The sequence below is a fragment of the Vanacampus margaritifer genome, chromosome 7, assembly GCF_051991255.1.
Source record: "Vanacampus margaritifer isolate UIUO_Vmar chromosome 7, RoL_Vmar_1.0, whole genome shotgun sequence".
Classification (NCBI taxonomy): Eukaryota; Metazoa; Chordata; class Actinopteri; order Syngnathiformes; family Syngnathidae; genus Vanacampus; species Vanacampus margaritifer.
The window spans coordinates 16798684-16939585 of record NC_135438.1 but is presented as its reverse complement, the minus strand read 5'-3'; the positions used below and the strand labels follow the sequence as shown (position 1 = coordinate 16939585).

Genomic DNA, 140902 nt, shown 5'->3' with positions numbered 1-140902 from the left:
ACATGGATCTTTTTCCTCAGTTCCACAACCTACAGGAGTTGAGGCACAGTGCATCCCTGGCCAACAAAGTCTTCATCCAGAGAGACTACAGTGAGGGAACCACCTGCAAGTTCCAGACAAAATTCCCCTCTGAGCTGGAGAGCCGGGTGAGAGCGTGCGATGTCTTTGTGCGCACATTAGATGTTATGTCGTCCATTTGCTTTTGCGTTGGACGATATTTTGTGTTTAGCCAGCCCTGCAGTTTATCGATCCATTCGTGCGTACAGATTGAGCGGACTCTATTTGAGGACACTGTGAAGACCCTCAATAACTACTACGCAGAAGCAGAAAAGATCGGAGGCCAGTCTTACCTGGAAGGATGTCTGGCTTGTGCCACAGCATATCTTATCTTCCTCTGCATGGAGACACGCTATGAGAAGGTGAAGGTTGGAAATGTAGCTCACTCAGCTTGTGGAATATGAGTTATGAAGCAAAATTTCTGCCGTTTTTATCAATCTCAGGGGGCGGCCATTTTGCCACTTGCTGTCGACTGAAGATGACATCAATGTTGCTCAGGCAACGGCCAATCACCTGTTTACTGAAGCTGAAAAATGGCTGAATTTTGCTGCTTAACTCATATTCCAGTAACGCAATATTAACCAGATACCATATTTAAACTAGTGGGGCTGCATATAATTTTGTTGTTGTTGTTGTTGGTAGAGTTCCCCTTTAATGCATTTTAAAGCATGCGCACTACGGTGCCTCAGAGAACACACTTTGCAAGCCTTTAGCAACGATTCCATAAAAAAAAATTGGTTTATGTGATAGAATACATTTTTGCATATTTTTGAAATTACTAGTGTTTTTTTTTTTTTTTTAAATGAAGCTACGTTCAATAATTTCTACACACCGTCCCTTTAATATTAAAGCAAATTAATTCCGGCAGTAATTTAAGTAGTGTCATCATCATTTGATTGAATATTTCCTTGGCAGAGGTCTTTACTTGCAGATTGCTCATCTTTTTGTAGTTTGTCAACGAAAATCTATGTACAGTACGAAAGCGTGGAACTTCCTATGGAGTAAACATTCTTTGACCGGCGCGTAGATTTGAAAGTAGTCGCAAGTACTATCAAACATACTCGCACATATGTTCAAATGTACTTGTAGGCTAAAAAAGAGCTTCTTTTTTTTAAGCAGCAAGTCAACCCCCCCCCCCCCCCATTTTTTTTGTCAATAATATGTTCTATGCAGTCTAAATATGGTATTCTGGTTATTATTGTGATAGTGTAATATGAGTTAAGCAGCAAAATCCAGCCGTTTTTTATCCATCTCAGGGGGCGGCCATTTTGCCTGTTGCTGTCGAGTGAAGATGACATCAATGTTGATCAGGCCTCAGGTAACAACCAATCACAGCGCAGAGGTGAGCTCTCATTGGTTGTTGCCTGAGCCCTGAGCAACTGTGATGTCCTCTTCAGTCGACAGCAAGTGGCAAAATGGCCGCCCACTGAAATGGATAAAAACAGATGTATTTTGCTTCATAACTCATATTCCACAAATGTAATATTTTATAAGTTTCAAAATGGCAGAGAGCGCAGAAGGAAATATGAACACTTATAAAGGGCGTTATCGTCTGCCAGCAGGTTGTTTTAGAATCTACACAATTACGTAGCGTAACGTACAATTCAATGTCCTATGTGTATTTTTTTTTGTGCTACAAAAGCACACGAGCAGAACTCAGTCATAATTAGGAGTTCCCAAGTGGTAAGGTCCATCTTTTCCATAGCACGTGAAGGCAGGGTGATGCTGCATTCGAGGATGGTCGGAAGTCTGACTTTTCCAACTTCAAACCAGGAAGTGTCTACGGGAACGCCCTCTTGAACTCGGAAATCCCACTTGCAAAGTCGGGGGGAAAAAGTACCCCAACTTCACAGACCGACTTCAATGTGACATCACTCTTAAATGGCGACCCCTTTGGAAACACAGACCGTGAATGGTGAAACACAATTTACCCGTGTTCATAAATATTCGACATAACTCCTCGTAAGACAACGTACTGTACATGACAGCATGCCGCTATCTCCCTGGATGAAATTATACGGCGAACTACTGAACTGTATGTAATGCCTATGAAATAAGATAAAAACAATAAATGAAGCAAAATTGCGAGAAGGCAAGTTTGCTGGGGGCCAAAATCAGTTTCAGGACCAAATAAAAACAATTTATCACTATCCATCATTTTGGTTGCTTACTTACGCCTCGAACACTTTCAGGTCGGAACTGGGAAAAAACAACTCTGATAATTCCGACCATCCTTGAATGCAGCATTAATACACCAACACTAACTGACACGACGAGACACAAGTGGCTGAGGGCAGATGACACAGACAAAGCACACAAACACCCAAAACTAAACAAAAACCCAACCCCACAGAACCGAAACATGACACCTCTAACAACATTTTGATCGTCATTTTAGTGTATTAATTCATGTTCTGCTTGTGTGTCAGGTGTTGAAGAAGATTGCCAAGTACATCCAGGAGCAGAATGAAAAGATCTATGCTCCCAGGGGGTTGCTCATTACTGACCCCCTAGAGAGAGGAATGCGAGTTGTATCCTCACTCAATTCCAATGTCCATGAATACAAAAACGGAAACGATTGCTAGTTAATTTAAGCGTACCCTCGTGACACCCTCTCAGTCCTTAATAGCTTTTCCCAGATCGAGATTTCCATCTATGAAGACAGGGGCTCCAGCGGCTGCAGCTCTGGGAGCAGCTCTGTGTCCAGCAGCACAGCTCGATGACCGGGTACTTCTGGCATAACAACGCCCGGCTGATCACTCATCACTCTAGAGAACAAATTTGGACATTTGAACCTTTACTACCCTGTCTCCATCGCTTCACTTGGTCACATAAAGGATCCACATGATGTTACCTAAGAAATACAGGCTTCTCCTCAACAGCATTACTTTAGCTTATAAGGCATTGCAAACATGCTAAATACGCACTTTATTAATTTGTTGCAATGTACCTGACGAACAAAAACATGTTGCTGGTTATTTTTGGTGTGATTGGACTATTTGTTTCCTTCCTGTAAGTGATGTCCAATCCTAGTACAAAATTGAACCAACCAGGAAGTAAAGTAGACCAACACTCATTGTAACCAGGCACACTAACACTTGCTTTTAATTATTTTACCTGTAGCTTTGACATTGTCAAATAATGTAAGTGTGAACATATCACAGAAGGGCGTGAGTCACCTAATCTTGCCCAGATCTCGGCACTATAGATCAAAACCAGATCAAGACACTATCACGTTGTCTCGTAGCAGATGAACATCATCATCATGTATGTCATGTAGCAAGTCTTCCATTTTCCACACACAAAGCCTATATTTTACTAAATCCACAGATGTTTAAAGTAAAACCTCCGTTTCTGATTTAGATCAACTCTTCCAAAATTGTATTTATGCAAGGACGTAGCAAAGATGAGCAACGTACTAGTCAAATAGTCTTCCTGAATCTTCTCTGTCATGTGTTGAATTACACATACAGTATGCAGAATAGTTATCTGACCAAACCTCCAAAGAGAAACATTTGCCAAAAAGAGGCTCATTCATGTGAATGTCTCAATGATGTCGGTGACATTTTGTGCGGACTCAAACTTTGGTGCAGCTTAATTGTTTGATACACATGGCAATGAAATGTTATTACTGTTGTCAAATAAATACAATTTAATTGCAAATGCATTTAACTGTTTTTATTGTTATTCTGTCCCACACAATTTTATTTTTATTTTTATTAATAGCAAGGAAAAATGAACATAAATATTTGTTCTATCGTCATTTATCATATGATAAGCTATCACAGTGGTGATAGGAGATGGACTGTTGTGACTATTTTTTGGGGTGGGTCATGGTGTTGTTATGGTCCTGTATTTGTTTCTTGTGGTGATTATGTTGTCAGTTGCTATGCAGGTGCTAATATCCTGTATTTAGGTTTTTGAGTTGTCACTCTTATTTTGTCATATAGGCCTTTATTCTGTCATATATAATTAAGCATGTCACCTGACGTGACATGAAGCATATAACTAACAGGTGAGTAAACATGGAACAAACTGTACATGACCTTTGCGGAACATGAGCGTTCCCTTCATGTAACTTGTTCATGATGGTAGAAACAACTAAGATGGAGGAGGAAAAATATCAGGTAAGGCTGACACAAGTTGCCTAATTATAATGAGCGTTCAATCATGAAATGACAATCACCCAACATTTTTATTTTAGGGGTTTGTAATGCACAAAGGAAGTAAGATATTAATAATCATGTTTATTGAACTATGAAAGTTTTTAGTACAATAGTATTAAAAAAACAAAAACAAACGATTGCTCGTCATAATCAGAGTAAAAAAAGAAGAAGAAAAAAGCATGGCTTGGCAACGCAAAGTTTGAAGAATGTTTGCTTTTTTTTCAATGTTGGGGTTAGATGAAAATATCCTCAGATACCTGTAGAAACATGAAAATGTACTCATTCACTGCCATTGACGGCTATAGACGTCAAAAATTCATTTGAACTATTGATATTAGTTTAAAATGTTTTCCACTTTTGTTAACAAGAGTATGAAAACCTAGAAAAAAATTATTGTACATTTACAACAGAAATAAAATGTGTGATTCATCGTGAGTTAACTATTGAAGTCATGCGATTAATTACAATTAAAAATTTGAATCGCTTGACACGACTTAAAGATAACTAAAAATTCAGGGCGTCAGGCGATTAAAAATTGTCATCGTAATTAATCGCATGACTTCACTAGTTAACTCACAATTAATCAAAAAATGTATATCTGTTCTAAATGTACAATAAAAAAATACTCTTGTTAACAAAAGTAGATTTTTTTTAAACTAATAGAAATAGTAAAATTATTTTTTGACGTCTATAACCGTCATTGGCAGTGAATGACTTAAACAAAAACTTAGTTTAAAACTTCATTTAACTTTGAAACGAAGGCTTACCTTTACAGCGGCCGCTCTTCACAATAAAGCCTTCACCACACTGAAAAACAAAACAAATCAATTAACATTTTAAAGAAAGACACAATGAATGGAAAAATATAATCCATACCTCCGTGTCACTGTCAAGTGTGAACATTTCTCTGTCCCTAGGGTACGCTACTTGCACCACTGATTTCATTTCGCCAGGCTGAAGGACGCGCGTGATGAAGCTACCATCAGGCCAAGAGACCTCCAGCACAGACGCATCATCGTTTCCTAAAAAACATCACCACAATATTAACCAATCACTGAAGAATCCATGTCATAATTTAGCACTCAATGGTAACTTGTTCGTTTGTGTGCACTATTGTAAAGGGGCTGATAACACAAGCATCAAGACCTATTTTTATTTATTTATTTATAATTCTACAGCGTGTTTAGCTTTTGTTTGGTAAATAATAAGAGACATTTGGGTGTATTTTTACACAGTTAAGTATGAGCACACAAACTTGAAGTGACCTTAAAAATGTTTCAGCTTTGGCCAACCTAAAAAATGTCTTCACAATATGTTGTGTGTGCTCCCACAAGTCTAAACACGGCATTCTGATTAATACTGCGTTTGTGGAATATGAGTTATGCAGCAGAGTCCACCCGTTTTTAACCTGCTCAGAAGTCGGCCATTTTGCCACTTGCTGTCGACATCACAGTTGCTCCGACAACCAATCACAGCTCAGCTTCAGAAAACAGGTGACCCCGGTCGTTACCTGAACCTTTCTGGGATGTCTGTGATGTCATTTTCATTCAACAGCAAGGGGCAAAATGGCCGCCCCATGAGATGGATAAAAAAAATAAACGGCTGGATTTTACTGCATAATTCATATTCTACACAGTAATATTAATTGTTTAGTCTAGTGGAGGTTGTTAAATCTTCTTCTCCTGTCCAGTGACCTCTTAACTGTGGTACAGAGACTGAACAGACATGCTCTCTTTTCGTTGCTTTCGCACTAACTTCATTTTAGCTTTCCCACCAATTTACAGTGCGCTGAGAGCAAGCTCTATTGCTCCCACTCACTCCCTGGACCGACACTGCCCCCCCTGTGCCAAAGTGCGGAACTGCAACACTCTATCCCCCACCATAGTACTCTTTTGAAGGGCCAGGCTTGTGATAGAACATACAGTATAATTGTAAATAAATAAATAAATCACATTTAAATAAAGGTCTGATCATACAGTAAAAAAAACAAATTAAAATGGCCCATGTTGAAGGTAAATGTTACAGTATAGTTACCTAAACCAAAATGAGCAACGGGTTCCATCTCACACAGGTACCCGGATCCTCCATCAATGATGTGCATGTGAGCTCCACTCTTCTTGGTGAATACCGTCACCTTAGCACCTCGCGCATACGAGCCGAACTGGGTGCGAGGGATGACTCGAAGCCATTTATTTGTTGAGCCCTGACAACCGTGGACAGGTTAGCATAATAACACACCGAATAATTTGGTCATCAGCAAAAAAACTTGCAGACCTGCGTGACTTTGAAGACAGAGATTGGTTGCGCTGCACTCTCTCCGTGCGCCAGCAGAAGATCCAACTGCCCGTCTCCATCCACATCAGTCACAGTGCCGCCTGTTGAAAAAAGGGGAAGAGATTTATTTCACTGCAGTGCTGATCTAGAAAAAAAAACTCACTGTGTTTGTGGGAAACTCATCTCATTAGACAGGAAGCTATTAGCAACAAGGGGAAAATTTGTGGCCTTGTAATGTCTTGTTCTGACCTGTTCCTCTGCCTTGAGGCTCTGCAGCATCTCCCACATGAAGCTCTTGGATTAAAGGGTCAGCATTAGCTCTTCTGGATACCCTGCAAACACACACACAGTCTACTACTGTATATAGTAAATTACATTTTAACCCTGGAGAACCCAAGAACCCTTTTCTTCTTTGGAAAATTATGAATTATACATTAAATGACTGCTATAAATTCACTGAACACCAAAATATGTTTTTTCAATGTTTTTTTCAATTTATTCCCTAATTTAGGATTAGGGCGAAATTTGACCCTTTGGGATTTAGGGGTATCATTTCGAAAAATCAGAATAACAAAAACTGTCAGTAAACTATTTAGAATTTAAGAAAATAATCAATCAAATACACAGCTACATTGAACAATGTATTTTTTTTGTTTTATTTGTTGCATTTTAGCCATCTTGTCACCACCACTCTGGCTCATGTAAGTGCAATATTCATCCACTAGATGGCCCCATGCAGGGGTCAGAAGAGGCACTCTGGACTTTTGAAGTTAAATTTGTAAAAAAAGAAAAAGAAAAAGAAAAAGGTCTTTGTTATTTGAGTAGCAGAATTTATAGGGGCCAAATTTGACCCCGTGAGAACCCACGGGGTCAAATTTGGCCAATTAGGCCAGCACAGCAGTGCCATCTTCAAATATCTACTTACTGCATGTATGAAATTGTTACCCTTTTTTTAAAACTGAATATGCAGACTCACCTGAAGAGCCTGTTGGGGGCATTTCCTCTGTAGGCAATATTGTTGAAAAACACTTCAAGCTTCCTGTCATTGTCAAAGTCAGCTGCTATAACCGTGCGAATCGGAGAGGGGGATGCAAATCCTGCAGTCGCGATATTCTGCAAGGAGGATATTTGCCAGGCTCAGCACTTTTTAGACTTCATTCACCAAAATGTGCTACGCTCCTTGCATACCCTAAAATTAGAGTTGCTGCCCTGCAGGTACAGCCTGTGGGGGCCATTCCAGTTGCCGTAGACAATGTCTGTCTTTCCATCGCCATTGAAATCAGCCAGTGCTACTCCTCTACCATGTTGGTTTCGGTCCTCCACACCTTTTTGGGTAAACATGGTTAAGATATAATTTATTCATCAAATTATTTGCAAAGGGAACATTGGGCTTAAACCTTGGAGGGGTTGTCATCCATCCATCCAATTTAACTAACATGCATGTTTTTGGAATATGGAAGGATGATGGACTATCTGGAGAAAAGCCAAGCAAGCATAGGAGAACATGCTAACTCACCTCATGTTAACCGTACTAAAGAAAATGAAATTAAGTTGCACTCAAAGGCAACCTTGTCCTTATCACCTGCTTGCCTGGCGACATCAACAAAAGTCCCATCTCCGTTGTTCTTGAACAGGAAGTTGGCTCCTCCTTCATTGTCACAGAAAACATCAGACTTTGTATCACTGAGGATGGGTCCAACTACAACACCGCGTCCACCTGTATCAAAATGCAACTGTGAGTAAAAATTCCCTCACATCTGCCAAGTTCCAAACATCACAAATTCATTTTCAGACCTGTGAGCTTGTTGACTCCGGCTGTGGCAGCGACATCAGACAAGGCGACAACGCCATTCGCCACATCACTGGCAGCCGCGTCCATCTCTAAGAGAGCGTGCGGTCCAACGTTGCCGCTGGCGTAGTTTGCCACGTAGACTGAGTAACGGCCTGTTCCCTAAAGGAACACATGTGGGAGCCTTCAGGGATTTTAAAAGAAGATCAGGAGGAAAGGTGTAATGCGGAGGGTCACTAACCTTTCTGTCAATGCATGCCACAGAACGTCCTGCCATGCGGTTAGCAACACCACGGCGCACATTGAGCTCATCGCTGAGGAGATCCTCAAAGCGACCATTACGAAACTTGAAAAGCTTGTCAAAGTAAGTGGCTCGTCCTGGAATAATAGTCAATGGTCATTTAATATAAATACATAATATTTATATTCTTCTAATAAATAAAAATGGTTAATAATTTTGGGGAAGTAGTGAAATCGTGGGTGGATCTTAATGAGGATAAGCACTATAGAAAATGGATGGATGCGTGATTATTAACTTATTCACTGCCATTGACGGCTTTAGATGTCAAAAATTCATTTGAACTATTGCTATTAGTTGAACATTTTTTTCCACTTTTGTTAACAAGAGTATGAAAACCTTTTTTTTTTTATTGTACATTTAGAAAATGTGTAAAGAATATGTGTATAATGTGTATAAAGAAATGTGTAATTAATCGTGAGTTAACTATTGAAGTCATGCGATTAATTACAATAAAAAATTTGAATCGCCTGACGCGACTTAAAGATCATTTAAAATTCGGGGCGTCAGACGATTCAAATTTTTCATCGTAATTAATTGTATGACTTCACTAGTAAACTCACAATTAAGCACAAATTTTATATATGTTCTAATTGTACAATAAAAAAATACTCTTGTTAACAAAAGTAGAAAAAAAATGTTAAACTAATAGAAATAGTTCAAATGAATTTTTGACGTCTATGGCCGTCAATGGCAGTGAATGAGTTAATTACCAGAGTAGGCATTATTTGTGTTGAGGAAGTAGATTTCCTCCCGTCCATCTCCATCCACATCGCAGGCTGTGACCCCAATGGCGTTCCCAGCTACATCCCTCAGAGCGTAGTAAGGCGAAGTAGTGTCATCCACTGCAATGTTTACCATCTTATTCTGAGCACGGTCATATTTCAACACCAGGTTAGGCCCGTTGTATCTGAAGGTAGAATGGGAAAAGTGAACAATCCAGACACAGACACATCAGCCTTTCAGCCTCAAGGCCCTTTCACTCACCCGGCCACCACTACTTCGAGATCGCCGTCACCATCCACGTCTGTTACTGCCATTCCATAATTGAGCTGTGTTGGATTGTGCAGCCTGTCAGGAGGAAGGATGGTCTGTGTAACGTCCTGGAACATTGGGTCACTATTCTGAGAGTGGGATTGCTCCCAGAAGCCGAACAGCAGGACCAACCACCCTATAGCTCGCATTTCTGAATTCTGTTGACACAAGGAGAAAATGTGGATTATTCATTTTTATACAAGATATATTGTACTTGATCAGATTACATATGGGGGAAGAGAATTAAAACTGCACTGCATGGTCACTTAGGCCATAGTAGTGGATTAGGCCCACTTTCCACATACACTACTGCTTTATTGTTTTGCACAGCCCACCAAGCATCCATCTGTCATTTAAAGTGATTTTAAGAGGACATTATTAAATGTTTTGGTGCACATTTCTTAAATTGCGCATTTATATATATATACATATATATATATATATATACATATATATATATATATATATATATATATATATATATATATGACACCTGTTATTCCTTGAGTTTTTTTCCCTCCCACGAAGAAATTATTTACTGTTACTCATGTTAATTTTTATGACTTTATTTTATAACAACAACAACAAAAATAATAATTACTACTACATTTTTATTAGATTTTTTTAATTTTATTTTTTACTTTTACTCGAGTCATACATTTCTAAAGCAGCAGTACTCTTACTTAGGGACATTTCTGGGCTACTCTATCCATCGCTGCTGTAGTGAAATCAAGATGCGCGTACCCTTTGGCAAAGGGAGCCTCATGCATTTAATAAAATAAAAACAAAAAACACATATAGTTATACTGTCTTACCTCACAGTTCTATCCGTGAGTGGAAATGAAACAGAGAATGGTGAGATTTTGCAGCAGCGACTATGCTTGGAGCTGCACACGGCTATGTTGCACAAGCTTTACGAAACAGCATAACGTTTGGAACGCGTTAGCCAATCAAATTTTAGGGTATATTGTCCAATGGCTGACGAGTGTAAGTCAGACACATAATAAACAATTCTCATGAAAGAATGGCTTATTATGAAATATCACGTCAAAGAATTACAGTAAAAAACAAGTAAAAAATAAATAAAAAAATTTACAAGCAAACATAGATTTGAAACAACATCGTCTCCCGAACAACGGGTTGCGGAAGCTCGACTTCCCACAATTCTTTGCGCTCGGAAAACTACCTGCGTCAGTCTTGCGACAAAATTCAACGCTGATCAAAACACGGGTAGGTTGAAAGTGATACCTTTTATCTTTGAATGAAATGTGAAGAATATTCACGTGGTGAAATCTCACTCGTTTCCTTTTGATTGCAACCTCGATGAATTAAAGAATAGCTTGCTAGCTTTAGCTAGTTGTACCTTAGCACACAGTGCTTATGGTAGCCATGGTCAGCTTTTTTACTAGACAAATTAATCAGTATTGTATATTAATTATGGTACTGCTAGCCCCTCCAACCCGTGTTGTTTCGTTCTAGATACAAAACTACAATGGAAACGGAACAACCAAAGAACGACAGTGCTTCAAACACACCTACTACATCTCAGCCCAAGAAACCAAGCCAGGGTCTTTACGTACCAAAGAAACGACTCAACGCATCGAAAGACAAAACTCACGTTGAGGGAGAGGTCAAACCAAAACCCAGGCCACGCTACACGGACAAAGCTCGAAAGAACGCCAAGAACAAGAAAGACAAGGCAGTAGCAGCAGGAGAAGATGAGCACGCAGCTGTAGGGATGGATGGAGCTGATGGTCACACAAATTCTGCTTTCGAGGGTGAGTGGCTACAAGGACCAGAGGTGAAGACCAATGGACAGCTCGACTCAGCTGATGTTACCGATGCATCCTGTCTTGAGGAAAAAGCACAAGAGGACAGTTGGGACACCTTATTTAACGATGATGGAGATTGTCTCAATCAGCGGCTGCTTGAAGAGGTTGGTAAGCCTTTAACTAAAATGAAGGAAATCAAAACAAATTGGGGTCAAATTCTTATAAAATGTGGCTTTGGTGGTGCCGTTGAATTATTTTACAATGAACATAAAAAATTGGTCAATGCGCATAGGAAACTGGTAGGGTTCAGTACCTCCAACAAGGTTAAGAAAAAAAAATATTATTTGACACTTTTCACCAACCTTTTGAAAACAAAGAGTACTTCATGGTTACTAATTAAAGTGAGGGCTTACGGTAAACAAAAAAATACATGGAAAGAAGACCTTGAAAAAAAATGCATATTAACTCATTCACTGCCATTGACGGCTATATACGTCAAAAATTCATTTTAACTATTACTATTAGTTTAACTTTTTTTTCCACTTTTGTTAACAAGAGTATGAAAACCTATATATTTTTATTGTACATTTAGAACAGATACCATTTATTTTTATTTTTAAATACAATAATCATTCACTGCCATTGATGGCTATAAACGTCAAAAATTCATTTAAACTATTTCTATTAGTTTAACATTTTTTTTCGACTTTTGTTAACAAGAATATGAAAACCTATAATTGTACATTTAAAACGGATATAAAATGTGTGATTAATTGTGAGTTAACCAGTGAAGTCATGAGATTAATTACAATTAAAAATGTTAATCGCCTGTCGCCCCTAATTTTTTACTAATCTTTTTTTTTTTTTAATGAATTTATGGCAGTGAATGAGTTAATATGTGGAATATGAAACATTTTAATTTCCATCCCTTTATTTAAAAACAGGGCTTTTTTTCAAACTGACAGTATAGGAAATACACTTCATTATTATTATTTATGCTTCCGTTACTTGTATTTATTCATTTAATTATTTATTTATTTTAATCACCAGCAGTTAGTATTATTATTAGGGATGGTTGATGCCACTTTTTTTTTTCCAGACCGATAGCAGTACTAGTATTTTTATCGTAATTAATCACATGACTTCAATAGTTAACTCACGATTAACCAAAATTTTTCATATCTGTTCTAAATGTGCAATAAAAAAAATATTCTAGGTTTTCATACTCTTGTTTTTTTTTTTTTTTTCTTCCAGGAAAGCTCAGTATTGTTCATTCGATTTGACATCATCATTGCTCTCCTTTTTTATTTTATTATAAAAAAAAAAAAATAATAATAAATAAAAAAAGTTTTTTTTACGTTTATAACCGTCAATGGCAGTGAATGAGTTAAATTGCAATATTGAGAGGATAAAAAACAATTAGGTTATTTTTCAAAATTGTTCCCTTCTTCGCGTGATCAACTTTTGATTCCTCTCTCCAACTGTTGTCATTTCCTTTTCCTCTTTACTCCAGCTCTCTTTGAGTGAAGGTCGAGAGACGAAGTCAATCCAGGAGGCCAGATTTGATTATTACAACATGCACCGGTTTGATGACGACGCCACGGACCAGAGTGAGGAAGACCTTTCTCACGTCATTGAGATCTACGACATTCCCCCTGACTTTAAAACAGAAGATCTTTTCAAGTTATTTCAAGGATATCAGTATGTCAATTTCACATCATTTCTACTCTCTGTCCTCACAATGTTAGGTACACTCGCATGATGTAATCCAGTACAAGTCTTGGAACAAAAATTCTTCCTTTTTTTTTTGTTTGTTTTTTTAAAGTCAGACAAAAAATAATTTAATTGAAACACTTCTCACTGCTGCAACATTAACTCGGAGCATTATTTTCGTCATCAGTGTCCAGTTAAGCTCAACTTCAAGTTAATAGAACATAGACTTTTTTTTTCCTTCACCCACTTTTCTTCAATGCCTTTCCAGACAGAGAGGTTTCGATATCAAGTGGATTGATGACACATCCGCGCTTGGTCTCTTTTCAAGCCCAAATGCAGGTAAGTAAAGCGCTAGTGTGGTTCATGGCAAATAGAGGATCTAAAAATTCTACACACTCTTTTAAAAATGTCAGGTTCTTGTGATTAAAAATAAGACCTCGATAAATAATTTCATTTTTTTTTCCACCATTAATGTGACCTATGACCTGGACAACTCAATTGAAAAGTAAAACAGTTTATTTTTTTGACATTGTAAGTAAAAATAGCTTAGATCATGTGGTTGCACAAGTGTGCACACCCTCTTATAAGTGAGGATGTGGCTGTATTCTGAATTGAACAACCATATCCAAACTCATGTTAAATAGTAATCAGCACACACCTTCTTCCATTTAAAGTGCCTCTGACTAACCTCAATCTTCAGATGTTCCAGTAGGCTTTTCACAACTTTTACTATTTTTTTTGTACCTTACTATGAGAACCTTTGCCGGTTTTATGTTAACGCTGACTGGTATTTGAAACTTTTAACGCTAACTTCGACTTTAATTAAGTCCCCAGTTCCAGCTGAAGATAAACAGCATATCGTGTTAACCTATTTATTTTTAGCCCGCGAGGCATTAAGATCCAAACATCCACTGATGAAGGTGCGGCCACTCTCCAAATCCACTTCTCAGACGAAGGCCGCAGCTCGTAGCTTCTCTGGTAAGATTTACAACAGTGGTTCCTACAAGTCCTCAACGTCCGCGGACCGGCAACCCAGTTGGGGGGGGTGCTAGGCGGTTCGGTGGCTGATTAATAAAAGGCTACAGTAACAAACGCTTATCCACTATGTATTGTTATGTACCTGTACTAGCAGCACAAACTCCATAACAAGGGTAACAACAATGCTTTAATATGGTGAGGTCACTATGGTAATGTTTGTTATGAATGATACGAGCAACACAAAAATTGGGGTATTTTCTAGCTATAACAATAAATGCACTGCAAAAAGGACTGTAGAAATTTTAAGAAAAAAATGTAGTAAAATAAGAAAATCATTAGTTTAAATAAGCAAAATTATTTGTCAACAGAACAAGAAAATTTTGTAAGATTTTTTTGTAAGATTTTGAAAAATAAGAAAATAATACTAGGCCCATATCAACCACTGCGGTCTTGAAAATAGTATTTTCAGACTAAAAACAAGTAATGTCGATTTTTTTCAAGCTGCAACAAATATAACTATTTTCTTAAAATACATGAGTATTTTATTTATTTATTTTTACGCGTGGATAACTTAGCCTGAGTGTCAAGCAGGGAGGTAACAGGTCCCATTTTCTTTATCATGACCTAGCTGGTACTGAAAGAAGGAAAAATGAGCTTAGTAAATATAACGAAATGAACCATATTGCACTCGTTTGTTTTCATACTTGTATTTTTTTCCCATTTATCTCATTACTAGATTATGCAAAATCTTAAAATAAGAAAACTTATAAAACCCCAGTTCAGGGCCTTTGATGTTGTTTTGTTGTCATCTTAAAATGTGGGAAATTTAATCCTCACTGTACTTAAAACTGTCTGTTAACACTCAATGCCAAGACTGTTTGATCAAATAAGATAATGAAGTAATAAGTATCTTAAAATAAGCACAATGATTTTGTCTGACAATTTCATTTTAAGTAAAAATAACTTGTCAAATCAAAACAAGCAAATTTAGGTAAAATTTAAGAAATTATATCTTACTTAAGATTTTAGTTTTTGTAGTGTGAAGCCAAATTTTTATGTAACTATATTAGCAGTGCCCTCCTTAAATGCACCAAGTTGGCGCAATTAAGAGATTGATAGATTTAAAGAGGGCATGATATGTTGGCGCCGCCAGAACAAATCTAAAGTCCATGAGTAACCCACTCACCATAACGCTAAATTAAGAGCTGCAGAGCGGGCCATCATGCGTGGGAATCACCTGTAGCTATAAGTCCGTGCACCTTTCTTTTTCTTCTTGGTTACTCTTGTGTTGTCTCATCACTGAGCCTTTTCTCCGTTGCAAAGAAACTTTCCAAATATGTCTGTTTTTTTTTTACTCATTTTGCAAACTTGTCGATTAGCATCAGCGCTACGCGACTGAGATAATTAGCATCTTGACATGCGTCAAGATTCCGTCTTAAACACAAAGAATCCGCTCACTTTTCAAAATAAAATATTTTTAAGCCTCGGCTAATCAATTAACTGGAAGTATAGTAAGTTTTTTTTTAATTCTTTCAACTGTGCGGGCCGGTCCGCGGCCCTGGGTTTGGGGACCACTGATTCACACTACTCGATGAATGATTTGTGTCAATTTTCTAATGTCGCGCAAGTCACATTTATTCCTCCCATCGTCAGAGTCCCCCTCGCCTGCTCAGGAGAGACCACAGACCAGCGCAGCCCTGGCTCGCAGGCTTGTGATCGGCGCCCTCGGCGTGAAAAACACTGTAACGAAGGAGCAGCGGGAGGCAGAGAAGAGGAAGCTCCAAGAGGCCAGAGGTAGATTAAAAACAGAGTGCAGTGGACTGCGGTTGTCACCATCTAAAATGTTTAGAATCGATTATTCAATGGATTATCAAGATAATTGACTCACTGAGCCATTTTCAGCAGTAGAGTTAATATTTTGTCCAGAATTCATGTGATAATGTCATTATTTTTCATGTAAAATTAATACTTTTAAAAACAAACTTGCTGTTGATCGAAGATGACATCACCTGTGCTGAGGAAATAAGTCAAGACCAATCACGGCTCACCTGTTTTATGGGTTTGGTCAGCAAACTTAGCCACGATTGGTCGTCACCAGTTTCCTGAGCACAGGTGATGTCATCTTCAGTCGACAGCAAGTGGGCATTAAAGTGTATTACAATTTTTTCCCCTCAATTACTTTTCCCCCCAGTTATTTATTGTTGGTTATTGAGTATTGTTTAGTGGCCAAAAACAACTTACCAATAATTAAGCAATATCACATGAGATGGATTGATGTTATACTAACCAATCTTTATGAAACTGATTCAGTCACTAGTTTGGTCATCGTTTTCCAAAGTAAAAGTATTTATTAACAAATGTCTTATTTTTATTAAACATGAAAAATGATCAAGGACTATAGAAATCAGAATAAATGCTGTTGAGATGCTGAAATTTGCAAATTTATGTTAAACAGTTGTTCTAAATGATCACTCGATTATTAAAATAGTTGTTGATTAATTTGATAATCGATTAATTATAACAGCTCTACAATAGACCCACGCATATTTGCAGTTTGGCATTACCTATTGGCTGAGAAGTCATCAGGGAACTTCTGGAGTCACTTGGCCGCACTGAGAGAAAAGGGGGTGAATAATTTCACCCCCCCCCCCCCCTACTTTTCAGTTTTTTGTTTGTAAAAGAAAGAAATCCATGATTTATCAGGGAGACTGCCCACCACAGGGTGACAAATTTCCCAACTTCCGTCAAAACCCCCCCAAAAAATCCTTGCTGCACCAGCACACTTTTACCACAAGTGGGAGCTCTTCTCCCACTTAGCAAATCAAGTGCAAAGTTGCGTTGGACAAAATGAAGTTGCTCTCTGTCCACTGCTGTGTGGCTCAAAGCAAGTCTATAATCAGCGCAGCAGCCTTTCCCTTCACAGAAGGAACATAAGTATATAGGGACAATAAACCACAAGTGGCTGTCCACTGAACTGCCGTCCAGGAAGGCAAAAAAAAGCTCCCTTTGTCCTTAGTATGGATGTCCTACTGTGCTCTTTAGGAGCCAGTGCAGAAGTGCATCAAGTCCTGAACATTTTGTCCCCAGCCTTGCTGCCACGTGTCATTGTGTCCACACTCATACAGTATTTACGCACTTGCTCGAATGTCTTATTGCGTCTGTGATTTCTCCTCCAGAACAAAAGCGTCTGGCAGCCAAACAGAGGGAAGATGCTTGGGAGGGAAAGTGATTGGAGCGAAAACTTCTCCGCTTTGATTCGCTTGGCTCCTTTCAGGCCACGCCTGGAGACACCAAGTCCCACCATCATCCAAGTGTGCAGTGTTACGTCACTCAAGTTTGTAGACTCATCATGTTTTGTTTTTATTTTACAGGGGTGGATACTCCCCTGAGGTTACCTTACCTCAACATTCGCCTCCACTCAACTCTTTGGGTTTTTTGAAAACTCATTAATTCACTGAAAACTATAAGCAACCATGTGTCTCTCTTCTCAAGTTTTTCTGCACTTGCAATTTAGATAATGCACACAGAGACATAACTTTGTAATTCTCTATTACCAGGCCATTTTAAAATAAATGATTACATTTTGAAATTGTTTTTAAAAGGTAAATTGTAGTAAATGTATTACTTTTCAAGATGTCAGATTTCTTGTGTGCATACAAATAGTCTTCATTAAATTTGTATGGCTGCCATTGTCCAGTAATGTAAATACTGTACTATATTTTTCTCTAGGCTTGTGTGCCATGTGGTTTAAATGCTATTTAGCTTATTTTTAGTTTTAAATGAGGGTGCAATGGTAGTCATGTCATGTACATAATTTCTTGTACGAGGAACCTCCCATTGACTGCTTGGGAGTCATTTGAGGTGAACGTTTTCTGCAACTTGATTATATTATGAACTGAGGACAAATGAATTGAAGGGAATAATAAAAAAACAAAATCATGACCTGTGTTTATTTCATGAAATGTGAACTATTGAGTTATTTGAGTCTGGGGTGGTGTTTGTTTATGAAAAGTAAAGAATACCGGTAACACACTTCTTCTATATACCACATTGCTCATTCTAACTCTTGCACATTCACTTTTTGTCTTCTCAGCACTCTGTTGTTCCCAAAGTGAAGGAGAAAAACATTTTATGTAAGCTAAGTACAGTCTGCTGGATGAGACGGCACAATAGCTAAATATAAGACTGAACACATGGAACGCTGCCATTTATTTCATCTGATACATCTCTTTTGAAAGTTAAAGCCAGTCTGAAAGGGGGAGGAAAAAAAAGTTTTGACAATACTTTTGAAATGAAAAGCATTACCTTTTGCATGATCAGTTCTTCCTCAAACTTCAAAATGAACACGTTCTTGTTTCAGAAGCTTCATTCTATTTTTAAAGATCTTTGTGAACATTTGCTCTGTGGAATTAAAGCAAATATAGATCCACCCATCCCATCATTTTCTTTAACCGCTTATTCCTCACAAGGGTCGCACGGGTGCTGGAGCCTATCCCAGCTGCCTTCGGGCAGCAGGTGGGGCACACCCTGAACTGGTTGTCAGCCAATCAAATATAGATCAAATTTCCTAAATGTGACCCCCCCACCCAAAAAAAAGAGGTGCATATCCCTGTATACTTGGCTCACCCCAGCAGCTGAATCATCACCGTGTGCGACCCAAAATCGGAGTCAAAAGCTGCTTCTTTGCAGTGCCAGCTGGATGCTTCCCACGTAGTCATCAAAAGGAAATGATGGATGGTTCCTGAGGACCAGTTTGTCCTTCAGTGTGTTGTACACTGACTTGGGTATTATGGAGCAAATAAAACATTAGACACCATCCAAAGGGAAAAAAAAGCTTCCTTTGGTTAAAAATGTGCTAGCAAAGAGTAGTGCTAGCTATTTTAGTGACCTTTGGCTAATTAAAACCTTTGAGGAAGTCAACCCAATATTTTTATTTACAACAATATGTTCCATGCCGAGCCACTTATCTAAACATGTTATTCAAATTAATATGTTGTGTTTGTGGAATATGATTTACTGGCAAGCAGAAAATTCCACCCAACTCAGAGGGTGGCCATTTTGCCACTTGCTGTCGACTGAAAATGACATCACAGTTGCTCAGGTAGTGACCAATCACGTCTCACCTGTTTTCCGAAGCTGGGCCGTGATTGGTTGCCTCTCTGTTTTTGTAGCTGAGCTGTGATTGGTTGGTTGTTGGCTGCCCCTTGAGATGGAATTAAACTGGGTCATTTTGCATGATCGTTGTCATTTCACTGAAAATGACCCATGTGTCTAAAAGTCACAGTTGTGAGATTAGACATTGCCTGTGTCCAAATTCACAAGGCTGGGTCCTCCAAAGGCAGAATTTGTTGGCTGCATGACGTCACTCCCGGCGCGACTCGACAGCACGCACGGATTTATGACTGATTTACACGTGAATGAATTGACGGTCAATGTGCTACCTACAAGCAGTAATGACAATCCATTTATATGTAAGTCCGTGCGTGCTGTCGCGCCGCGCCATGAGTGACGTCATGCAGCCGACAAATTCGCCCTTCGGAGGACCCACCCTTGTGAATTTGGACACAAGCAGAGTGTGACGCATGCGTGTCAGTGGAGGTGGTTGGAAAGAGCCCTGAGAGGGGGTAGCAATGGCAGTTGCAAACCTTTACAATGTCTTTTTAACTGTCAAAGTCTGAGCACTGTGACAATCTGATTGCACAATGCGTTGTAAACAAACACACTTTAAACGTCCATTTTAAAGGTAATATTTGCCTGAGCAGATTCAGCTAAATCCTAACATTAATCTTTATCTTTATTGTGGAAAATCGTTTATTGGGAAAAATAACCATTCCTTAAATAAGCATTTTTGTCATTCTGATGTTTATTCTTGCTCTACCATTTAAGTAATGTTTAAGGTGCACTACTGTGGTGCCTCCAGGTCTCATTTGATGTTACCACTGTTGAACAGGTGAAGAACAAACAAGTAAATGATCTCTCAGATAAAATTAACAATACAAAACACAGCCACACACGGACAATGCCAACTCAAAAGTACAATAAAATCTGCATAAATTAGAGACCTAACATTGTTTCCAGAGAGGTAATATAAAACTGTACATGACAATACATGTGCAATACATTACAATATTTATTCAAATTAGGCAAAATAGCACCATGGAGTAAAAAAAAAAAAAAAAAGTTGATTTTCATTCAAAACCAAAAAGCACACAGGTGTATTAGGAAAAAAAAAACATTTGCAATTGGAAAGTGAATGCAAGCAGACAGATGTTACCTGTGTCTTTGTGGTGCCTTCATGTCTTTACGTTCTGTTGTCATGATTTAGTTTTGGAATCATATATATTGAAAAAAAAAACAAATCGGAATCATTTCAAATGGTCAGAAAATGTAATTTAGTCGACATTTTGTATGATGTGTGCTTTCATTTTTTAACTTCTCAACATTTCTCCTTTATTCATCTCGACTTAAACTGTCTCTAAATAGACAGTTGCCAGGTACCCAAATTCATCCTTTCCCTTCAAAATCCCCCTTCGCCCTCTCATTTATTCTTGTCTCTCAACCTCTTTGTCTTGTTGTGTTGAGCTGTACTGAGGAGTTGAATGGTTCTTCTGCCCCTACATCGTTGTAATCATCCATTCACAGGAAGTTGTTGCTGATCTGGCGCTGGTGGTCGAACAAGTCCTCGGTATCAGCGCTGTAAGCATCCCCTGATGGAACACATCAAGCGGCAGTACATGGAGAGAAAATTACATTATGGGATGGCGTCTCATCTCATTCCCTCACCCCCCAACCCCCACCCACCCACCACACCATCTAATCCCATCCGGTTTCAGTGTCCCCTCCTGTCACACAAGACTCAAGAGAGTCTGGATAATCTAATTTTATATCATGGTCATCACTATTTCATCCCGTCACCTCATCTCCATCCGATCTGAGTTTATCCAATCCCTTTTTGTTACCCTTACTAAAATCTGAAAAAACATCTTAATCTCACATGCTCTCTCATTTCATTTGAGCTCATCTCATCCCACTTTAGTCCTGCTCATCCTGCCTCATCCCATATGTTTCATATCATCATACCCTCCAATATCATCATCTCATTCCCACTCTCATCCAATCCTCAATTTTATATCATCCTCATTGCCATTGCATTTCATCCTCAATATAATCTCATCCTTAATCTAATTTCATCTTCATTTTCAAATCATTTCATCCTCAATCTATCTCATGTTATCGTCAATTTTAGTTGATCCTCAATCTAATCTCATCCTTAACCTCATGTCATCCTCAATCTCATTTGATCTTTAATCTCATTTGATCCTCAAACTCATCTCATTTGATCCTCAATTTCATCTCATCCTTAATCTCATCTCACGCTGAATCTCCTTTTATCCACAATTCCAGTTTATCTCATCCTTAATCTCATTTGATCTGATCCTCAATTATATCTCATCGTTCATCTCTTCTCATCCCCAATCTCATTTGATCCTCAATTTAATCTCATCTGAGTTTGAAGATCACCTCTATTTTATTTGATCCTCAATCTCTTCTCATCCATGAGCTGTCATGATCAATCTAATTTTATCCTCAATCTCAGTTCATCTCATCCTAAATATCATTTTATCTGATCCTCAATCGCATCTCATACCAAATATCATATCACCCTCAACCTTATCATCCTTAATCTCATTTTATCCTCAATCTCAGATAAACGGATCCCTAATATCTTTTCATCCCAATCTCATTCAGTCCTCAATCTCAGTTTGTCCAGCATCATAAAATCTCTTCGCATCAAAAATTCTCATCTCTTTTCATCTGACTGGGTACACCCATCTCATCCTTCCCCTCCCATCCAATCACATCTCATTCCACCTCATCCTTTCTTTTTCAACTTTACCTGCATGGCATCCGAACATGTACACGCGCGCTCCGTCATATTTACACCGACAGCGGATCACATTGTTCTTGAAATCAGATTCGGCCATATCCAAAGATGGGTTGACCTCCACCTGTAAAAGGAGGGACACATTTGATCACATGTAAGTCATTTATATACAAAACATTTGTACTAGCATAAAACCCGAATGAAGCCTCTGGTGAGTGTATTGCTTATTTTTCAAAGAACTACAGCTGAATTCCCATGAGAATCTGTCCAAGAATATTTGTAGACATACAGTGGGTGTGTCTTTTAATCTCAACCTTTGGCAATGGGGTTGATTCCACTTTATTTACGATAATTATATTGCGAGTCCAGCTGTATAAAGCTGACGCAGATTTTTTTTTCCCGCCCCCCTGCAGCACTGGAGCCCTAAAGTGCCTTTCTATTTAGACGAAGCCCAAAGATCTTTTTAATAATGCAAGAGAAGAAACAAGAACTTTTGACAGTTAGGGAGCAGGCAGCCTTCCATTGGATGGATTATTGTTCTCTCTTTTTCTAAATTGCTCAAATTGGGGGTTAAAGAGATGAATGACATCACTTTCCACTGTTATCTCGGTGCAGGATAGAAAAAGAGCCAAGGGATGCAGATGACAGTTTTGGTTTAGATTCAAATTGCAGCCTGTCATTAGACTGTAGCCGTGCTTGGTTGCCACGACTTGATGTTTTCCGCCCCGTCTGTGCTGCCTGCTGCTATATGACTAAAGCGCTTACTGTAAATTTATGTTCCCCATGCACACATCAAACAGATAATGTGACCACACACTGTCATAATATAAAAAACGACTTTTAATGTTGTGAAGTTGATGGATATATAACCTACATACATCACCTCCTTAAACTATTCATAAGTATTAGTCTTTTAATTTAGTTTACAGACAAAATTAGTCATCCAAGGCTTGTAGAACACTTTTTTTTAATATACTGTACTTCTTTAAAGTTTTTTTTTAATGTGAATGTAAAAATAGCCTATGTCACTCCGCCTATAGACTGCATAGATTAAACGTTAATTGCAGTAAGGGGCCCTCAAGTTGGGGTCGACGTGACTCATCGTTTTAAACAAATGGTCCTAAAAACGGCTGTGATTTTTTGGTAAAGGCCACACCCAGCTACTTGAAGAAACCAAAGCAAGCATCTGCAATCTCCCTCCCTCCCTCCAGCTCTCTCTCGTTATGAAATTTATGCACAGCTGCCGGGTCACGTCGTCACAAATCTCTCCCTTTGACGTCCGGCCGTGTGCCATGCAGCAGCACGCATGCACGTCTGATGAAAGCATCTCTGATAATGCAAACGCTTAGAAACAAATTAGAAAGCGTAAGCATCATGTATGTGGTGCCACTTAGTTTGCAGTCAAAAATAGAACAAATGACAGAGCGGGAGAACAGATGAGTGAGTAGTCAGCACAGTAGATTGGACGTTTAGGAACAGACAAGACCAACTGAGTTCAACATGAAAAAAAATCATGTGAAGTGCTGGGAGTTTGTCCGCTGGCCAAGAAGCTCCACTCTCTCACTAATAGCAGGTCTACTTTCTATATAAAGCCACATTAAATGTACTTGCCTTAAATACACACACACACACACACCCTGCAACAACATGCATATGGCGTACCTGAATGGCTGAATGCTTAGCCAAGAGCCACTTTGCTACAATTATAGTTGGTTATCGCTTTTATCCCACATGCGCTTGCAGATTTTAAACTGTGTTTTCCCCTTTTCAACACACTCGCATGCAACTTGGCATTCGTTTTGGGCGTATATGCCAGGTGACTAAATGTTCACCCGTTCATACCGTTTATACTGTTCAATTTCCTGAAAGCTGGAGTCTTCAGTTAACCTAAGACAGTGAACCCCCATTTATTGCGGGTTACACGTTCCAGATCCGCCCTCATTAGGTGATATCGAGAGACCATATCAATTTATTTATTTTTTATTTATTTAATTATTTAATAATTTTTAAATAATTATTGGCACCAGGCTTATAATAGTTATACATTTTTCGCAATATATATATATATATATATATATATATATATATATATATATATATATATATATATATATAATTGTGATTTCAGTTAATTTGAATTACTTTTTAAAGTGGGTTATTTATTTATTACTTTTTTTTTAAATTTTTATTATTATTTTTATTTAAAGAAGCTTTGTTTTAGTTTAGTTTTATTATTATTATCTTTAATTTTATTTATATATGTGTATATATGTATAGTGCATGATTTAAAAAAAAGGGTCACAACAAAGTACTACATTTCCAAACAACTGTTTAACCTTTCTTTTAACACCAATATAAATAAATTTAAAATAAATAAACCCTGAAAGCTCATGTATGAAATTAACTCACAAAGATGAAAACAAAGGACATTTTCATGATAATTACAGTTACTTTTAGTTAGTTTTATTAATGTAAAATTTAGTTTCAGTTAGTTAGCGACTTTTTTTTTTTTTAAAAGCACTCCATTTTATTTTGTTCACTTAAATTTTTTTTAATTTTATTTTAGTTTTTATTTTGTTAGTTTTGCACACACAGCTCATTTTTTATTTAAGACACGCTGTAAATGTTGGCCATTTTAAACTTAATGGAAGAAAAAAAGAAAAAAATGCAATTATAAAATAGAAAAAAAACTGCATTGTTGTGTCTGCATACATGCCTGTGTCTTTAAGAGTCAGTTTGCATGTGACATTGGTGAGTGTGAGTGTTTCGTCGTGAGCTGTGGTCAACAGTAGTTCCTCCGTGAGTGTGCTCATTTGTTTGGGTTTAACTATTATTATGGCGTTCAATAAATGTCTGAAAATCGGCAATGGTGGCTCTCCTTTCCCACAAGTGAGGGCATTATAGAAGGTGGGAAAAATCTCTTAAAAAACTGTGAAGGATGAATTGCAATTTTGTGATTTCACACAGAAGACCAAACTAAATGTGCTGCTTACATGGAAACTTGCAAAACAAAGTGACGTCTTCCTGGCAAGTATTTTTCTTGAAAAAAAAAGTTGTCCTCACCTGGAAGACGTATTCACCAGGTCGCACGTCCGTGATGTCAATCCACTGGCAGTCAATGTCATGGCGGTACGTATCCCAGCAGCCAATCGAGATGCCTTGCTGACCCATGTTGTAGCAGGAATAGCGCTTATGGAGACCTGAGAGTCAAAAGGGTTAGATAGTTTTAATGTGATGCTTCTTGTGATCATTGGCAAAATGGATTTTTCTTTGAAATTGTCTTACCTTCGGGGCAGTAGGTGTCCTCCAGACAGAAGCTGGCTTTGTGACCCTCAGCCACCCGGGTTCCATTGAGGGTCAGCAGATCGTAGTGGGTGAACACCTCAATGCTGTGGTAGTGCCTAAGAAATAGGAAAGGGCGACATTTTAACACAATTCTGTAATTCACTTGAACTTTATTTGATGATCTAAGTCAAATAATTTACTGCAGATTTTCTTGGTATCTGACAAATTTCGATTGTGTACTTTTATAATAGCTTTGTTTTGCTTTGTTGTGCTTTTCTTTTGTCTGGAGCAACACACACTTTCTCAACATTTCATTTGGGCATTCCCGTCATATCATATTTCAAAAACTCGAGATCTTCCCCCCAGTTGTTGTCACAGGTCTTGAGATGATTCATGAAGAAGACAATCGGATGAAAACTGTTGGCAAAGGGGTAAAAATTATGACCACTGGGAATATGCAAAAATGAGCCAAAATTGGACATTTACAAATTTATAGCTCACTTCCTGTACATTTTAGAACATGGCTTCTTCTGACTTTTTTGTGCATCTCGGGGTGCTACACGTGCCCGCCAATTTTCGTAACCCTAGGTCAAATGTGTCGGGATTGTTTTTTATTTTTCCATTCTAGGGGCGCTATAGAACCATGACAACTACATAATCTAAATTTTTTTCGCTGGTCGAGTGTGCAAAGTTTGGCGAATTTTCGTAAATATTTAGGTCCCCAAAAATGTGATTGTTTTTCAGAGAAGCAGAAGAAGAAGAAGAAGATGAAGAAGAAGAAGAAGAAGAATTTCTACAGATACTAAATATAGTAAAGATAAATCTTGTTGTGCAGTTACAAAGGCGTCGCACAGTGGGTTGTTTATCTGTGTGCTGTCGCTCGGTCTCTCGTTATAGAAGCATTCCCGCAAGCGGCACAAGCAAAAGTGGGAAACCAAACCAATGTGCTGGCTGCTTGGGGAGGTAGTGATTGAGGCTGGAAGAAACTCGGAGCTCTGCCTCTTTTGTTTTAGGACATGAAACCTCAGCAGCTGAGTAAAGAAGTCAAGCTGCTCTGAGGTCAGCCTTGATATAAACAATCAGGTAATCAATAAAGAGGATCCTCAAAAGTTCTTAGCTTGAGGGACTGCAATTGACTCTTGTGAGCCCTATCGTACCTGTGACACTGATGCCAAATCCAGTTCTCCCTGGAGGCCCGAGGTTGGAAATCGGCACGGCCATTGTTCATGATACGGGAGGAAAACCTCAGCAGTCGGCGGTGTCCGTAAGGCCAGTTCATCCTGGCAGCAGAAGAGGAGAGGCAGTTCTCCTCGTTGGCACAGCTGAGCAGGTGAAGAGGCCTGTCCTCCAGGTAAGATGACTCCTGCAGCAGCTGGGCATCCACGACCAGGTCAGGAGCGCCTGGCAGGGGACACGAGGGGGAGTTCCAAGTCATTGCACAACAAATATTTGTTTAGAAGTGTTTGCTTTTGGCTCACTCTCCACGCAGGTGACCCCAGCGGCTCTGCCGTCGCCACCTCTGGGACAGTAGACGTGTGTGTTTTTGCGACACTGCTGGATGGACATCTCGGAGCCCGTACAATGACTTCCACTCAGAAGCACATCACGGGCGTCACTGGAGCTCGTCCAGTACCAAGTTTCCTGGACACACATGAGAGGGGAACGTTTTTACACAGTTGAAAGGTGCCTTTAAGACTTCAAGCCTGTTTTTTTTGTTTTTTTATAGAATCTATCAGTACGTATTATCACATTTTACACTCTTTTCCCCAGTTTCAATGCGCCTTTTAAATGCCCAACTCTGCCCTTTCCATGCACGGCCCTATTTTCAGCTTGTTTTCCCTGAGAATTTCTGCCGATTTCTTTGCCTTACTTTCCTTCTTTTATTTTCAGAGTGCCTGAAGTGGACCTTCGGGAAGCCTATAATTACCTCAGGCCTCGGTAATAACACAGCGCAGACACACAAACAGCAGCCCAGAGGAAAGGGAAACGTGGGAGTACAAAGGATAAGCGCCAAAAAAGGGAGTGACATAAAGTGTGATATTATGCATATTATCGATAGTGCTGATTACCTGGTGAGCTCTGGAGGCGAAACCCAAGCCAAGCTGCCGGCACACCACCATGGCCTCGTTGATACCCCAGTTCTCGCTGCAGACCGAACCCCAGCGCTTCACTCCGCCCACCTCGATCAACACCTCCACGCGACCCTCGGCTTTGTCTCTGCCTCCAGCAAGTCTCACCTGAAAGCAAAGAGTTTGTTTTGTATGGTCGGACGCTGCCATAGGGTGGCGTGTGGAACCTGTGGACGGTGTGCGCCTCACTGTGGTCTGAGTGCCGGTGTTGGGGACATTGCAGCGGACCGACGCATCCTGGTTGTGCTTGATGGTGTACAGGGGAACCCCTTTGGATGGACATTCCGTTAGGGAGCGCTCCCTGCCTGTGCATTGGACGCTGTTCATGTGGATGGGACCGGAACCTAGGATGGCAACATTCAGGCAAATATCAGTGTTGGAACTTTTTCATGGGGAAAAAAAACTATAATTATGGAAATTGCAGCTGGAAATGTGCTGTAGTCTCCTCATTAGAAACCCATTTAGAGTTTATAACTGTGTATTAGGGTCACCTAGCAAGAAAAGAAACATACAAGATTTAAAGTCATCATGAAGACATTTGAAGAAGTCATAACGAGATTTAGTCATCATAATGACAGTTGACGAGAGAATCCTGAAGTAGGATGTCCGTGACGGCATTAAAGTTAACATACTGAAACAAGTGTGACTTAATGTGTATATGTTTGTATGTTACCTCAGGATTTTCTCATCAACTGACATTATGATGACAACGTTGAATCTAGTCATGATGACTTTAAATCATAGACTTATAAGTGTACGCTTAAAATCGCGTCATGATGGCTTTAAATCTTGTCACGGTGGCTTTAAATCTCATCATTGCGATTTTAAATCTCATCATTGCGATTTCAAATCTCATTACGATGGCTTCAAACCTTATCATGGTGACTTTACATCACGTCAGGACGATTTTAAATCTAATCATGGTGACTTCAAATCTCGTTACGATGGCTTTAAATCTTGCCGTGGCGATGTAAAATATTAATGACTATTTTAAATCTTGCCATGGTGACCTCAAATCTCGTCATGGTGGCTTTAAATGACGTCATGAGGATTTTAAATCTCGCCATGATGAGCTCAAATCTCATCGTGATGGTTTTAAATCTCATCATGGCGATTTCAAATCTATTCATGATGACTTTAAATCACATCAAATCTTGTCACGGTGACTTCAAATCTCATCAGGATGACTTTAAATGTTATTACGATGGCTTTAAATCTCCTCACAGTGGCTTTAAATCTTATCATGACAACTTTCAATCTCTTTTTGTCTTTTTTTTTCTCATGCTAGGTAACCCTATACACGTCACACGATTTACCCAGACCTGCAAATAGTTTTACCAATATTCATTATATTATGCATCATAACATAATTATGTTGCTGTCATCATTATCATTGTGACATTGACAGCCATCCACAGCAGAATAAAGTTAAAAACATCCTCTCTGTACTGATTTGTGTTGTGATTAATGCTCAGGCCTCTTGATGTGGCTCATGCCTGGGAGAGAGAAAGAGCGCCTTTTGTCTGAATCACTGCACAGTGCACACTCCATCTAGCTCACCACAGCCAAAAATCTTTGAACTTGCTGAAGCGAAGGTGTGTGAGTCCAAAGTTTTATTAAGCCCTATATTTTTTTCTTTCACTCAAATAGCCACTGATGTCACCAAGCCTTGAGTCAGGTCACTCTTCTCAAACTGCACCACCCACGAGCCCTCCCAGAACTCCAGCAGGGCCCAGACCACTCTGCTGTGTTTGTGCAACATGGCAAAAAATTGGCCTGAACTTTGTCTAGAAACATTTCAACCCGCAACGCTTCACTGTGACATTCACCATGGTCATTATTTAGACATAACGCGAGCGCAGCACCTACTTTAAGAACCCTAAAAGGTTTCCATGAATTACTTCATTAAGGAAAGTGGAGAGAAGGAAATGCAGCCACCCTTGTGGGTCATGCTGCTGTATTTGGGCCGAAAGATAATAGCAGGAAATTAACTTCATTACAGCAAAAGTGCAGCACAGCGAGAAAAATTGATATGAACTCAGTATTTGTTTGGAAAACATTTTAAATTATTTTTGTAAGACGATTGCATGGCAGCCTTTCCAGAACCAAGATAATGTGTGTACACTACACGCCATTGGGAGCGCCAGTTGTTCTACTGGTCAAACAACTGGCCATGGGTAGATGCAGTCAACCATCAGCTTCTTAGTTAAGCAGCAGTCCAGCTCTAAACATTTTTGTCAGAGTTTATTTCTCTGCTTGGTCGTTGCTGTTTAGTCTGACCCCGTTCTCGTGGGAATTTAGTCAGATGTCATCCAAAAAGTAATGAACTGTAATTAGTAGAAAAACAACATATTTTGGGATTGCTTAAATCTTCCTCTTCAAATTAATGAATGAAAATAATATGCCCTAAGCCTAACGCCCAAACCATAACCGCTTTAAAATTATGAGCAAATAAAGTGTCAACAACACAGCATGTGTGCCATGCAGACATGGTGACGTTCACAATGCTATAATAGTCGGTATTAATATAGCGATTGTTTTTATAAACTGCACATTTCTTGTCAAAAGGATCACTAAGTCCACTTAAGCAACCTTGTGTCTAGTTTTATAGTTCAGAAATAAAGTCACACAGCACCAATGATTAGCACCGTGGCATCAAAGGACGAATATTCTTGTATCTTGGCTTTGCTCAGTTCTTTCTGCCCAAAGTCCAAAAACAAGCTGGCTGGTTTTATGTAAGCCTCTAATTTGCCCTTATAGGTGTGAACGCGAGTGAGGACGCTAGTCACAATCAGTGATAATAAACTCCAGCTTCCCGGAGTATAGAAAATCCAACGTCGAAAGCAGAAGACTGAGTGGTACAACATTTTGCAATCAGGTGCTTCGTCTCTGCACGTGTGTGTCGTCTCACCCTCTCCCAGCTGAGCCCTGGTCAGGGCCTCCTTGGCCGTTCCGAAGCCCAACTCTCTGCAGACAACGCTGGCGTCGGTGATGTCCCACAGGTGGTCCGCCACTGAGCCCCACTTGCCTTCTTTCAGAACCTCCACGCGACCCTCCCCAAGGCGGGGCCCCGCCTTCAGACGCACGTCGCTCTGGTTGGAAAAAGCAGAACGAGTCAACATTTGCTTTTGTAAAGCGTGTTGAGATGCTTTTTATTTTAGAATGTGGAGTTTTCCGTTTCCATCTTCATTCTTCAGCTCACTTGTTTTTTTTTTCATGTTTGTTTGCATGTTCTCCCTAAAACCTCTTTGTGGTTTTAACCAAAGCTAAACTGAAGACAAAAAAATATTTCTACTTAATAGAGGATCCCTTCAGCTAGGACAGAGGTGTCCAAACTTTTTTATTTAAGGGCCACATACAGAAAAATATAAGGATGCAAGGGTCACTTTAAAAATTCTTTGACTTATAATTTAATAAACATGCTCAAATCAACCAAGCAAGCAATTATATATTGTTTGTATTTTCTAGATAATTTGATTATCTTTCTATTAAATCTATTTGAATCAATATCAGAAGGCAACCATTTTGCCACTTGCCGTCGAGTTGAAATGACATCACAGCTGCTCAGGTCTCAGGTAACAACCAATCACAGCTCAGCTTCAGAAAACAAGTGAGCTGTGATTGGTCGTTGCCTGAGCCTTGATCAACTGTGATGTCATCTTCAGTCGACAGCAAGTGGCAAAATGGCCACCCCCTGAATTGGATAAAAACAGCTGGATTTTGCTGCATAAGTAATATTCCACAAATGTAATATTAATCAGAATGTCATGTTTAGACTAGTGAGGTCACATATATTATTGTCAAGAATTGTTTAGGGTTGATTTCCCCTTTGAGGATCATTAATGTGATATTTTCATAAATCAGAAACAGAGCAGAATATCTTGGAATATCTTGATTCACTAGTGTTTTGGAAATAAATTGCATTATTTTAGTCATACATAGTTTATTTGGATCTTTACACGTTTAGAAAAACTTGACAGTATCTAAAACAACTTATTAGTAGTGGCATCTATTTTTTAAAACCCTCCTTTCTCATTCAGCCCACCTCCACATTTGTTTTTTCTTTAAAAATTGCAGACCATGTCAAATGTATTGTTCAGCAATTATTATTATTTTGTTAAGGGCCACTGAAAAATGGATGGTGGACCACAAATGGCCCCCAGGCTGTAGTTTGGACACCACTAAGCTTTTAAGGCAAGCTTCAAAAAACTAACTTTACAGGCATTATAGGCAGTGGTATAAGGAACTGCACTGCAACACAAGGAGATGTTTAATACTTTGACATTCTGCCATTTTATAAATAAATACAAATATTATTCATATTTTTGTATGATGCTATAAATAAACTAAAATCACAATGATAAGCATTGTTAAGTGTGATCTCTCTGACAGTGTCAATCCATCAATTCCAACCATTTCACTCCTTCGAATGATGATATTAGGAGCCCCCCGAACTGACCGACACAGAATGTGATGAATGTCTTCGTCCGTTGCGCGCAAACTGTGGCCCAGGGACGCAGCGGACAACAGCGTGCATGCCTCCCGCGCATGGACCATCTCTCCTGCGGAGGGCCAGCTGAGCCTGGCACTGGGACAAGGAGACCTCCACGCCCTGACACTGCACCTTCTCCACCCAGTAGGCCTTCTTGGTGATCTGCGTCCTCAGTCTGAACAGGAATGTTGGATGTAAAGTGCAGGCAGGTGTGAATGCTGTGCTTTTTTAAACTCATTCACTGCCATTGACGGCTATAAACGTCAAAAATGAATTTGAAGTATTTCTATTAGTTTAGCTTCCCCTCCACTTTTGTTAACAAGAGTATGAAAACCTAGATTTTTTTTTATTGTATATTTAGAACAGATATAAAATTTGTGATTAATCGTGAGTTAACTAGTGAAGTCATGCGGTTAATTACGATTAAAAATTTTAATCATCTGACGCCCCGAATTTTTAATAATCTTTTTTTTTTTATTCACTGCCATTGACGGCTATAAACGTCAAAAATTTATTTGAACTTTTTCTATTAGTTCAGCATTGTTTTCCACTTTTGTTAAAAAGAGTATGAAACCCTAGAATTTTTTATTGTACATTTAGAACAGACATAAAATTTGTGATTAATCGTGAGTTAACTAGTGAAGTTATGCCATTAATTACGATAAAAAAAATTTAATCGCCTGTCACCCCTAATTTTTAATAATCTTTTTTTTTAAATGAATTTATGGCAGTGAATGAGTTCAAAGAAGGGAGCTTACCTGGATGATGGATCCGCTAGTTTGGAGTCCCATAGTTTCCTGAAAGACAACAGCAGCGAATAAATGTAATGGGATGAGACTTTAGAATCGTACCATGAAGAAGTGACATCTAGTAGACAGAACAGAACAGAACACACACACAGTCTGAGCTACTCCTTGCAGACCACACTGTCACTCTCAATCATCCTTGTTTCATCCTTACAATACAAACACACTTTTGGAGTCATCTGGATGAACTAAAATATTTCTTGTCTAAATGTTTCCTGTTGTGCATTTTTGGTTTAGTGATACATGGTATTTATGTCTATAGAGGGATCTCTGGGACATCTGTGTGGGATTTAAAAATGTGCAAATATGAATAGAGTACATCAATCTCAAAGTCCAATTATACTGTTGAGGAAAAAAGTGTGAGCATACACTAACTAATACATCTTCTACAAATCTATTTTAAAGCATATTTTGGAAAATTTGCTCCAAAGTGTCTGAGCTAAAACTGTCAGATGTTGAAAAAAGGGAACACAGGAGATATATAAAGTTTCCCAAGCCAGAGCAGGCCTGGAAGGTGTCATTTTGTCACGCACACTCACACCAAAGCCGACCGCTTGCATCCACCAGTGCGACCGCAAGCAGGTGCAGCTTCACGAGCACCCTCTGTGAATTCAGTGAGTCAGAACAGCCAGGACAGATACAAGTGTAGACTTCAGAGGGGGAGTTGGTTCCCTGCGCCACCAGACCAGTGATGCAAATGTAAATATTGGGCAAACTAAAGTGGGAAATGGATCGGGACGGTTACTAAATCAGGAAGTCCGATGCAGACAAACTCTTTTGATGCTATGATGGCCCTGACACCTTATAAGACCTGCGCTGTAAAGTTGCTCCTGTGCAGAAGATTTGTTGTTTTAGCAAAGTTATAATGAGCATATGTAACTACTAGGCTGTCACAGCAAAAATAGAAAAAAATAATTGCAGAGCATCGTATTTGCTTGTTTGTGTATTGGCACAGGTTTGAATCTTCGTGTGGTGATTCTCCCCGTGCTTGTATGGATTCGTCCCCCGTTACAAAAACAAGCATGATAGTTATTTTAAGAGTCGGCATTGGCTGTGGTTTTGAAAAGTAAAGGTTTTAATAATAATGGCTGTTACTGTCTGTCACCGGTAATGAGCCCTTCTCTTTTTTTGAGGGGTGGTCAAAGCAAGGCACAATAGGAGGTTGCTGGCAGAGTTGAGTAAATGGTCCACCTCTTTTGAAGTTAATTGCTTCCAATTACCCCCCCCCCCCCCTCCTTCTGAGCTAGCAAACAGATGGCAGTTAACACAAGGAGGAGGAGACCAAAACAGATACTGCAAACACGGATTTGTTTTGTTTGGATTCATTTTCTAAATGTTCTAAAAAATAGCTCACCAGTGATGAACTTAACATGGTAAACATTTTTTCGGTACCAACTATTCAATATTTAGTTTAAAAATAAAATATATTGTGTTCAATAGGACACAAATGTTTTTTATTCACCCAAATATTTAAAAAAAAAGGTCATTTTACAGCTGTAATTTTGACACAATATTTTGGCTCACGGTTACCATGCTGTCAGAATCTAATATCAGCACGTGCCTAGTGTGAATGTTGTTTATAGAGTGCCCTGTAATTGGCTGGCAACCATTCAGCTTGTACTGCGTCTCGCTAAGGTCGGCTAAGATAGGCTCAAGGTGTCATGACCTGTGTTTTTGTTGATGTGAATTTGATTTGATTGGATTTGGTTTTGTTATGTTTTCCCCGTGTCCCTTTTCATGTCCTGTCTGTCTCGTTAGGTTTATGATTGGATTTTTGTTAGGTTAGTCCACTTGTTCTCATCTTGTGTCTACCAATCAAATCACACGTCAGTTTGTTTGTGTACAGTGTAGTTGCCTGCTTGCTTTGTCAGATCATTGCTTCTGTTGGTGTTCCTGCCATGTTCCCGTCCATCTGTGAGTCTATTGCCAGTTTTGGTTTACTACTTTGTTTTTGTGACTTTGTTGATTTAGTATTTTTGTATTCCATGTTTCTTGTTTGCTTGCCTTTTTTGTTATTTTGAGATTACTTGTTTTTAACTAAAACCCTGCCTTGCCTACCCGCTTCCTTGACCAGCTCAATGGCCCAGTGGACTAGTGGTAGAGTGTCTGCTCTGAGATTGCGAGGTTGAGGGTTCAATCCCTGGCCAAGTCATGCCAAAGACTACAAAAATGGGACCCATTTACCTCCTTGCTTGACACTCAGCATTGGGGGGGATAGATCACCTAATGATCCCCGTGTGTACTTGGGTCGATTTGATCCAACTTTGAGTCAAGAAACAGGTCTTTTAGCATAAAACATTTTGGATAAAAAAAATTGGGTCGTTTTGTATAAAACAACACAGAAAGTTGCGTCAAATTGACCCATAAAGTGGATCGATCTGTAATTGGGTTACTTTTGACCCAACTGTCACCACGCACATCCTTGACACCAGGTCACCTTAACCTTAATAAGGAAGAGTAATGAGGAAGAGTGGTATCATAAATGGATTGGTGTACCTTTGTGGATACTGATTGGAGGAGCATGAACAGGTATTGTATTGTCATTATGTTTCTGTGGGGCGGAGCGGGTTCCAATTATACCATTATGACTCAAAAAGTGCTAATACACTCCTGAATCAAGACCCATGTACCGCACCTCTACAAATTCTCCTGGAACTTACTTTTGTATTTTTGGTGCTAACTGTATCTAAATTTATCATGACACAATGACTCCTTAGAAAAGTTCATTAAATCAACTCAAGACTTTTACACAGTTATGACTTATAAAGACGACTTTATCTGTGCTGTTATGGATGTTTCGTAACCTGGCAGTTAAGCAACAATCGAGACCGTAAGGGGGTGTTAGTTCACGGGGTTCTGAAGGGTGAGGTTAGTGGGGAGGAGGAGGTGAGAGTCACCCGTATAATTGCCTGCTGTGCTTGGCAGTGTCTGCTGTGCGGTCGACTCGAGCAGTAGCATGTTGGTTCACACACGCCAGACGTGGAAATATGCACGTACATATCAACTTTCCCTCTGTCGCCGCCTCTTTAAAAGGCCTTTAAAGCTCAAAACGACATGGTTACCCAGCGTCATGACTGCGTGCCTGGAAACAAGAGGCTGGTGATGTAAGACTCTCTCTGAACTTTTTAATAGGATTTGCCCAACCTCAGAAAAATCACGCTATTTTGGGTTTGAGTCTTGATATATTCCGTGTGGCCCCTTTGTCAGGTAGAAAGTGAACAACAACATCAGCAGTAAAGTGTTCCTGAGTTTTTAACTTGAAAGAGGTTGACTGCAGTATTTCTTTATGCAACCCTGACCACACAATTCCAAAAGCAAGATTGGAAGGAGCAGCTCAGTGTCAAAGGGAAGAACTAACCTGTTATTATGTTGCGCTAGCATGAAGCTGCCTGAAAGGAACAATTGGCTGTGTCAAGTGGTGGCAGGTCTGACTGACTCCATGCAGCGGAGACAGAGCAAACTCACAAAGGTCTTCTTAATCAGGCTCTTTTTTTTTTTTTACAGAAAGATAAACTTCAAGATGAGAGAGGACTCACAAAGATTATGGATGTGATGAAAGAAAGTGGGCAATTGTCTGGCATCCCTTTTTTGGGGGGGGTAAGATTGTGGGTTTAGCAAATTAAGACCAGATCTACCACAAAAAAGACAAACAACAACCACCTAACTCAGAGGTGTGCAACCTGCGGCTCTGGAACCACATGTGGCTCTTTAGTCCCTCTTCTACGGCTCCCTGTGGAACTATAAAAAAAAGGGGAAAAAAGTAATTTTTTAAAACATTATTTACGTTTAGATTAAATATGCTTTAAATTCCTTTATTTAGATGGGAAAAAATGAATAATTAAATATTACAAAAATGTCAGAGTCCAAATTTTTAAGTTGTCAGAGAAAGAAAGATGAAAGGTAGATTAAAAAAAGTTTTTAAAATTACCTAAAAATTACCATAAAATTCCCATGACATTGCCGAAAATGTCAGACAATTCAATAAAAAGCCAGAAAAGTAACCATATTCGAAATGTAACCATAAAATGTCCTAAAACAAAATAAATCAACCAAAATTGCCATAAAATGTCTTTAGAATTGCCAAAAGTCAGAATACTTATTTTTTTAAAAGGCAGATTTTTATTTTTATTTTTTAAATAAGTAGCTATGGGGTATATGCTAGGGCCTACGCTGTTTCTGGTTACCGTTTGTGACATATAGGCCGCGTTCCAATACTTTCACTTGCACCCTTGTGCCCCTCAATTGCACGTTCCCGATGATGCGAAGAGGAAGCGGAAGAGGAAGTAGTGATGCCCAATGACACACTCTGTTTGAAAGTAGCATTTAAAGTGATATTCATAAATCAACTCTGGATCTCTATAATTTATGGCATGCGATACTCAAAATGTAAATGTAACTCCATACAAAAGGTAACTTCCAAGTGTCCACAGTCACATACAGCACGTGTGTTATTCAGTGAGTCACAAGCCCTCAAACTTCGGAGCGTCAGAGGGATCGTTGTCACTGTGTCGGTCAAACACATCAAAGTTTGAAGCCTCAAACAAATATTGATCTCAAATAACCTAACCGACTTGACCAGAAGCCATCACAAGACTCATTTGTGTTATTTGGTCTAAAACAAAGTCAGCTTTACAAGAAATGAGTCTTACTTTAGCCGTTTCCTGACAGCTTGCCAGCGACGTACATTTTGGTGAAGGTCACATTTTCCTGGAAAAGTGCCTCAAGGGCAGTGGTTCTTAACCTGGGTTTGAACGAACAGCAGGGGGTCGGTGGAGGTCAAGACACACACCCTAGTTAAATGTTTCGTGATGATGCTCCTATGATTGGCTGCAGGTGATCACGCTACATTGCTGCAGGGAATTTGATGGGCTCAGAAGTTGACTTGTGGCTGTTGTGATGGTACGTTGTGTCATTTTCTCATTATTTAATCCCTTGGTGGTGTTCCACAGGGTTTAATTCTGGGGCCTCTGCTGTTTTCATTGTATCTGCTCACCCTTGGCTTCCACCTTTAGAGAAAACAGCGGCGGTCGTTTTAAAGCGCTCTATAAATATAGAGTTGAGTCGAGTAATCGGAGTAAACGTCCGAGTTGAGTAATTCTAGTCCAGCACAACTAGCTATTTAGCAAAACTCAAGGAACACTTCCTGAAGATGCATGGAGAGAACACTTTCTGAATTCAATTTAAAGAGTGAGATGCTCATTGGTATTTTCTGCTAGACAGGCTCCAGCGTGTGTCCTGTTGGCGAGCAGCTGAGCAGGACAAGGACAAGGGGTAATTATTGGCGACAGATGGCACAGTGCAGACCAGCGGTCAGTCTAGTTGTGCTGCTATCCAGGCTCGAAAAAGATTTCTGTGGGCAGCCGCACAGAGGACTGTTTGCATGCGCACGTTGGCGCGTGTAGTTGTGTGCATACATGGATTTGGTTTATGTTAAGTCTTGTAAGATGCTTTTCTATGGAGCGGGGAGAAAAGTTGCTTTTATGGGGACCAAATGCACATATAGACCAGACAGTGTTTGCAAATAAGAGCCTTTTGTTTCCTTTCTGTGAATAAATAACGCTACTGCAAACAACAAATCAAATGGTTCCAACAAAGGTTATTTTAGTTATTGAAAACTAATGAAAAAATTCAAACTAAAATTAAAAGAAAAATCAAATAAAAACGAAAATGCTTTTTAAAAAAACGAAAACTAAATAAAACTACATTTTATGTTTACAAAACTAACTAAAACCTCCTCCGTCCTTCCCGTTAATAATTTAATACATGAGCCTTTGGGGATGATTTTAAATGTGATTTTGAGTATATTTATTTTGATATTAACTGGAATAAGGACGTTTGAAAGTGTGTCACACATAAGTGACGCCATCTTGCAGCAGCCAATCGAAAAGCACTTTCATATGACGTCACTCCTAGGCGACAATTTTGCGTGCTTGACTTTTGCCTCCAATGGCTCGGCTCGCCTGCTTTTTCAACCGAAATGCAACACTAGGTAAGAAATGTGTTACTTTTTTCATTTTACCATGATGTTTATTAAATATTGCACACAAGTAATAAACTTTTTATTTTATTAATTTTTTTACGAAAACTAATACTGAAACTAACTAAAACTAAACTAAAACATAACTAAAATTAATAAAAACTAACAGAACCAACCGGAAAAGTTATTAAAACTAACTAAATTTAAAAAACAAAACTCAAAATTAAATAAAAACTAACTAAAATGAAAATTCCCCAAAATAACCCTGTTTCCAACTCATCTTTTTTTTTTTTCTGGGTCAGGCATTAATAACACACTCCTTGGATTCTTATCAAGGCCTGCTTTGAGGCCCAGTCAGCCAATGGGCCAGACAGTTCTGGTGGACAGTTGGCTTTAGCTAATGCCGCAGTGGACGAGTCATGCCAAGTGTGGTCGTACTAACGGTAGCAGTTGTGGTTACCATCCCGGAGAAGGATGGAACAGCCATGGAAGCAACTAGTCCGCAAAAGGAAGTGTCTACGACCACACTTTTCCATCCCTTTCATAGCCTGTGTCCGTGTGTGTCTTTGCACATACACTTACACACACACTGACTCACTCACCTGTAGGCGTTTTGATCAAACGCTTCGGCAGAAGGGAATCCCAACATGCCGCAGACGACGCGGCTGCTGCTGAGGTCCCAGCCGTGACTACACACATGACGCCATTTCCCAGCGTGCTTCACTTCCAGCACTCCCTCCGTCACCAGACCGCCGCGGCTGCCGGATAGCACGGCCCGGAGACGGGCTTCGGCCAGCTGAACACTGTCAGCGCTCTGGAAACGTGAAAAGTTTGAGTTACGCTTCCATGTTTTTTTCATCCTCAACAAAGGTTTTTAATTAGACAGTTTTTTTTTGTCTTGGAGAACTAAAACACTGAACACAATTTCTCTCAAGTCATGATTTGGCACTTGTCTGTAATTATAGAGGCTAATTGGCAACCGTTGCATGCGAGTATCAGAACAATAACCAGAATACTATATTTACTAGTGGGGCTGCATCGAACATATTATTGTCAATAATTTTTTAGGGGGTTTACTTTGCCTTTAATTCATATTCCACAAACACAATATTAATTATGGGTTGCATACAATCTACTGTTTGCATATTTTACCTGGATGTACTGGGTATCCGACTCCAGTCCCATATCTGGATTAACAGGGTCTGGTTCGATATGGTTCCCACTATATTGTTGTTGCCTGTCAGGCTGGGGCGGGGAATATGTCTGCCTATTGGACTGTCTCTCGGACTGGCGCCTCGACGCAGGTGGTCCTCTTCTTGACGTCTCCTCCTCCTGCCTTTGGGTGGTGCTGGCTGCCGGCTGTGATGTGACCTGTGTTGGCCCTCTATACCTTCGTGGGATCTGAATCTCGTGGCCGTTCTCCTGCGGTGAGATCCTGTTGCGGCGTGAAGATGGCGGGTTGCGGTGCAGGGCGATCTCGTGGCCTCGGCCCTGAGATGAGACTGGCGGAGGGGCCGGCTGCTGCTGCGGGGTTCTCTGTCTCGGTTGTCGCTGCTCATTTCTGGAGGAGGAAGAGGTCTCCCCTCCTGAGGCACCGGGACTTCTTTCTGGGCTGCAAATGATCCCCAGGTCCTCAGCGTGGGTGCAGTCGTGGACTCCCCAACCATTGGAGCCGCATTCCGCAATGGAGCGCTCATGGCCTCTGCAGTTCACATTGTCCAACCAGATCTGACCTGGATGACAGAGTGAGGAGAAACTTACACACGAGCTGTAATTGAAAAATGTCTCAACAGGAGGCGGGACATACCTTGCCCCTGACCAAATTTGCTACTGTGCGCCCAGGTGAAACTGCTTTGAAATCCCAACTGTCTGCACGCCACATTGGCCAGGTTCATATCCACCTGGTCGTCACACACCGTGCCCCATACGCCATTGTAGAAGACCTCCAGACGACCTTCGTTGGTATCGCGGCGGCCTGCGCCTGCAAGCCGCACCCTGGCCTCTTGTGCAGGCAGCTCAGAGGGGTAGAGAAGAAGCAGCAGGAAGACGGTGGATAGGGAGCTGAGGAACAGCATCCTAAAGGAGGCAGTGATGCTTATGAAAGACTAGCAGAGTCACATTAGGTGAAGACTTGGGGAATGTGAAGGCGCCGCTTCAGAATAGACACCACAAAATTCCTTGAAATCATGCAAAGCCCTATTGACATTCCTTCCTTTGACAGAGCATATAATTAGAAATTACTCCTCTTTCTCTAATGTGGCATTCGAGTTTATAGGTGGTTTTATTTTTAAGGTTTATTGATACTCAAAGTAATCTGAGTGAGACGGTTGAGAAATGATTCAAAAACAGTCTTAACCAATCGGGGGTATGAGGGCTATGAGAGCTAAAAGTAGTGCCGCGGTCCTGCCAAAGAAAATGTTGGCTTTCCACAAACCCTCCAGTTCGGTTGCACGCATTCCGCCAGCAGACACAAAAGCAAACAAACAACATCGTGAAAATGTTGTCAACAACAGGTATGTATCTTTAGGAGACATTTGCTTTAGAAGGCAATTATGAATCATCCTGAAAGCTTTTTCATCTCACAAACAGGAAGAGGGATACTCAGAAAAATTCAGTTTCTAAGATCCTTCTACAACACTCATCTTCATTAATACGTGCACCATCAATAATGATGTAGGAAAAATATGATTCAATAAAATTTTATCTCTAGGTTGCCAAGAGCTTTAATAAGAAGTATAATTCCCTTGCTACTGAAAAGTGAAAAATTAACCATAAGTGGCGGGAAAAATCTATTAAAAAGCAGAGTAGCGAAAGAGGAACTCAACTGGGGGGGGGGGGGGGGAAATATTCAAGAAGAGAGACTGATGGAGAGGAACTCACCTATCTGTTGTTCTCAGTCACTGGGAGGAAAGGAGTGAGGAAGCAGTGGAAGAAAAAAGCAACGACTTTTGCTCCTTCTGTCTCTCTATTCTCCAAATTTCCCTCCCTCTTTTACTTTTTTGTCACTCCCTCAGATGGATTATTTTATCCCTCCCCTCATTACACTTATTCTCATGTATTGAACTTTTTAGAATTGTAAAATGTCTGACACAGATAAAACATTAAAATATGCTATATATATATATATTTTTTTTTTTCTAGTTATATGCATCTTAAAGTTTATTATATATGTGCATATTCATGTATTTGACCACAGGAAGTATAAAGTCCCTCCCATCCTTTCAGAAGGGTCACATGGTCTGAGTACACGTGAGTGTGTTAACTTATACAAGGGCATGTTTTTGAACGTCCCATATGCACTTCTATATGTGCTGCTTTCAAGTCCTCAATCATACAAAATCACTCAGGTGAAAATGTAAATGCTACTGTACTTCCAGGGTATGTGTTTATGCCACACAATGATAGAAAAACAAACAAGGCACACCCCAAGACACAATATGTAAACAGAGACATGATCACAGCAGGGGTCTTGAGACAGACTTACAATGATGACATAAGTGGTGGATGGAGTTGTTGTCATCACAAGCTGTGTGATCTGATTTTTTTCCCCATCTCACTGCATGAAGTTTCATAAGTTCCTTAGTCGTGGCACCGCCTCAATTGATGTAAACCCTCGAAACACAGTGGACGGTCTTGTATTGATCTCTGAGGGAACAACTTCGCCAAACTTGGTGTAAAATAGGGATTTTTCAAGTCACACATTAGACTTGTTAATGTTTCCAATATTTCTATGCAGGCCTAAATTAGAAACATATTGTAATACAATTAGTTGATCACCACCGCAGCAAACATTTGTGACATAACAGAGTGAATTGAATCTCTGTCAGTGTTAACTAAATTAGTATTATCTTTGTAACGGCAGAAAATGTTAAACTCTCTTGTGTTGGATCTTGGAAGTATCCAATAAATGTTGTGGGGGGGTTTGTCTTAAATTTCAACGGCAATTTGATTGATTGCATCTTTTGGCACTTGCCATACTTGCCTGCTCTGTTCAAATAACCTCTAAATAGGATGACTCGGGAAGTGAAACTCACGTGCTCCCTCTAGTGTAAAAAAAATAATTCGAGTTGCTGTTTATGGCAAACAAGCTCCATTTAACCAACAAGAACCAATCAGCCAGATAAAATCCTGAAGACGAGACCAGAGTTTCACATGTGGTTGCAGCACTTCATAACAAAATCAACCAGAAAACAAAATGGCTATCGGTAAAAAAATTATATACTGTTGTGTAGGCTATTGTTTGCAAGGAGCCACTTGAGAAACAAGTAATCGTTTGTTGTAGATGACTAACAATGCAGATAACAGAAACGGATGCAACTGCATTCAAGCTTCTCCTTTAAGAGACATTTCATTATTTTTGGGCACAATTAACAGTCAGCTACCAATAATGCTGTCACAGTATCTCACAAAAATGAGTGTAATTTGTAACTATTTTTAATGACATATTTTTATTGGACAACACTGAAGAAATGACTCTTTGATACAATGAAGTCAGTGTACACCTTGTATAACACTGAAAATCTACTTAACGCAACACAGCCATAATGGCATAATTGGTGGTGTTGGTGGTGGGGATGGGGATGTGTGTGTGTGTGTGTGTGTGTGTGGGCGGGGGGTTTTGGCTCCATCAAATTAGTCTATGGCTGTTGTCCTAGAAGCCTCATCTAAAATGACGCACAAGAAAGCCCACAATTAGCTGAAGACAAGCAGACCATGGATTACTGGAACCACTGTGTGGTCTGATGAGACCGAGATGAACAAATTTCATTCAGATGGTGTCAAGTATGTGTGGCAACAATTAGTGAAGAGTGTATGACATGCTAATGATCCCAAACCTCTGCCTTGCCAAAGAAGCAGAGGGTCAAGGTGATGTATGTCGACAAACCTAGAGCTTACTGAGCATCTGTGTGGGACAAATAGAAGGTGGAGGAGCAGCTACTAGTTCTGTGATATCATAGAAGTGTAGTGAGAGAAGAAACGGTTGAACTCCATATCCAAGAAGGTTCAGGCTATGCTGTAGAATTAGGATGGGCCCAAAAAGTATCGACACCATTTTATGCATAAATTATAGTTTCATTCAGGGGTGTACTCACTTTTGTTGTCAGTATTTTAGATATTAATGGCTGTTATTTTGAAAGCAAAACAAATTACCACTCTCATAAAAGCTGTATACATTCTAATACAGTCCATCTAAGCAAAAGTGTCATTTCTCTTGTGTTGTCACATGATTTTTTTTTTTTATGCAACGGGATGTATTCAGATATTAGACTGGTATGACTGTGGTGAACCATCATCATTCCAGGGAGAAATGGGGTTGGAAAAAAAACGCTATGCGACAACATCATTAAAAACAGTGCAACTGTTCTGTTTAATTGTAGACGAGTATTTCCATGATTTGTCCCAAACAGTATTGGGAGTTGAAAGCAGCAGGAAAAGTTTGTGATGAGTTCAGATTTTACACAGTTCCAGTGTGATGTGTACACATGCAAAGATAAGAAGGGCAAACACATTATCAGTTAGGATCGGGGCTTGCCATATTTGGGCAAGTCAAGAGTTTAACAATATTAAAAACTGAGGTCAGCTTACATGATCATGAGGCCCAACAAAATGTGAGTGACTTTTTATTAACAGTGTATATCTGCCCGTCTCCAGCATTGAGTACAGTACGTGGTTAGTGTTGCTAACACTGCAAATGGAAAGTAAAACCACTACATAAGATCCTCTATCCTCTAAAAGAGCCAAATCAAAGCAAACATGTTATGTCCAGTACCCAGAGAGGGTGGAGATTGTCGGATACAATTTGCGTTGCGTCATGCATTTCTCTCTTTCGATGAACAGCGAGTTGGTTTTACACATAATGTCCTTCTCGAGTGACATGCGGGTGCCCTCCAGGTGGGCCAGTGAGCTGCGGGAATCGCTCAGCTGCTGTTTCAGAGATGTCAGGGTGGCGTCAATCTCCCGCACCTCTCCTTCTAAGCTGCACTCGGGCAGGAAACCGGAAATGTGAGACAGCAGACACAAGTTGTGTGTGTGAGTGTGCGTCTGTGTGTGTACCTGATTTGTGGTTCATCCCTGCAGAGCTCCATGTTGGGTCTGTGATAGCGGCGGTACAGCCGAGACTCAGCCGCTCTCTGTGGGGCATCCTTGTCATCGATGGCTTTCTGAAGGGCCACTATATTCCTCTCCTGAGCTCCAATTTGCTCCAGGGTCTGCACATGCAGGCGACACACATGATCCAAAATGCAGTTTGGTAGCAAAAGGGCTTAGTCTTAATCCGCGCCTTAATATCACCACATCATGTCACAATTTTATTAAATGTATTAGATCTCATCATGATGATTTAAATCTTGTCACGATGGCTTTAACCCTTTGCAGTGGACATAACATATTTGCGTGTCTAAACCAATAAAAACACATATTTTGGATGATTTCAACACTTCTGGTTCATGATTGGATCAAAACTAACCAATCACAACCACAAGTTGATTTGCATGATGTTTGTGTTAAAAATGTTACATATAAGCTTGGTAAGTTTACAAGTTACAGCCATACTATCCTGGCGTCCACTATAATATATAAAAACATGAGATAATCCCATTTTCCCCCCATGTTGTTCTTATGTGGGAGAAGAGTAAAAATCAGTTAAAAAAATTCCCAGCAGAAAAAAATGCAGGTTTGAAGGAGTTAAATCTAGTATGATGGCTTTAAATCTTGTCACGATTGCTTCAAATCTCGTCACAGTGGCTTTAAATCTAGTCATGATGGCTTTAAATCTTGTCACAATGACTTTAAATCCAATCATGATTTTAAATCTCACATGATGGCTTTAAAACTTGGCCTGAAGTCTTTAAATCTTGCCTTATTCTTATTTTACTTCTTGTTAAAGTGTCCAGATAGTTAAACACGTTTTGCTAGTTGACGTTGGCTATAAGTTTTGCTCTGACCAAGAAGAGGGCAAATGCTGACGTCATGCAGCCAATGAGCTGGCTCCTCTTGAGTCGAAATGTGATTGATTAAGGAAACAGATTCCCAATTGAGTTGAAATCGTATCAAGCAGCAGTATTGATTTTGAAGGCCCTGGATGGATTAGATTGCAAATTACTAATTTCATTTGAGGAGCAACTTTCTAATTTTGTGGAGCTTTTTTTTTTTTTTGCAGGTTAATTCATACTATATTAATATACATAACATTATAGGTCAGTTCTCCTGGCTGACATACAGCATAACAGAGGCTACTTTATTTTCGGTTCTGGTTCAGTTTAGTGTATATGATTTTCTCTCCAGAAAAGAGACACTTATTAATTTGCCTACTATTTTGCTGTTCAAAGTTGGATGTTCTCCGCTTTAACAGGGTTAAAATGTCTGTGAAAAGTGTAATTGATCACCCAAGCACTTCACTGTGGTGTTAAATGCGCTAGTCAATCGTAGGCTAGCTTAGCATTTAGCATCTCCATCTTTTTTCATCATCTCTTCATGAGTATGACACTTGTCAAAAATGTAGTATTCGCCTCCACACAGATGATGAATGCTGACTTGGGCGCAACTCCATAATATTTTTAGGTACACTAATAGCCAGCCATATAGCGATTAGCTAGCTGTTTCTGCTTAAGTAGCACAGAACTTCCCTTTGTCCAGATCGTCCCCGTGGTCCTTTTTCGACTACTTTCTTTTGCCGGTTGTCTGTGTTTGAGTCAGTGTTGCTTTTCAATGCGAATTAATGAGGCGCAAAATAACAATTTTGACTCGTAAACAGATTCGAAACCATTTATTTTAAGCCTTAACATACTGGAAACAGCTTTCTTTACGGCTAGCTTCTATTGCCAAAAGGATTCAGTGTGTTCTTGTCTTTCAGTGTGTGTGTGCTGACCTGCTTGAACTGCCGCTCTAGCTGGATCTTGGCATCCATCTGTTCAGCACAGCGCTGGAGGAAGGCTTGGTCCACATTGGAGCATTGGATTCTCAGGTCCTTAGTGGTATCAAGTAGCACCTGCTGCACGAGCTCACTGAAACACAACATTTAGACACAACAGTTAGTACCCCGGTGATACTATTTGTGGTGGTCCAAACAAGTCTGATTCAAATAATGCTCCAGCCTGAGTTCCTTAGAGGCCTGTTCCTCCCGGAAGGCCCTGTAGAGGTTTTCTTGTGTGAATTTAATCCATGAAGAGACGTCAGACATCCTGTAAAACAAAAGGAACATCATGAATGGCTATGGTCACTTCTGGTTAATGCTTAATTCTACGGACTGTATTACTCACTGCTGCTGCATAGCAGTTGAAATGGTGTAGTGCTGCGTATCTGTACTTTTGTCGTTGAATCTTCCACATTGGAGGTCCAAGGCGTAGGCCTCATACTTATCTGACCAGTCAAACTCCAACGTCTTCTTGGTATCTCTGTTCAACCTGATACACAATCATTTCCATTCAATGGGAACCATCAAATGAGCCTTGTTATTTTGTCTTAATACAGAGGTAACAATTCCAGCCAATATTTTTGGCAAGAGGTGGGGAACAACCCTGGACTGGTCAGCACTAGCTAGTTCCACGGTACATAAAAATAATCATTTCACACTCGGACTCACATCTGTTGTTGATGTTTTTTTGTTTTGTTTTTTACAAATACAACACCAAGAAATGCCGCGCTCTATCTTACAGGAGCCTTTGGGAGCATGCTAGCTTACAAGCTAACTAGGCAGCTAGCACCTCTGGTAGTGGGGCTTCCCATGTCGACCCTTTGGGATAAATTCCAGACCGGAGGCTTTACAAGGGTATAATTTCACAGTCCACAACAACGCCCACAGCATTTTAAAGCACAGAACAGAATATTGATTTTTCATTTGGAAGCCTCATTTTACGTAATTAGTTATCTTTTTACTATTCAAACTTGTCAGGGTTAACAACACTCTTGTCTGAGGTGTGCCAAATTTTATTCTGCCTTGGGATTGCAAAGAAAACATCAGAATGTATAAAATGTTTGCAGACTGTGAGGACTAGATAGGTAGCACAAATTTGATAAGGTATGGCCATTGGAATTGATGAGGTATACACATCCCTGCACCCTCCTTTGCCACCATTGTATCCAGGTGTATGTGTCCTACTGTAGCTAGCTAGGACTAGCTACTCAACTCTCTAGTGGGAATGGTGGTCAATGGTTTGATCCCATGGCTGGTCCTAGCGTTATTTATTTATTTATTCATTCATTATTTTCGGGGGTCTTAGGCCCAGAGTACTGAATCATTAGCAAAATTGTTATGTTAAAAAATAAAACTAAACTTACAAATAAAAATAAAGTTGTCTGATCATTTTTATAGTATAGTATGAAACTATGCAGAGTTCAGGCGATTTCCTTATGGTGTGTCTGTTTGACAATGGTCATTTCAATAATCTCTGGGGCAAGTTCAAATATCACCCTTGAAGGACAAAAATAGCACCTCCAATAGTTAGAGAACAGAATCTATGCCCAGTATGAAGCCTTTATCAAAGTGGGTGGTGCCAAACCATTTTGCCTACTACTGTATGGTAACAATGAAGAGAAATGTGATACTTACTTGATCTGAGTAGCAACCTGCTCTATGGTTCGCTTCAGAAGAGCCTGGACATTCCTGATCAACTCCACTTCCTATTTGAACACACAAACGTGACACATAAACCATTTGTGCAGTCATGTCAACTTAATTCTGCCCAGGGCCTTTACAATCAGTAGTGCTGATTGATGTTAATTAAACTATATTAGCAATAGGACTGTTTCTTTAACCAATCAGATTTCAAATTTGCCACTGAGTGTCAGCTAGCTGGTCCGCAAAAACGTCAGCATTTTTCCATCCTCTGATTGGTAGACCAGAGCAAACCAAGGTTCAGTAGGAAAATACATCTGTAGTGAGCTGCACACATTTTTTTCTACTTTTGTTAACATAGTATGAAAACCTAGATTTGTTTATTGTACATTTAGAACAGATATACAATTTGTGATTAATTGTGAGTTAACTAGTGAAGTCATGTGATTAATTACAATGAAAAATTTTAATCGCCTGACGCCCAAATTTTTAATTATTTAAGTCACGTCAGGCAATTAATTTTTTTTATTGTAATTAATCGCGGCGGCACGGTGGCTGACTGGTTAGCACGTCCGCCTCCCAGTGCTGAGGACGTGAGATCGAGTCCGGGCTTTGGCCTTCCTGGGTGGAGTTTGCATGTTCTCCCCGTGCTTGCGTGGGCTTTCACCGGGTACTCCGGTTTCCTCCCACATTCCAAAGACATGCATGGCAGGTTAATTGAACACGCCAAATTGTCCATAGGTGTGATTGTGAGTATGATTGTTTGTCTCTGTGTGCCCTGCAATTGACTGGCAACCAGTTCAGGGTGTACCCCGCCTACTGCCCGAAGCCAGCTGGGATAGGCTCCAGCAACCCCCGCGACCCTTGTGAGGACAAGCGGTAAAGAAAATGGATGGATGGATGGATGGGTAATTAATCGCATGACTTTAATAGTTAACTCACGATTAATCACATATTTTATATCTGTTCTAAATGTACAATATTTTTTTTCTCTAGGTTTTCACTCTTGTTAACAAAAGTGGAAAAAAATGTTAAACTAATAGAAATAGTTCAAATGAATTTTTGACGTCTATAGCCGTCAATGGCAGTGAATGAATATGGTGAGTATGATGTGTCATATTTGAATGTTTTATTTATTTTTTGTCATTGGTTAAATATTGATTCTGAACTGCTCCAGATAATGTGCGTGACACAATTATGAGCTTTTTAAATTTTTTATTTTTGTATAGTATTGATTTCTATCATTACGACGTGACAGTGAGGTGGTTTAAGAGGAGGATTAAAGGTGCAGTCTGCAATGTTCAAGATGCTAGCAAGATTTGAATGTAGCTTCACTTTACTTCGCCTCAATAAAAAATATCAAAGCAGTAATCAACTTACCTGATGTCCCGGTGAGAACGACGACTTTGGCAGTGGTTTTCTAGGCCCAGCAATGCAACCATCCGCAATCGAAATCTCCATTACAAATAATTACACTTTATTTGTCCCAAAGGCTAAACTATAAGCACGGCAGGCCCATGGGCTATAGCCAGGAGCGGCCCACTGATTGGTCCATGTTCGTGGCATTCACAGTAAAATGATTGACACGTTAGTCAGTCACGTCTTTTGTCTCTACAGTGACAAGTTTAGTTATAATTAAACAATTAAATTAGATACATAAGAAAGGGCCAGAGAGGGATTATTTTAAGAGAATTTTAAAAATATTCGACACTGTGCTTCAAATTATTATGCAAAAAAATTATTTTCTCAGATTTTTATATTGTATGCAAATGACTCTCAACATAAATTTTAAGTCATCAACTGTTTGAGAATAATTTGACTGTTTTTTAAACAAATCTCCCAATAACAGATAACAATGACAGATTTTTTTCAAATATAAAAACGTACTTTTAGGTAAAATGCATTGTTCCAAATTATTCTGCACAGCAATGTTTGAAGTCATTTTGTAGAATGTAAAGAACTGAAAATAGTCATTTTTTGAATTTGCAGCAATAGGAGGTTGCTAAAATCAAAAGCTACTATACTTTTTAGAGGAAACTCATTGTAAACTTATTTGAGCACACCCCTAAAATAATATCAGCATAAAACATAAAATGTATGAAAGACGCAGTACGTATTGTTTTTTTTTTTTTGGGGGGGGGGGGGTACTAAAATAACGTGTAATTGCACATCCACTACTGTAAGTGGCGGTGGCGTTCTCATTATAAGAGACTGCACAAGCAGTATGAGCTCTTTAAATAATTTTATAGATAAATAATACTATTGATAGTCGTGGTGGAGAGTTTTCTTCTTCCTAGTGGAGGTGCAACAAAAATGAATTTATCGAGCATACCTTGTACAGCTCCTCCTCCACACAGTCCCGGACCAAGTCTGGTCCCAACCGCCGGCTCCTGCATGTCAAGTTATCGACGGCGATGGCGTAAGGAGTCTCGGTGGCGTCCAGCGCCTTCTCCAGCCTCACCTTGAGCCCCTGCAGAGCCGTCGTGTCGGACAGCAGCCGGCTGATGTGCTCCTGCAGCTCCGACTTCCACAGGTGGATGTCCTGCAGCCTCTCTCCCAGCAGGCGGGTCCCGTCCGTCTGGGTCTGCACAGTAGTGGCCTCGGTGTCCTTGCGCATGACCCTGGACTCCTCCTGGATGGTATGGGCCGTGAGCTGGTCGGAGGCGGCCTGCTGGAGGAGGCTGCGGTAGCCGGAGAACCACTCGGCCGGGGTGTATTTAGCGGAGCGGAAGCCCGCGGTAGCTAAGCCCGTGGAAGCTAAGCCCGGGGGCGGCTCGAAAGGGGCCCCTTGCTCCTGCAGGAGCCCCTGAGCCACCGCTCCGCCTTCATAGTGTGGCTTTGACACTAACACCTCCGCGCTCATTTTCTTACAACGGCTAAAACGATCCAAATAGAATAAAAGCAGCAGTGAGCATAAGTCACACAAGGAAGTGTTAGCATATGGTGTGTTTGTTTACAGTTGCTTGGATACAAGTAACTTGATGTGAGTGCAACCAATTAACAAAATGCACTTAGCATTCTAAATTATTCAAATGTATAGTAAGATGTCCTTAAATCCCAAACATATGCAATTTTTCCTGACCTGCACATTATTTGCGTTGTTGTGGAAGAAGCCATAACTACTGATTCACCCATGATGTCGGCTCAGGTGCAAATGACAAAATGTTTAAATAAACAACAACCAAAAAATGTGTGCTGAAAAAAGACGGAACTTCTCTTATTGGTAAAACTATCCGACTGGCTTTTCTCCCTTTTCGTACGACCCCGTGTAACAGAGCCTTTTTGGAAATTTCGTTCTTCTGATTTCATCCTGTTATCCAAATAGAAGCCTTTGAAGCACGTCGGGCCACGATTTGGAATCGTCATGTATGCAATGTGAGCCGTTGAACGTGTAGCGTACACATTTTAGAGCTTGTCCAAAACATTTCGAGCGTGGTCAGTGATAGTAATTTGCCGCTAGAGGACGCGCTTGAGCTACAAACATAGGACTGGACATACAGTAGTTGCATAGGAGTCTCATCCTTTGTTTTGTGGATGCGGAATCCAGGACGCCGTTATGGAACCCTTTATGTAAAACTAGTGGGGCACTCTTTATTTGCTAATATGATGATTATCGGGCCAACTTATTGTAGCACTGTTACACAACAGGACAGGACTGAGATTAATGTACTTATTGAATCTAAAAGTAACAAAAACAAACAAGTATCAATGCATTTACTGTAAGGGCGGCATCTGGTTTATTATTTTTTTTGTTTCAAAAACAGTGACAGTGATGCACAAAAATAAATTGTCAATTGTCAACTCAAAATGAATAAAACAACTAAATTGAATAGATATATCTGGGGGGGGAATGACAACAATGATAAAAAAAAAAGTTAAATAATTAGGCCTTAAAACTTGTATACAAATGTGCAAAAGCTTTGGTAAAAAGAAAATTAAAAACGTTTTTTTCCCCCTCAACTACTGTTACCATTACAAAAACAAACCTCAAAAGAATCCAGGCTGATTTGCTGGCTGTTTGATTGCTCTTGGGATCCCCCTCTGGGTGTGTGGCCTTGAGCAGTTGCTTAGTTGGCGTACGCCTCGGACTGGCTCTTACCGCGATATATAATACAGTACAGGGGTCTTGTGGTTTACAACAAGTGCCATTAATTTGAACAATAAACAAATGTGTACAGTACGGAAGTCGGAAGGTGCCGTAGTCTATCACTAACCTTGTAGGAAAATCATAATTAATGTAAACATTTTATGAAAAAAAACTTTTAGGCCATGAATATAAACAAATCAAATAAATAAACAGTGTGGTAACTAAGCGTACCTTCTTGTTTTGACTACCCTGTAACACTGTTACGATGTGCTATTTTGTTCACAAGGGTGTCTAGACTTTTTTTTTTAATCCACTTTATTTAGTCTTTTACAGTGAGTTATCTGGCCCCCAGCAAACATGTTTATACTGGCCCGTCTCAACTTCTACTCACTTGTATGGGCTGTCTACATTAACAGCAATAAATCATCCTGTGCAAGTTGACATCAGGTTAATTGTGTGCATCTGTCATCCTGTGCTTCTCGGGCACCATAAAAAGCCTAAAAATATTTTTGCCACCTTTTAAAACTGCTGACCCCGCCATACCCTGGCCGATGCGTCGTGAACTAGCATGGCCGCTAGGAGCATGCACTGTGATTTTCCCCTGAGCTCAGCCATTCCCTGGACTCCGGCTGACCACACAGCTGTGCCTGTTTCCATACCTCACACAACCCAAAGGTTAGCAGTAGGAACCCCGAGCAGAGGCGTAAGTGTGTCCTGAATTAGTGAGGATGCCAAGGGGAGCTGGGCCTGTTGCCAAGGGAAATTGCCTTTGGTGGGCGCAGGCCAGCTGGTGCTCAGCTTTCTGCTGCTGACATGTAAGGAACACGCAAGACACGTGTGCCCCAATGTCTTCTTAAACGACAAGCCAAGACTAACATCCACCCACGGCCAAGAATGAAGCCGAGTTGTGTGTGCAAGGAGGACTGATATTTATAGATAATCCTGTCAAGTCTTCAGGGCCTTCCTGCAACCTTCAAACTATTCTTGGTGGCTTCCTTTCACTTGTCTCCACACCTCGTTCGTCACATTTACTTGATGACTGGAAAACTATACAACCTTAGACTGTTTACCAACCCTCTAAGAAGTATTGGTAATTGTAATAATTTTAATTTTTTTATACTGTTGATCATGTTCAGTATCACAACTTCCTGGACACTCCTGAGTTACACAATTCATTCATCATGGCATGAATAATCCCACAGCTCAGGTGTTATGTAAATAAAACTGTATGTTTGTTGAATGTTTAACGACAAGACCCACCACTGCCTTCAGGATTTGACATTGTCGGATAACCAAATGCCTTATTAATAGAGTTTTCATTCAGATTCAGACATAAAAGGCCTGTCATGGCTCCCGCTGCTTGTCTCCCTCCGCTTTGCTCTACTGTAGCTAGCATTTCCTGCTTGTCGCCAATGTTAGCCGCTTCAGCTAGTTCTTGCTAGCCACTCACTCCAATTAATAATTGGTAGTAATTGGTGGTAGGGTTGGGAAGTTTGGTCTGTCTGAGAAACCATAGTGAATGAGCTTCATAATCGTTCCATTCTATTAGCTCACCACTAGATGGCACTAAATAATACACAGTCGCTTTACGGCTTACCTAACATTTACAAGTTGAGCCATGATTGGTTGTTACCTTAGCCTTCAACATGTGATGCCATTTTTAGCCGACATCAAGTGGCAAGATGTGTTTTTTAAAGTGCTAATTGTACATGAAGTACAATCACTTGAAGTAAGAAGGAAACAATGAAGATGCCAAACTTGTTTTATTGCCCCAAAGTTAATACACAATGCATTTATTTTTGCATATTTTGTAGTTTCTCGATTGGTGACAGTTTGCAAAGATCACATTCATCAAATGACTAAAATCAGTTAAGTACACTTGTTTGCAAAAAAAAGAAGGTCCAAAAACAGATCAATTAACAAATGTCATTTAGACACTTTGCAAAACAAGCAAATTAGCAAAACACATCTGCTATATAAAGACTCACAGAGCTGCATATTGTACACTTCTGAAAGAAGATACCCGGCAAGCTTTTTACAAAGCAATCTCTCATTTCAAGAATGATCAAAATATTACCATGAGGCAAATAATGTCACACTGATAATATAAGGGCCTAAAACATATTTGACAAAAAGTATATGCAGTAGTTTTTTTTTGCCCTTAAACAGAATGCTGGCCATCTCTGCTAAAATTAGCTACATCCTTAATTAAACAGATCATTCAATTCCACCCCTGCAATGATATGGATAATAAATATATATTCAGTTCAGTTTTTTTTAATATTTTTTCGAAAAATGACTTGCGCCGTTAAATTATTATTTTTTTTTTAGTAGGGTGACTCATGACAATATATAAAACCTTTCTAAGTACTCCAAACACATTAGTGCTTCTTTCGCACATTTCAATGATTTACAAACACTCATCTCGATACAACCACTGGGTGACAGCATTCCAGTATATTCAATTACAAATTATGTAATTAGATTGGTAGCTAGCATGATAACACAGATTAGTTAACTACCACATCTGCGTTACCAGTTACCTCCACCAAGGATTTACTTCAGCATAACCCATGTGTTGTTTGATAAAGGATAAAGCAAACTGGATTATTCCACACAAGTCCTAAAAACTCATGAACAAATGCCTATTTATAACACCAACAAAATTCAATAGCAAAAAAACAAAACACTTAACACTCCATGTAAAATATTTCAACCTTGTCTGTCCAATCTCCTCAGATAATGTAGCAATATTCTGAGTTTATCTTCTAGGATATCACATTTGGATTCCCTTGGAACCAGATTGCGAAAGCCCACTTTTGCCATCAAGAAGTCCGATTTGGCAGGTGACAAAACCTTGGCAGATGTCCACTGTTTACACTTTTGCTGCACAGCAACAATACAAGGTTGTATATTCCGCACAGGTGGTGTTTGGCTCATCTCCGTGACGGACTGAAGACGACCTCCATTTTCAAGCTTTCAGCGCTTCACAATCCTTCAGTCGGTGTTAATGTGACAAGGGTTGCTTCCTGCCATCCGCGCTCTGCCATAAAGCCTCAAGAAGTCCTTGTAACGAGGCGCGCAACCAAGCCACGCTTCGCCAAAATGGACTGAGCCGGTCAGAAGGTACTCATGTCCTCCGAGGGGAACGCCACACTTTGCCGGAATGTTGACACGTTCCGTCCAACGCCGCGATCTGGCCCTGCCACCGGCAAACATGCTGTCCTTTTGGTGGAAGAGCCGACTCAGAGTCAGCTCGACCAGGGTGTGTTCTTCGGTGAGCAGCAGCGCACCTTCAAAGACGCCGATGCCCGCTGCAGAGACAACAAGGACATTTGATTTATTTACACTGCATTCATGTTGGCTGCTGCAAGCTAGGGCTAAACAGTTATTTTTATGAAATTCAAATCAACATTGAAATGAAGTGTGCAATTTTGAAGGCTGGAAAAAAAATGGTTTATTTAGGCAATTACTTTTGTTTAATTGGAATTAATTGCATGACTTCAATAGTTAACTCAAGATTAATCGCAAATTCTGTTCTTTTTTTCCTAAGTTTTCATAATCTTTTTAACATAACAGTGAAAAAAATGTTAAACTAATAGGAATATGCTATGGCTGCATTTTTTTAGTCATTGATATAGTAATTTCTAAATAATTCATACAATTGAGTTAAAATTTAAAATATGTCCTGTACTGTAAAAAAAATAATGTGATATTGCTTTGTGTTGAGGTCATTTTCTGCCACTAGATGGCATAATTACATTTGTAAGACCTTGGTGACAGCTCAGTGAATTTTTGTTTTCATATTAAGAGCTATCTAATCTTTAACATGAAGTAACATGCAATTCTGCACATTTTTAAAATGGTAAAATACAACCTGCATTATTATTAAATTTATTGCTGCTAAATTTTGACATGGACGTGTCTGTTGCGTTGCGACTGGAATTCTCCCAGTACAGACTTTCCAAGTAAGGGGCGGTCATTAATCACGCGTTAAAAAAAAATAGTGGCGATAAAGGAACTTTAAATTAACTCGAAATTAACGCACTCATTTTGACACCCCTAGTTTATCCATAATAAATCAGATATTGTTTATTGTTATAAACATATTGTTTGTTTTAGCCTAGCTTCATATCCAACTACTCTTTCATTTTTTTGAACTTTGCAGAAGTCTGGATGCATCATGTTGGCACCATGCTGCCCCTCACAGGTCAGTTTTGGTACAACAAGGACAATTTTTTTTCTCTCTCATAACTCCAGCCCCAATAAAGGCTTCCCAAGACTATGTTTTCAGTGTCTTTCCTTGTATAATTTCAGAAAATAAAAACAATATACATTTAAAAAACATCCTTGGACATAGTTTGTGGTCATTTACCAAAGTCACTGGTGCAGACAGCCAAGAGGACTTCTTCATCCGAACAAGGTTCACATGTGACTACAGTAGAAAAAGGAAAATGACATTAGCATTAGCCTCACATTGTTCCCAACTCCAACATAAGACACCTCAGAGTGTGGCTGTGGTTCTTTGAACTGGCACTTAATGGACGCACATATGGTAGACCCACACCACACACTTCCTCTCTTGCTGCTTCACTTAGCATGGGTGGCCTACTCATAATGTCTTGATCTGAGGGGCATCTGCTCTTGATTGACAGCCGAGGGACGACTGTCGGACTTTTGTGCTTGACCCCGACATGACCTTTTGATTGGCCTGTTTGTTTTCACAAGTCTGGTTGAGACAAGACGGTGGGAGTTGGGTGGGGGTGTGGGGCAAGGTGGGGTGATATGGCTGAAACGGGCAATTTCGCACACAAAACCACCCAATTAGGTCCCGTCACCTTCATTCACATCACTGAATAGACAGAAGATTAGCATCACATTAGAGATGATCATCTACAAATTGAGGACAACTACATAATAATGACTAACACCATCTGATTTGTTACAGCTGTTTTTGTGATGGTGGATTTTTAAGTGTTCAGAATGAATTTCAGTATTATTATTAATATATATTTTTTTACAACAGTGCATTTTGAAATCATGCTCAAAAATAATATCATAACCCAACAGATCCAACCTCAATGAACCCACTGAATTTTACTCATGTACTGGTTTTGAAATTCAGTGCAACCTCCAACATCAACCACAATTTTCTGCTAAATACTTTTGTGATTGTTTTGTGGTGCTAGCACAAATGGGTGCAAGGAGGAGAAGTGAAGCTCACACATAACCCAAATGAGGACCAAAAATTACAGTCAAGCCCCACTATTTGTGGGGGACAGAGACTAGGCCAGCCTGAAAATAGAGAAAATCGGTGCATAACTGACAGCAATCAAAACACGTGCGAGTTAAAAAACTGTGAAAAATATTTCCACACACAAAATAAAACTACAGAGGAGAAAATAGGGGGGAAAACAACCACCCCCGCAAAAAAAAAAAAAAACCACACAAACTTTTTTTGTTTGTTTGTTTGTTTTTTCCCGTGAAGGGAATAGACTGTATTGATTTTGGGGGCTTGTGTGCCTTAAAAGAAAATGTCATCACTATTTTCAGCATTATAATTAATTTGATAACTTCATTACTTCTCATACAGCATTAATACATTTTAAAGCACATTTTGCCACTTGTTGTTGACTGAAAATGGAATCACAGGTGCTCAGGGCTCAGGTAACGACCAATCATGGCTGAGTTTGCTAAACCCAGAAAACAGGTGAGCCATGATTGGTCGTTACCTGAGCCCTGAGTACACGTGATGTCATTTTCAGCCGACAGCAAGCGACAAAATGTGTTTTTAAAGGGACACTTGGATCATTAAGTCATTTTCAGCAGTAAAAAGTTCATATTTTGTCCCGAATAATTTGTCATGTATAATTAATACCTTTAAAAACACATTTTTCCACTGTCAACTAGAGAATGACATCACCTATGCTGCTACTTTAAAGGGGAAGTCAAGTCAAAAACGTTCTTTACTTCCCCTTTAAGAACTGTGTTTTAACAAGTGTGCTTGTATGAGTTAAAATATTTTTAAAGTGTGGAGGCAGGGTAAAACAATCATGGTCTCGCTATTGCAAATTTCCACTGATTGGCTATGGGTCCAGAATGCATCCTGTGTATTAAACTGCTTCTCTTACCAAAATCAGGGCGAAGGTGCGGGTACAAGTGCACTCCGGGAGCTTGGCTGGACACCAGCTCATACTGGAAAGCGGTTATCCTCCGACTGATGTCCGCCTGGTGGACGGCCTCCACAAACAGAGCTCCGTCGTTGAGGCTGAAGCAACGTATTTTTCCCTGCGCCTGCTCGCTCTCGGCCATCAGCAGTTTCAGATCACCAGCTTGTTCCAGATACAAGTGAGAACCCTTTGTGACGATAAACATGAATAATTTAAAGCACATGCTTTGTACAGCTAACACATTAAATAAAAATATTTTTGGGGTGGCTGGAACAGATTAATAGCATTTCTATTCATTTCAATGGGGAGAGTTGATTTGCAAGCATAGCCACTAGCCAGGGAACAAATTCAACTTATAAGTCAAGACACCACCGTATACCTGTGAGTGCGGCTGGGGTTTGACACACACATGGACACCCGCCATGTTTGCCGATGACGGTTCTGTGTTTGGACGCAGGTTAACGATGATGGCGCCGGTCGGGTAGAGCCACTCCAGCGAGCCCTGGGAGCAGCGCAAGTAGACCTGCTCCACATCTCTGCGATGCGACTCGTGGCTCAGACCGCTAAGAAAAGAAGGGGGGGGGGGGGAAGGATTCAGTTCATAAAGATAATTAAGACCAAATTTCTCTCTTTTAACTGATGTGGTCAGCGTGCACGAGCAACCTCAACGCCCAAATGACAGGGGGTTATTAAGTTGTTAGGAGTCAGATAAAGTTTACAGCGCCACATGTGAAGTCCTGCCGCTCGTTCTTTACAACTTTAGAAGGGGGACAAGTGATCAAAGGCGCCATATGGTTTTATTTACTTAAGATTGGAACTGGAGATGAGACATTCCTGTGCTTGGATTAAATTTCAACATTTTAGATTGTCAAGGGAAAAAACAACAACAGTTAGGGGCAGATGTGAAAAGACTTAAAAGCAGATCCTGAAAAAGTATATTTTTGTTTAGGTTAGGCTGATTTAAACAAGCATGCAACGACATACCTGAGGTCTACAATATTTAAACAAAGTGGAAGAAGAAAACTGTGCGGCTCAATAAAAAGCTTCGAAACACTGCCAGCTAAAATCCACTTTAAAGAACAAAGAATGAAAGCAAAAATTCCTTTCAAGAGCCTCGAATCTCTCCTTGACGGAACATTCAAAATAGCAGCTTGCTTGTTTCATTTAAAAGCCTAGCGAGACGCAACCGTGCGATACCTGCCTTGAAAAAGACTAAATAAGAAGAATGGCGTGAGAAGCCAAAAGTCCCAGTTTGTGCTTCAGCCTTACCTTCCTCGCCAGCTACACTGGTCGCTGGAGTACTGAGCCACGGCCCGGTACACCAGCGCCATCGTGACCCAGTGCAGTACAGCCCACGGTCGGATCATGCTGGCCTCTCTGCCGAACTGCAAGAACCGGTATCCACGTCGTACGATAACCCGCGTCACGTCAGCTACATGGCGGGTTGTGGATTCGAAATGTAAGTTTGATGGTGGAGCAGAAACGTGCGCACAACTTCTATCTACTGTTTGGTCTGCGCGCGCCACCCGTCTGTTTAAATAAGTTCCTGCACGTGCACGGTGGGCGCGTGCCAGAAGCTGACTGGACACGCGAGTGCTCGCTCCAATCCACGCCCACACAACCGTATGAGGAGTTTGAAAGTGAGCAAAGTGAAAACGTCTCAGCAGAAGCTTCTGTTGACCAAAATACTTGACGAAATTTAGATTTAACATAAATGAATCATACTAGAACAGTGTTACTTTCAACCAGTGATGGGAAATAATAAAGTACAAAAAACTAATCTAATCTGAATTAAAAAAAGTTTTACATTATCAGCAGCCTTTTTTTTTTTTTTTTTAAGTTCACAACGATTTCAAAGCTAATAGAAGTTGTTAGCATAAAAGCCTGAGCCAATGCTAGCTAGCGATGTTTCCTCAAAAGAATACTATGAATGTTAAAGGGAAGAGAACCCCCCAAAATTCTTAGCAATAATATCATAGCCTACAAGAAATAATAATAATAATAATAATAATAATAATAAAAACTCTTTGAATAACAATTCAGAATGGTATACTGTCGGCCGTAACCTTGCCAAGACAACAACGCGCTATTGTAGCTTACAGAAAAGTGTCATGGTGCCGTCACTGACCCTCCAGAGTCCGGACTATCAGAAGGCTCAACATATTGTAAAAAAAAAAATGTTTGGGTTGACTTCCCCTCAATAGAAGGGGGAAAATATTTTGTGTGGAGTGAAGTTTTTTGCTTCTTTTTTCTTATTGCGCCACATTATCAAAGTGGGTATTGTACAGTATACGGAAAGCTATAATTGGCAGAAAATATCTCATCAGCACGATGAGTGTGGGGGAAAAAAGACACAGGGAAAAGTCACACGTGTGCGCTAAACGCCTCTTCGGTTTTCCCGTGAGAAAACAGTCGGATCGGCAAGCATGTTGCCCCCTTGTCACATTCCCACTGAGTGCCGCAGCAACGAAGCGTATTTCGAGAAATACCTAAAGGCCGCTTCACTCCACTACCACTGACCCGAACCAACCAGGAGTGTGGTAGCAAGGCACAATGCCAACTAGTTAGACAGATGATAGTCTGGCTCTTTGTGTGGCATTTAACACAAAATATACAGCAGAGTGAGTGACTGAATTTGTCCTTAAGGGGTTAGAATTAAGTAGAATAAAGGGGGGGATCCTAAAAATGATACTGCTGACAGACTTTGATGACCAATGCAGAGATGGAGGCGCCAGAGGGAGTGTCATCCTGCCACCACAGCAGAGGAAGCCACTGATGTGTGCATTGACCTCATTTGCTCCTTCACTGTAGTATCGCAAGTATTCGATTCACTTCCATCTTCCACCTGGCCCCTCTCAAGAAGTCCCATGAGGGGGAAACGCTTCGTCTATCCACGCACTGCTTCCTGATGGTGACACACAAACACACACGCACACACATTCCTCAGTCTCTGATTTCAACCTTCATGGCTCTAACTTCCTCCATGCTTACACACGGCACACTCCCCTTATAAAAAAATAAAAAAAATAATCCCCTGAGGGGGCATCTGAGCTGGAGTGTTCCACATGCATGTTGAGTACCCAGCTCAAGGGCACCTTGATTGTAATTGGAGATTATTATTTTTTTGTATGACTAGCGATAGCACTGCTAACCCAGCTAAGCACAAGACTTTGTTTAGTCCAAATAGGGAGATTCAGTGCGTACTTTGTCAAGAGATATATTTGCCTCATAATATCAGTCCATGCTATAAAAGAGCAAAACCATTTCCAAGTTGCATTTATTATTATTAAGTAGCAAAATGCACCTGTTTTTATCCATCTCAGGGGGCAGCCATTTTGCCATATCGAGTGAAAATGACATCACAGTTAGGGGAGACCGGGGCTAGTTGTATCACTTTTTATACTGTTATATATTTCTTGGAATCAATATATCATATATAAACAAAATGTATACCAGATGAAAGAACAAAGTCTTAGGTATATTTTTTATATTCATGTAATTTTCATACCTTATAAACCATCAAATAGAGGGAGTGAACATGTGACATGTTGCCCCACCAATGGGTAAGTTGTCACACTATATGGGGTAAGATGTCACGCTGCATTTTGTAACTAATAAAACAAGGACCAAGTTGTCCTTATTTTCCTGATTTTTTGTTTTTACAGCCAGAGAATCGTTTATCATTTGATCTTGAAAATTGACCATAGTACTTGAGCAAACATTAGCATAAAATTATTATGAAAGAAATTAAAGTCCTGAAGAACTGCTGGCATGTATGTCATAGCTTTCAGCCTCAAATCCCTGTTTAGCTTCTCTTAAACTGGAAATTTGAGGGTAAAATGAATTAAAAATAAATAAATAATAGGTTTTAGGTGAAGAAAAAGAAAGAGAAAGAGAAAAAATTAATAAATAAAATAAATAAAGCATTTTGGTTAATGGATGGATGGTTCATCATGAAACTTAAACCAGTTCTGTAATGTGAGCATCTGTAGTTCCAACAACTAGAAGATAAATTTTTAAACAATGAAACAAAACCTGGAAAATTAATTTCCTCACTCTTCAGACTCATCATCTGAAGAACAATTCTGGCATACGTAAACAGAGTTGCCAGAGGCGCATTTTTCATTGGCCCATTGTTTTTGCATATGTGACAACAAACCCCAAAATGACTGAGACAAGTTGCCCCAAATGACCATGTTAGCTAATTCTTGCTCTATTTTAAAGTTAGCTTAAAACAGAACAGTGACTGAGGCATGACAAGATGCCCGAATTTCTCCCCTAATGAGTCCACATGATTTGCTGCTATAATTTTGTCTGTGCACAAATAAAACATATATATATAATATATTTATGAAAATATATGAAGTTGAAAAACTTTACTTTGGGTTGTACAAAATAGATAACTGGCACTCATGTCAATTCACAATGTGCTATTCTTTTCTCAAATAGTCTACAACTCCTGACAATTAATACGAAGAAATCTAGCATCCCCCTGTTTAGTTGCGCCCTCTGCTGGAAAAGAAAATTGCAATGTGACAATTTACCTGTGATACAACTAGCTCCGGTCTCCCCTACTCACGGCTTAGGTAGCGACCAATCACTGCTCAGCTCGCGAACGTCACCTGACCAAACCCACAAAACAGGTGAGCCATAATTGGTCGTTACCTAAGCCCTGAGCAACTATCATGTCATTTACAGTCTACAGCAAGTGACAAAATGGTCGCTCCATGAGATGGATAAAAATGGGTGGATTTAGCTGCTTAATTCATATTACACAAAAGCAATAGTGTCTAAAAGACATGTTTAGACTTTTGAAGGCACATAGAACATATTGTAAAGAATATATTTGGGTTGACTTCCCCTTTAAGGGAGATGGGCATCATTTCATACCAAAATGGTTAGAATAAAAACAAACATTGCAGATGTATTGAAAACTGTTTTGGCATTTCTTTTATGTATCACTATTTTTCCCACTTATGATGTCGCCTACTTTGAGTTCTGTTCAGTAAAGTTATCTAAGTAATCAAAATGTACTTTAATTGTCGTCTTTACCTTGTGACTTTGTCGCTTGGATAATCAACACATTATCACTACTAAGCTAATTATTAATGATCAAGCTGCGAATGTGCAACACAAAGAATCATATTGTAACAAACTAAGTGTGTAGCATGTGTTCTGGGGTTGCCATTTCTGTTTAGCAATATTATGCCTGACTGTTAGTGAACGCAACACAGGTCTCCCGGAAAAGACGAGACGTGCGGTTTGGTTACGTTTTTTTTTAAATTCTCACATACATTTTTGTTAAAAAATGTCATCTGAATACACAGACAAATTGTAAACACTACACACACAGAAAAAATAAACAAACGAAAAAACAAAACAAAAAAAAAGCCAGGAAAGATATTTAAATAAAATAAAAAAATTAAAAAAGAAAAGCGCATAAAGCCAAAGTTCTCATCGCTTTCTTGTTGACGGATGGTTTGGTTGCGTGTGTTGTTTTTTTTCTGCTAGCCTCGTGAGTTGTTGTACAGTACTCTGTTTTCCGGAGTCGGCTATGGTCAAAAGTGGCGTTTTGTTGAGAGGAATAAAAGGGTGACGATTTGTCAGTGGCGTTCTTACAAAACGTTACAATATCATCTGTGGGGAGTCTAAGCAAGAAATTTAACCAATAGACCACAAAGTTTCTTTTTGTCACTTTTTGTTACTGTCAGCCTAAAATGAAGATTTATGTTGAAACGCCTGAAAGGCAGATGTCACCAGACTGTGTTGCGCTCGTGTGCTTTGGTTTGCATAGCATGAGATAGCAAGAGACTAGAAAACAAAGGAATGTGTTAAAAGGCCTTCAGTGTCTGACCTTTAAAGCGCTTTTCACCCAAACACACCCGATTCTTATCAGCCGCCCTGCTTGCTGCAGATTTATTTAGCCAGCAGCCTCTGGGGTCAGTGTCATTTATTGTGCGTGTGTGTTATCAGGACTGATGTCTGCAGAGAGATGAAGTGTAAACACAAGTTAAAGCTATGTTTACTCTCTACTTGACTCTTTTTCATAGATTCTCCATTAGGTTTCGTTGTGATCATCTACCAAGTGCTTCATGATGAAGGAGTGTTAGGGGACAGTTTTTATTTAGACAGAGCAAGGTCTTATTCAAACAACAGTCGTTGGTTGGTTACTCTCTAAAGTGTAGTGTCAATCGTAGCCAACAGCCCCATGCTGAGACGTAAACAGCGGAGACCCTCTTTCTCCTCCGTTGTTGTTATTTATTAGCACGTTTTATTCTGGCCAATTGCTTTTCTTTCTATGATCTTTTTGTGCAAAAAGTCAACATTATAGGACCAATAAAAGTTTAGGATGAGAAAAATACTAGCACACTTGTTTGCAATGAGCACCAAATTCCATTCTTTTACTGACTTCAATCAGTTGCGAAATGGTAATGCTATCAGGTACTGTTTAAACATGTTTGCATTATTTGTGACAGAATGTAAACTTGACTAGACTAGACTTGGATGTTTAGACATGTACCACCCTAAATTGTAATAATTCCCATAAAATGTAATAACGCCTGCAAATATAACAAAATGTGCACTTAACTTGATCTAATAAAAAACAATTATATGTGCATTAAAGTGGATTTTTAACACTATCCGATTTAAACAGAGGTCAGTGTTGGAATTGTTTGACAGAGTTAACTTACAGTAATTAGTGTTGAACCAACTTTCAACTGCAGAAAGTTATCAAAGTAAGCTCCGCCCACTTGATTAGAACTGCTCTGCTAATAAACAGTATATGAAATAATAATAATGCAATAAGGTATTACATTATAGGTAAAAATGTTATCATAATAAAAGTCGTGATTTTTTAAATATTACATTATTGGTCAAATTATTGCAATATTAGGTTTTATTAAATTTTTCCGCAATATTTAATTTAGAATTTTTATCCAAGTTGTCAATAACAAAACAAAACAAAATGTTTACAAAATAAAGATAATAAATGAATAAATATATAGAGTAGTATTATATTTTTGAGTGAAGTGTAAATTTAATTACCATACATTATCAGGAAATACTTACATTAAGCCACGTCTCTGATTCTGCTACTAGCTAAGACAAGTGAGCTCAGCCAATCACATGGGAGTCCCTACAAAGATCTGTAGCCATCCATCATGCAGATGTTGAAACACATCATCCTGGATAAAAGATGTGAGCTGGCTCAGTGACCAAGAATCAAAGCAGGCAACATTTGCTCCAAACTGTTAGTTGTAAACATCTTCTGATTGTCTTTATTTTGAAGTCATTGTTTTACTATTTTGATGAAAACAATACAATGATTATCTTGAGCTGCAGACCTATTAGACAAAAAAGATGATACAGTATGTGTGAAAATATTTGGACAAAGTGACACCTACTTTAATGAAAATCCATTGCGTTCGATGACAGCCTGAACATCACCAAATTCTGACTGAGGTCTTCAAAATCCCATAAACATTTATTTACCCAACTGTAAATGCTTAATTGTCGCAAGTGCTCGGCAAAGGTGACGATCTTACAGAAAATTGATAGCACTATCAGATCCACACAGTTGTGCTCATTCATTGTACACAATGCTGCAGTGTGCTTCTGGTTGCATAGCGCAGATTTACAGTAAGACAGCAACACCGAAAGAGATTTGTGGTTCAAGGTCTGTTTGGCTCCAGGCAGAAAAGTTTCACGCTCTGTGAGGTAAAATAAACGTTTTGTGAGGGTTGACGTATGAGCTGTGCTCTCTTGGAGAGAATATTGTTTCTTCGGAGTCTTGGAGAATGCTAAACAAGCGCAGGCTGTGGCCATGTTTGAAGCAGATGTCTTTGTGTGGTTGCATCAGATTGAGAGGCCGCACCCATACTTAATTCAATGTTCTGATACACTCCCTCACATCTTTTAACATTAAAAAAGTTCAAGTTTCCACACCCGACCTTTGATTCTTTCAATACTTACAATTTACAGCTGTAATCATCATGTCATCTTTGAAAAAAAATGTTTTTACTCCAATAAAAGTTAAATATGAAGGAATGGCATTGGAGGGGCCCAGTTGATGATCTGTTTCTATCTTCTTGCCATTAAAAACCCCACCATGGATACAAACTACATTACATATATGAAATGCGCAGCAGGTCCAAAAGTCCAAAAACTCGACCAATTTGCATGCACATTTGCATACAACTCATCGCTGAGAGTTTGCAGGAACATAAACAATGTAAAAAGCTGATTTAACATCACAGTTTTTCATTCTTATCATGATGTGGCACATTTCCGAGACATTTCCATTCTTAGTGCTAACATATGCCTATCATGTTCTAAAGACTTTACTAAGTGGCTGTGTGCCTTAATGTCTCTTAATACACTCACAGAAATATTTCAAGACAACTTAGGATTTATGTAATTTTTTTTTTACATAACAAATTCCCATTTACTTTTTGATTTATTTAGATAATTTTAACACAAACCTACTAAATAAAACCTATATGATGCATATTCATTAGTCTAATAAAGCCTATTTATTTGAAATGCATAATCCTCAGGTTTATGTATTTAGCATTAATAAAGTATAACTACTTTTTATTATTATTGTTATTAAAAATGTTTTTGGGACATCTGCATTCAATTTTATTCCAAAAACATAGAAATGTAATAAAATGTAAAAACAATATACGTTATGCATTTTAAATAAATACTCTCTCATTATTATTAATTTACAGTAATTATACTTTATTAATACTAAATACCTGAGGATTATGCATTTCGAATAAATAGGCTTTATTAGACTAATGAATATGTATCATATAAGGTTTATTTGGTAGGTTTGTATTAAAATTATCAAAAAAAAAAAAAAAGTAAATGGAATTTGTCATGTAAAAAAAAAAAATCACATAAATCTTACCTTGAAATATTTCTTTGAGTGTACCCACAAAATCAATGCCCCCCCAAGCAAGGACTTAAACTTGTCTGAACTTTGAATCGAATTAGCCCCAAAAATGGATTGAAAGGTGCGTGTGTGTTGTAAATCTCCTCTCGTGATTCAGTTTGTCCAACAGTGATGTAACAGCCTCGGTCTACATCGTTGCTCCGAGCAGTCAGTTGAAATGAAAGAAGTCGATTCCTTCTTTCAGCTGTAATGAGTTGAGGTTTTCCTCTAGAACGCCACCTGTCATGTCCTAAACGCAGCAGAAACATTGCGGTTGTGAGAAAAATATTAAGCAAGCACAAAAAAAGACAAAGCATGCAAAACTTTTCTACAAAATTTAATTTGACGTATTACAGTATTTGTTCTAATAGTAAAACAATGATTTTTTCTACATCTATTTCCTTTCTTCAGAGTTCTCATTGGAGTTTTTAAATGCACACAAATTTACACCCACATTAAAAAGCTTTTGACTTCTACAAATCAACTTTAACTTAACAGTTCATTCTATTGTTGCATTGAGCAACGTGGCATTTGGCTGCTAAACATGGGATCGAGTCCAGGTGTTTTTCAGAGAAAATTACACTGACTCCATTTCTAATTCCCATAATTGACCAATTAGCATGGCCTGCTGATGGGGTCAGTGAAGATTTGATGTCTGAGTCAGGGTGATAAGGACGCTATTTGTCAATTGAATTTTTTTTCTTTGCATCTGTGTGCATTTTACAAGGCACTGCTAACGATTTTTAAAAATGGATTTTTCCAAGAGATGGCTCTAAGATTTTGACAACAATTTTAAATGAGCAGATCTGTTGATGTTTATACAAGCGCCATGTGTTCAAAGATCAGGCCGCTGTCTCTAGCCATTTCCTGCAGGCCTCCTGTGCGCTATGTCCTGTGCCGGGCACACGCCCTCGCTTATTATGTCGTTAACTCAGATTGCAGAGCTGGGGGTCAGAAACAACAAACACACAAAAACACTTTCAGCTCACCAGTTTGACGCAGATGATAAAAGGGGGTGCCGCATCCTTGTAGTGCAGGATTGAGATTTGTGGCTTGGGTCGCTCCTAAGCGGAAAAATCAATGGGAGCTCCAGACGCACAGATATGAAGTGTTTAGTGAACCTCACCTTGGAGTCTTCATATGTGTAAAAACCCTTATCGATCTTGTTTTTGTCCACATCACAGAAAGCTTTGACCTTGGAAAAAAAAAAGACATCACAGTCATGAATACAGTACTGGAGTGTTAAAATGTTGGTGTTAAATGTTTCAGAGTTGATTTCAACCCCCAAAGGGCATTTTTAACACCAACTGATTTAAATGAGGGTCAGTGTTGGAACTATTTGACAATTAGTGTCAAACCAACTCTCCAGAGAGTTAATCAAAGTAAGCTCCGCCCACTTGATTAGAATCGGAAGACTTTTACTGTTACAGTTAAATGTACCTTTTTTTCTTCTTCTTTAAAATAATAATAATGTTATGTTCATGTTTTATTGTTGAAGCTGCAATTCCTGCAAGCCTCTGGCCAATAGTTTTCAGACTGGATTCGGGTTCGAATTTCCCCGTGCCTGTGTATGTGACGTCATGTGCGCGTTGCGTATGTGACGAAGGGAAAATGCAGTTTCATTTTTTGGTCACAGGTGTCAGTAGTGATTCGAAATTCAATTTTCTGCGGTCAGTCGCTTTAAACAATCAAAGATGTGTTCACTGCTACATCAGAGTTTTAGTGTTATAGTAACAGGGCACCGTTATTTGTTAAAAGAGAAAGCTAATAATGGTAATTAAGATCATTTGTGTAATGGGTGTTCGTGCAATTAATTAAAAAAATATAATCAATTGAATTATTTTAACACTTCTGGGAGTGGAACTAACATTTACTAGGTGTTAAATATATCTCAACTCCCACAGTGTTATTTTAAGTAACTCTGACACAGTGTGAAAATGCTAGAAAGTGTTAATTCAACCCTGTGTGTGGAGTTAAAAAAAACTGGATTTTTTTTTTTAAATTGAGTCTGTGGGAGTAATTTTGACACTCGACTCCTTGCCGTACACAACTCCATCCATCCATCCCACAGTCTGTAACTACATACTTTCTTCTGATTATTGGCGTCGAGGCAACGGTACAGCTTACGGCCCTGTTTCCCAGCATTCCATATAGTGAAGCTCTCCCATTGGCAAAGGACTCTTTCCTGAAGGAATCCGACTCGCAGGTTCCAAATGGTTTCCCTGACAACGGAGGCATGTGGTCAATCTACATATGTGTCCCTTTAACCCGTCTCATCAACACGATCACATATTTCACATAACAGACGCACAATCACGTTCATAAATTCACACGTCGTCATGTGTTCGACTATCTTCTCAGTACGTCTTTGGCACCATCTCAGGTTTTTAGAGAGCACTTGCCACCTCACAAACATGCTCTATAATTACTTTACGTGTGCAAAGCTGTGGAAGATGATGGTTTCACTTGTCAAAGGAAGTAGCGGATGGGTCAGGGGTGTCAAGGAGTTGGGGGGGGGGTGCAAAATAGGCAAGCTTGAAATAGGCTTCTCGAAATAAGATGGATAATAGATGATGACAGAGAGGAGGAGGATTGGTAAAGGTCTGCGCAAGCGAGATCTACTAATCAAGAGACGCACAGGAAGAAAAGTGGAAGAAGGGACGGAGAGAAGTTTGACATTCCACAAGGCATGCTGGCAACTAGATGTATTGCATGTACAGTATGTGTTGAGCTGGGGGAATCTGGGATGCCAGTTGGCAGCTGTGAGTGCTTGAGCAGGAGATGAGTGGAGGAGGGGGTGCGAGGTAAAACGGACTCTTTCACGGAGTGTGTGGTGGCCTTCTCGTGGTAACGGTACGCCAGCAAGCAGCGGTCAACTCTGGTCACGAGTCCTCCTTGGCGAAGACTCTCGTAAAAGAAGATCAAGTCCTCAGGGACTCCCTGGGTGGAAGTGAAGAAGATGATAACAACTAGTTAATTCCTGCAAGATCCTTTTTTTCTTTGCGTTTGCAAAGTTTTTATGGAATTTGGGTTACTTTTTTTGTGTGTGCAAAATCCTGCAATATAACAAATTGTTTTTTCTTAAAACAGCATCTGTCATATTTGTATTTGCTGTGGATAGGGAAGACAATTTGGAGTGAAAAAGTGTCTTACTTTGCCCTCCTCGGTGAACCATCCAACAGTTAAGAACCAGTCTCGTGAGCAGAACCATGTCGGCATGATGACTGTTGGTCCGTGTGAAGTGTATACCTAAGGTGCAAAAAAACATCTTAGCATCAGGACATACGGCTATACCAGGGGTCAGCAACCTTTACTGTGAAAGGAGCCATTATAGCCATCATAACAAACAATCCGCCTGGAGCCGCAAAACCTTTGAACATTGTGATGAACAAAACAGTATGGACATATGGTCATTTTTCGCCTCTCTTCTTACTTTTTTGGACATTTTATGGCAATTTTGTGGACATTTTGGGGTAAATTTGGGAATTTCTTCTTTTGTTTTGTGGACATTTTATGGTTACTTTTTGAATATCTTCTATTTCTATTTTTTTGTGTACATTATATGGTAGTTTTCTGCTCTTATTGGATCTCTTTGGACATTTTTATGGTCACTTTTTGGACGTTTTTAGGTATTTAAAAAAACTTTTTCATATACATTTAGTCTCTTTTTCTGATAACTTACAAATTAAATTTGGACTCTGACATTTTTAAAATTATTTAAAGATTTTTTTTTTAATCTAAAGCATTAATTCATTCAATGAATATTTTATCTTTAAAAAATCTGATAAATACATTAAAAAAACGTATTATTTTCTATAGTTCTTTCTTTTTTCCAGAGATGCACAGGGAGCCAAAGGAGGGGGACTAAAGAGCCACATGTGGCTCCAGAGCTGCAGGTTTCAGACCCATGGGCTATGCAGTACAGTGCAAGAAGCAGTGTTGACACTCAAACGGGTTTGGGCATAAAAGGAAAATTTTGTCAGTTTTTTAGTGATTGAAACAGGCTGGACCACCAATATTTTGGGTTCATGCAGGTGATCTGAGATCACCATGGTAACAACACAACAGTTGTAATATTATTAGCTGTGTTTGCTCTGAGTCCCGTTTTGCTCCTATGTCATGCGGAGTTCCACAGGGCTCTATTTTGTGGCCCCTGCTATTTTCATTGTAAAACTTGTCTTAAAACACATCTTTACTCGCTTTTGTGTTTTATCTGGTCTTTATTGCATGGCAGATTTTTCTCCATGCACTGCAATGGTTGTTTTAAAGATGAGTTCAATGTAACGTCATGGTTCAAGCAGTAAACATATCATCCACTTGAGCGATAACTGAACAGTGAGTGGCCTCAGAAAGTCCCATCAGTAAGTCATGTGCAGAGGTCAATTTTCAGCCTTGCTAAAAGTGTGCTCCCGAGCTACATGCTTCCTGACAAGTACAAGGAAAACACAGACTAAGGCCTTTGTTTTGCCCTCTCCTTCTCTTTGGCTGCATCTCACAAACACACCAAGACCCCATTATGGGCGCTATATTTATATCTTGACAGACCCCCCACCTCAGTGCTCTCCAAGCCCTCCTCATTCTTCTTTCCAGCTTTCCGTCCTTTGGGTGTCCTGTGACAGTTGTCGCCTTTAGCATGTGGGGGTTGATTTCAGGTTACTCTCGTTTTTGCTCAAATTGCCTCACTAAATTTCGCAAGACGTGTCAACGTGTGCACTTAACATTTATGTGCGCACAATTTCATGGCTCAAATGATCACAGATGAAAAACGAAAACCTCAGAGTCAGCTGGACAAATCTGCCGAATATGAGCATGTGTGCGTGTTTATGTGCATCCACCTACGTACATGTGGCTCCTCTGTTGCAATATTTCAACACGTTGCAGATGTAAGCTAAGGCCAAATGCATGAATCGGACGAATAAGAATGTGGGAAAGCATGAGAAAAGTCTGAGGATGTGACTAGTGAGCAAGGTTGGGAAGGTTATTGATAACCATACCTAATGTCCTGCAGATGAACACTCTAGAGTCCTGCTCTGGATCAAGTTAAGCAAGCACCACCCTGAGTAAATCTCTGGTTTACGTCTAGCTAGGCTCTGCTTCTTGATCCGGCAAGTGGAGGCGAAAACGCAGAATGTGGAGGAAGAGAAGTACAAGGAGGAAAAAAAGAGCGATTTTAAAGCTACAGAATGGAGGAATGACCACATTCTCATGAAATGTAATATCATATGAATATCCTTGAATGCCTGGTAAGGTATTATGCAGACCGGGTGTGTGTTTGAGCAGGAGAGACCTGTTGCCTCGGTGACGGTGTGTTTTGCTCAGACAGAAACAGCAGTTCAAATGCTACATTCCACTGCTATATAAATTGAAAAACAGTAGACACAATCTTTATTTTTTGTCAGCTTTTAGGTTCTTAAAGTGGAAGTCAACCTTAAACATTTTTGACAATAATATGTTATATGTGACCTCACTAGTCTAAACATGAAATTCTGATTAATATTACATTTGTGGAATATGAGTTATGAGGCAAAATCCAGCCGTTTTTATCCATCTCAGGGGGCGGCCATTTTGCAACTTGCTGTCAACTGAAGATGACATCATCGTTGCTCAGGGCTCAGGCAAAGACAAATCACAGCTCACCTATCACAGCTCACCTGTTTTCTGAAACTGAGCTTTGACTGGTTGTTACCTGAGACCTGAGCAACTCTGATGTCATCTTGTGGCAAAATGGCCGCACCCTGAGATGGACAAAAACAGCTGGAATTTGTTTCATAACTCATATTCCACAAATGTAATATTAATCAGAATGTCATGTTTAGACTAGTGAGGTCACATTTAACTGTCAAGAAGGGGATTTTTTTCCTACTACTACTGACACAGCCTACACTTACTGTTAATGTCTCTAATTGTATTTACAGTGTCAGATACTGGCTAACATCTTTCTTTTACATAACATGCAACCATCACTTCTCAAAATGGTTGTCAATCAGCATAAGACTTTATCCGTCCAAGCCAATGTCAGTTGACCTTGGGCAACTTGATTGCCAGTCAATCACAGGACACATACGGAAGCAAGAAACCATTCACTCCGAAGCTTATTGAAAAGTGGTCATGAAAGTCAAGTCAGTGAACTACAACACTAGCAATGACCCATATTGTCCTGGAAACACCGTTTGTTTTTGGATGATGTCCAACTTCAGGAAGCTGTTTCCCCCATGAAATACCTCACTTCTAATCAGTGAGGGGATTGGTTGTCTCCTACACTTTTGTTCTATAATTGGCTTACTGCGTGTGCTCCTCACTCGTCAAGCGAAACACACCACCATCTGGATTCAACTTTAGTATTTTGGCAGTGTGGATGTGAACGTCACATACTATTGCAGCACTATAAGCGTACCCAGATGTCCCCTGCAGATGGAAGACAATCTGTCTGCTCAGTAAACTCACAGTGCAGTTTTGTTTGCAAAACTAACAATTCCACTACCAACATTTTCCACGTGAGCCGCTTCCTCCCATGGGACTGAATGGCAGAAAGGTCATCGCCGTTCCTGGAGCTTGCGTCCAGTCCACCGGCACATTTCCGTGGAAAACGGTAAGCGGCAGGTATGTATCCTGTTTTAGACTGACCTACTCGCAGCCTGCCACGTGACCTCTTTGAAGGGCCCAACCAAACAGAGTGTAGCGAGCTCAGAGTGTTTACTTGTGTGAGGAGTTGATCTTGAGTGATTGTGTTGATCCAGCGGGTGTAGCGTTCCGTGGATCCCTCTGGAAGCCTCTGGACTCGACAGCCTATCAACTATAATGAAAACACACATTTATGAGAAGGTCAACATGGTTTCTTCTACGACCTTTGAAAACTTTTCAAGCAATTACTGAAACCAGAATTACTTTCATTGGTACACTGAACACAAGCACGTGCTCCAGATGGTGTAGTGCCATGTGATTGAAAAAGGACAATACATAATCTAAAACAGGGATTAGCAATCTTTACTGTCAAAGGAGCCATTTTAGGTCAAATAGATAATAAAAATCTGTCTGGAGCCGCAAAACTTTGAACATTATGATGAATGAAACAGTGTGTTAGTGTTAGTCTGAGGGCCCAAGAGCTAATTAGAGCTGCACCATAACAGAAGATATGCAGCATCCAATACATTTGAGATTCTTTTTCTTTCTTTCTGTCAAATGTCTGACATTTTTGGTAATTTTATGAAGATATTATGGTAATTTATTGCCTATTTTCTTCCTTTTTTGACATTTTATGGCTAAAAAAAAATCATGCCTTTTTTGCCATTAATTTTCTGACATTTTTGGTAAATTTGTACTCATTTTATGGTAATTTGGGGGATTTCTTCTTTTATTTTTAGACATTTTATAGTTACTTTTGAAAGTTTTCTTTTCTGCCTTTTTAAAAAGTAATTTTCAGACTTTTTTGGGGGGCAATTCCAAAGACATTTAATGGTAATTTTTAAAAATGTTTTTGTTTTTTGAACATTTTATTTTATTTATATGTTGAGGCTTTATAATATATATTTTTTATTTCATCTACATTTGGTCTCTATTTTTCTGACAACATACAAATTTGGACTCTGACTTTCTTTTCAATATTCTTTTTTTTAAATCTAAATCATATATTAATTAAAGAATATTTTATCTAAAAAAATATATAATTTTTTTTAGAGATCCACAGGGAGCCAATGTTTGAAGGGCCATAATTGGCCGATTTAAACGCTCAGCTACTTAATCAGTTGGGCCCTGTCATAAAGTCCTCAATATTTTTTTCCATAACGTTAAGCCAAACTCTACAGTCAATACCAATCAGATGGGAGAAGCTTGTCAAAATGAAGAAAAAGAAAGCTGTTTTGCATTTTGACACAGAGCTGTCAAGTAAAAAAAAAAAAAGACAGGTGTAACAGAAAGGGACAGGCTGTTTGTGCAGGGCGGCAGGCCTGCTGTCTCTGTGGTGTCTCCCTCACTTCCCTCACACACATGACCCCCAACCCCTGACCTGGAAGGCCACAACAAGCGTCAACACCGGATACTCACACTGTTCTGCATGCCAACATCATGGCACGCCAACACGGTCGCTCGCATTGTGCTAACATTACTAAGATTTGGATTTGATTCACTTCCAGCACACTGGTCTGCAAAACACATTAATGCAGACAAAAATGGCGCCTTCTGGCTGGGGGAGCGATGGTGAAGGACAGGCAACAGAAGGTGAAAAGTAAAGGAGAAAAAAAGGTGGGCCGAGGAAAAGGAAAGGAAGTCAATGATTAAACACTTCTAGAAAAACTTACAGTATTTGAGTGGAGGACAGAAGCTTCAAACTGCAGCCGAACTCTTTGGGGCAACATGATGTCATCCTGCAATACACACACTATCAGTCATTCATTATACATGTCAAATGCGAGTCAGCATGCAAACATAACAGAGTGTGATCTCTAATTGTGACTATGCAGGCTTTTTTTTAAGAGAATGCTTATTATAAATCATATTAAACTTGATTAGCTCAAAAAGAACAAAAACCCATCATGAAGGAACCTGAGCAGACCCCCCCCCCCCTCATCTGGAACTGATTTTCTCTGAATGTATGTAATCATGCACGTGGGAGGAAAGGATCACACTTGTAACAACATCTAGCATGTGCTAAACAAAGTCTAAAAATAATTCCTTCTACTTCATCGACTTCTGGACTTTGAAAGAGGACTTGAACAATGTCAAGCAGAGACAAGTGCAAGAGAGCTCATCGAGCAAGTTGTTTTATGAGAATTCAATCGGACTGTCAGGCACGTTTTTTTGATGGGCACGCTCTATTGGAAGGAAGACAATTTAAAAGCAGTTTAAAAGCAAAAATAAGAAGGAGCGATGAGGTCAACTTAATTTGATTAGTGACAGAAGGCTCCAGATGGCCTTTCCATTACAAGTTTCTCAAGTCGGACCTTAGAAGACAAGTGACGTTTTAATAGAACTAACATAAGCCTGCACACACACTTACCGCATCCTGAAAGCACAAATATTTTCCACAGCTCTGCGCTACTGCCTTATTCTTTGCATAGCCCACTGAAAGAAAAATCAACGAAGTTTCTTTAGGTTTCCATTTGGTACTTTCAAATGACATGTTGCGTTGCTACAATATCAAGGTGGAAGTCATTATTGCAGAGAAGGTCGCATTGCAAAAATTCTGATACGTATCTGTTCTAGGACCACATATGAAAGTGACCCAGGTCGGATATGAAAAAATCGGAATTGAGCCGTTCAGACTGACATAAAAAAAAGTCAGATACGGGTTGCATTTGGGCAAAAAAATCCGATCTGGGTCGCATTTATTTGCCTGCTGTGTGAACAGTCCTAAAAAAAGGACGGATCACTCATCACAATTCACAACAGACCTCCTCTTGGTTGGTCCGAGTTGTGGCCACTGATCACCACTGAGATGCCCCTTCCCTCCAACCTCTCCCTCCAAGCATCCACCACTTTTTTGGAGTCATCCTAGAGGGCAAATAGATTAGATTAGATAAAATAGATACAGTAGATAGATAAAATAGATAGATAGACAGACAGACAGATTTCAAGATACTGCAAATGTGACTGAATCAAACATACAGTGCTAGCGTCATCAAAAATGGATAGTTCCATAATCCCGGTGAAGTCTTGGTACAATATGGCTTGCAGACATTCATCTAGCCAACAGGAGGCGTTGTACATGGGCATGATGATACTCTGAGACAAACAAGATATTATCATTAATGCATCAGTAAGTTGCCATATAAAGCATTCAAATGTGAAATGATGGTCTTCTACTTATTTTGTCAACATTGTTTGATAGGAAAAAAAAATTGGTAAAATATTACATTCTTAATTTTGGAATTTGAAAATGAAAACAAATGCAATGCAAGCGCTCTTCCGCGGCAAGTGTTACATTTTTTTTAGGGGTAAATACAAAGGATGTAACGATAACTGCAATATCGTGATATTGCGATACTAAATTGCCGCAATATCGGGTTACAAAGGCAGGTTGTATTCCATTTGTGCAGTTCTAGCACCCTGTGGTGGTGAGTTTATTAGTACAGTTTATTTTTAATTAGGAATGTTTTGGCCATTGCGGCGGTAATCACTACCATAAATCAGTCATACCTGCAAATATTTTTCAAGATGTCGGTAACAAAACATTACTTTTCGCCCGCTTCAGCTGAACACAAACATTGTGGACTACATTGACCAGGATACCTTGCACTACTGAGCCAATAGGAGCACATAACAATGACATGTGACATTTCATGGCCAAGTCTATTTACTCACCGCTGTTATTATGAACAAAAACACAATATTGTGCATTTTTTTCCAATATGAGCTTCTTTTTTTCCCCCAACAATATTGTGAGTTTATATACAGTATTGTGAGCATTACTGCCAACCTCCCACAATATCATGATATTTATCATATCGAGACATTTGGATGTTGTTACATCAATAGTATACATTGGCACGGGTGCTAACGGATGTTTCGACGACAAGTTAAGCGCATTTCGGAGCGTTCACCAACGATGACATGCACACTCAATGATGTCGCAATGTGTGCCTGCACTAAAAATGGGGCCCCACACGGACGATGGTGGCACCCCCCCAAGAGATGGTGCCCTACGCACTATGCGTACTTTGCGTGTAGAATTAAATTATAGCAGCATGAGTTTAGAAGGCACAACTGTCACATAGAGCGTGTTCTCACTCACCACGTCCACTGCACTCTGGAGCTCCTCCTGCCGTTCAGGGGCTGCCTCTGCTCCATTTTGTACAGTGCGACGTCGCTTTGGCGGCTTCATGTTCACTACAAACACCTCGTCTGGACATCCAGCTTTCTAGGGCTGTGCGACAAAATTTCATATCACGTTATTTTTACCAAATATCTTGATAATACTTTGGATTCAGTGAAAACTATGCCTTTTTTTTTTAAAGAAAAAGCAAAATATCAATTTAAAAGGACGTGTTAAGTGCATTTTTTAAAGTTAGAACTTACTGAAAGTCATCAACTTGAACACAATTGGCAATAAAAAACAAACAAACTCACATTGTACTGCAAGTGCAACTGTGCTTTCGTGATAAATAACAATTTTATGCTTCACCATAAGTTGTGTTTGTGTGTGCGCGCGTTAATTGCATTACTGTGTGTGCTGTTCTACAATTTGTCTGTGCATGTGTTGTGTGGCTTGACGTATTAAAATAAAAGTTTGCCACTCACTTGCGAACATTGGGTTTGGCACCGTGCTTTGGTAACTCCACCTACAATACGTTGATTTGTAGGGCTGTGCGATATGGAGAAAAAAAATCATATCTCAATAAATTATATAATAATATGTCTACAGGTTCAGTGAAAATTAAGCAATTTAAGAAAAAAAGGAAAACAATTAATATCAATCAAAAAGGAAGTGTAAAGTGTATTTTTCTTAGAACTTACAAACAGTCATCAACAAAAAAATTGGCAATAAAAACAAACAAATTCTACTGCAACATGTGCGTGTGTGGGTGTGTTAGCTACATCACGGTGCGTCTTGCTCTAATTTACAATTTGTGCGTGCATGTGTTGTGTAGCTTGACTGACTAAAATAAAAGTTTGCCACTCACTTGCAAACATTGGGTTTGGGATCGCGATGACTCAGCCATGTGAACTGTGTCAACCTGGATCGAGTTTTGGTGGCTCCCCATACAATTAAGATGCGCGTTGCGACAGAAACGACCGAAAGTGAGGATATATACTACTACATCACTGAAAAGCTAGCCTCGCTCCCATTCACTTGAATGGACCGGCGAGCGCACAGCAATCGCGCACATCTTTACCACGTGCTTCGCTATAAGCTACCAACTCGTATATAGTAAAGTACCTGTACTAATGCAATCCAGCATTTGTGTACCCGAATGTACCGTATCCTACTCTTGGACGCAGTCACACGTCTGTCCCTCGTTGTTCCGGAAGCGGATGCCATGCTGTGGTTGTCAAGCAGCGGGCGCTTGTGTGTGCGCTTTTGCAGAAGAACCACGATGTTTTTCAAATGTAACTCTTGATCTCAGGAATGTACTAAAGCGACTGAGAAAAACGGCAATATCTTTAATATTCATATCTCGATTACCATACAATTATTGCTTAATTCGACAAGTAAACAGACAACTACGGGCTACTGCGAATAGATTAGAAGCGTCATTACTATGTCACTCACCGAACCACTAACGTGTGTTTATTTTGAATTGTGGCAGTCTTCTGGGCATTTTTACAAGAGGTGCTCGTGCACTGGAAGCCAACTGTGCTATGATTTCCGCAAACAATCAATCTCTTTCTCTGATTGGCTAATCGTAGACAAATAACGACACTGGATTCGCGATTACCATTGTCGATCATAGCGTGTCCGTGCAGTGACGTCGCAGTGCCCGCCCAATTTCATGTGCATGGATTACAAAAATGGTGAAAACATATTTATGGAGCACTTTTCACAAGGAAGACCCACAAAGTTCTTCACATAGTTATAGAATACAGTCTTACATATCGTTAGCCCATAAGTGCGAAAATTCGTTTTAATTTGCCTTTACCAAATCAATAAATACTAATGTGCTTGGTAAAGATTTTGTTTTTATTTTATTTTCCCAAAACGTTTGAATATAAGGCAGCTATGCTCATAGCATTTTAAAGTTAGTTTGAGAAAAAAAACCTCAAACAAATCAAGGCAAAATAAATAAATACATAAATAAACTTAAAAAGTCTTAATGGAATGCCAGCCTAAAAATAATGTGTTTTTAGCTGCTTTTTTATTTTATTTTTATGTCCACTGAATAGGCAGCACTTAGCTCAAAAGGAAGTGCATGTGGGAAAATGACTGCAAGGCTCAATCTCCTTTAGCCATTTGGCAAAAGACAGGCAGCAGACTGCAGACACCTGGCCATAAAAGGCTCTGTAAATGGCCAACAATTGGCTTGTGTGGACTGATTTAGTCTTTTATATTTGTGCGTATTATATCATCATGTGAGAGGTATATCCATTATTTAATTGGTGATTTGCTTACAGATTCAGCATTAAATGAAACATTTATCCATCCATTTAAAAAAACAAAAACTGACTTAAGGTAAGAGACGGCCAGGTAGACCCAGGACTGGTTGCCAGTCAGTCCCAGGGCACATGTAGACAAACCATCATCCACACTCACACGATTTGGAGTCTTTAATTAATTTAAAAGCTATGTTTTGCAGATGCGTACCAGTAATAATCCCATGCAAACACGGGGAGAACATGCAAACTCCACACAGGAAGCCCGGAGCTGAGATTCAAACCCAAACCTCAAAACTATGAGGCAAACACTAAGATCACCATGCTGCCTCAATAAAAACAAAACATGTGCAATTTAAAGGCCCCATGGAACATAGCAGCCTAACTTCCTTTAACTGGATACTCCTCTGTATTGTTTCATTAACATTTCCCTCCACATGTGCACATACACTCAATCCACCCCAATCAGGGCACCTCTTAAAATAGGATAGTTTGTTTTGACGTAGACTTGACTAAAGAAGCCCGATATGTACATGTAGTTTATTGCATTAGTCTGCGCACAGATTATTGTTAATTGTTTCCACGTTGATCACGCTGACCTTTATGAGAATGCTTCTTTAAACTTGATGGCCCATCTAATTGCAGGCCAGGAACAACAACTCCAGGGGACAAAAGGCTGAAGCCAAGCTTGGGAAATATACTGTCATGCATGAGTGCATGATAAATGTAATCATGAGAACTTTTGGCTCGGGTGGACTACAGCTTGGCCTTCGAAACACAGCAAGACTCCAGACAAACCTTTCAAATTTGGCCCTCGACAAGAGAAGCAAACCAGATGTCTAATTTGGACTAATGGTGATGGACAGAAGTAGCCAGACTTGGAATAAAAGCTACTATGCTGATGTATTCAGTATATTTATTCATATTTTAGTCTCAAGAGCTGTGTTTTGGGTCTTGAATCACTTATGGTTGTGGCACTTATACTGCTCACTGATCAATGAGGCATGTAGTACCTTGACAGAAGTCTAAAATATTCTCACAGTTATTCCTTGCTATCTGTTCATTTCACTCTGTATCAAGCCGACACGATATAGTACTTTTGCATGCAGAAAACTATAAGGTCGAGGCTGCAGCTGTTGAGGTCTGAGTTCAGACTGCACCTGATTTTTTTTTTTAAAGACAGAACCAGATGTTAGGAAAAAGGAATGTGTTCATGCAACCTCATCAAAGAATGTATGATTTCATATTGAGCAACATCACAGGAATTATTTGGTAAGTTGACAATAAATGGTAAATAAATAACATAATAATAAATAAATAACTTTGCAATTTGCAACAAAATTTACCATGAATGTCATTTAAAACCAAACGACTGGACTGAGCTATAAGACTATGGAACTTCATCTTGAACTGGTCATCATGCAGTCAGTCACAGGGCACATACAGACAATCAATCATTCACACAGACGGACAATTTTAGAGTCTACAATTAACCCAAGTTGTATTTTCTTGGCATGTGGGGGGAAGCCAAATATAAAACCCATCTACATATGTATCTTTCATTTTTTGACATTTCCAGCTTGATGTAACCTAATTCAGCAGATGCGCATGACTTCAACTAAAACATAGAGACAGGCTTTTAAAGTAATAATTGTGGATTTTACTGCATGTTTTGATTAAATAAAATGTGTTTTAATCAAATAAATTCCATTGCAAGTGAAGCTGAGCTCATCTTTTACCATTAGCAGCACTTGAAACTGTAAACGCATCAGTTCTGCCATCTAGTGGTCACGTCGTGCATGGCACTTTAAAGGCCACAAGCTGCAGCTCTAGTGTACACTAAGATGCTACTGTGATCATCAAGGCCTCAGCGGAAGTATCAAGATAACAGGAGCCCAAAAAATTCCATGTGTAAAACTATAAGTTATGAACAATATCAATATATCAACACTTACCTATGAAAGAACAAAAAACACAAGAACATTGCCATAGCAACATTGTGGTGCTTTCATTTCATTGTTCATGGTTCTGACAACATGATGCAGAAGAACGTTTTGAGTTGCACTTGGATGCTCTGGAACACAACATCAGTGATATTCCTTAGCTCAAGTGTTTGAAACATCACACATCCTCCTTCAGGTGGCCCAGCCAGGGTTGACTAAACCCCAGCTTGTGCCTCACTGATCATTCGTCCTGATCCAAAGGCATCTGGAGGCTCACTCTGCAGAAGCGAGATGGTTCTAAACTGCTCAGTGGAATTCCCTTCCTTCGGTAGCCAGACCCTTTCCGCCTGCCTCCATTAGTCTGCTAATCCAAGTACAGAAAGTAAAAACCTTGCCACAGATTGCTTCTACTCAACCGGCAGGTAAGAGCTTGTTTACCTGACCCTACCTCACACTGCTCACCTCAGGTGAGACGACCCACCACATTTAAGCACTTATAAGAAAAAGAAACTAAACAAGGTTAGTTGATTATTTTATTTATTGTTCCTTGGCTGTTTCTATACTTGTGTTGCCTTTATTTAGAGTGCTCCAGTGTTTCTGACTTGACTTTAATTTTAGGGCTTAAGCAAATTAATCACAGTTCGCTGGCTACATCCAATTTCTAAATGTTAAATTATGACATATTCTGTTAGAATTGGTGAACAATGTTGTGAGCATTAGCATTATTATTGCTGCAACAATAACAGCTTTTTGGAGGGAAAGTTTGTGAATGGAAACATTGGATGGATGAGGACAGAAGTGCACAGAAACAGATATAATAGATAAAAGTGTGACTTTGTTCCAGACATTAAAATGAACAGTTGTACAAACGGTGCTCAGCGTGGCAGCTGTAGGTGATGTGCGTATACTGTATGTGGTTAATACCTGCACATACTTGGTGAGAATCTGAACGCTATTACAACAATGTACAATATACACCGTCAACTTCACCACACTTCAGTTCATTTTGTATTCATATTTAACAGTGCCCTGGCAATAAATCCTCCCTTCATCAGCATTCTGATTATTCTTTAATTTGCAGTGCTCTTCAACTGGATGAAGTCGATCTACTCATTTGAATTTGAGTGACAATAAATTAGGAACGCTCTTCATTAAAAAACGTCAGATGGTGACATCCTCATGAGGGTATTTATTGCAGGGCTATATACTTAATATCAAATTTGTAAGTTGTATAAATGTTGTGATGGATCAGTGTGAATGCATTTCTTCAAGAGTTCAGGTTTGTTTACATATAGCAGCTGATGTTTCTTTGGACAGACATAAATACATCCAGTCCACGTTTGATCCATTTCATGTGTGCGCAGACATTAAACAAGATTAAACAATACTCTGGTTCAGGCTCATGTTTTTGTCTAGAACAGGGATAGGTAACCTGCGGGCTGGTCTCTTGATTAATTAGAAAAATAAAATATTTTCAAACACCATACATTCTTCCCCAAAAAATATAGATGTCTTTTGTTTTGGGACATTTTATGGTTACTTTTTGAATATTTTCTTTTCTGGCTTTTTTAAAATACAATTCTCTGACATTTTTGGCAACTTCCTGGTTTATTTATGATAATTTTCTGCTTTTCCTCTTTCTCTTTGGACATTTTAAGGTCACTTTTTGGACATTTTTAGGTAATGTTTTAAAAAAAAATTCTGACAACTTAAAAATTGGCATTTTTTTGAATATTTTTTTTTCATCTAAATCAATTAATTTAAATAGTATTTAATCTAAAAAAATAAATAATGTAAAAAAAATGATATACTTTTCTTTTTTTTAAGAAAGCCACAGGGAGCCACAGGAGAGGGACTAAAGAGCCACATGTGGCTCCAGAACCGCAGCTTACAGACCCCTGCCCTATACTATGAAGTGAGCAGGCCCATTTTTTTTTTGTATTTGGAATAATATGCAGGACAATGATAGTACCTCAAAAACGTTAACATTTTTAGTTAAATTTAGTTTTTTAAATGCACAAAAAGAGTGCTTGCACTTAATGTTGGTTTGCTCTTCAGCAGATTTGTGCCATCCTTGAATGGTATTTTTTTTTTAATGCAAAGAGAGCCCTTAGCACTTGAAAAAATAAAAAAATAAATTACAGTCCGTGGTTATTTTGTTGTCGAGTTAGGATAGTGGATCTTTTATATATGCATTGAGAAATGTAATATGGACAAATTATTATTTTAAAAATTATATTAAAAGCACATCTTTTGCATGCACGCGCGTATCTTGTCCATATTTAAAATAGCATTTTTGTCATGCATCCGATTAGGAAGTGCGTGGTCCCATGTGGCCCCCCGCCAGTAGCACTGATGAAAAATTGTGGCCTCCTCCCACATTCAAGTTGCCCATCCCTGGTCTAGAGTGTGCAAATAGGAAAAGCAAATGAAGTCTCAGAGAAACGGGTTGTGGCCCTGTGTCTGTGCTTGGGATTGATTGCGAGCCACTGGCCGGGGAGAGAGCGGGAGCAGGGGTTGGGGGAGGTTGGCGGGAAGGTCCATAAGTCTGGCGGGAGGCTGGGTATGCGAGGAGGGAAGGGCTGCCCCTCTGTGAAGGAGGGGGAGTGGAAGTGACGGACTGTAGGAGAGCATGTGCGGGGGCAGTGGAGATGTCGAGGATGGACGCATTTGATTGAGGGTAAGGCGAGGCTGGTCACAGTGGAAGGGGTTGGTAGGAGATGGAGCACTCAGACCTGTGGGTGGGGGCAATTCACTGGTTAGAAACCTAAAACATAGATTTCTTATGCTGTTCTTATTAGTTCTGTCAAAACTGTTACCTGAGAGGAAGGGGTTGTTGTGCGCCTTGCTTGGCGGGGTTGGAGGTATCAGTGCATCCAAATTGACCAATGAGGCCCCCGTAGGTCCAAGGAAGGCCTCAGGGGTCTGACATACACGTGTGGTAGTGCTTACAGGGGGAGCGAGACGAGACAGGTCAGACATCTCTGGACTGTCCGAGTCCCGTCCGTTTAGCTCCGGTTTGACTAGAGCTTCATTCGTGAATGGATCAGCACTCGAATCTGTTCCACAGAACATGTCTGCACATCCACATAGCTCAGAATCTGCAAAGAGGATAGTCGTTGCTGAAGAACTATAGAAGGTAAAATGGTACAGGTGCATCTAAATTAGAATGTCATACCCTATTTCAGTTTAATTGAAAAAAAAAAGGGAATTCATATTACTGGTATTTTGATTCACTAAACAGTGTGAAATAGTTCATGTTTTTCCCCCCCTTTTTTTTAAAGGTAATTCTGATGATTATTGTTAACAGCTACACTCAAATTGTTGAACCAATTTAAGATTATAAATTGAATTGTTGACCAAAAAAAACAAAACAAACAAAAAACAACAAAAAAACAACAACAAATCGCTTCAATTGGTAACACACATTTGAATTAAGTTAAACTATTATATTATTAATTATGAGTTTATTAAATTGAATATATTCACTTTGGATTAACTTGATAAATGAAGTGATTTAAAAAAAAAATTGGTCAACAATTTCATTTGTAATCTTAAATTGGTTCAACATTTGTCTTTTTGGGGTATAAAAAAAAATAAAAATCACCAAGACTCCTTATTCTTAAGAAATATATTACACAAACAAACAAAATACAAAAAATAGGTAGTAATTGCCTTAGTGACTAGGTTTGTGGGTGGGATGGGGTGGAGGCACCCACATTTGATTATTCAGTGGAATATTCAATGGGGTAGATGCCACGGACGTCCGACTTTTACACATCAGCGCCATTTTCCTTCCAGCACTCGCACCCACACCCCTGCGCCTTTCAACCGCGCGCCCCCGCTCATCGGCGGGAGGGCGTCTCGGCTATCTGAAATGCTTCGGACACTGAGACAGACACTACACAGTCATAGCCTCGCACCCGTCGACGGGAACGCGCAACCGAGGGGCACAAAGGCGGAAGCACAAGTACTGGGACGCGGCCCACACGTCGCAAACCGGAAACGGAAACAAAGTTGATGGGTGAAAACACAAAAGTCGGAAGCCCCGCCTCCTCCGTGGCATATCGTCCATAGGATAATCAACTCTCAAAATCCCAGATTCATAATTTCACTTGCCATTTGTTTACCTGTTGGACTAGCTGGCTGAGGAGAAGACAGTTGAGGAACTTCCTGCTGAAGCCTCTCTTCTTCATGTGTATTGACTGGACATGTCCCATCACTCCCTGCATGAATCATGTTTCATTGATGAAATAATACAACCCGTGTGCTTTCATAATAGAACAAATAAAAGGCTGGTTAAGCAAATCCAGTCAGTGATTCTGGAAGATACCGCGCTCAGAGGCTCTTTCCCACATGTGATCGACTGCAGGGCTGCAGGTAGGCGCCGCCTCCCATAGCTCTGTGCGTGAGTTGGCACATGGGGCCCAAGGATTAGCAGCAGTCGAGGATGACGCTGGGGCTGTGCCAGCTGTGAAGACGGATAAAAAAAAAAGTATTGTATGGAGCACATACAAAAAGTGATGTTTGGAACATAATCTCTTTACCCTGTAAGTTTTGTGTATGTGAACATGAAAGGACATTCACCTACAGAATCCCAAGGGTCAGAAGTGACGTTACAGGAAGGCCGGGTAGAGTGCCAGGGGTCACCAGGTGGGGGTGGCCTCTCAGAGGAAGCACCAAAGAAGTCGACGAGGTCCAACATGGTAGACTATAAAGGCAACAACCACATATTTTAGGTAGTTTTGTGCAAAATGTCTGATGATTTGTAGGTCACGTGCATGCCTGAAATGTTTTTTTTTAAAGCCATGCAAAACACATATGCAACAATTACCATCTTATTATTAATTTACATTTATTGGTTATTTATTGATTAGGGATAGATATAAGTTTCTCATCTTTCTGTCCCCATTCATTTCTTTTTCTTAATTAAATATTGTTTTTGAATTGAATTGCTCAGTATATGGCGGCACAGACTCTAAACTAGCCAGAACATCAATAAACGACATGTGAGATTTATCATTATAAGCCTTCAATACTCAGATCATGCATATACAAAACAAATTCATCCATCCATTTTCTATGCATTTTTTTTTTTACACACCGCTTTTCAAACGCCAGTACTGTATTTATGATATACAAAAATAAAACCACGATAAATCAATTCTAAACTTTTTAAAATCATTAATGTGATTTATAACAAACTCAATTGGAAGAAACAAAAACCCTGAACGTCTGAGGTGTTTTTGCACAAGTGTGCACACCCTCAAACTTGTGCAGGTGGCTGGTCAGAATTCACAAATGGTAATCAGCACACACCTGCCACCATTTAAAAGGTCCCCGATGAATACCAAACAATGTTTAGCTATTCCAGCAGGCTTTTTCTGATATATATTTTTTTGCTTTCTAGCTGTGCATAATTTCCTCCACCTTGACTAAGCCTCTAGAAAATAACAACCCACTGCACCCCTCCCCTGCCCCCCAAAAATAAGTATTAAAAATAAATTGTTAATATGCAGCAGCACGGTGGTTGACTGGTTAGCACGTCCGCCTCCCAGTGCAGAGGACGTGAGATCGAGTCCGGGCTTCGGCCTTCCTGGGTGGAGTTTGCATGTTCTCCCCGTGCTTGAGTGGGTTTTCCCCGGGTACTCCGGTTTCCTCCCACATTCCAAAGACATGCATGGCAGGTTAATTGAACACTCCAAATTGTCCCTAGGTGTGATTGTGAGTGTGGTTGTTTGTCTCTGTGTGCCTTGCGATTGGCTGGCAACCAGTTCAGGGTGTACCCTGCCTACTACCCGAAGCCAGCTGGGATAGGCTCCAGCACCCCCCACGACCCTTGTGAGGAAAAGCGGCCAAGAAAATGGATGGATGAATGTTAATATGCAATTGCAGGTGAAAAAGGGCAAAAAAAAAAAACTTACCTAAAAATACAATATATTCAACCTTTGGTTTCATTGGACAATAACACATTACCACAGTTGTTTTTGCAAAATGTAGCCAAGCTTTGATGTTTTTCTTTGTAAGATGAGGCTTCTGTCTTGTCACCCTACCCCACTGGCCAGATGAATAAGAAGAAAGGTTGTTGTCACATTTAGTCCTCAGCCAGTACTTGGCAGAAATGTTTGCAGCTCCTTTGTTGCTGTCGGCCTATTGGAAGCCTCCCTGACCAGTTTTCTTCCCATCTTTCCATCAAATTTGGAGGTATGTTCAGTTCTTGGTAATGTCACTTCCACATATATATTTTATATTTGGGAAAAATCACATTTTATCTATTACATTTGGAAACATATTTTACCCTTCTGCTACTGTTGAATGATGAGATCCTACCGATCCTGTCTGTGGAAGTTCTCTGTGTACATCAGGGCTTCTGCTATACGATACAGTATAACTACAGTATATAGTCAGGAAAAGCCTCCTAGAACAGCTGAGCTTTATTTGGGGTTAATGAAGAGGCACTTTAAATGGTGGCAGGTGTGTGTGCTGACTCCTATTTAACAACATTGGAACGTGATTTGTCAATTTGGAGCACAGACACGTCAAAAGTTATAATCGCATGTGTACATTTTTGCAAGATTTCATTTGGAAAAAGCTTTGAAATTAATTATATCGGTTTCAGTTTTAAATATGACAATAAGCTGGCATTTGAACAGGGGTGTGTAGATTTTTTTTTAAATTATCATCTGTATATCCACATTCTTTTAATGATGCTTCACATTCCAGTGGTATGGAAACTGAACCGCATCATACTTGCAAAGATATGATTATGTTATTTTACCTTCTCAAAAGGTGAGAAAATTGGTGGAAACAGCTCTCGATATAATACAGTGCAGTTTCACATCACCAAAAACTGCAAAAATATCCGTCACCAATACTGTTTGCCATCAGTAGTCACAGTTAACTGGTGCCTATCTCAGCTATACTTCGGACAAGTTGCCTCAAGCCCAGAGGTGGGCAATCTCGGTCCTCGAGGGCCGGAGTCTAACACAAGCTGATTCCAATCAACAGGATGGTTATCGGGCTTATGCAGAGCTTGCTGATGAGCTGATCATATATTCGCTGTGTGGGAGAAGGGCAACATGCAAAACCTGCAGGAATCCGGCCCTCGATGCCCACCTCTGCTCTAGCCTATGAGCGAACAGTGGGTATTAAAATTCTACACACCCCAGTTTAAATGCCAATTATTGTAATAAATAAAATGAGACCAAGATGGGTAATTTAGAAAATATTTCCACCATTGTGAATTCTAACCTGTAAAACAATTACATTAAAAAACAACAACCACGCATTATATTATAGAGAGAAAGTCAAAGTAATTAAGTGAGATCATGTGGCGTGCACAATATATAAAATTATACAAATTGGAATATGGCTGTGTTCAGAATTAACCAATCATATTCATGTTAGTTCAATGGGAGGCAGCACACACAGTCCACAATTTTGAGTGCCTCTGAATGATTAATCCAAACTAAAAGTAATCTTTTCTTATAGGTTTTTCCTGATAATCCTTACAGTGAAAGCAAATGGAGGTATCAGTCAGGAGAAAGGTACAAAACAATTTCGAGGTCATAAAATATACTATGGAACACGGTGAAGATAATCATGATTATGGAGAAAAATATGGCACAACACTGACATTACTCAGAACAGGACATCTCTCCAAAATAGATGCAAAGACGAGACGAAAAGTGGTCAGGGAGGCTGCTAAAAGGCCAACTGCATGCAAGATTGAAGGAGCTGCAGGAAATTCTGCCAAGTACTGTGTGTTTAGCAGCTGTGACAACAAGTTGGGTAGGGTGGCAAGATGCAAGCTTTAACTTATCAAGTTTGTTCTAGGTTACTATTAAAACAAAGAAAAGTAAAGCAAATAAAGTATTTGTTCATCCAGGCAGTCATTTATATTCTGCATCTGGCTTTAGCCCTTTTATTAACTCATTCACTGCCATTGACGGTTATACTTTGACGCCAAATATTCATTTGAACTATTTCTATTAGTTTAAATTGTTTTTCACTTTTGTTAACAAGAGTATAAAAACCTAGATTTTTTAATTGTACATTTAGAAAATATATAAAATTTGCGATCAATTGTGAGTTAACTCGTCATGCAATTGATTACGATTAAAAATTTCAATCGCCTCGCGCTCCTAATTTTTAAATAATCTTTTCTTTTTTTTTTTAAATCACGTCAGGCGATTACATTTTTTTAATTGAAATTAATCGCATGACTTCAATAGTTAACTCACGATTAATCATAAATTTTATATCTGTTCGAAATGTACAATTATTTTTTTCTAGGTTTTCATACTCTTGTTAACAAAAGTGGAAAAAAAATAAACTAATAGAAATAGTTCAAATTAATTTTTGACGTCAATAGCTGTCAATGGCAGTGAGAAGGCAGCTGAGCATATTAAGGTGACTTTGTTGCTGGGACCCCCAACAATCGATTGTTAAATCAGAAAATTTAGATTTCTCTCAAGAAGAGGCTCTGCTGTGGAATGATGTTTGCGGCAGCTACAGACTGACAGACAAACGAGCGACGCATTCCTCACTCACTTCATTAAGACTTAGAAAGTGATGTGCTAACACATTTTTCCTAACAGGATGTTTAAAACCATGTAGCAACCGTATCCAAGCTTCAAAATTCTGAGCCGGTGTTTGCTAACACGCTGATTCAACAGTGATTAAAATAGATTCCAATAATTTTTACTGCCATCAATTATTACAAAGTCAAGTGGAGTTAAAATACAAACAAGATCAAAATATTGACCATCATTTCACACTTTTACTACTAAGACCGGATCTATACAATATTAATGTAATTACAGTATGTACTTGCATTTGAAAGACAGAAGAATGCACATAAACCAATACGCACATCGGCAGGCGACTCTGATTGGCTCGTCAACCGGCCAATGAGAATAGGGGCTTCTGCGCAACCAGATAAGGGGATGGTGTTGAGGGAAATGTCACGAGCTCAAGGTTAGACAAGACAAACGTGTTATCAGTCAGCGGGACCTCTTTCTCCTCTCCCACCTTTCACTCTCATTATGCTGATCTATGTCTTTTTGCCTCATATCACTCTCGACCACACAAGTCCACGGTGAGCGCCACACGAGTGAGCAAACTAACGCACACTCGTAACGCATACACCCACACGGAAAGTATGCACAAATGCTTTCATACTCACCTCCTGTGTCCCTGACTGGCCAGCTCTCCTGCTCTCATCCAGGACCTTCTGCAGGACCGACTCGTCTCCTTGGCGACAGTGCTGCTCCTGCAGATGTGGCATCATTAAAGACATCAGTGAGCATGTCATATTCGATGGGAAAGATGCTTGGACTTAACTCGGTAAACTGACAACTGACAATTACCTGTAGTTTTCCTGATATTATGCTGATTTAGAACACAATTGTAGGCATGAAATGGATTTGTTGTTTTGTGTAAATTTATCTTAATGATATAGGAAAAGGAACATAATAATAATAATAATAATAATAATAATTTTAAAAAAAGATTTAGCAAAGTATTTTCTTTTGTCCGATGTTGTTGCCATGGCGACGCACTGTTTGCCAAGAATGACACTGATTTTAATGGCTTCAACATTTATGAAAACATACACTGTAAACCCAAACGTTCAAAATAAGCATTTTAGTAAGTATAAGTACAAAATACTCACAGTTTTATATATCAAAAAAATACTTTACTAACTTTTTTTTTTAAGTTGGTGTAACTTTGTTAGCCTGGCAATAGCCAGATTGATTTGTGCTTCACTCGAGGGAGTTCTCCACAATATCAGTCTGGGACTGCTCCGCGTTGATTTGCTCGGGAAAGGCGGGGCATGCTGTACAACACTTCGAGCTGATTGGACAAAGCAGAATCGTGTGCACATCTACCTAACTTTTGTTTCGACCAATCACGGCAAAGGATGAAAAGGTCGTCCCCGAAAACTTTAACTTTTGAGTTGATCAACTCAAAAAAAGTGAGGCAACAACTTGAGGCAACCGATAACCTTACTTTTGTTTTAGTTCTGCTAACTTATTCGGGTTAACAGTGTATTCAAATTTGCACACACTTTACACCTGGCAAAATAACCAATATTTGATTAGTTTATCGTACATTTAACTCATTCACTGCCATTGACGGCTATAAACATCAAAAATTCATTTTGAACTATTTCTATTAGTTTAACGTTTTTTTTCCCACTTTTGTTAACAAGAGTATGAAAACCTAGAATTTTTTTTATTGAACATTTAGAACAGATATAAAATTTGCGATTAATCGCGAGTTAACTGATGAAGTCATGCGATTAATTCCGATTAAAAACTTTAATCGCTTGACGCCCGAATTTTTTATCTTTTCAGTTTTTTTATTTTATTTATTCACTGCCATTGACGGCTAAAAATGTCCAAAAATCATTTAAACTATTTTTATTAGTTTAACATTCCCCCCCGCCCACACTTTTGTTAACAAGAGTATGAAAACCTAGATTTTTTTTATTGTTCATTTAGAACCGATATCAAATTTGTGATTAATGGTGAGTTAACTAGTGAAGTCTTGCGATTAATTACAATTAAAAAATTGAATCCCCTCTTGCCCCTAATTTTTAATAATCTTTATTTTTATTTTTATGAATTTATGGCAGTGAATGAGTTAAAAAGGTCACTGTAGTCCATTCAGCGCAGTTCAGCTGAACAACATAATGAGAATAATGCAGGCCTTTTTCCACAGTAACATTGTTCAGTTTTTATTGACATTGCACTAGTGCATCGTAATTTAGTTAATTAAATTATAGTATGAAACTATGATGCACAGACGTCGACCAAGGCTGACCAGAGCGAGTGAAATCTCCCTCCAACAACAAAGTATGTTGTGTTTTTTTTTTAACTTCCTCAAATCGCTAAGAACAAACATTTGGTTGGTTAAGATGAAAAAAAAAAAGGATCAAAAATCGCTGTTCAATAAATATGCTGTTGTTTTACCTTCTGATTCTCTTCTCTGCTCATGGCTAAAGCCAGCTGGAGCTGAAGCTCCTCTTCGCCGCTGGTTTGAGGCCGAGCCTGTTCCAGGTCCGAGGCACCCCGAGGAGATGAAGATGAGGCTGCTGAGGGACAATGAAGAGGTTAGAATGGTGATATGTATGGATTTGTGCTTCATGCGTATGTGTGAGGTTGATGCATCGTAGGTGTGCAACAGCAAAAGCTCGGGGATTCCGACTTAATGTAGTCAAAACCCCAATGCGGTATTAAGACCCGACTGCAGACTCACAGTTAAAAGAGGATGGGGAACCTCTGGAGCGGCTTAACTCTTCCCCGTAGAGTACAGCCATGCTGGGCTGGCTTGTCCGCCTGCCCGGGTGATAGGATGGCGGTATTCCGCCATACATGGCCCCCCCACCACCAGCAGCTCCCCCAGCCATCCGCTCTTTGGTCTTCAGAGCTTGTGTTCTCTCTTGGCGAAGACGGTCTTCATCCCGCAGGAGACATACCAGTTGGCGTGCTTTTTCTCGGACATTGGCTCCTTGGTCTCTGCCATCACGGTCAACATATTGAAAATCGCGAAGCGTCTGAACCAAGAAAAATACATATTTGTGTAAAATACTCGACATGATTTAAAAATACAATATTGTATGTGCATTATTGGTTGTGTTATTAATTGATATATATTTTGGGTCATTTTCATATATTACTTTTGGTTAGGTTGACATGTTTTCCTTGTGTCCTTGGTGTGATTGTCTGTCTCGTCAAGTTTTGTGTCCACCTGTGTTTGTCATCTAATCAGCTCCCTCAGCCACGGTTGTCTTGTCCAGGTGTCTCTCGCTGTCTTGTTAGTATGTGTATTTAGTTCCCTTCATTCTTTCAGTCCTTGTTGTTGTCATGCCTGCTTGCCCTAACTTCTACCTCTTGAGTTTCCAATTAGTCGTTTCCCTGTATTTGTTTGCAATTTGAATGCTGTTTTTGGACTTTTTGAGTATCTTGTTTGCCTTTTTTGTTTTGTTCATTAAAATTACTTTTGAACACCTCTGCTTCTCTGCACTTGGGTCCAACTTCCCGCAAAACCTGACACCTGAATAACACCATCTATTTTGCTGTCGGCTATTATGGTGATTGGTGAATACAAAATGGCTGCCTCATCCTGGCACTTCAGATCACAGATCCCTCTGTTGGCAAAAACATAATTAGGCTCTTTTCAGTGGCATTATACAGGTGCTCGTCAAAAAATTAGAATATCCTCAAAGTTGAATAATTTGCGCAATTCCATTCAAAAAGTGAAACTTTTATAGATTATACAGTCAGTTCCCCACTACTTAAGTGATTTCAAGTATTTATTTGTTTATTTTTACATTATTTGGGCTTCCAACTCACAAAACCCACGAAAACAAGATGTCAAAAAATTAGAATAATATGAAGAAATCCCAGTGTTTTGCATGGGGGGAAAAAGCTGGATGGATGGTGTTGGAATGACACTATTTGTCTTCTGCGTGTTCGTTGTTGTTAGGGTGGAGAGATTGTTGATTTTCTGAATACAGACTGGAGATCGGTGAACAGGTCCTTCGAAGGATTTATTTTACAGAATATTCTGGACATGAGCGGGTTTACAAAAGCACAGCTGCTCCTCGCTCAGTGTGTCTTTTTCAGCGGACTCATATCATTCTTATACTATCTTGAAAAGTATTACAACGCCTCCTTTTCCCCCAAGCCCCTTTCTCCCCCTCAAGCCCTGAGTTCAATACACATGACGACAGCCGGAAGCAGATAAGACTTTTTACACTTTTACAGCATATCATCTAATACACATTGAGTTCAACCCCAGATACTGGCCCATGGATGTGGAAACAGACGAGGTCCTTTAGACATGATGACATGAGCAGAAATTGTGACAGCACTTATAAAGACACATCCACAGATAAAAGTTCTACTGAGGAATAAGTAAATTAAAACAGTTCTGACTAAATCTAGGCAGAAGAATCTCAACAATGGATGGATGTAGGGGTGCGATTTGCCTACTACCTGGCGATTCAATTCGTATCACGATTCATAAGTCACGATTCGATTCGATACCGATTAATCCCGATACGAATCTATAAATTGATTATTTCATTTGTATGAAAAACGTATTTATTTATCTGAAAATTCAGGCCTATAACTGAGCCACTGCATTTAACAAAACATGTTGCAGTCGTTTTCATGTTTGAACAGCACTGAAATAAAATATTAAGGCTTAATGTTCCATTAATAGAACATTCTTCCATGCTTAATGTGCGAATCCTAACCCAAAGTAAGACGTTTTGTTGAATATTCCCACAAAAAAATTAGGTTTAAAAATCGATTCAGCCGCATATCGAATCGATTCAAGAATTGCGCGTTGTAATATCGCGATATATTGCCGAATCGATTTTTTCTAACACCCCTAAATAGATGGTATTTTCATGTCAATCTTCAAGTAGTTGGTTGGGAATCCCTTTGCCTTAATCACTGCCTCGATGCGCCGTGCATTGCCTGGGGGTCCTGGAAGCCCAGACTTTCTTGATGCTTGCTGTCAGCTCTTTGTTTTTTGGGTTCCTCTTGATAGTACTGTATTGCAAGAGGAAAACAAGGGCCACAATAAAGTTATGGGCCCTGAATTTATAATCTATGAAAGTTTGACTTTTTGAATGGAATTATGGAAAATATTCAACTTTTTGAGGATATTTAAATTTTTGGGCGAGCACCTGCGGGTAAAGACAGCTTGAGTGACATTTGTGATAGAACCCAACCAACCTAGTAGTATGTGAGCATATTGCGGGTGGTACATGGAAACATTTTGTAATTTATTTGACACACCAAAATCAGAAGAGCCGCATGTTAACTCAAGTTGCGGGGTTAGGGTATTGAAGAGGAATAAAATATATTTGTCCTCTTTGCGAGTTCCAAAAATATCAAGACAGATTTAATGTAAGAAAAAACACCTTTGCAAAAATGATTTAATCTAACAGAGATCTCTGGACATCGTGACAGGCTCCAAACATCACATAACAGGTGGAATTTCAGAGTGCCGAATGTGTCTCTTCCGCGTGTAAAATGGCTTCTTATAGTTAAACAGACCGCCTCTTTTTCATTTGTAGACAAAACATACTCTCTTGGTACTTTTCCGTAAGCGATGGCGAAAACAGAGTCAGGGTCAGGGGTGTGTGTTCGAGACAAATTCTGTTCTTAAGGACCAAATGTGTTTTCCCACAGAGAAGGAACTTCTAGACCAAATAATATGTTCCAGTTTAAGGTCAAATTATACTGAGTTCAACACTACCTCACATCTACAAAATATTTCGACATGGTTAATATAAAGAATTAAGATGTTAATAATGTATAACAATGGTTAATATATGGAAATAAATAATTTAAATGTTACTATATCTAACAGTATACATACACATTACATACAACACCTGGATTAAGCAAAAAATGTTGGGTAATGATAAGTGCATTGCCTTGTTTAGCGCCATTGAACTGTCAACCAGGATAGCATTTAGCATTAGCTAAAGTAGCAACATAGCCACTGCTCAGCAGATTGACTCGCTATTAAATTTGTTACAAATAGTCCCTTATGAAAATGCATTGTAATATTTAATTTTGATCTAAATTTTAGTGTCCCAGGTATTCATTTTGAAAATGTTGTAACGTACCTGAATAGTGAAGGCATTCTCTCGACACTGTTGAGCCACTCTCTCCGATCCAGTTTTCAGCAGGTAGTCCATTAGAGTCAGGGACTGAAGTTAAAATGCGCACTGCTCAATTATCATTACACTTTCGCTTTGCTGATATAGAAGCTAAACACAAAATTAGAGGGAAAACTCCTCACTTACTCATTACACTTATATAAACCGCATCCAATAACCAACAAATCAGCTTTTACACTTCTACTCCACCACATACGAGTGAGCCGCCTTTCACCTTGTAGACGTGCCTCCAGTTCTTGCCGCAGTCATTGAGGCGCTTCCACACCATGCCCATGACTTCAGCAAACGCCACCACATTGAAGGTCAAATCAGCGATTTCCGACATGAGCGACGATGACGGCCCCCATGGATCGTTTGAGGTTGCCTCGCGAACCTGCAGACCCCCAGAAGAACAACAACAATGACTTGCACCTTCTCCTAACATTCACTTTTGTTGTTCATCCTCCATCACGGTACACACCAAGACCACGCAGTACCTTAATCTCCGCTTCAGAATAGTTGTGCACTATGTTCTTCACCTGCCTGCGCAGGGCTGAGGTTGTCATGTTGACGGGTGATGGAGGAGTCAGAGTGATAGTAAGTGAAGAGCAGGCCTTCAACAGGTGAAGCTGAAAAAGAGAACATGGACTGAAGAGGAAGCAACAAGGGCAATGAATGCTCCTCTTCTGTCAAGGATTGCTAGACACTCCTGTTAGGGAGAATAAAAGCCAAATGTCAACCAAATAAAAGCCAAGATAGGACTTTTCGCACAGTTTTACGTGTCCCGCCCTCTGCACTTTTCATGAGACAGCACTGAAGAAATAACTTCGACACGAGAAGTAGTCAGTGTACAGCTAATATTAGTGTACATTTATTGTTCCCTCAAAATACAGCCATGAACTCATTCACTGCCATTGACGGCTTTTGACGTCAAAAATTCATTTAAACTATTTCTATTAGTTGAACATTTTTTTCCCACTTTTGTTAACAAGAGGATGAAAACCTAGAAACATTTTTTTTTTATTGTACATTTAGAACAGATATACAATTTATAATTAATCGTGAGTTAACTATTGAAAACGTGATTAATTACAATTCAAAATTAGCAGCGTCGGGCAATTAAAATCGTAATCAATTGCATGACTTCATGAGTTAACTCACGATTAGTCACAAATTTTATACCTGTTCTAAATGTACAATAAAAAAAAAATCTTGTTAACAAAAGTGGATTATTTTTTTTAAATTAATAGAAATATTTCAAATGAATTTTTGACGTCTATAGCCGTCAATGGGAGTGAATAATAGTTAAACCCCAGACAACAAAAGTGAGTACACCCCTAAGGGAAAATGGCCAAAGTGTCAATATTTTGTGCGGCCACCATTTTTTTCCAGCACTGCCTTATCTGAGAGAGCTCAGAGCTTCACAGGTTGCCACTAAAATCCTCTTTCCACTCCTCCATGATGACATCATGGAGCTGATGGATATTCGAGACCTTATTTTACCGTCTGCCTCTTTAGCAAGGCAGTGGTTATCTAGGAGGTGTTTGGGGTCATTATCATGTTGTAATATTGCCCTGCGACCCAGTTTCCGGGTGGAGGGGATCATGCGCTGCCTCAGTATATCACAGCTTGGTTTATCTTTGTCTCATCAGACCACAGGACATGAGAATGAGACACACACATTGAACTTAGTGTGTAGGTGCCAACGTGTACGAGTATCTGGGTTCTGTTCTAAAAATAGCTCACCAGTGATGGGACACTGACTTGCTAAAAATAATTAAAAGAAGAAAAATGACAACATTTTTAAAACCTATCTTGGTACACGCTTCTTAACTCATTTGCTCTCTTGCTTCAAATATTGCCATAGTCCCAAAAACGTATTTATGTTTTTTTTGTTTTGTTGTTATGCTAGAGCATACAGAAGGCTTTGATGCAGCCTCTGACCTGAAGAGGTTGCTTAAAGCAATGGTAGTAATTACAAAAAACGGCTAGCAGGTGACAGCAGAGTATAAGAGATCAACCAGTTCTTTCCCCCAGTGTTTTAAACAGGTTTGTGAATAATGATGAACCTTAGCTGTATTCTAATGCTAATAGCTGCAAAACTGAAAACATATTGAAATATTCTTTTTTTTCCTGATGAAAGAAGAGACTCTAATCTTTCTTTTGGTATGATTTTTATAGCAACAGAACACAATATTCTGTGGGCCTTGCAAAATCAGTCAAAATCCAGTAAAACAGCCAGGAGCGAAGGGGATTACTTCAGTGAAAATGGCTGGGAGTAAATGAGATAATTTACCAAATAGTCTATATTTAGTTTTAAAATCTAACAGATTGTGTTGAATTAAAGAAAAATATGTTTTAATTTACTCTAATATAGAATGTTATGGGCTACTCACTATCAAAAAGATAATCTCTGAAAAACCTGCGAAATATCGAGGTACAACCTGAGGTAAACCCCGCAATGTATGAATTATGGAACCAAATAAAAATCCGCAATAAGTGAACCACAAAGTAGCGAGGGACCACTATACTCACTTTTGTTGCCTGTGTTTTACTATAATGGCTGCATTTTATGTTATTTCAAGGGAACATTATATTTACGCAAACTGTACACTGACTACTTTTCATTGTGTCAGTGTCATTTCTTCAGTGTTGTCCGATTAGAATTTGAGGGGTCTAGTCACTTTTGTGAGATACTGTAGGTTTAAAATGATTAGTACTGTATCTTTCAAGTCAGATCTTTCAATTGTTTTAACACAACATTCTAACTTGGACAAGTTGTGCGCATTAAGCAATGGAAACAATGATTGACGGTAGTAACTGAATGAATGGCTCACATTTGGTGCCCACTCAGGAGAAAGTAGGTCAGAAGCACTAGCAATCAGGTGTCTGATGAAGCTTCTTCATAGATTCGCGTATTGAGGTCAATGCACAACATAATTTTTTCTCCTAAAATGCTCCAAGGCGGGCACATGGGACCTGATCATGAGGGGCTCCTGTGAAGAAGATGTGAGTCTATTTAACCTCCTAAACCTATGTCAGTCCTCTTTTGAAGGACAGTCTTTGTGGTCTCATTGTTTATGCATAAACCAAAACCACATGACTGCCAAAGCGCTTGCAAGGGTCAACTTTCTGCAAAATCCTCTTCAGCATCACTGACAGTCATTAACTCATTCAACTGCCATTGACGGCTATAGACGTCAAAAATTCATTTGAACTATTTCTATTAGTTTAACATTTTTTCCCACTTTTGTTAACAAGAGTATGAAAACCTAGAAAAAATTATTGTACATTTAGAACAGATATAAAATTTGTGATTAATCGTGAGTTAACTATTGAAGTCATGCAATTAATTACAATTAAAAAAAATGAATTGCCTGACGCCATTAAAAAAAAGAAGAGAAAAGATTATTAAAAATTAGGGGTGTCAGGCGATTACAATTTTTAATCGTAATTAATTGCATGACTTCACTAGTTAACTCACGATTATTGCAAATTTTTATATCTGTTCTAAATGTACAATAAAAAAAATCTAGGTTTTCATACTCTTGTTAACAAAAGTGGAAAAAAAAAAGTTAAACTAATAGAAATAGTTCAAATGAATTTCTGACGTCTATAGCCGTCAATGGCAGTGAATGAGTTAATAGGCAGTGCAGTTGAGAGAGTGTGGACCCTTTGCATAACAACTACACTAAAATCTATCTGTCTTGCTTATACTGTTATTTTACGTGCATTGCTTAAGATGAGACCATGTGACCCATGACAGTAGTCTTCAGTGCTCACACGGTGACAAGGTAGAGCAGTGTTTGGGTTTGCAGCAGTCGCGATACCAACTGGGTTAGATTAGATGCCTTGCTGAAGGTCACCTTAAATGCCTGTTTAAAAAACATGTTGGATTGTTTTAACATCAAGAAAAATATAGAACACATCAGACATTATCAATCAATCCATCTATCCACACTTATCCTGTTCTCGCAGGGAGCTGTAGCCTATCCCAGCTGACTTTGGGCGAAAGGTAAACTACACCCTGGACTGGTCGCCATCACTCACAGGGTACATTAGATGGACAACCGTTAGCTCGGAGTGGGAATTGAACTCACGCTGCTCAAGTGAATTGCTACACCACCAGTGACACAAATATCCACATGCTTGCAATAATTCTTCTAATTTCAGTGTTGAATGTTGGCCATTGCATCATAGCGTGTGTGATGATAATGATGTTTAGCATTTTGCCTTCTCATAAGGTGAGCAAATTGGTATAAATAGCTGTCACTATGATGCAGCAATCCATTTATGCATGACATTTTCAATACTTATTTTCCTTAGTCTGGTTGCAGGTAACTGGGGTCTATGCCAGCTGATTTTGGGCAAGAGGCGTGGTCATCATGTTGGCAGGTGATGGGGGGGGGGGGGTAGCACAGATAGCACAGTAAGCAAAGAGCCGGCCTAACAGACATAAACAAACAAAAATAAAATAAAAATAAAATTGCCATTTCCCAAGAAGGGTTGAATGAATCAGCTGCATAGGAAACTGGTGACATTCAGTACCTCCAACAACAAGATGAAGAACTCACTCCTTTACCCTGAAAACCCACTAATGCCCCAAAGTTTGGTAAAGGATGATCAACATCAAACACTGTTTGTTGCACATGAATCAATACCAACCAAAGTCATCTTATGTTCACGGTATCATCTGTTTTTCTAACTCCTACTTTAACTCGTCCTATGACCTTTACGTGTGACCGTACAAACCTTCTTGCCACTGTCCAGTACGTGTTATGGTGTAGTCCAGGAACTGATGTAGTCCGGTCACATGCTTCTTTCGCGTCACCACGTTGGACGGCAACGGAACCGCGTGCAGAAAGCAGATGCTCGTCTTTTACTGCATGTTTCAGGTGGCGGGGGAGGGCGTCCAAAGTACAGTAGTGTCATCATGCGTGAGCATGTTCATGACGCCCCTCCCGCCCGCCCGCCACCTACACGCGTGCTGTCACATCACGCACGCCCCCTCGCGCAACGTAGCTTTGTTCCAAATGTTTGCGACCATGCGTAATGTACATACAATGATGTATAGCTAGATTAAAATAGAGTATTTGAAAACGAATGAGCATTCGGATAAATGAAGACTCGGTTACCTTTCCCATTGCTCATCCCCTCGCCGCACTGCCTCTCCCTCTTGCAGGTCCAAGATGATGTCCTCCCTGCCGCGTGACTAAAGTGAACGATGATATCATGCAGACCCAGATGAAGATCCCAACAGGACGGGAGTAGTGAAGTCCCGGTTCTGGGTGCGGGGAAGCCGGGCGGGTAATCAATGGTAAAATCCGCATAGGATGTGCTGTAGCTCACCCACGGCTTTTCCCCACCTCACTTGCACCGACACGCACCAACACGACACACGCGTAGAGTAAGGGGAGTGCGAAGGGGGCGTTTATTTTGTGCAGCGTCAGCGGTGCACCCACAGTCGTGACTGTTGCGTGGATGAATGAGTCAGGATTCACCAGGATCATCGCTGGGAGAACTTCGGGTTTTATTAACACAATACAGGATGCTCTGATTAGACACACGGTCTGAATATACTGTATGTATGTATGTAAACTTTCACAATTTAACAGGAAACTACTGTGATTAAAGAAATGGATGATATATCAAGGATTGGTGATGATATCCCACCCATAAAAAATGCTAATCAGGCTTGAAACTAATAGTGATTAGATTGAATGGATCAAAACATTTATTTATTCAAGCTTTCAGTGGCTTAAAAATTGTGTTGATTAAATATACAGTTGATATAAAAAAAAGTCTACACACCCTTGTTCAAAATGGGAACAAATCGATCTATAGCATTCTGACTTACAATACATTTGAAAAACATTTTAACAAGATGGTAACTAAAAATGTGGTTGCACAAGTGTGCACACCCACAATATTAGTCACACTGAAACTCATGTTAGCTGGGAGTCAATGTAATGGTCTCGTTATTGCAGTCCAACCTACACCTCATCGGGCTACGACCTCGTGCTGTCACCTTGACGCTTGGAAGTTGAGCTCTCTGACCACTAAGCTAAAAGCTCGGGCTGCTAACTCAGCTGCTTAAGTATCAGGGGAAGGTTACAAAAGTATTTTCAAAGCATTAAATATACCATAGAATTTGATGAAGAGGAAAAAAAATAGTCAGGGAGACTTTAAAGCACATTGAAGGAGCGGCAGGAATTTCTGGCAAACATTGGCTGTTAAGTAGGCCCTCATGTGACAACAATCTTCCATCTTCATACTGTATGGACTATGGTGTATGAGGGGTAAGACAGAAGCCTGGTTACAAATTGCAAAAACACTTGAAATCTCCCAAATCTCCAAAACATGTGTTATCATCCAATGAAACCAATTTAAGTCACAGTTAAAAAAATAAACAATGTTTGGCTCAAAAATCTGTCAACAGGGATGTGCATCATGTTTTGGGGCTGTTTTTCTTCAGCTCGAACATGGGGCGGGGCCATTGTCAAGGTGGAGGAAATATTTCAAACAGCAAACCTTCAAGCTTCTGCTAGAAAGATAAAAATGTCAGCAAAAACCTACTGGAACAACTTTATTCAGGGGTTAATCAGAGGCACTTTAAATGGTGGCAGGTATGTCCTGACTTCCATGTAATATTTTGAATGTGAATTTTGAACGCTGCCACATCGCCAGAGATGAGAGCACGTTCACAATTGGGAGCCATGTTTATTCTTACTGCTCCTGTCTCAAAAAATATTATAAATAAAATATTTTTTTTCAACAGAGTTGTACAGGTCGCAATGGCGGCAATTTTTCTGGCAACAGGGATGTAAAGACTTTAATCCACTTGTATCATTTGTTTTAACAGTGTTCTGATGATTCATCCATTCACTCATTCATCTGTATTATTTTGTTTTCTGTATTGTTTTGCGTGTCATCACAGTTCGTGTCTTGCTCATCATCATTGAGCTTATCCATCGAAGCAAGCCGACTGTCCATTTCGTCATCCTGAGGATAATCCTGTCAAAAAAATGAATATTCATGAAGATTGACTGAATACAGAACAGTTTCAAACTGTAGAGATCTTACGTGACTTAATATTGTTTTTACATACATTTTGTCACACACAGGAATGCTTACTAAATTATCCACGCTGCATTTTTTCAAACTATAATCTAAAATAGCTGTCCAGCGTTGTGTGTATATTCGTATTTCAAATAAATGTTATCATAGCTGGGAACTTTAATTAGATTACTTCCACCTATAATATATTATTTTTATGTTGTTAATAGTGCTGTTTGAGGCAATGAAAGATGTGAATCACTATCTCCTATGCTTCTGATCAATGCAGATGCACATTTCTAGTGTTCCGTTACCATGGTACTCGAAAGTAGTGGGATTCAGATGTTAGAAAGAGGAGAAATACACTAAGCATAAAATTGTTGACATTGGACCAAAACCTTCTGTGCCAAAATTTGGTTGATCTAATATTTTATTTACAAGTCTTGTCTACATGTTTGTGTTCTTATTACATATTAAAAGACCAACCTAAAGTGTTGAAAATGGCCTGTTCTCTTTGACGGTGCCATGTTCTTGGTTGAACATGCCTATTTGTTTGTGTGATGGTTTTGGAGGTACAAGAATTGTACCTATGTTTCACTCTAAACATTAGATACATTTATATTCAAAGAGACCCATCATATCACACACCCAGATGCTCATTATGTCACCACGTAAACCACCACTATCACATCTTCAATGCTTTCACATTCAAAGATACCACAGCAACCATAAAGAGGATGTGAAAATGTGTTACTGCAGCGCATTATCACATAATGTTTCTTTCTACCTGTTTGTTTGGGTCAGAGAGGTCCCAGATGTGTTCTGGATTCATTTCTTGTAAAAGCTTGTTTAGGTCCTCCTCTGACTGATCAAGGTACTGCAACTAAACACAAGGATAGATAAAACGTTTATTATAGGCGTGTTTCACAACCTTTATTTAGGCAAGGCACTTATTTTACATAAGCAGGGTTCAACATTAACGGTGACCAGGTGGCCCGGAGACAATGTGCCGCTGTGTTGGGGCACTAACTACAGTGACAGGCTGTTTAACCACACACAAAAAAAAGTGCACTTATGAATTTGGACCAAAAGTGTTTTATCACCAAAAAAAACCTGGCTGAAATAGTAATATAATATAATATAATATAATATAATATAATTAGAGGTGTCAAATGATTAAAAATTTACCAGATTAATCACATTTTAGAATTTTGATTAATCACGATTAATCACTTAATTGAAAAAGGGTTTTACCAACATTTTTTGCCCGCCAAATTTGTAGAGCTCCTGTTATGTGTTAATTCTTTCTACATTTAATGTGTTAACATTTTTTGATCCACTGCACACTCTCATTCTTCTCTTTTTCTAATCAGTTAATTACTTGCATAATTAAAGATAAAAAAAAATGACCCCAATATTTTGACTAAACAATTATTCTCAATGTCCTCTGCGGTCAAAATTAATAGTGTGATTAATCTACGTTAATACATGATTAATGTGATATTTTTTTGTAATTACCGGTAATTAATTAGTTAACGCTTTAATTTTGACAGAACTAAATATAATATAATATAATATAATATACTGCGATTGGCTGGCAACCAGTTCAGGGTGTACCCCGCCTACTGCCCGAAGCCAGCTGGGATAGGCTCCAGCACCCCCGCGACCCTTGTGAGGAAAAGCGGTTAAGAAAATGGATGCATGGATAATATAATATAATATAATATAATATAATGTCACCCTCTTAAAATAATTGCCTATGTTATTTTTCTTGCAAAAATTATTATTTTCCCCTAAATTTTCTCCTCATGATGCAAATGGTCAATTTTTTTGTGTTTCCTGAAAAATCAGAAAAATGACATAGGCAATTATTTTAAGAGGGTGACATTATATTATATTATATTATATTATATTATATTATATTATATTATATTATATTATATTATATTATATTATATTATATTATAACGACACCTTCTTAAAATAATTGCCTATGTTATTTTTCTTGCAAAAATTATTATTTTCCCCTAAATTTTCTCCTCATGATGCAAATGGTTAATTTTTTTGTGTTTCCTGAAAAATCTGAAAAATGACATAGGCAATTATTTTAAGAAGGTGTCGTTATAATATAATATAATATAATATAATATAATATAATATAATATAATATAATATAATAAAATATAATATAATATAATATAATATAATATAATATAATATCATATAACAAATCAGTAATCTCCATTCATGATGGATTTCCTTGTCTGTTAGTAATTAGGTCAACGGGGGTTTTAAGACTCTTGGCTATGTCCTATATTCCTTTGAACAATTTAATCAACCTTTCAATCGACCCAGTTAGGTAACATGTTCAAATAACTCTTTTTATAGTGTAGAGGCAATAGTGAGTAAATCAAGATGATCAGATATGCACTAATAAATGGTGAAATATGGAATGACTAAAGTGAAGTGTCCGATTTCATACCGTGTATGGCTCTGCAGGAGAGTTGCATCTTTCTGGAGTCTGAATTCCTCGCAGTAACTCGTACACAATCATTCGGCAGGTTTCCAGTCTAGCTGTCTCTTCCAGCTTTGTCTGTAGACACACCAACCAAAAATAGTTTGTTTTTTTACATTCTGTTTCTTCTCAGACACTAGTGGTTGGACACAGCATAAAAAACAAAAAACGGTTTCTCAGTGTCATTTAGAAAAAATGTTTCTCTACATTATTGTAACTGGAAAGTCTGTTCAGTGTAATGCAAACAAAATACGCAAAACTCACTCTTGAGTCAATAATTATCACCTCCATTGCGGTAGATAAGATACACATCCGACAAGTTTTGTTCTCACAAAGTGATGGCGAGGAAAGAGGAAGAAACCATGCTAATTGCTAAGCTAACCTAAGACTGACAAAGCTAGTGCGTTTAACACCAAAAAACACGGATGGGGTGATTGAGTCCACTTTTTACAGACATCTGGCTGGAGCAGACGTTAAAGCAGAAAACATCCAACTTTAAACAACAAAATAGCAGGCAAATTAATTAATTAGGTGCCTTGACTCCAGAAAAAAAGTCTACTTTACCGGAAAGACACGTGAATTATGCTACACTACACCGTATGTCAGCCAGGAGGAGACTTATAAGTATAAAAATATAATAAGGCATGGTTTGGAAAATGAATGAATAATAAGTTGTACAAAATATTTATAATATCAGTCATATTTTTCTTTACAATAGAATTCTTTGTGTTTTGAATTTGACTTTTGAGGTCTGCCCAACAAATGCTCTCAAATTACATTACAGTACTTTTTAATAAAAAAATAAAAATCAATTTTAGCTTTGCTTCTAGACAAGAATATACAGTTTGCTGTTTTACACAATGTGAATTTAAGAAATAAAAACTCTTGATTATATATAAACCCTTGTTTTAGATGCTTGGAAACGTGCGGGGGAAAAAATGCTCCACAAAATTAGAAAGTTGTTCCTCAAATGAAGCCATTCATTTGCAAAAATATTCCATAATGAAAAAAATATATATTTCAAGGCTTGCTCTGTAAAGAATGACAAAAAGTACTGCGGGTTACTGAGGGAGTTGTGACCATCTCCATGTACATAACCCATATGACTATTATACTGCCCCCGGGTGGTGGAAGTGTGCACACCAGAAGGAGCAACACGACGTCCATTGGAATGAAACAGAAACTGTTAAATTTTTTATGTTTTATTTAATTAATTAGGTCACTACTGTATGTTTTTTTTAAGTACCGAGCTATTTTCCTTGTAACAAATAACATAAAATTTGTGTTTTTGTTGTTTTTGCAAAGTTTTGCGTGTCATCAGATTAATGGCATTCCCATTCATTTCAATGGAGTTACAAGTGCGGTCATGGAAGAAATTAAACTATATGTCACAAGATGCAATGCTGGAGTGTATCGCACCTCTATGAATTGCCTCTGTCTTGCGGTCGTGTCCTGGAACTGGGAAACCCCCTTCAATGTGACCTGAATCGAGGCTCCCTGCAGCAGCAAAGGGTGCGTCTTGAGATGCCATTGCTCAGTTAAAATGCCTGGCCTGGCTGATTTAAATATAAACTCCACTTGCTGGGTCTCGCCAGGATAGATGACACCTGTTTGGAGGAGGAGCACGATGACAAGTATGACGTGACGATGCTGGCAGTCGTTTGGTTTGTTTGTGTTGTCGTCTATACCTGAGGAGGTGTTGAAGTAGAAGTGCGGGCAGCTTGATTGTGACTGCAGGTTTGAGAAGTTTTGTGGCAGGGGAAGCTGCTGCCAGCTGAAGAGGAGGGTCGTGCTGCCCACATTTGATATCTCCAAGCGAGACGAGACTCGTTGTCCAACAAGAGTCTCAAGTAACAATGTAGTGCTGATTCCTATCGTTCCCTGGACAACGCGCGAAGTATTTGAAGAAAGGAGGAGACATTTGGCAGAAATGCCAATATACTCACCATACTTCAGCCATTCTGTACCTGCTGAGTAGGAGAGTTTCCAGTCCAGCTAGCAAGCTGGCCAGCGAACCTCATAGCAGGAATGAGGAGAGTATTCGATTGGCCATCATTATTTTGTGCCAGTGGGTCACTGTGGAAGAAAATAAAATGATGATGATTTTTTTTTTTTTTTAAGCTGGTGATCATTATTATATTATTTTTACCAAATTTTTGGTCTCACCCCGCAATGTGAGAAGAGAGCTACAAACTACAGGACTATTTGCTTCTATTATTATTTGCTTGAAAATTTGCTTCTAAATAATTCTGATGATACATTGATTTTATATTGTAGTAAGGGAAAACACATCTCTGTCACGACATAGCCTGCTTTAGTAATCTATATTGTAGATGCTGATATAGATTCTATAATCAGCACCAGTGCTGTCACTATTGAATATTTTTAGAATCAATTAATCGATCGTTTATTCAATCGATTAATCAACTAATTGGATTCATTTTAATTTTGCATTATTGTGTATTACAAAAGCATTGTTTCCTTGATTACTTAGTATTCGTATAGCTATTGAAAAAAAAGGGGGGGGGATTGATGTTGTACTATGTTACCTGACTACAGAAATCAGTGAACAATTGCTGAAAATAGGTTGAAATCAGAGGTTTTGGACCATTTTCAATTAAAATATGGCTCCAAACGATTACTCTATTATTATAATAGTTGTTGATCAATTTGATAATCCATTACTTGTCAATTAAATGATTAATTTTGACAGCTCTACACTGAAAAACGTGTTTGGTTGGACTAAACTAAAAAAAAAAATGCTGTAATTTGTTACAGCTAATTTTTTTTAAATTTTTTCTTGTTATGTTCATGATTTGGTTGAAAGCATCATTTTCAATTTAATATAAATAATTACATTTACCTTTCCCAAACCAACAAAGTAACTTTTTACTTTGGATTAAACTAATTAAAGCCAATTTTATTACTTTACCCCAAATCAAATTTCTGATTCAGTATGAAATTTGCGGGGTACAACCTGAGCTGGTTGCAATTGTAGGCCACACACAAATGAACAAAACATTCACAACCACATCAAGGGACAGTTTAGTGTTCAATTAGCATACAGGGCACAGGGAGAACATGGAAGCTCTACACATGAAGGCTGGAGGCTGTATTTGAACCCTGGACTGCTGAACTGTGAGGCAGACGTTCTTAGCAGTGGGCCACCAAGCCTGCTAACTTCAAGCTAATTGAAATTTGCAGTCAAATAACCCATTAAAAACAGAAAACTGTTCCTATAAAAAGTTTTTTTAAATTAAAAAAATAAACGTTTTTTTTAATTGAAAAAAAGCTAGAGCTGTAAAAATTTAGTTGTTCTTGTCTGTCTTGAATTCTCATATGTATTAGTTAAAAATGTCAAATTTTACACACATAGGGCTAAATGAAAAACTTTTTTTTTAACCTGCAAAAAATGTGTTGTTTGTGCCCCCACTAGTCAGCCCAAAAAAAAAAAAAAAGATTATAAGTTAAGACTCATGTAATTCTACAAAAGACTGCACAAGTTTGAAAATACTCACGATAAACAAGATCTTTTAGGGACAGTTTTCCTGTTTTTACTGGCATTTTGTTATTTGATTGCAAATATGTCTTTGCTTTAAACACAAACTCAGCCAGCTTGGCGGCCCACTGGTAAGCATACCCGCCTCACGATTCAGCAGTCCAGGGTTCAAATCTAGCCTCCAGCCTTCCCACGTGGCACTTCCATGTTCTACAGGTTCCTGCGTGGGCATTCCCCAGGCACTTCAGTTTACTCCCACATCTCAAAAACATGCATGGTTGGTTAGTTGAACACTAAATTGTGTGCCCTACAATTGTCTGGCAACCACCTCAGGTTGAACCCCACAGACTTTGTTCATACTGAATCAGAAATTTGAGGTAAAGTAATAAAATTGGCTTGAATTAGTTTATTCCAAAATAAAAAGTTACTTGGATGTAACTTTTTTTTATTTGACTTGGGAAAAATTCATGTATTTGATTTATATTAATTGAAAATGATGCTTTCAACCAAATCGTGAATATAACGAGAGAAAAAAATAATTGGCTGTAACAAATTACTTTTTTTTTCTTTTTTTCTTAGTTTAGTCCAATTTTCAGTGTTTGTGCACCCTAAGGCTTATTTAGCTTCAGATCATGAAAAGAAGCCAAAGTTATTTCAGAGACAACTGTTGTTCTATCTTTAAAGGAAGGGTACCAACAACAATGGACACATTTCAACGTATTCTGTTCAATTGTTATATGTACATTGGGATTGTCCCACAGTTCCACTACACGTGACTCACACATTCTCATGATCCATCTCCAAACGGTGCTTGTTCATACACTCTTCCTCTTCCAAGAAAACATCGTGGCGCTCTTTAAAAGCAGGTTTGCTCGAGCCAATCACCTCCAGTTTGTTGAGATCCTTAAATTCAAGTGGCACATTGTGGTTATTGTATCACATATGTTATGTTATATCACACCTTGTTTTAGTTTTTTAAGTCGCATTATGTTGTCTTTGTATAAAGGATGTGCATCCTATTCATTTTCCTCCAGTCGGGCACAGAAAACACTCAGCTTTCTGAAACCCTTTCAACTCACGTTAAACTTTCTCATTTCCTTTGTAGTTTTATAACTGCACACTATTGTTTGAACAATAGTTTCTGAAGGGATTTTATTGCGGGGGAAAACACAATGTTAAATCCAAGTACAATCTTGTTTTCACCTCATGCAGTTCTCCTATTTTAAGCCTCGGGTCACATTAGAGGTTCAATACATTTTGATGGTGTGGTCTTTTCATGTTCCGATCATTTTTCAGGTTCTCCGCAATTAAATGGATGGCACATCTTGCTATCATTTTCTGCTTATTTTAACAACAACACAAATAATTGAAAATGGTGGAATATGAATAAATTAGTCCATAATAAGCATCTGGCACTTTAGAGTAATTGGGAACTGATTGCCCGTGCTGATATAGTAATTATAATGCAGAACATTAATGTTCTGATACTTCATGAATCTCAGCTGTGGGCTAAACTGCATAATATGGCCAATCAACATATAACCTATTTCACATTTTGGACATTCCCTTCTGTCTCATCCAAATTAATTCAGCTACACTATAAGGACAAAAGTACAGGGACGCCTGCACATAACATAAACAGAAAGTAAAAAAATAAATAAATAAATATCTGCAGTATTGCTGGTTCCCCATTTATAGCTACAATAGCATCCAGTCTCCTGTAAAGACCTTCTAGAAGATGTGGCTGGGAAATTTTTGTCCATTCACTTAGAAGGACATGAGGTGAAAGTCCTGATTGTGGGCCGGAGCCTGATTACTCATAATCTCTGCTCTAGTTGATTCAAATGTTTATTTACAGGTCTTTTATTTTTCCAACATGAAACCTACAAATGTTAATTTTGGTAGCTAGGACGGACGGTCGGGTACTGCATTGACATTTCAAAAGACTGGACATTTTTTTGAAACACCCTGTACATTAAAAAACTACTTTGTGTAATGCAAAGACATGCATTTTGCCAGACACATTCTCTACCCCCAGAATAAAAATATTAAAACACGACTAAATAGTAAAACAAAAAAACAAATTTCCTAGTATAACAGCCACAACCTCGAGGTGCTACTGTTTAGTCTACTAGTCCAGGGATAAAAAAAAAAAATGTCCTTGAGGTGATTGTTGCTTGCCTTGATGCAAAAAAAATATTTTCCTTAAAAAAAAAAACTTAAAAAAAACTGTGACAAGGTTGAGGACAGGGTTCTCACATTCATTCACACCAGTGTTAGTATAGTTTTGGAATTTTCATTTTAGTTAGTTTTATTTTGTTTTGAGTTTTTATTTTATTTAGTTAGTTTTAATTAGTTTTTTCAGGGCGGTTCTGTTAGTTTTTTTTATTAGTTTTAGTTATTTAAAAACTGCTTGGTTTTAGTTAGTTTCAGTATTTTTTTTTCTTTTTTTAATGCTTATTACTTGTGCGCAATATTTAATGAACACCATGGTCAAACGGAAAAAGTAACTCATTTCTAACCCATTGTTGCATTTTGGCCGAGTTAAATGAAAAGCAGGCGAGGCGAGCCATTGGAGACGAAAGTCAAGACAATAAAAAAATTGTCGCCTAGGAGCCGCATCATACTGAAAGTGCTTTTCTATTGGTTGCTGCTAGATGACGTCACCTTTGTGTGACACACTTGCAAAAAATATCATCCCCAAAGACTCGTGCATTAAATTAATTACCAAAGACTAAGACAAAGGAAAATTTCCCTATAATTATAGTTAGTTTTAGTTAGCTTTGTAAACATAAAATGTAGTTTCAGTTTTTTTTTTTTTTTTTTTTAAAGCATTTTCCTTTTCATTTTATTTAATTAACAAAATTGTTTTTTGAATTTTTGTTTTTTTGGTCCACACAAAACTAATGTAAGCCTTTATAGATGTTGCACTGGGGCAAAGACATGCTGGAACAGAAAGTGGTTCCTCAAACTGCTTGCGCAATGTTGGAAGCGCCCAACTATTTTTGTTATGCCAATTAAGATTCAGTGTGGCTTCTCACTGCTTACAATCACAAACTCGGATTAAAAGACACATTGATTGGAGGTGCGGCCCAATACATTTAATAATACACATTTTGTGGGATTGAGTACGTACATGCACGTGTGTTACTTAATCAGAAAATAAAACAGGACAGTGTGATCAAAAGATCAAGTTTGAACAGCAAACAGGGACAGAGTGTACACAGTGGGTGTGCAGTCTTGTATGAGTAGTAGTACAATGTTTGTGCTGAAATACAGGACGCACAAACAAAATATTTGGTCATATCTGATTCATGTGTACTGTTAGAGAACAGAAAGACTGTTGTAAATATGTGATGACAAAAATCATACAGTACAATTACAATGGACATTATGGCCCCATCAATAAAAGAAAGCTAATTCGGGTTACAAAAAATAAAATAAATGTATTTAGGCTGATTTAGACTCGTTATGCAGAGAAGACTCAAATTTATCAAAAAATATTTCATCTCTGTTGCGACTGAAATTGTCAGCGTGGTACCGACTTCACAAAATGTTTATTATAGGATTGTAGTTTCACTAATGAAGTGTGATTTGATTGCCACTTTGATTAAGTAGATCCAATTAATCTCTTGCGGTGTACCTGATGAACTATTACATAAGAAAAGCCCCGATGACATGTATTCAAAATAATCTCTGGATCGGATTTGAATGCAAATGTATTCAGTGAACTTGAACATTTTGTGTCAGTTCTGTGCTTAAGTTTCACTAAAATGTCTTGGTGACTTTAGTAACATCACTTTAAATCACAAACATTAAAGTTGCAATTAAGTATAAATGAAAACATCATATCACAGGAGCAAATTGCATAGGTACTGTATATTATGATGAACCAGACAGACATGAATTAAACACATTCAGGGATAAATTGCATCAATTAATTTGCATTACCTTCTTGTTGATTTCCAAGCCTTGCAGGACCTCTTGAAGCGCACGTAGCTGCATGTCTTTATTTGGATCCAAAATCTGAGAAGCTGGAGGCAGCCTCTCAGCACAAGAGATTCCTAAGCATCACCCAGAAGGATTAAGAAGAATAATAATAATTAAAAAAGAACTTTGGCCAGGTATATTAATGCTCAGCATCTACTATGTGTATAGAATTTGGAAAGGAAGGTAGCAGATCCTTGGATTTCTACACACAGCTTGACAAATGTATAACTGCATCTTCAAATGTAGGTTTATGCCACAGTAGCCCCAAAATTAACAGCAACTACCTGAATCATTATTATATTTCTGTAATGGTTAATCCACTAATATGTAGAAGCTCTTTAACTGAGAAGTTATTTTTTAATATTGCAATGTTCAGCTTTCCCCATTAGGGGTCGCTAGAATCACTGCAGCAGGTCACCAGCATTATTCGTTTGTATCCGTTTTTACACAATATCCTGACTTCATAGTTTGTGTTTTTTTGTTGTAATCAGTTTTAGGATTGGCTGCGACTGTATTGGAGCATTGAAGCGCTGGCTGGGAATCAAACCCACGACTTCTCCATGAAAAGGAGCAGCATGGGCTATTATTGTTATCAATTTTCATTTGTATGTATGTGTGTGTGAGAGAGTCTACCAGCTTCTTGAAGTATGCTGTGTGGTTGTCCGATGATCGTGACAGTTTTCCGTATGCCTTGTTCCGTCTGCGTCAGAGTGGCTCTGATGCCACTTAATTCATTTCCATACCGTTGGGGTTGACTCCAAAATTCACTTCCCACACGGTTCCCCTATATGGCATTGAAGCAAAAACATGAGGTCGAAGATCTTATCTAGACAGTGAAAATAAATCTGGAGACGATAAGAATAGTGACATGATCCAACATATGCAGATGACAAAAGCTGAAACAGGAACATACATATCCTGACTGGATGAGCGGCAAGGTTCGACGTAGAAGTTCTCTCTGCTCCTGCAAGTCTTTGAAAGCGTAATCTTGATTCATCAGTAAGTTTTCGACTGGCCTGTGGAGGAGCCCTGGACACAGGTGGAATCAGCATTTTGTTTTGAGGCGTTAATTCGAGTGCTCTTGAAAAACAAGTTGTTGATTTACATATATGCTTAATATTGATCAAATGAGCTAGCTGATTAACTTTTCTCTGGCTGGATATTATTATACTTTTAAAATACAATTTCGCAATAGACTGCGTCTGGGTAATCAGCTCACCAGATAAGTTGTTCTGTTGTCGTTTGCGCTGCCTTATGTATTCATCCCAATGCTGTAGGGCATTTGCTTGAAAGTTTCTTTGGCCTAAAGGAACATCTCGCTGGTTCTGTACATCCTCATGAGGATGCATCCCGACGACCTGGGATGGAGGGTCTCTTCTTGAACTAGGTATTTGTCTAACCAACTGGAAGAAGTTCAAGATGAATACAAATATTTTTTTTAAACAAAAAATTGATTGATAATTTTAGAATAGTTAATGTGAAAAAGCGCAGTTGTATTTATACATTTACAAATTCAAGTTTGTAAAACATTTTAAACATTTCACCTCTGTCTCCCCTCTCATCTCCAGGTACTTTCTAAAGCCTTCCAAGCTACCCAGGATGCTGTGTGGAAGAAGCATCCCTCGGTCATCAAACTGAAACCGTTCAGATCCTAAAGACGTGCCTTTGGCAGAATGGACACAATTTCTCCATAAATACAAAACCCACGCTGAGAATTGTGACATTGTGAACAGAACACACCCAAATGAGCCACAGATTGAGAGCCAAGGCGTCGAATCGCTGGATGAGCATTTTTGTTCACATCCGCTGACTGAGTTTTGGGCGCATGAGCCATGAGCCCGTTGTCAGTTGCTTTTAACTAGCTGTTGTATGAATCTGCAATAGAAATCATAAATAGCAGTAAGCTAGATAAATGCCATTGGTTAGTGGAACATGCATTTCCTTGCACACGCTTTCCCGTTCAGCATGAGTGAGACGATCAACAAGCACATCTACATCTATTGTTGCATTTCAATTTTCTGAATGACGGCTGCACAGCTTTTAAGTTATCGCTTAGAAAATAAAATCAATGATTTAGTCAAAAGTGAGTGACAATCTGTCAGATACTTGGAAGAGATGTTCGTTTATGTACTTAAGTACCTGTATGGAAACTTTAACCTAAATTGCCCTTCTTTTCCAAAATTCAACAATAATGGTGTCAGTATTAAATTAATGTTAATCATTGTAAAGCTTATTTCATGTTTTTTCAGGCTAAATAATCCATTTTAGCATTTCGAAAATTCGGCCTATGTGACTTTTTTAGTTCAGTAGAAAGGTGCTTTATAAAGTTCAGGTCTACATAACATTGGGTTGAGGTACAGAAGCTCTCTGACACATCCAATATGGTGGATATGATGACGTAAAGCTGCAACGGTCCAACGTGCTCAATCACAGATACAGTACTGTAGAAACACAGTTAAGCAGTACAATATTCTCATTACGTCATTATTCTTTACTGCCACGCCGTTCGTTTCAATGGCGTCTTTTAATATTGAAACCAAATTTCCACCACATGAAGCAGATGTTTTAAGATTATTATGATAAATTTTACTAGATTAACCCACACGCTCACCTAAAATCTCCTATATTCTCTGAGACAAGCCAGCATTTCGCCGAAAAGGAACGTTAAAAGAAAAAGTTAACAAACCAATGTGCCGTCAATTACAATGGCATTCGCTACACAAACACAATTCACAGTTACATGCCCCTTTGCTCTAGAGCTTTTATCCCAAACAAACCTGGCGGTCGTCAGGCAGTGAGCTACAAACCTCCCGGTGTCATCAAATGCACTTGGCAACTGCGCACACGTGGTTACCGTAATGCTTAGTGCTGCAGTACAGCTACATTTGGCCACGTCATTAGGAATAAGAGCGGGTGTGAAGACAGAAGAGAACCCATACAGTGCTAACGCAGACAGTAGGCGGCCATGCATTTGGTAATGGTCCATGGGCCATCTCTTATGGAAAAGTCATCAATACTTTGCAAAAACACATTTTAACAGCACACGTATGTGCCTGCACGCAAAGGCCTAGGCCAGAATTAATATTTATGATAAAATAAAAATACAAAACACACAATACTCACCAGAGATGCAGAGTTAAATGTACTAATATGTGCAGATCACAAAGATGTGCTTTTATTTATTTATTTTTTGCTGGTCGAAGCTGGCTGTAACAAATTTTGCTCCGAGAATCCAATATCAACTTGCAGGCCCTGTGTGGATGAATTTGAAATATTGATTAAAGAAACAGTCCCATTACTAATAGTTTAAATTACATTGGCCATCACTATTGACTTTTGTCAACTTGAAGGCCCTGGGCAGATTAGACATGACAGTACATAGAGCTGCTTCTTAATAGACAAAAAAGTATACATGTGTGTAGAATTTAGTGCCATCTAGTGGTGAACTAATAATTCATTCAGTTTCATTTCATTTTCAAGCCCAATGCTAATTTCAATAATAAAAAAAAAAATGTTGTATCACATCAATGTAATTTAAAAAAAATATATATATATAATCGTAGGTTTAGCATTCACTTATACTATAAGAGGCTGACATGTTTCGCGACTATCAATCTGCTACAGATACCTGATGGGGTCATGCCATGGAGAAGAACTTTGCAAACGTAGCTAGCGTCTGATGGAGCTTGCAGCTAGTGTCGGAAACAATGAGTCGACCACCACATAAATCACAGCTGGATCTTGCAGGTGGTTTTTGCTGAGTCCCGTGATTTGGGCGCCCACCACTTGTCTCCTGCTGCTTTGCTCTCACTACCTGTTGTTAGCTTCTCCCACTAGCCGCTCTTTTTTTTCTTCTTTTTCTTTTTTGAAAGCTCAGTGTTATTAATTCGGCCGCCTTTCCGAGTCAACATCCCATCATCATCGCTCTCCTTTTTTTTGTGCTCTTTAATTCACATCTTTGAAACCAGTTAAAAATCCAAGAGCCTTCACCATCACCGGTTACATCAGAATCCCATCAGAATCATGAAGTTGCCAGGAGACCAGAGGAAGGATAGCCACTCTTGCTATTCTCTCCAGCTAGCCTCTAGCTCCTGCCGGCTGTACTGACTACCCACTCACTCCAAATAATAATTGGTAGTAGGCTTGGGAAGTGTGATCTCTCTGAGGCGAATGCTCGTGCTTCTGTCATTGCATTCTATTAGCGCACCACTAAATCGTTTATACTGTGTTGTAAATGGCAGATTCTTACCATTTGCGTGTTCATGCGGTTGATTAATAAACATACATGAGATCAGTGAATTCAGGCATTTTCTTCACATTTATTCACGACATAGCCGGACAGGAGATGAGATGAGCCTCCTTGCGTCATCTTGTCCCTCTCACTGTAAAGTTTCATTCCCCGCCTGTGGCTAATATCCATTTTTCCTCCAAAACGTCACCTCCCAAAGTTACATGACGACACCCCCATTCGTCACACTGTCATTACATTTGGTCAACCATGGTCCCCTCTCTCTGACCCACGATGGAAAAACACAGTTTTCAGCCTTTCAGGACAAAGGGTCCAATTAACACACATTCACCTACCCCCATCTCATCTGTCCTGTAGGAGACTCACCCTCTAAACATTTGAATTGTCACATCAAAACTATACTGAGTAAATTTAAGCAATTTTGTCCAATTCTAAATAGTCATAACTAAATCAAAACAGTTATAATTAAATAGAAATAAATATTCTGTTTCAATTGTCCCTTTAAGCTGGAAGTGGGAATTCAAAAAAATAAGGCATGTACATAAAATTATATATAAAATGTATCCTGCACGTTAGTAGTGAATGCTGTGTTCTCTTTACACTGATGGAGCAAAGAGTGTTGTTTATTATTCATTTATTGAGAATGAAAAGAAGTTACCATTATTGTTGCAAATAACCAAAACCCATGAGTCACTTTACTGATTTCAATCAGGTTTTCTAGCTTCAGACCATCAATCAAAAGGTCTTGCTGTATGATACCCTGATGAACAACACACTCCCATGACGCAAAAGGATCACGTGGTTGAGGCTAGAGGCCTATATATGCCCAGAACAGAGGAGTCACGGGGCCAAACACTCATCACTCTCTCTCACACACACCACGGATAGAAAATTGTTTCAAACATGGAAGTTGGGAGCATATCCGCGGGTGCACAGACGTCCTCCACCTCACACCAATTTAGTTGTCGCGTCTCCTCGGATGATTGCCAGCTCCTTGGCAGCAGAGACGCGCAAATTAGCCCTGGGTCCTCCAAAGTCCTACTGGCGTACAAAAACGCATCGCAAAACCTCAACTTGTCGGGGATCAAAGTAGGTTTGGGGATACTTAAAGTGGCCACGTCTCAACGGAGGCATGACAAGAAGACGCACGGAGACGCAGCCACGACGCAGCAGACCAACTGTGACAACACGTGCAAGAGTTCTCCACTGGACCAGCTGGCAGCCTTGCTTCTCCATTGCCATACGCGGCGACGGCAAATAGTCCACGAACCCCGAGAAGAGCACTCATTCTCCACCAAGCCTCAGAACTGTAAGCGCATAGTTGTCCTTGGCGCGCCACGGGTCGGCAAGACCTCCATCCTGCGACGGTACCTGCGAGATGGATTCGTGGAGGCGTATCAGCCCACGTCCGAGGATTTTCTCCGAAAACTGTTCCGCATACGCGGGGAAACTTACCAAATTGACATATTAGATGCATCCGGCGAGAGGGACTTTCCAGCCAAGCGGCGACTGTCGATCCTTACTGGTGCGTATTAATTATTATATTGCTGTCGCGCGTAGTAGTGTTTCACCAACAAGCCAATTAGGCACTACTGTAATCACATTCGAACCATCCCAGGCACAAAATGTCACCAAAAGCGAATATAGTGAAATAACAGGAAACTATTCTGTTGCATGAATGGTAACCGGTGCATTGCCACGTTAAGAACATTTAAATGTTTTGCCAGCTGTACGTTGCTAGCATAGATATTTAAGTACAAATATATGTCTCCTGAATAAATAAGCATTTTCAGGCAAATGAATTGCTAATTTCCGCAGCATCCATGATAACCTCTCAATGCATCCTGGTTTGACGTCGCTCGTCACTATTAAAAAAAGGAGAGAAAAAAAGAGTAATACAGTATTTACTTGAAAAAAAAAAACTAGTTAAGTGTTTTTTTCACTCAGAAATCCATGAGTAAATTTTACAAGGAAAGTTTTGAGTACATTTGACAAGTTTATATATATAAAAAAAAACAAACTCAATGGGTGACTAACAAACCCACAACCTTCAGGTTGGGAGACAACCACTTTATCACCTGAGCCATGCCACTCTTACTCTTTGCCACTGGTGTGTCCACAATGAGACCAAAAACTGGTCTTGGGGGTACAAGGATTCCACCTCAACCATTAATATACTAACACACAGCAGGCGCACCATGGCTCAGGTGGTAGAGTGGCTGTCTCCCAATCTGAAGGTCGTGAGTTTGTTCCTCAACCTTTGAATATATATATATATTTTTTTTAATAAACTGGAAAAACATACTCAAAACTCCCCTTGTAAAATGTACTTAGAGAGTTTCTGAGTGAAAAAAACTTTTTCTAGTCCGCCCCAAATATTACTCCTGAAAGAAAATGCAAAACGTATTGCTTGGCATTTGTGTAAACATATATAAAAAATAATGGCATTTCAAATGAAACATCAACAGCTTAAATGTGAACGAATGTGATTTATCCACTTTTACATATTGTAGTGGATGTGCATTTGCATTTTACACGCCCTGGCATCGCACATTGCGACCCCACAGAGTGGCCCGCCCTCCTTGTTTGAGAAGGACTGAGCTAGTGGCTTGTGGATGAGTGCAATTACACTTCTTGTCCCTTACCTTAGGTGGGAACCTTATGCCCTTGCATTTGATTAATATCACATTTATAATGACTAACTAGTTTTAAACAGAAGTTGAGGAAATATTATAGCAAGCTTTGGCAGGCCACATCAAATGACTTGTGGGGCTTTGAATTTGTTACCTGTGACGCAAAGTGTAAATTAGCCTATAATTCAAAGTGATATGTTTTTTTTTTCCAGGCGACATTTTCTTGCTTGTCTTCAGTGTGGATGACAGGAGCTCTTTTGAAGAGGTGTGCGCTCTCAGACGGGAGATCCTGGCAGCCAAATCCAAACTGACTAAATTGTCACACCATTTGACAAAGCAGAAGCTCGCTTTGGTGGTCTGCGCTAATAAAGTCGATCTCCAGCAATGTGAGCGGGAAGTCTCCCGAGCGGAGGTCCTGCACGCTCTCGGCGATAACTGCGTCTACTTTGAAACCTCAGCAAAGGACAGCACCAACCTGGAGAAAGTATTCGAGGCTTTGGCGAAGCGCGGTGGGCTCCCGGCTGAGACTGGACCCTCACAACACCGCAAAGTGTCGCTCCATTCGTACCAGGCCATGCGCACTGGTCACACTTCAGTCCAAGTGATGGGACATGATGACGCCTGCGGGCTGCTGTACCCGCTGGCCCGTAGGCCGAGCTTCAGCGCTGAGCTACGACAAGTCACTGGACCACAAAATGCATGCAAGGACGTCAAAACAAAAGAAAGATGTCAGATACAGTGAGAGATCAAATGACATAAAAGACACAACATCATTGTCTGAATGTTCCTGAATAGACAGGTGGGACAAATAAGATGACAATGGAGACAACATTCAGCAGAAAGTGCGCGCATTCTCTGTTGCATTTTATATGTAATCAGAATAAAAGTTGTGTTTTCCCCAGTTTTGAAGTCGATTATTGACTTTCAACTTGAGTCGTGTGTGTGGTCTTGTTTTTGTTACATATTGGGGCCAAAATATCGTGATTTGACAGAGTTGTGGGGCCCAGCAAAATGGTTTAGACCTCTTTTTGAAGGTCAAGACTTGGTTTTAGAGTTTAGGTTTGAATTGGGTTATAGTTGAGGTTAGGGTAAGGAATAGGGGTAGGCAATAATTTTTGATGGTTGGGGTTAGGGAAAGGGGCTTGGAAATGCATTATGTCAATGAGATGGCCCCACAAAGACAGTAAAACAAATTTGTGTGTGAGGTGTTTTTTGGGGATTGTACAGAATAGCCAACCTGTTGCCTAGCCTTGCCAATTTACAAGTAATTTTTTCCTCACAAGAGCCACTTTTGGCTTGTATGCAAATAGACCTTAGTCAACTTGACTACTCCACAATGAAGTTTAGGGCATGGTAAAAACTAGTGTTGTTCCGATACCGGTATCGGCAGAGGCCTCGATACTGCATGAAAACAGTGGTATCGGCATCGGCAAGTTCTAACAAGTAACAGGCCGATACCATTATTTCCGACACCAATATAGGACTTTGGATGCAGCATCTTGTGTTTTACTTGATTTGCTTAATTAATGTGTACACAGGCTCGCACCCAGAAACATACACATTTGAACAGGTGATCAGTCATCTGTAAACATTGAGGAGTCACACTGTGTGCTTTATTTCGGTGTCTGAAATGCACACACAGTTTGCGATATGCTGCAGTCACTCAGAGCAATTCACACCCAGTTCAGCCTTGTACAGTATTTCATTGTTGGAAAAGGGAAATGGTATTGTAATGTTTAGACTATGCCAACATATTATTGAAGACCGGCCTAGCTTTTGAGTTTTTAACTCTTTAAGATGGTCATCTGATTTCTCTCCCCCCATTTATCCGTCCATCCATCAAGCCATTCAATTAAGATGCAGGATGGGGTGCAAAAGTAGGTATACAGTTTTTATTATGAAAGAAAAATAATCCCTTTATTATAAGTCACACATACATATGCTTTATTTTCATGACTATGTACATTGTAGATTCACACTGAAGGCCTCAAAACTATAACGACAACTATGACAATTATCGAACACATTTGGAGTTATGTACTTAACACAAAAAAAGGTGAAAATAATAAAATAAATACATCAATAAATTGCCACCCTTTTCTCTGATTACTTTTTTTGCACATTCTTGGCATTCCCTCGATGAGCTTCAAAGGGTAGTTACCTGAAAGAGTTTTCCAACAGTCTTTAAGAAATTCCCAGAGTATGCAAAAAAGTAACTAACCAGAGCAAAGGATGGCTCTTTTGAAGAATCTATCATATAAAACGTGTTTTTTAAGTTATTTCACTTTTTTTTTTGTTAAATACACAACTCAACATCAGTTCATACATAGTTTTGATGCCTTCAGTGAGAAAGTACAAAGCAACCAGCCATGAGAATAAAGCAAATGCATTGAATAAGAAAGTGTGTCCAAACTTTTGGCCTGCACTGTATGTGTGATTGTCCAAAACCAGTGCACCCTGTCTCATGCCCAAAGCCAGCTGTGATAGGCTCCAGTTACTGGCTGCAACCTTAATGAGTACTAGCGCAATGGAAAATGGACGGCTACTAATCAAGAACTCATTTAATGATTGTTGAGATCAAATAAAGAAATAGAAATGGAATTAAAAATACTCCTTTTGCTTTTGTTCACATTCTGAAAACATGCATCTTAGGTACAAAATAGACTGAAATGTTTATTTTTTTCAGGACAGATACCGATACCCATTTTTAGTAATCAGTGATGCCAATAACCAATATTTGGAGCCGATATTCATTTATTTGCCAATATGGACATAATTTTTTTTTTTATAAACTCCAAGTCTTAAATTTGTTGATTTGTTTTTTTTAAATAATGTTTATTGAAGAACTTTTCAGATTTGCCAAATTTCAGAGATTTTATTTATTTATTAATTTTTAAATCTTCAGTCTTCATCTTTTTATTTTTAATTTTATTTTTTTTCTGGAGCAGTTTAAGTATTTAGGGTCAAGAGCAATGGAGAGCGTGGAAAAGAAGTGAAGAAGCATGTGCAGGCCGGCTGGAATGAGTGGAGAAAAGTGTCAGGTGTGATGTGTGATAGAAGAGTTTCAGCTAAAATAAAAGGAAAGATTGATAAAACTGTGGTGAGACCAGCGCTGTTGTTTGGTCTGGAGACAGTGCCACTGAGGAAAAGACAGGAGGCAGAGCTAAAGATGCTCAGGTTCTCTTTGGGAGTGACCAGGATGGATAGAATCAGGAACGAGTACATCAGAGGGACAGCACATGTTAAACATGTGTGCGATTGGCTGGCGACCAGTCCCGGGTATCCCCTGCCTCTCGCCGAGTCAGCTGGGTTAAGTTCCACTTCACCTTTGACCCTAATGAGAGCAGAAAGTATATCTATATACATTTCAAAATTAATTCACTGTGTATGTCAGCTGTCACATCATCAGACACTGCTGATCTCTTCCCTTAGCAGCCATAGAGCCTATGCCATAAAATGTCCTCCACCATGGTTCGGAATGCTTTTGGGTCACAAGCTGTTCCTTTTCTTCCACATATTTCTTGTGTTCCCCCCCCTATGGATTCTTCACTCATTCACTTCATTTGTCCTTTCTGGTCTTTTAGGCATTACAATGTTGTTGAGCTGTCATTTTGATAACATATTAAACCAATGTTATTACATTACATGACATTACATTAGCACATAATGTACATGAACTGCTCTTTAGTCATTGCATCCGCTTGGGTCTCTGTATGACATCCGACATCTGGTGGAAATGTTAGCATGTCAGATCATTGTGAGGGTGGTTGTGTTTGTCAACAGTCCATTTAGCTAGTTCACAGCAGCTGGGAGATATCATTCAACATAGATATGTAGACAGCCAGTCACGCAAGTATATGAAAGGGCAGCTAAATCAGAAGCAGGGAACAAGCGCATATGTAAACAAACAAGCCTGCCATCTGCCAGTGATCAACCCAGCCATCTTATTTCATTAATTAGTGCTTTTATTGTGTGTTTGCAATAGTGTATGGCCGGACAAGAAATATTATTTTCCAACTGATTTTGTTTATGGTACAATTATGTGCGATTTTTTTTAAAATCATCTTGTCAAAATAAAGGTGATGATGATGCTGTAGACTAGCGTACATAGGGGTACTGAGCAAGAGTGTTGACCTTTATGTGCTGCTTGTCGCAGAAATAGATATAATTGGGTTTTGCAACTAAAATGTATAGTTTTACTAAAAAACTGATCAACCTTTGCAGTTATCTAGGTTAAAGTAAAGGTGCTGCAGAGTACAGAGCAACATTGCTGTCCTTTACATGATGCTTATAAAACGCGGGTTTTCCAAGTCTTGGGCGCCCTCTAGTGTTAAAAACATAAATTCATTGAAATATTGCTTAATCCAAACCAAAAACAGCTAACTCATGTTTTGGTTACTGGAGAGAAAGTCACTAAAGCAAGAAAAAAAAGAAGATGTTTGTGTGTGTTGGTGTGATATTAGATGATAGATGTTGCTATTGTCCTACAAACCAGTGTACCATCAAAAGTACCGTAATGATTTAAAAGTAAGGTGTTAGCATGGTGGAGTTATGAGTGAAAGCAAGGCACAGAAAAAAAAAAGTGTTTACTTCCAAAAACAAAACGGCAAAGAGGACATTTGGAATTTTAAATAAAATAAAATAATAATAATAACAACAATAATAATAATAATATTCAAAGTAAAAAAGAAACTAAGATAAAACTGAACATGACATGACGATGCAGCAAACGCAATGAACTGACAAGAACTGGACAAGACCAGAGAACTAAATACACACAGAACACAACTCACAAGAAAACATGACAATTAAATTACATTATTAAAACTTGTAAGTGTGTTCAACGTTTCATTTTGAGGTACAACAGTTACAGTGGTGTTGTTTGTAGTCATATATTAAATAAGTGTGACTTTTAGTGAGACCATTAAAGGCAGTGCAGTCAGTGCTACATACGTATGTTCTAATGGCCTACCATCAACATACAATGTGGAAACGTATGCTCCAGAGAGGCCACTCTGGGCCTGAATGTAGATGTTTTGTATCTTGCTTTTGAGGGAAGGGGAAGTCACCAAAGAAAGGATGTGATGTCTTCTCCCTCCCCTCAACAAACTGGCTTAGCAAAAAGCATCCATAAAATCAGCTAATGTTAATCAGTAGAAGATTGCTACTCATGTGTTTACTTCGATTTTTCTCCTCCAAAACATGATATTTATGTTGCTATTCCAATCCTCTTAAGGATATACAGTCAGAGCGAGCTGGACTGAATGTAGGGATTCAGTCTCAAATTCAATTTAAAGACAATACAAGGAAATAGGAAGCCCCCTCTGCTGATCCCGGGCTTCCAGAAGTTTCCCAGTCTCACAAACGTGAAAGCTCAGTTGAGAAGCTAAATGAAATCTCAATTCAAACTTGGAGAAAGACATTTGGCCACGCGCTAACTGGAAATTAGACCTAAAGTAATGGCTGAAGGTAAGACAAAGATTTGATCTTGGATAACAGATTGATTGTGTGATGACCGAGAAAAGTTGCTTTGAATGTGATAATCAAGACAGAAACCAGAAACTATATATTCCCTCATGCAGGCTATGCTAAGGTTGTCAATGAGTAATCAATCAATTTCCCTTTGTGTTTCCACATGATTATTTGACCTTACAGCAATACCACTGCGAGAAAAGAAGCAGAAAACTCTACCTCGGTCTGATGGGTGTGGTCTGAATAACTTTGATGGTATGCTCATGTCTCTGTTCTTATCCCTCCTCATTGTGATTAATGTGAGTCACAATATGATCAACTAATGGCTTTATTATTAAACATTTAAATACATCATTGTAGCTTAGGAAATAAACTATTTATAATATTTTGGCATCAGAACTTTACACTCTTAGATCTATGTCTAAGATCTTTTCTGACATTGATCAGTAATGTATTTTATTGAAACTACACTGACCAATCATAATATTAGGACCACTTGCACAATCTAACGTAATGCTATGCAAGAGTTGTTGAATATTCAGCTTTTTATGAAGATACAATAATTATGTAATATTGAGTCACACAGTCTAAATCACTGTTTACTTGAAACAACCTAAAAAAATATTTTTTAACTTTGAAATTCTGAGTAAATTTTACAAGGAGAGTTTTGAGTACATTTTTCCAATTTATTTAAAATAATAATAATAATAATAAATAGGCATTGAGGAATTAACCCTTGGCTTTCAGCTTGATAGAAAATCACTCTACCACCTGAGCCATGCCACTCTTACAGTTTGCCACAATACCGAATTGCTAGGGTGTGTACAAAGATTCCACAGGACACCATCTATTAACATATACTCATGTGGTAGAGTTGTCCTCAACCCTTAAATTTTTATTTTTTTAATTGGTCAAATGTACTCAAAACTTTCCATCTAAAATGTACTTTGGAGGATTAAAGTATAGCGATATAATGGAAATGTGCTCCTCTTGTTTTACGGTCATAATGTATATTTTGATCAAGATAATATGATGTAATGTATGTAAAAGTTTATAATCATAATCATCAAATAATCATATTTCCGAGAAAAAAAACCATTCAGACTTTGATGATTAAGCTTAAATAATGAATCTAGATCTTTTTTTTTTTTTTTTTACAGCTGTGGATCTGTCTGGAGGCCTTAGAATAGTCCTAGTGGGAAAAACTGGATCAGGAAAGAGCGCAACAGGAAACACCATACTTGGCAGAGCTGCCTTCAGAGAGGATCCGAGCCCGGTGTCGGTGACCAAACACTGTGAGACGCAGAGCGGGGAAGTGGATGGCACCGCAGTGCAGGTCATTGACACACCAGGCCTGTTTGACACGGCCATCACGGAAGAAGATTTAAAGTCAAGAATAGAGGAATGTGTCAAAATGTCAGTGCCTGGCCCTCACGCCTTCTTATTAGTGATCAGGCTGGGAGTGAGATTCACCGAGGAGGAGCGGAATGCTGTGAAGTGGATCCAGGAAAACTTTGGTGATGATGCATCCATGTACACCATCATGCTATTCACATGCAAAGACCAGGCCAAAGCTGACAATGCCCTAAAGGAGTGCAAGGAGCTGCGTCGACTCTCCATCACGTTCGGACGCAGATATCACGCCTTCAACAACAACGACGCAGATGATCGAGTCCAGGTTAAAGAGCTTGTTACTATGATCAATGAAATGATACACGACAATGGCGGGAAACACTACACAAATGAAATGTATGAGAAAGCCCAGAGCAAGCTAAGAGAGGAAGAGGAACGGAAGAAGCAAGAGGAGGACGAGAAGAAGGAGGAGGAGAGAAAAGTGTGGGATGCGGAGAGGGAGAAGCAAGAGAAAGAGAGGGAAAAGAAGAAAAAGTCTAAAAGAAAGAAGATCAGCGTGGCCTCGGCGGCTGCTGTGGTGCTGGTGTTGGCTGGCATGGTTATCGCGGTGGGGGCCGACACCACTGTGGCGCTGGCTCTTGGAGCACCTACTCTGCTCTTGGGAGCGTTATGTGGCTTAGCTGCTCTTTGGATTTGGAAAGGAATTAGATGCAAAGCTAAATCAGATTTTCCAGTATAGAAGGAGGTCAGTGCCAAGGACATGACATACCATCTTCAGCACACAGTATTTGTTTTGACTGTAAATCAGTGAATTATGTTATTTTGGCATCTTCTATTTACAAAATTAAACGGTTTTCACAGAATGCAGCAAGCGCGGGATATGAACTCTTATTTAAACTGTTAACGGTATGATACTTGCTGCCTTTCTATTTGTGTTTGCTTTCCCATTATACTTGAATAGAAGATTTTAAGTAACAGTATGAATCTTAATAAATGAAGCACATTACAGCATCTTAATTTAAGTGTCATAACTGGATTATATAGTCATTTTAATTTGATTTTTTATTTAAGCGGTCATTTGCTGACTGTATAGTTAGAAACATTACAAGCTCACTTCCCTTAAGGAAACAAAAGACAATGGGTATTATCTGTATGCCAGCATTTTATTCAAGACAGGAAACATCCTGAGGAGTAACCTCACATGCTCACATTACGTCTATTCTGCCCTTGTTAGTGCTACGTCCCCGCTAGAGATTACGCCTGTTGGTTGTTGATGATTGGTGGAGAAAAAACTCCAACAACAAACAAACAAAAACCCTTACATGGTGTTGTAAAACAAAAGAAAAGAAAATGCTGTGCCCATGCACTTGTCTGCCCGTATGATAAACAGTAACATGCTAACTTTTACAAGCTAACGTTCTAACCGCTAGGTTGAATGCTAGCTCAATCGTTATGTCTTTTAAATGCTAATGGTCAATAAACATAATTCTAGCATCTCTCTGATACAAACTTACAATTAACAAAACCCATTAATTTATACTGACTACATTTGACACAGACTATTTATGATATTCACACATACAGCCACATATGGCGCATTAGGAGCTAGAACAAAGGTGCCAACTCACAACGACAGTACAATATACTCAAACAAAAAATATGAGAATGCAGGGAAAGTGTATATTTCTGGGAGAGAGACTATACTGGGATGTCGAGGAGTCACTATTATTAATGACTTCAATAAGTGCCCACTAATTGGCCAAAAGATTAGGTAAACCTGTAGCCTACAAATGGGAGCCAACAGAACCTGTAACAATAAATTCTGCCTTTACTAAGATAATATTGCTTGATGTTATTTACACTGTCAGAGAGGTATTATTTGAAAGGCAGATTATTATTATTATTATTAATAATAATTTATTTTACTTTGTGTTGGGAAAATTACTAATTTAAAAAAGGCAGAAGCAAATATTTGTAATCTCTCTGTAAACAACCCTATTATCTATTTAAATTGTTTGCATGGTTATCTCTGAGGATAAAAAACCATCAACATCATAGCTCTACTTAATTTTAAAAATGGCTGTTAACGACAACTCGGTAAAAGAAAATCAATGTTGCCCAATTTGGAAAACAAGCTCAAAGAAATGACATAATGAGTAACCATCATTGGGATTTTCTTCTGGAACATGAATCTCGAACAAAGTGTCCTGTTGTCATTTGTGGCATAACTGGCTGCGTGTGAGTATTAACTATGCAGTATGACACACTGCAGCCCTCCTACACTCCTCTATACGAGCGAAACACAAACAAGCTGGCCAGTCATAAGAGAAGAGTGAAAGACTGTGAGGACACTGACATTTCACACTTTCAAAACTGGTAAGATTCTTGCTCTTGCATTTACTATATACACAAACTTAAAAAAAAGTTTTGCTTTTTTTGTTTTTGTTGTTAAGTGAGCATCCCAGCAACACGTGACATTTTTGATTGGTTGAGCGATTGTTTTCATTTATCCTAACACTTACTGCTTCAAACATACTAGACCCACAGGAAATAAATACTGTAATGTCATCAGGGGTGCCATAAGAAGGCGAAAAGGGATGAAGAGCCTCTGAAAAAAAACATCAACCCTGACGTCATCTCTATCCTGTTTTTTAGCAACTACCAACGAGGTGAAATTGCAATATGTATTTGCTAATTTTGGCATTTTGAACACCTGCCAACATAATCTCTTCAGTACTCACATGCAATTTATGAAAAAAGTGTTGCTGTTTTTTTCCACGTTGTTAACTCATTTACCGCCAGTCCAATAAAAATGGACATTTTTGGAACCCTCACCTCCTGTTTGCAGGTCAAAGCTCCGCAGCACTACCCACTGAGCCACAGTGGACTTAAATTTTTTTACATCTTTAGCCACCAATGGCAGTAAATGAGTTAGTTCTATTTTAAATGTGTAAAACATGTCATCTCTGCAGGTCACTGAGTTGAAGAAGTGGACTCATCCGTGTGGCTTACAACAATCACACATCTTTCCAGGACTTCTTCACATTAAGGGGAGTTTTGTATGAAATTGTGTCCAAAGTGAGAGCAAGCAAACATGGCCTCGACGAGTCTACAGCTGCTAGGCTTGGTGTTGGCAGTGCTGGGCTGGGCGTTTGGGATACTGGTGTGCGCGGCCCCTCTGTGGCGCGTGTCCGCCTTCGTGGGTGGGGAGCTGGTGATCGCCCAGGTGATGTGGGAAGGACTGTGGATGAAATGCCTGTCTCAGACCACGGGTCAGATCCAGTGTAAGACGTACGACTCAACACTGGCCCTGCCCACGTCCACTCAAGCCGCCCGGACCATCACTGTCCTTTCTCTGCTGCTCTGCATTCTGGCCCTCCTACTTGGGGTGATGGGGGCCAAGTGCACCCACTGCCTGGGTGACACTAACCAAGTCTTCAAGGCTCGGCTCAGCAGGCTGGCAGGGGCGCTCTTCATCGTGGCCGGTTTGGCCTTCTTGATACCCATCAGTTGGACTGCCTATGCAGTAATCAGGGACTTTTATGATCGGAACGTTGCAGCACCTCTAAAGAGAGAACTGGGGCCGGCGCTCTATCTGGGCTGGGTGGCCAGCGTGCTGCTGACGCTGGGGGGCGCTCTCCTGCACGTCGGTTCTTCTCCGAAAGGAGGAGGAACACTGCCCGGTGGGAGAGCAGCAAAAGACAACCCACATTCGGGGTCAGCGGGAGAGGCAAAACCACAGGAAAAATCTTTTGTGTGAGATGTGTTGAATTTTGTTGGATCTGTAAGCTGATTGAATTTTCCTAGTCATGTGTTTTAGTTAAAGACAAGTGTTGTTTTACATAAACAGCTAATAAATCAAATCAGGAAAGAAAATCAGATTTATAAAAGGATGGTTTTATTTGAGTGACTGGGAGTGTTTAATGCTGTGATGTTGTACTAATGTGCGTAACATACATTTGCCAAATTTCACTTAGCCGCTGTGTGTGTGTGCAGTGACGAGAGTGGGTGGTAAGCACACAGACGGCTAGTGTGTATTGTGAGTGTAAGTGTGAGTTTGGGCGTGTGTGTGTCCTATGAGAGAGAGCGAAAGAATGAGAGAGTGAAATATTGTTTTTGTTTATTGATGAATTTTTATTCAGGGTCAAGTGGTTGAGTTGTCAAGATTATTTAAAATGATTTTTAGACCTTATTTTTTACGCTTATTTTTTTCCCACTTCTGGATTTTTTTTGTCTGTACATGCATTTAAAATATGTTGCTTGCTTACTATCATTATTAACACAATAAAAGTGTTATTTACAACTGTAGATTTGGAAAAAATTTATTTCTAACAGAGTAACACGTAATTCTGAATATTTACAAGATTGGTATTAAGCTTGATAAATATGTTTTTGGTTTACATAAATAATCTATCTGACATAAAATAATGTCATGCTAAGGGAAATGCTACTTTGTTTCGTAGTTTATTCAATGAAACAAAACATTTCTATATGCTACTAATGTTTGGCTATCAATGTGACCTGGACACAGGTCATATTGATTACAATTTCAAATCCACTCTGCATTATTAAGATTTACCGTGTGTTTTTCATTTGGTGTTTGTATGACACAGATTATATAAATAAAAATGTACACATAATAAAATATGTATGAAACATATTTGTGTGAGTCCTTAGTGATTCTCAATAATGCTGAAAACATTGTACAATTATACAGTCATGCTAATCTTCCATGCTTTTATTTTTTAATGACATCACTGCATATTTTCATTTATGTGGAACGATACATAAAAGCAAGCTCTCAAATACAGTACAAATACAAAGCATTGCATTTTGAAATCGCAGGGAATATTGAATGTCTGTAATTACAAATAATCGCCACACGAGGACAGCAGACTAGAAAGGCCTTCTTTGAACAAGAGAAGCTTTGTAAACATTTTACAATCTATCCCAACCTCTTATTTGTCTAGCAGGCAAAGTGACCATGAACAAACCCAGCTAGGGATTTTGTTGGACAATTACCACTCAGCAGACACAGTTTGAGGTCATACTTGAGGCAAAGAATTAAATAGGGCCACTGCTCACCAGAAATGTAGAAATGAGAAAGCTCTTTTGATTGAAAGAGAAATATTATATAATAATAGTATATTAATAAAGAAATGTATTGCCTTTGATTCAACCTTAGTGCATCTCTAATTTCAAACAGTACAATATAAAACTTGACGACTTCAAAGGGAGTGTTTTAATGGCACCGGTGTAGTTTTGGGAGTGGTGTGTTAATTGTACTGTGTGACCTCCTTAAACATGCAATGACAAGTCAGAAAGTAACCTTGTTATGATGATAAAATGTTCACATTAGCCCAACTGTTGTATTGCAATATTGCTAAGTGTAACAGTAGCTATAAACTATCAGTATGCTTGTCCTTATCAAGATCATGGTTGACTACTGAAGACATTTTTTTTAATTGTTATATTTTTTGGTTGTAATAAAAATAAACAACCAAAAGGATGTCAGAAAAGTTCGCTTTTTAAGAGGTTACCAAAAAATACTCTAGCATCTAGCACTAGCAAAAAAAAATTCTGGCTCATGTTAGGAGGTTTCCAAGTGACAAATTGTAATGACTGCTTTTTTTCTTTCTTTCTTTTTTTAATATACTAGTGTTTTACACTGCATAATGTAAAATAATTTCAAGGCAAGTTTATTTCATTTTTTTAAATGCAGTTTGGTCAGGTGTGCTGCAACAGTCATAATTTCAATGGAAGTATCTCACCTGAGGATTTACAGATCAATAGAGAACAAGATTAGGCATAGTTAACTTATAACTATGAATCTTACTCTTGATTTGTTTTTGCCTACAATATGTCGTTTCGGAGAACACATTTTAAACACCTAGGATCCTGCGAGTTATGTAGATTTTAGGTTTATCATCTGCCATTCTTTTTCTTCCCCCCCCCCCCCCCCCCCCCCAAGATGACAGTATATGCACAGTATAGTTTGCCAGTCCACCACTGGTAGCTTTTTACTGTGTTGGCCAAGGTTCTATATTTGTACATTTTGTTTAATTAAACTGTGACTTGATTTTGTATGATAAACAATGACTTCTTGGTCATGTTTGCTTACTATGGTATGGTAGCAAAGTAAATATTTTCATTGACAATGACTGCAAAAATGAAATGCTTTTATACTGAAGACTGATTCGTTTACAGTTTGAATTCAAATTGGTGGTTAACTTGTTCTTTAGATATGCAGTTATTATAAATGACTTGTGGCATAGTATCAAGTGGTATACGAACACATTCATGTACCATAATCTCCAGTGGGTTGGCCAAAGAGTGAGGGGTGGCCGATAGCTGCGCCCCTGGAATGCACAGGCAGTGTGAATATAAATTGAACTTTTACTACTAACTTGATACTTTTACTACACGAAGGCCATTTTTACACTAAGTCATAAAGTCATTCTATTTAAGGATGCCCGGCATGCGACTATAGGTGTAACATCTCTCTCAACAATGCAGAGCACAATATAACCACACGTGTTGCTGGATGTATGGCTTGAGCAGTCCTCTTAAAGAGACACCGTACACAAATTGAGGCTCACGACAAGCTCCTGGTACATGTCTCTTTAAGAGCCAAGAGAGTGTGTTAAAAGTGTCGCTAGCTTGTGTGCGCGGGTGCGTGTGTGACCAGCGAGGTCTTTGGCACAAATGTCGAGGGGCGGGTAGGCAGCTCCGTCGTTCACGCAGTCAATTGGCTGCTCCCCTTCTCTCCATTTCAGCTGCTTCCTGGACCGCTGCACATTTGTGACACGTACCGTGCACGCATGCACGCTCGCGCTTAGTCTCAATAAATATGTGACGGGAGTGCGCATGGTACATCTGGAGTCAAAGTGCACGCTTCTTACTGGAATGTTTGAACATTAACAAGGTAATCGGTGGGTCCGTGGACGCGCGACTACTACCATTACTACTACTGTGCGAGAGCAGACCGGGAAGCAACGAAGGCGGATACCGCTGTAGCTGCACCGCGCGACTGTTCAGGACGCAGCCATGACCGAGAAACGGATGTCGCGGTGGTATTTCGGCGGCTTGGCGTCCTGCGGAGCCGCCTGCTGCACGCATCCTCTGGATCTCCTCAAGGTGAGGGGTTGTGACCCCATCTTCCCAGTTGTCGAGGGGCGCAGGCCCAAACATACTGCAACAACACTCTTGATTTACTGCACACTCTCTATTCAATATATTGTAGACTCATTTGATTTTCAAAGTGTGGATAGCGATCCCTGTGTTTAGTGTCTGTAGTTACTGTCATCGTGCAAATGGAAAGATATAGGACGAACGTGCTGTAGTGCAGGTGGTCATAATAACAACAACAAAATAATGATAATGGCAGACTGTCAGTCTCAAAATTATTGTTTTCTCATCATAAATTATTAAGTATACCTGTGGGAAGACAAATCTACGTTTGCCAACATAATGCAGTCTGAGTCTGAATATGTACTGTAAGAAGTATGGATTTGATTAATTATAGGGCTCTGCAACTGTAATGTAATCTATTAATCAGTTGATTATGTTGTCCATGTAGATTTTATTTTGATATTCATTCAAAATCTGTTAATTTCAATAATATGCAAAAAAAAAATCTATCACATCAATGAACATTTAAAAAATATATATATAATTGTGGGTCTAGTAATTAATTATATTGAGCGAGACTCAATACAAAAGCTATATAAAAAACAAACCACAATAATCATGCAGGTGTGATTGACAGTCATGTAAGTATTGATTTTGTGATTGTGGTTTGCATTATACTGAGTGGTTTATATCTTTACTGCTGTTTGTTACTTGACACAGCAATATTAGAAACATCTCATTTTGTGAATTGGTGTGCCTGTTCATGAATGCAAACTACCACCACACCCAAAAATACTAATAATAATTTAAAAAACATAATGTAAAATTAATACTTCTGTCAGTCATTCAAAACTGCACCTTGTTGTAAAAGTATGTATGGGCATTTGAGTCATTACTCGTGGTAAATTGGCCCAAATTTTGCAAAGCTGCGTCACATGACCTTGACAACTAACTGGATGGACCTTAGGGGAATCATGTGGTGTGTAATTATTGACAGAAGGCCTGTTTAAAAAAAGAAAGAAAAATGCTTTCTCTCATGATCACTTGTATGTATTTTGGAAGCCCCATGAAGAGATTGTGTAAGCTAATTTATAATTTTTTTCAACAACTTCGTGTGAGTAATGTTTTTGTTTTTTATTTTTTGTCACCTATTGCACATTGCTATTCACTTTGTTTTATGGAGGCATTCACATTGCACATTGTGACTGGGAGAGGCAGAAGAACAAGTTACAAAAAAACCCAAAAACTGCTACGTCATCTTTTACTTGTATAGCCCCTGGCCATCTTTTTTTTCCGGCATTCCTCTAAAGTACAGGGAGGCTTTTTTCACTTTGCCAACTCCTGAAAACCAATCATAGGACAGTGGCCTTGTTGTGAGGAGGGGGTACTTTTAAAGAGACAGCGGCTTCATGCAGCCTGTTGAAGGGAATCTTCCTGAAAAAATGAGTAGTTGTAGAGTAAAAGTAACAGGAAGTTTTCTCTGGTGTCTCTGTTCTGCAAGCGTTCCTGTTGCTCCATTTGTGACCCAATGAAGTATGGTTAAGAGACTGCGTTTCAGTTGGTATAAATTTGGGAGACAATTTGAGTTACAGCCCATGAGAGTAATGTGTCTCAGATGCTCAAAGTAAATTTGAATGACATTTAAATCTTGAGTGGAATACACACCACATGCTGTGTCTTACCATTCATGAATGAATGTGACATACTGGCACACTCACACCCCCCCCCCCCCCCGTATTAAGAAACGAGGCATTTTTCAGTGTTTCCACTCACTTTTACCCATCTTTCTGCAATTACTGAACCTGCACCTTCCAGTGGTAAAGATTTAGTGGGTTGTCATTTGCATCTGACTTAAAAATTAAACATGTGTTTTAGAGTTAGACCTCATGTAGGTGACCAAATAATTGTATGGTGGGTGCACATTTTTCATAAAACATTTCAATAAAACTGTATTGCTTTAAAGTTTCAGAGGCCTTCAACCAGAAATTCTTGTTCGAGCAGAGGCCAAAGGCCGCATTGTGAAATTGCTGACACCTTCAGTTTAGAAAAGTGTGTTATGTTACTGCAAAGCTGTCACAACATTCTCTTTTACGAAAGCTAGTTTTTTCATAGTGTCAAATGGATTGTGTTCTTTGAAAGCTCCATGGCGTCTGATATTTTTTGGGATGGATAAAACATTATCATAAAACTTGTGTTTATAAACTAGAAAATGGTTAATAAATGGGGAAATTTGTGCATTAATTTAAAATGCTTATAATTTTGGGACACTATGGGACATGCGTTTTGCATATTGATATCTTCATATCAAGAATAAACATTTTACCATTGTATTAACCAATACTAAAATACCCTGCTCATTTCACACACTAAACCAGTGGTTCTTAACCTGGGTTCAATCGAATCCCAGGGGTTTGGTGAGACAGTCTCAGGGGTTCAGCGGAGGTCAAGACACACGCCCGACTCATTTGATTTGTGATGATACGCTTGGCCTTTATTGGCTGCAGGTGATCATGCTACATTGCTTGGCCTATCTTTGCTGCAGGGGAATTTGGTGCACTCAGTAGTTGACTTGTGTCTGTTTGATGGGATGTCGTGTGATTTCTTTATTATTGTAATCCCTTCATGCTAACTATGTCATGCAAAAAAATAAAGTGGTCGGATGAATATGTGCAATATGAATTCACATGTATAACGGAATGTATGGTGTTCCACAGGGTTCAATTTTGGGGCCTCTGCTGTTTTCATTGTATCTGCTGCCCTTGGGTTCATATTAAGAAAACAGGGGTGGTTGTTTAAAAGTGCTCTTTAAATATAGAGTTGACTAATGGGAGTCAGCGTCCTAACTTGAGCAATTTTAGTCCAGCACAACTAGCTATTTAGCTAAACTTAGGTTTAATAATCACTGCACTAGACAATACTAATGATCATTTAATCGACTATTTGATTATTCTGCCTTTTGTTTCACCAAAGTTCACTTTCAAAAGTCATAAAATACAAACAAAGTCCTCGATAACCCTCAGGAAATTAAAAAAGGGCCATCAAGCAACCAAAGCTGAATTTTTCAGGGAGGGAAGTGGAGACATGATGGTGATAAATATTTACATTCAACTCCATCATGCTGTACGTGTTGTTTGCAGGTGCACCTCCAAACACAGCAGGAGGTGAAGAAGAGGATGTTTGGCATGGCTGTTCATGTGGTGAAGAACAACGGGGTGCTCGCGCTTTACAACGGCCTCTCGGCTTCACTTTGCAGACAGGTACAGTATGTGCATGTTATGGGTAACTGTTTCCTTGGTGTCTTGTTGAATCAAACTGAGTTTAATTAACGTCCACTCACTTAGCAGCTACTTCATTAGCGCACTTGCACAAGCTAAAATGGTCAATTACAGCAACTCAACCATGAATTCTAAACACTTAGGATCATGCATCACATCCCTCAAACGTAGTTTCCTTTTTATGTTGTATAATTGCACATCATTTTGAGTTGTATCTTTATGTATGAGAATTCTTATATAAATAAAGAATATATAATGTATATTTGAGTTATCTTTTATAGGTACTTTTAAACAGTATTGTAGCTTGCTTGGCTAAAATTATCCTATTTTTACAGCTAAGTTAAGTTATTCATATCTTTGCCAGATTTTGAGATCTAAGTAAATTTTTAGATGTTGAATCGCTACCTGCTAGCCAAATAATAAAGTGGCAAACAGCTTGTAAAGAAAAAAAAGTCCCAAATTATTCATATTCTCAACATATGCAAATATCATGCTTTAAATTTACAATGGATTTGGATGGCAACGATCAGTGTTTCCTAACCTTTATTGCACTGTTTTCAATTTTTTTCACAAGAAGTGGCTTGCTAGACAGATCGATTATGTAGCTTGCGCTATCTAGTGAAATTGCTTTAACACCTGATGGTCTTTAATTGCAAACTAATTTGTCACTGTGTATTAGTTGGGAATCACTGATCTATGGATTTTGCAGAATTTACAAATTTCAAATTAACGCTACTTCCTACAGTCTTTTGACAGTTTTTCTAGAGTCATTCCCAGCCAGAAGGTATTTGTTCAGCAAATAAAACATTTCACTTTCACTCAAATTCTTAAATTCTATACTTCATATTGTAAAACAATTTTAACGTAAATTTATAGAAAATCAATTGATTAAATATAATCATCCGCCTTATGTCCTCCATGTACCTCTTTCAATTTTTGGGGATTGTATCTTAATAGAAAAAAGTACAAAAGTTCTTGTTTTAGCTCAAAGCTTTCATTTCTTTTCCTCTTCAGATGTCTTATTCGCTGACCAGATTTGCCATCTACGAGACTGTAAGGGACGTGCTTGGAAACAAAAGCCAGGGCCCCATGCCTTTCTACCAAAAAGTCTTGTTGGGAGCTTTTGGAGGTGCGTGCACGGACACACACGCACACACATTTATGCAACAATATTCAACAATAAACTATGTACTTGAATAGGTTTTACTGGGGGCTTTGTTGGCACGCCAGCAGACATGGTGAATGTCAGGTAACATGCCATGATTGCACTTAGCTTCAAAATAATGTTTGGTCCTTTTATTTATTTGCATTTTTGTATCCAGGATGCAAAATGATATGAAACTACCAGCAGAACTGAGGAGAAAGTAAGTGAAGCAGAATATCACCAAAGTATGAAATCACATAACGTCTCTGGAAAAGGCGCTCCTAAACGTGTTTTCGTCCATCAGCTACAAACATGCCTTCGACGGGCTCTTCAGAGTCTTCAGGGAAGGTAACACCAGCAACATGTATTGTAACTTCAAAATAATACATGGCCATTTCTGACCTTTGACCCATCCCGCAGAGGGTGTGAGGAAGCTTTTCTCAGGAGCAACCATGGCGTCCAGCAGAGGAGCCTTGGTTACTGTGGGACAGGCAAGTATTGTTAGCAGTTAATGTACTTGCAGGCCAATGTATGCATTTGTTAAACTAATTCAAACTCCAAACAAATCACAAATAATTGTTTTATTTGGCACATTGTAAAGCCAGTTCTGTATTGATCTGTAAAACAGTAACTAAATTGAACTGAAGTCTTTTAAATGCACATGAATGCATTATTGTTAAATCAATATTTGAAATTAATTGAGAAGTGGCTGGACTGGTTTTATTTAAATATTAATGAGTTATGAATGTGGTAATACAGCAAGAGCTTCACTTACTTAACGCATGTTTGCGTGCATTATATAGTGTGTGTTCATGCGAAAGAGTGACGGCTCTAAATTTACCATGACTTGATTGTTCAAGGGTGTTGGTTGCTTAGTAGCTAATAAAAACATGAAATAAATAACCCCCCATTTCCCCCCCCCATGTTGTTCTTATGTGGGAAAAGGGTCAAAATCAGTAAAAAAGAAAAAGTAAATTTAAAAAAAATGCCCAGCAGAAAAAATGTGAGTCTGAAGGGGTTAAGGGGAAGTCAACTCACAAATGTTCTTTAAAATATGTTCTATGCAACCCCAGTAGTCTAAACACTGCATTCTGATTAAATTAATATTGCGATTGTGGAATATCAATTAATCAGCAAAAATCCACCTAATTTTATCCACCTCAGCGGGCGGCCATTTTGCCATTTTCTCTCGACTGAAAATGACATGACAGTTGCTCAGGCCTCAGGTAACAAACAGTCATGGTTCAGCTTGTGAACGTCACATGACCAAACTCAGAAAATTCGAAATTGATTAAAAAATAGGTGGATTTTGCTGCTTAATTCATATTTCACAAACACAATATAAATTAAAATGCCATTTTTAAACTAGCGGGGTGCATAGAACATATTATAAAGAAAATGTTTGGGTTGACATCCCTTTTAAGCAGCAACGTGATTTTGAAAGGCATTCAAGTTACCTTGGAAGAAGATATAGTATTTTATTTAATTTCAGTACAGATGAGATGCTGATTGATATGATA

At 39.1% G+C, this 140902-nt stretch overlaps 13 protein-coding genes across 21 annotated transcripts in view; 6 read left to right on the top strand and 7 right to left on the bottom strand.

The window, feature by feature from the left end:
• golga7ba (golgin A7 family, member Ba) overlaps positions 1 to 3724 on the top strand; it is a 6388-nt gene extending 2664 nt beyond the window's left edge. The window contains exons 2-5 of the mRNA XM_077572106.1: positions 21 to 146; positions 267 to 419; positions 2487 to 2588; positions 2697 to 3724. Of these exons, the coding sequence (XP_077428232.1) occupies positions 21 to 146; positions 267 to 419; positions 2487 to 2588; positions 2697 to 2780 (465 nt within the window). The 3' untranslated portion in view covers positions 2781 to 3724. The remainder of the gene's footprint in view (positions 1 to 20; positions 147 to 266; positions 420 to 2486; positions 2589 to 2696) is intronic.
• A 509-nt stretch (positions 3725 to 4233) lies between these two features.
• On the bottom strand, positions 4234 to 11449 carry crtac1a (cartilage acidic protein 1a). Of its 2 annotated transcripts, none has more exons than XM_077571334.1 (14): positions 11238 to 11449; positions 9572 to 9777; positions 9298 to 9494; positions 8528 to 8664; positions 8292 to 8448; positions 8080 to 8214; positions 7686 to 7822; positions 7474 to 7610; positions 6747 to 6829; positions 6498 to 6598; positions 6258 to 6426; positions 5100 to 5245; positions 4991 to 5030; positions 4234 to 4480 (listed from the first exon to the last, which is right to left on the bottom strand). In XM_077571334.1, the coding sequence occupies exons 2-14, from the start codon at positions 9766 to 9768 to the stop codon at positions 4473 to 4475; spliced, it is 1644 nt and encodes a 547-aa protein (XP_077427460.1). In that variant the 5' UTR covers positions 9769 to 9777; positions 11238 to 11449; the 3' UTR covers positions 4234 to 4472. The 2 variants fall into 2 exon arrangements, with proteins under 2 accessions (XP_077427460.1, XP_077427459.1); XM_077571333.1 differs by lacking the exon at positions 11238 to 11449 and adding an exon at positions 10435 to 10765.
• On the top strand, positions 10740 to 18024 carry r3hcc1l (R3H domain and coiled-coil containing 1-like). The gene is made up of 7 exons (XM_077571335.1): positions 10740 to 10849; positions 11099 to 11555; positions 12905 to 13092; positions 13373 to 13443; positions 13987 to 14082; positions 15736 to 15876; positions 17259 to 18024. The coding sequence occupies exons 2-7, from the start codon at positions 11112 to 11114 to the stop codon at positions 17309 to 17311; spliced, it is 993 nt and encodes a 330-aa protein (XP_077427461.1). The 5' UTR covers positions 10740 to 10849; positions 11099 to 11111; the 3' UTR covers positions 17312 to 18024.
• Positions 18025 to 20374: 2350 nt separating this feature from the next.
• On the bottom strand, positions 20375 to 41608 carry LOC144055139 (lysyl oxidase homolog 4-like). Its single transcript, XM_077570865.1, has 15 exons — positions 41537 to 41608; positions 40464 to 40732; positions 39809 to 40389; positions 39259 to 39470; positions 32632 to 32670; positions 31841 to 32048; positions 30293 to 30473; positions 27571 to 27725; positions 27322 to 27489; positions 26731 to 26893; positions 26410 to 26653; positions 25253 to 25368; positions 25031 to 25167; positions 21980 to 22091; positions 20375 to 20789 (listed from the first exon to the last, which is right to left on the bottom strand). Exons 2-15 carry the CDS (start codon positions 40729 to 40731, stop codon positions 20719 to 20721), a joined length of 2655 nt encoding a protein of 884 aa, XP_077426991.1. The 5' UTR covers position 40732; positions 41537 to 41608; the 3' UTR covers positions 20375 to 20718.
• A 2392-nt stretch (positions 41609 to 44000) lies between these two features.
• On the bottom strand, positions 44001 to 51605 carry tekt4 (tektin 4). Of its 2 annotated transcripts, none has more exons than XM_077572057.1 (8): positions 51292 to 51605; positions 50542 to 51085; positions 48204 to 48274; positions 46915 to 47058; positions 46750 to 46836; positions 46524 to 46659; positions 44711 to 44865; positions 44001 to 44633 (listed from the first exon to the last, which is right to left on the bottom strand). In XM_077572057.1, the coding sequence occupies exons 1-8, from the start codon at positions 51342 to 51344 to the stop codon at positions 44414 to 44416; spliced, it is 1410 nt and encodes a 469-aa protein (XP_077428183.1). In that variant the 5' UTR covers positions 51345 to 51605; the 3' UTR covers positions 44001 to 44413. The 2 variants fall into 2 exon arrangements, with proteins under 2 accessions (XP_077428183.1, XP_077428184.1); XM_077572058.1 differs by having other exon boundaries at positions 50671 to 51085.
• A 2435-nt stretch (positions 51606 to 54040) lies between these two features.
• metrnlb (meteorin like, glial cell differentiation regulator b) lies at positions 54041 to 60008 on the bottom strand. Its single transcript, XM_077572143.1, has 5 exons — positions 59736 to 60008; positions 58846 to 59029; positions 58428 to 58653; positions 56672 to 56731; positions 54041 to 55610 (listed from the first exon to the last, which is right to left on the bottom strand). Exons 1-5 carry the CDS (start codon positions 59831 to 59833, stop codon positions 55294 to 55296), a joined length of 885 nt encoding a protein of 294 aa, XP_077428269.1. The 5' UTR covers positions 59834 to 60008; the 3' UTR covers positions 54041 to 55293.
• Positions 60009 to 65717: 5709 nt separating this feature from the next.
• On the bottom strand, positions 65718 to 79710 carry qtgal (queuosine-tRNA galactosyltransferase). Of its 4 annotated transcripts, XM_077571436.1 has the most exons (14): positions 79613 to 79710; positions 78640 to 78703; positions 78134 to 78265; positions 77008 to 77124; positions 76794 to 76893; positions 76400 to 76464; positions 75702 to 75767; positions 74105 to 74200; positions 70561 to 70656; positions 70223 to 70347; positions 69494 to 69629; positions 68534 to 68602; positions 68397 to 68471; positions 65718 to 67657 (listed from the first exon to the last, which is right to left on the bottom strand). In XM_077571436.1, the coding sequence occupies exons 3-14, from the start codon at positions 78221 to 78223 to the stop codon at positions 67577 to 67579; spliced, it is 1116 nt and encodes a 371-aa protein (XP_077427562.1). In that variant the 5' UTR covers positions 78224 to 78265; positions 78640 to 78703; positions 79613 to 79710; the 3' UTR covers positions 65718 to 67576. The 4 variants fall into 4 exon arrangements, 2 of the variants coding, with proteins under 2 accessions (XP_077427562.1, XP_077427563.1); XR_013294886.1 differs by lacking the exon at positions 65718 to 67657 and having other exon boundaries at positions 68398 to 68471; positions 70126 to 70347; XM_077571437.1 differs by lacking the exons at positions 65718 to 67657; positions 68397 to 68471; positions 68534 to 68602 and having other exon boundaries at positions 69391 to 69629; positions 70126 to 70347.
• Positions 79711 to 83542: 3832 nt separating this feature from the next.
• epn3b (epsin 3b) lies at positions 83543 to 102467 on the bottom strand. Of its 3 annotated transcripts, none has more exons than XM_077571934.1 (12): positions 102201 to 102467; positions 97563 to 97694; positions 97301 to 97459; positions 97033 to 97116; positions 93639 to 93936; positions 93353 to 93474; positions 91561 to 91647; positions 86961 to 87084; positions 86707 to 86844; positions 86504 to 86599; positions 85193 to 85474; positions 83543 to 85108 (listed from the first exon to the last, which is right to left on the bottom strand). In XM_077571934.1, the coding sequence occupies exons 1-12, from the start codon at positions 102207 to 102209 to the stop codon at positions 84810 to 84812; spliced, it is 1830 nt and encodes a 609-aa protein (XP_077428060.1). In that variant the 5' UTR covers positions 102210 to 102467; the 3' UTR covers positions 83543 to 84809. The 3 variants fall into 3 exon arrangements, with proteins under 3 accessions (XP_077428060.1, XP_077428062.1, XP_077428063.1); XM_077571936.1 differs by having other exon boundaries at positions 93353 to 93471; XM_077571937.1 differs by lacking the exon at positions 102201 to 102467 and adding an exon at positions 101818 to 102109.
• Positions 102468 to 102574: 107 nt separating this feature from the next.
• On the bottom strand, positions 102575 to 116994 carry mycbpap (mycbp associated protein). Of its 2 annotated transcripts, none has more exons than XM_077570987.1 (14): positions 116903 to 116994; positions 115866 to 116000; positions 115670 to 115788; positions 115345 to 115528; positions 115039 to 115154; positions 114759 to 114909; positions 114087 to 114199; positions 110917 to 111038; positions 108604 to 108712; positions 108325 to 108517; positions 108056 to 108243; positions 106604 to 106714; positions 104909 to 105004; positions 102575 to 104079 (listed from the first exon to the last, which is right to left on the bottom strand). In XM_077570987.1, exons 2-14 carry the CDS (start codon positions 115957 to 115959, stop codon positions 103948 to 103950), a joined length of 1728 nt encoding a protein of 575 aa, XP_077427113.1. In that variant the 5' UTR covers positions 115960 to 116000; positions 116903 to 116994; the 3' UTR covers positions 102575 to 103947. The 2 variants fall into 2 exon arrangements, with proteins under 2 accessions (XP_077427113.1, XP_077427114.1); XM_077570988.1 differs by having other exon boundaries at positions 116737 to 116948.
• A 2205-nt stretch (positions 116995 to 119199) lies between these two features.
• rasd2b (RASD family member 2b) lies at positions 119200 to 121900 on the top strand. The gene is made up of 2 exons (XM_077571114.1): positions 119200 to 119899; positions 121220 to 121900. Exons 1-2 carry the CDS (start codon positions 119278 to 119280, stop codon positions 121747 to 121749), a joined length of 1152 nt encoding a protein of 383 aa, XP_077427240.1. The 5' UTR covers positions 119200 to 119277; the 3' UTR covers positions 121750 to 121900.
• A 4276-nt stretch (positions 121901 to 126176) lies between these two features.
• Positions 126177 to 128829, top strand: LOC144055256 (GTPase IMAP family member 4-like). The gene is made up of 3 exons (XM_077571081.1): positions 126177 to 126476; positions 126663 to 126734; positions 127640 to 128829. Exons 1-3 carry the CDS (start codon positions 126467 to 126469, stop codon positions 128569 to 128571), a joined length of 1014 nt encoding a protein of 337 aa, XP_077427207.1. The 5' UTR covers positions 126177 to 126466; the 3' UTR covers positions 128572 to 128829.
• Positions 128830 to 130148: 1319 nt separating this feature from the next.
• On the top strand, positions 130149 to 132378 carry LOC144055115 (claudin-4-like). Its single transcript, XM_077570822.1, has 2 exons — positions 130149 to 130208; positions 130805 to 132378. The coding sequence occupies exon 2, from the start codon at positions 130927 to 130929 to the stop codon at positions 131590 to 131592; it is 666 nt and encodes a 221-aa protein (XP_077426948.1). The 5' UTR covers positions 130149 to 130208; positions 130805 to 130926; the 3' UTR covers positions 131593 to 132378.
• A 2130-nt stretch (positions 132379 to 134508) lies between these two features.
• The window catches only part of slc25a10b (solute carrier family 25 member 10b), an 8753-nt gene continuing 2359 nt past the window's right edge, over positions 134509 to 140902 (top strand). Inside the window, exons 1-7 of the mRNA XM_077571777.1 lie at positions 134509 to 134969; positions 138101 to 138220; positions 139253 to 139367; positions 139439 to 139487; positions 139561 to 139602; positions 139687 to 139730; positions 139803 to 139873. Of these exons, the coding sequence (XP_077427903.1) occupies positions 134880 to 134969; positions 138101 to 138220; positions 139253 to 139367; positions 139439 to 139487; positions 139561 to 139602; positions 139687 to 139730; positions 139803 to 139873 (531 nt within the window). The 5' untranslated portion in view covers positions 134509 to 134879. The remainder of the gene's footprint in view (positions 134970 to 138100; positions 138221 to 139252; positions 139368 to 139438; positions 139488 to 139560; positions 139603 to 139686; positions 139731 to 139802; positions 139874 to 140902) is intronic.

Excerpts from the sequence above, each read along its gene's own strand:
- crtac1a (XM_077571334.1), bottom strand. The coding sequence starts at position 9,768 with ATGCGAGCTATAGGGTGGTTGGTCCTGCTGTTCGGCTTCTGGGAGCAA. Across the intron at positions 7,611-7,685 it reads GCAGCAACTCTAATTTTAGG|AATATCGCGACTGCAGGATT; the intron begins GTATGCAAGGAG and ends TCCTCCTTGCAG. Across the intron at positions 6,830-7,473 it reads GCCCCCAACAGGCTCTTCAG|GGTATCCAGAAGAGCTAATG; the intron begins GTGAGTCTGCAT and ends GTGTGTTTGCAG.
- r3hcc1l (XM_077571335.1), top strand. The coding sequence starts at position 11,112 with ATGGAAACGGAACAACCAAAGAACGACAGTGCTTCAAACACACCTACT. Across the intron at positions 11,556-12,904 it reads ATCAGCGGCTGCTTGAAGAG|CTCTCTTTGAGTGAAGGTCG; the intron begins GTTGGTAAGCCT and ends TCTTTACTCCAG. Across the intron at positions 13,093-13,372 it reads AAGTTATTTCAAGGATATCA|ACAGAGAGGTTTCGATATCA; the intron begins GTATGTCAATTT and ends ATGCCTTTCCAG.
- LOC144055139 (XM_077570865.1), bottom strand. The coding sequence starts at position 40,731 with ATGCTGTTCCTCAGCTCCCTATCCACCGTCTTCCTGCTGCTTCTTCTC. Across the intron at positions 39,471-39,808 it reads CGGATACCCAGTACATCCAG|AGCGCTGACAGTGTTCAGCT; the intron begins GTAAAATATGCA and ends TCACGTTTCCAG. Across the intron at positions 32,671-39,258 it reads TTTGATCAAAACGCCTACAG|GAAACTATGGGACTCCAAAC; the intron begins GTGAGTGAGTCA and ends GTTGTCTTTCAG.
- tekt4 (XM_077572057.1), bottom strand. The coding sequence starts at position 51,344 with ATGGGTGAATCAGTAGTTATGGCTTCTTCCACAACAACGCAAATAATG. Across the intron at positions 51,086-51,291 it reads ACAACGCAAATAATGTGCAG|CCGTTGTAAGAAAATGAGCG; the intron begins GTCAGGAAAAAT and ends GGATCGTTTTAG. Across the intron at positions 47,059-48,203 it reads CAGGTTGCTACTCAGATCAA|GTTGAACAGAGATACCAAGA; the intron begins GTAAGTATCACA and ends ATTGTGTATCAG.
- metrnlb (XM_077572143.1), bottom strand. The coding sequence starts at position 59,833 with ATGATCCGACCGTGGGCTGTACTGCACTGGGTCACGATGGCGCTGGTG. Across the intron at positions 56,732-58,427 it reads GCACCTTCGCCCTGATTTTG|TCACATGTGAACCTTGTTCG; the intron begins GTAAGAGAAGCA and ends TTTCTACTGTAG. Across the intron at positions 55,611-56,671 it reads TGTCTGCACCAGTGACTTTG|CGGGCATCGGCGTCTTTGAA; the intron begins GTAAATGACCAC and ends TTGTCTCTGCAG.
- qtgal (XM_077571436.1), bottom strand. The coding sequence starts at position 78,223 with ATGAAGCCGCCAAAGCGACGTCGCACTGTACAAAATGGAGCAGAGGCA. Across the intron at positions 75,768-76,399 it reads ATTTGTGCTTTCAGGATGCG|GATGACATCATGTTGCCCCA; the intron begins GTAAGTGTGTGT and ends TGTGTATTGCAG. Across the intron at positions 69,630-70,222 it reads ACCACACACTCCGTGAAAGA|GGAAACCATTTGGAACCTGC; the intron begins GTCCGTTTTACC and ends CTCCGTTGTCAG.
- epn3b (XM_077571934.1), bottom strand. Across the intron at positions 91,648-93,352 it reads GCAGAGAAGAGAATCAGAAG|GAGCAGCACTGTCGCCAAGG; the intron begins GTAAAACAACAG and ends CCACATCTGCAG. Across the intron at positions 86,845-86,960 it reads TGACCCTTGGGATTCTGTAG|CTGGCACAGCCCCAGCGTCA; the intron begins GTGAATGTCCTT and ends CCGTCTTCACAG.
- mycbpap (XM_077570987.1), bottom strand. The coding sequence starts at position 115,959 with ATGGCTCATGCGCCCAAAACTCAGTCAGCGGATGTGAACAAAAATGCT. Across the intron at positions 108,713-110,916 it reads GAGATGGATCATGAGAATGT|TGACCCACTGGCACAAAATA; the intron begins GTGAGTCACGTG and ends TTTCTTCCACAG. Across the intron at positions 105,005-106,603 it reads CTCCTGCAGAGCCATACACG|TTGCAGTACCTTGATCAGTC; the intron begins GTATGAAATCGG and ends CCTTGTGTTTAG.
- rasd2b (XM_077571114.1), top strand. The coding sequence starts at position 119,278 with ATGGAAGTTGGGAGCATATCCGCGGGTGCACAGACGTCCTCCACCTCA. Across the intron at positions 119,900-121,219 it reads GCGACTGTCGATCCTTACTG|GCGACATTTTCTTGCTTGTC; the intron begins GTGCGTATTAAT and ends TTTTTTTTCCAG.
- LOC144055256 (XM_077571081.1), top strand. Across the intron at positions 126,735-127,639 it reads TGGTCTGAATAACTTTGATG|CTGTGGATCTGTCTGGAGGC; the intron begins GTATGCTCATGT and ends TTTTTTTTACAG.
- LOC144055115 (XM_077570822.1), top strand. The coding sequence starts at position 130,927 with ATGGCCTCGACGAGTCTACAGCTGCTAGGCTTGGTGTTGGCAGTGCTG.